This window comes from Mastigoproctus giganteus, chromosome 2, assembly GCF_048544385.1.
Source record: "Mastigoproctus giganteus isolate SK-2022 chromosome 2, ASM4854438v1, whole genome shotgun sequence".
In the NCBI taxonomy this organism is placed as follows: domain Eukaryota; kingdom Metazoa; phylum Arthropoda; class Arachnida; order Uropygi; family Thelyphonidae; genus Mastigoproctus; species Mastigoproctus giganteus.
In genome coordinates this window covers 109,455,919-109,600,097 of record NC_143576.1, presented here as the reverse complement: position 1 = coordinate 109,600,097, position 144,179 = coordinate 109,455,919, and the positions used below count along the sequence as shown (strand labels likewise).

Here is a 144,179-nt window from a genome sequence, read left to right as displayed (position 1 = left end):
CTGGGCAATACGTCACACGGGGAAGATGTGAAAGGCTGGTGGCGTCTTGACCGGTTAGTGCCGGCAGTTTGTACGATGTCAAGAGAAGTTACACGAAAAATTTGGAAATGGCTTCTGCATAGGCCTTTCAGAATAGTTGTGCTCTCCCCCGCTTTCCCTCCCAGTCTAGTTTCATAAAGTTTTGAAGTAGGGAGGTGATGGAGAGGGGGGAAGAAGGTTTCTCCATTCTCACAGTTATGGCTGTTATACACAGTGACTTCGTTTATCTGAAGATATGCTTGCGCGGACATTTCATAGCGAAGATTCAGATGAAAGAAAAAATCTTTTAAAATGTTGGGAATATAAAATTTCAGCACTTAAGTATCAGTATTAATATTAACTGTGGTAAATGATGCATGAAAGCAAGCTTATACAGCATCAATCCCCCACCCAACCCACCCCAAAAAACACTTGCCTCATCCGTTCATTGCCCCTGCAATAATTTGTCTAATTCTACCTTAATTTTTTTCCAATCTATCTGCTTCTTCCAATTAGTTTCTTCCAACAATCAATTACTCTACGGCTGAAAACAATTTTTCACACATCTACACTGCAGCCATTGATGTCCCCTTATGTGTTTTGTCCGCGAAAGAGTAAGGCTGCCATTACCATTTAGTTTACTCAATCCATTTAAGGCCTTAAACGCTTCAGTCATCTGTCTTCCGACGTGCATGGTTTTCAAGGGCTACAATTTGCTGAACCGAAGTCTTTCATGGTAGAATACCCTTTTGTATCCTTGATTAGTCTTGTTGCTCTGCACAGCTTCCAACATTTCCACATCCTTCTTGAAATTAGGCTTTCAGACACGTATGCAGTATTGAAAATGTCGCCTAACCATTATAAGATGCGAATAATCACCATCTTAGCTCACAATTTCTGTATTTAATTGAAAAAAAAAAAAAAAATGAACTGTCCTAAAGTCCCAGCAGCTTGTTTGCGGTGGTCAGAGACATTCATGTTGGACTATGATGCAATTACCCCTAGTTTTGCCTATGTCTTGTAGTACTACACCTTGATTTCTGTCATTATCCGCTGTCAACTTTTGGACAGTTCGTTGTAACCTACGTCAATTACATCCAGAGGAGATCTCTCCTAAACAAATCCATGCTGAAATTGACGTATAAGTGTATTCTTGTCAAGATGATCCCGCGATACTTCTTTAACCACTGAAACAGAGGTCAATCTTACAGATCTGTAATTCCCCTAATCTAATCCTCCTTTGTGAAAGAGAGATGTGCAAATACCTTTGGAGAGATATTTGCACATCTCCATTCCATAGGTACCATCTCTGAATCTAAGAATGTGCTCATAATTATGGCCAAAGAGATTGGCTGTAATCATGAGCACATCCTTAGATTCAGAGGTGGTACCTCCTCTAGAGCTCATTTGCTGCTTCTTTTAAAATAAATGGAACCTAACAATCCCAGGTACCTCGTTGACCTTTGGTATTAGATGTGTAGGTAACATTAAAACTATTTATATTAATATTAGTATGTATTTATTTAAATGAGAATGTAACAATTATTCTTAATAATTTTGTGATTAATCTTGCCCTTTGACTTATCACAACTGTGCTGGAACAGTTTTTTGCTATTCTGTTTATTCCAATGATAGGAGCCTAATTACTTTAATTGCGATGCACAATGGGAAACGATGCCGAAGATTAGTATACTGTACTTACAGAAGCCGTTGATTCAACAAACCCCGAGGCTGGTTATTTTAATAACCTAAATATTTATGCAAATGTAAGGAACACACAGAAACAGAACAGAGGAAACAGTAATCGGGATGGAAGAAAATATTATTAAAGAGCAAGAGGAAATGTAGGAAAGAATGTAAGAAAACGGAAAGAGAGAGAATAAATAAATTAAAGTGACACGAAACGAAGGTAGAAGGAGGGGGGGAGATCAAAGCAATTACCGAGACCTGAGAAAGATCAACAGAAAGAAGAGGAAAAACGGTGGGGGTTGTGTTGGCGAGGGAAGACAGATGAAATGGAATAATGGAGTAACACTGGGGGAGTTTGCAGAATAAGGTGCTGGGGAAATGATTAGAGGGTGGGGGAAGATGTACGGCGAGGGCGAGGGTCGTGACACACACGTGAAAGAGAAGTTTCCGAAGTTGGTAGGAAAACGTTCAGTGGCTGATGACGGATGAAGAGAAAGGAACGAGCGTAACAGGCCCGTGTTGACTGTAGTTTCCAGCAGCATCCCCGTTAAGCCATTTCCATTAAATTCCACGTAACCCCGATGTTTGCGATGTTTGAGCCTATTAAATGGCGCTGGAAACGTGTCACGCTGCGGCTTTCCCTCCCCCCCTCCCCCGGCTTGAAGTTAGAATCGCTCGTGCAACCACGTCCATCCGATCGATTAGATTCCTTTCACGGGTTCCCGAAGATCGATGAAATCCCAGGAGTTTACTCACCGTTTCCTACGTATCTTGCCATCACACTCGCTGATGTACCTGTCCCCGTCTGAAAAGATCGCATTTCTTTGTCATTCCGCTTTGCCCAAACGTTCAGGGCCAGGAGGCTTCCTCGCGCTCTCTTATTTTGCTCTCAGCCAGGACTGATGAAGAAACACGCGCCACGGTGCTCAACTCCTTTCACGTGCGTTAATGTCTTCGCGTCTTTTGCATACCACCGGAGATGTTTCTCAACCCCAAAGGCTCGATCTCGTTTCTGTACCTCTCCAAGTATTGTTTGCGTGACTCGGCTAATGGAACTGCTTCTTGGAGGTCAGCGGAGGTTGTAATTGAGGATAACAGCGCAAATGGGAGGTGCACGACATTAAATATTCAAGCGCTTTTTACTATTCATTACAAGCTGACAAGTTGCACTCTCTCTCTCTCTCTCTCTCTCTCTCTCTCTCTCTCTCTCTCTCTCGTTATATGGCGCCTCCTTGGTCAGGAGCAACAGTGCGTAGCACACGCTTCTTCATTAGCTCGGGGTTCGATCCCGTCACCACCAAATACGGAGGATGCGGAAAGGTCAGGGAATGACCACCGCATATCCCGCAGAGCAATATGGCCTTAGTTGCTGATGCTCCTAAAAACCAAACAAACAAACTCTCGTTATACGCAGAGCATATATATTTGTCTAGAAAGTTTTACATCTGGCCAAAGTCTTTTTGAATAACTATTCGTAAACTGAATACATTCATGTATAAATGGTTCAAGTGGCCACTGCCATGAGCGAGATACTTCACGAGAATTACAAGTGTCACACGTAACGGTAGTTTAGTTTTTTAGTGTCCACTCGGCAGTCCCGTCCGCTGATTTGGCCAACCATTTATGGTCAAAGTCCAGTTGAAATTTCTCAAAAATACTTTAAAAATGGAAAGTTCTCTAACAGGCTGACTCTGGTTCGTTTGGAACACAGGGATGTTCATCTTCTGGGATCATGTACTAGAATTCTCCAACTTACGGTTACCTGTATGTTTAGGTGACCGTACTGCTCTGAATTGAGGTTTAAAAATACCTTCACTTTGAGATTTTGTATCTTGTGAATGGGGAAGGAGGATATAGTTGAGGTTTTGCACAGGGTCGTTTAAGAAGACGAGCCGTTCCTGCATTTCATATCCAGAATTCTCATGCCCATAATATTAATAGAGTACTGTGTGGTACCGCAGATCAGACTTTTGCTGCCTAGCAAATTAAAGATCCAAGTTAAAAATGATGTATGATTCTCGTACTTCGTGAATAATACAAGGGCCCATCTTTATCCACCAGAAAACTTTCATTGCTTTTGTGTGACCATACTGAATCCGATCCTTCAATAACAGGGTGGTATCTAAAATGGTGCCGAGGAATTTTGCTAGTAGGGAAAAGGAGGTGATTATCCCTTTGTATAAGGCAATGGTCAGGCCACGCCTTGAGTACTGCGTACAGGTCTGGAGGCCTCATTTTAGGAAGGGTGTAAAGTTTATAGAACCAGTACAGATAAGGGCAACAAGATTGGTGATAGGAACGAAGGGGTGGTCTTACCAAGAAAGGCTTAAGTTCTGCAAATTGCAGCGTTTGATAATGACGCTGACGACTTAGCAGTTGAAGATAAAAATCAATTATTTTGATTTCTCTGGATTCAGTGAGAGACCTAACAAGTTAATTAATGTACGCTATGTGTTAAATTTCAGGTTCACTAGCAAATAATAATAATTCATGATTAATTGCAAAAAGAAGAGCAAAAAGCAATGACTTTTATGCGCTAACCAAGAAAATTCCATTACTCGCATTCGCCACATTGCTCATTTTATCCTCCAACCAGCTCATGGTACCAACATAATATCCAGTTCTTCATCTACAATATACGGTATGTGGGTAGCCTACGTGATATGTATGTAAAAAATAAATAATTACTGGATTTCTACTGATCCGATTTTAATAACATTTGGATTGGCTTAACAGGTCTTTGTAAAAGGCCTAAATATAAAATTTCATGAAAATCGGTCCATTGGAAGTCGAGTTGTTAAATGCACTCTGTCGGACATGGTCAAGTAGCATTATTCATGTATGCTAGAGCCCCTAAAACCAGGCTTATGAACAAAACTATTGAGAGAAAAGGAATCTCAACACCTACAGCATTTTGTATTTCTAATTTGTTTACGTGGAATTGCAATTAGCTTTTCGAGAGCATCTGAGAGAGAAAATTAATGCATGATCGTCGTATAACATAAAGAGTTCCTTAGTAGCTGCAGCAATGGTACAATCTGAACAGAATCGAAGGCAGACCTGAGGTCAATATAACTGCATGCACTAATTCAGCTTTCCTAAGGCTAGATAGCAATCATCGATATCTAGATAGCAATCATCGTGGGATGGCGTAACTTTTGGTCGACCTTTAACTTGCCTTCGAGATGCCACTTCTGTCGCTTTAATGATATTACAGTTCTCGCCATCTTTAAGAACGCGACCGCTTCAAATTGTGATTGTCTGCTAATAGCATCCACAGCTCCGAATCTTAAACATGTACGTTGTACGCCATAGAAAGAAAAAGAGTAATTAGATGCGATCCGTGCAATGTCAGGTTAGGAATTACTACAGCCAGGTAATACCACACTTTTATAGCGCTCCTAATTTGCATGTTTCGAAACTTAAAACCGTATTCTGATGTCACATTTGGATTACAGTTCTTTTAAATTACGCAGGACGTTAAATTTCATATAAACATTTATGAAATTACGTTTAAAATAATATATGTATGTAACTTAACTTTTTGAGACTACTGTATATGTCAAGAGGGTAATAAAATTCCTTCAACGGAATTTCTGCAGTTTTCTTCCATACTTGTTGTTGTTGTTGTGCAAGTGGATAACTTCAAAAGATATTTGTAAATAATATTAATTATGGCAACTAGATTAACACGCATTGGGTTTTGCCACATCCAACCATCCGTGTCCTCGTTGTAAACAAATCAAATATACTATAAATGACAAACATTGCACGCACACACTCAGTAACGAGGAAACTTGCTCAGCTGACGAGCACTGCAGCCGACCTCAATTTCTCTTACTCACCCTTGCTGTTAACCCTCCGGCGTGCTTTATCTGGTTCGTTACCAAAGGAGCGAAAATATGGTCACTGGAGCGAGAAGTAGATGGCGATGATGATGCCGAGCACACCACCACGAATCGCTGTCCATCCTGCGCGTTTATAATCAATGGTTTTTCCACTAGGGCGGTGTTAAATTCGTTTCCCGTTCGTTAGGGGACAGAATTGTTTTTGTATGTTCAACGAATGACAACTGAAGGGGACACATTATCGGCCGAGCGTTTGGGGCAACGCTACTGGTTTTTCAGCAAGGACACGCGTCGCACGGCATTGTATCGACATATTGCGAAGATACTTCGTCCCCTCCCCCCCCAAAAAAACCAGATATCTTAATCAAGAGTTCCAGGTCAAAAGGAAAGTGCAGTTTTTATATTATTCATTATTCCCACTTGTAGCTGTAGAAATTTTCCATTCCCATGAAGAAATATTCAGTATTCGCCCTTAGACTTTTTTCCTTATGATGCTATAAGTAACGCCTTATGGCGTTACTTGTAATTAAATCTTGAAAGTTTTGCCAAGGCTAATAATTTGTAAGAAGTTAGTTTTTTATCGCTTTCCACTTTCAACCTTTAAAAAAAGCAATATTTTTGTAATTAAACCCGCATAACTGAAACTTAGTGTGGATTAAGACACCACTGACAACAATTGTTAGATCGATTTTACTAATTCCATGAACTTAAACGAATCCTGTTTTGTTCCTCAAGTGCCAAAGTAAGAAAGCACAAGTCGTTCGTAAGAGTTTCGGGCAACAATACTTGTAGGCATGGGTCAGGCTAGGAGATTATCTGACTACAACCTTGAGAAATGGTTAGTGAATGTACCCGCATCTTCTGAGACTTATGGATGAGACAACGATTGTAAAGATCCAGAAGTCTGAATTGTTATTATCTACTTAGGCCGCTTGATCTAAACTGCCGAGCTGTCCTAACTATATATATTTCTCAGAGACACGTGCTCGATTGACAGATTTACACTGACAGTGTTTGGTTAAGGAAAGAAAGTCCAAGTAATTCAGTATAAGCTTTTTAAAGATATCATTTTAACTCATTGTATGACAAAACCTTTCGTTTGTATGAGAATTTCTGATTCAAATTTTTCGAACCGCTTTTTAGTAACTTTACTAATCCGTATAGACGTATCGGAATAAATCGCAAGTATTTACTGTTCAAATCATCTAAGTAACATAATTTCTTCGAAATCGACGCCAGTTATAAATAACTAACCAGAAAAATACGAGCCTTTGTATTAAGACATCGCAGAAAGAAGAAGAAGAAATGCGAATAAATGCAAATAGATGCAGAGAAAACTGTGACGTAGGTGATGACGTGTGCCTAGTTGAGTATAAAAACTGCACAGTCTGTTCGACTGCAGTAATCTGAAGTCAGAATGGGGAATACGAGTAATCTATCAGACTTTGAAAAAGGTTTTATCGTGGGTGTACGTTTAGCAGGAGCCACGATTCAAGAAACGAAAGACACAACTGGTTTCTCAAAAGCATCCATCTCAAAGGTTTTTAATGACTAGAAAAAAAGTTCTTGCACATCTCAAAGGCGTAAATGTGGCAGGGGAATAAAATACTTCAAGAGCGAAGCAGTCGTACTCTAAGGAAGACTTAACGGAAAAATGGACATCCAGTATGCAGCAAATAACATTTGAATTTAACCAAGGTCAGAACTGACCTATTTCAACCTGTACCATGCACAGGGAATTGAAGAAATTGGGTACCGGAAGCTCAGAGAAGAATCCACTTGCAGTGATGCCGAGAAAGTCGTGATTGGAACAATGGAAGAAAGTCATGCGGTCAGACGAATTACGATACACTTTTGTTTTGCACTGATGGTAGGCAAAGAATGTGGCCAGAACCTCATGAAGTGATAGCCCTCGTGGATAGCACAGTTGGTAGGATTGCCATCCTCCCCACACCAGTTGAAAAAGACTTGAGGAATTTATGGGCCTTTTTCACAACGTGGCTGAGTTAGACGGTCTCAGGCGAGGACAGCATAGGTTTTTTTCTCCTGGAAACTCGGATTTTTTGTCCAGCAAAACAGAAAACTGACCTCAGAACACACGCAATTTATAGACAATATACACGGAGCAACATGGCCTAATGCTCCTAAAACCCTACAACGACAACAACAATTCATATGGACCGCATGCTACGAACCCGCAGTATCATATTTACCTGTTCTCACCGCGATACATGTCCCTACCAAGAGGGAGAAACAGCCGATTGCTAAAACATGGTGGGGTCATAATGTTTTGAATGCACAGCGTATATTTTTATTTCTTCCCAAAATTACTATATTCATCGAATTGAACCTGACAGATAATGATGGGTTTGTATCACCATTCTTTTAACTTGACTTCTCCACATATATCCCTTCTTTCATTCATTTAGCTGTCAGGCATTCGATTCCCTTATGTTCAGAAAATCGTACTTCCCACCAGAGACCCGGTATTTCAGAATTGGCTGCCTAACACTGATGTCTTCATTGTGTACTGTACAGGATTCTGCAACAGACAATTTCACTTCTTGACCGTGAGGTCCGCCCTTCCTCATTGCATCCCTCTCGTCCTCCACATGACATTTAATTGACGAATCTTCGCCTCTACCTTAATGGAGTAGCGTCCAGATGCGTGTGATTTTGCACACAAAATATTTGACGCTGAACATTAAACAAGTTGATAAATGCTGCTGGCCTACTTAGAGAAATTTGTGCCATGGTGATTTATAAGGAAGTCAAGCGAAAACAGAATATAGAAAACAGTTATGTCATATATATTTTACATCTACTGGATGTGTTAAAGGGTCTTCGCAATTTATAGATCACTGTGCCTTGAAATGACGTGTTATATCCATTTTTAAATAACCGTATTTATTCGCCAGAAGTTCCATTTAGTTCTATTTGAAACTAACCATAAAGAATTTCAATTTTTTTTTTAATCGTACATTTTCAAGTCTGGAAAATTGAGTAACGTATTTCCCATTCAATTTTGCCGTTTAGTAATCCAGTCTTAGATTTCCGGTTACAAGAGGAAACCCAGTGCATTACCGTGAATGCCCCTACTGTGTGTGAGAAGAAATTACAAGCGATCCAGGTCTTGTTGGTGATAAGCTCCCACTGCATTTCACCAGACAATTTAGGCAGCAATTAAACCAACCTCAAACACACGACGAATGAAAGTACAAGGAAAGTGGAGACAGAAGTCGCTGTTGGCACACTCAGTTGAGGAAGTCGTGAGATGGGGGAATAAACACTTAAGGAAAATGCTAATATAAATGCACGTGAAAGATCATTTCCTTATCATAAGGAACTCTTTTTTTTTAAATTTCCTGCTCTGTTCTACGCACAGAATAGTGCTCAGACTTTGGAAAGAATATTGCAGACTCCTGTCCGTTGTACGGAAAACGATAATCTTTTTCCATCACCGAAATTCTAAAAATATAGCTTATTTTCCAGTTCTTGCCTTCCAGGACGTTCAACTACCGATGATTTTAGTTAGTACTTTTCTTCTACTATTTTTCTTGAGATTACACTTCTATTTCGCTTTTTCTTCCTCCTTTTTTCCCTAAACTGAATTCGTATTTCGATTATTTCTTAAAAATTTAAATGAACTTCAGAATTTATAGTTAGGTTGTTCTGTATTTTTATTTTGTCAGTGCTGTTTATAATACTGATGATGCTTTAAATGAATAACGTGTCAAGGTGATCAAAATTCGTAACCTGTACGTGAGAAAGCTCGTAGAGTCGAAATTCGTCAGCATGCTCAGATTACAAGAGGATCATTAGAGGAGTTGATGACGTCACCACTGAATCCTTGAAATCAAATAGCATACGTTCAGACGTTTCGTCCCATTGTGTTTCTTAGGAATTTTATATACCTTTAGAGTGACGCGAGAGGTAGCTAAGAGGCCAAAAGTTCTGCAGCTCCACCTGTTGTACATTTAAGATGTTTACGCAATCCACATCACTTGTTGGTCCTCATATTCATCCAAATAAAGCAAACACCAGTGAACCGTCTAAGCAATATTCACATTCATGACTTTCACTCTGTATTAAAAACCATTTATATTGCAAAAGAAGACAAATGCATCGCCTATTTATAAAGTAAACTACTTCCATAGAAGTCAAAGCATGCATATAAACCAACTCAGTGAGTGGCCACTTTTTTAGGTACACCAAAATAATAGTGAATAGGTTCGTTCCCCCTTTAGTCCTCAAAACAGCGTGGATTCGTCGTGGCATGGACTCAACCATCAAATTTCCTGTAGGATGAAGTGGTTTGATTTCTACTCCGTAGAGCTCGTACGCTTCATCCCACAATGCCCAGTGTGATTTAAATCTTGTAGCTGGGGAGACCATCAGAGTAGGCTAAATTCGCTCTCCCGTTCCTGGAACCAGTTCTATACGATTCTGGCCTTGTGACGTAGCGCATTACTCAGTTGGAAGAACACGTGCACATGAGGATACACTGAGGCCATGCCGGGATGCGCCTTGTCGGAAACAATTTCCAGATAACCTGTGGCATCCAAATGTTTCCCGACTGGTATCAAGGAGGGAGGGGGCAAAATGTGCAGCAAAACACTCCAACACCAACCACCACCCCGCCACCGCCACCAACCTGCATTTTTGATACCTTGTAGGATGGGTCCTTGGACTCGTGTTCCTTAGCCATAATCTGGTCCTCTCCTCAGCCTGAAATACAAGAACAGGGATTCCTCAGACCAGGCAAAGTTTTTCCTGTCATTCGCTGTTCAATGTTGATATTCCTGAGCCCAATGTTGCTGTATCTTCTTGTAATTTTGCACATATAGGAGTGGAATCCGGTTCAGACGTCGGCTGCGGCACTCCATACGTGATAAAGTGCGACTAGTTTTTCGTTCTGAAATGTCTCTTTGGTTCTGCTGTACTGGTTATTTAACAGACTACCACAGGCCTTGTGGCCTTTCGAATTAATGAGCTGTATCAGAACACAGAATCGCCCTTGGCTGGCGATCCTGATTGAAATAATCATTTGGTTATTGCATCATGTACTGTCTTATGTTGGGCGGTTTCGGATTTCTAGCCCAATGCCCTCGTCGGTGGAACGGTGTTTATAATCACCGTCCTCCCCACATCGAGTGGAAAAGACTTGAGTTCGTCAGTCTCAGGTGAGGGTAGCATGGTTTTTACTTCCGGAAATTCGGGGTTTTCGTACAGCAACCAATCGACACATGCAATTTACAGACATATTGTACACGGCGCAATATGGAGTAAATCGCTAATGCGCCTAAAGCCCAATTACGCCCAACCAACCTACTAGTCCAACTCCGCCGTGTGCACTGTGACAATACAAAAAAAAAAAAAAAAAAAAATGTCATATTAGGACCCTCTAAGTACGAACTCATCTGCTCATGTGTAATATGTCCATAAATTGCGTGTGTTCTCTAGTCCATATGCTTGTTTTACTTAATATAAAACAGTTTCCAGGAAAAGGGACCTTTCTGTCCACAACTGAAGACGAGCTCAGCAACGGAGTGAAAAAAAGGCAATAAAAATTATTCATGTCATTGACGAGATTCAAACACACGGACCTTTTCCACCCGGTTTGGGGAGGACGGCGATAACAACAACTGTGCTACCGCGCGGAACCTATGATGATACAGAACTCTATAAAGCAGCCAGATATGTGTAATGTTATATATTTTTTTTCAGTGTGCGTTGTTGTTGTTGGGTTTTACGAGCATCAGAGACTTAGGCCATATTGCTCCGTGTATTTGTCTGTAAATGCGTGTGTCCTGTGGTCGGTTTTCTGCTTGCTGGAAGATAAACTCGAGTTTTCGGGCGGGAAAAACCATGCTACTCTCGCCTGAGACCGATTAACTCAGCCACATTGTAAAAAAAAAAAGTCCCATAAGAATTCCTCCCGCCATCGACTGGACTCGAACCCAGGTCTTTTCCAACCGGTGTAGGGAGGACGGCGATCTTACAAACTATGCTACATACGATGGCTCAGTGTGTACGTGTGCGTTGTTCAATGGTTTCTGGCTACTTAGCCACAAGGAAAGCCATCACCTCGAAAGGCTGCCCAGTGTCCTGGTACACCATGGGATGGTATGCACAACTAAGCATGAACCGCAGAGAACCCTGACTAACTCGTACTAAATTCCAAAGCGAGTTTGAAATAATTCACAGTAAAAAATAAAAAATTCAGCATCCACTCGTAGAGTGCAAGACCAATGAATGGCAGTCCCGTATCCAGGAAGCCCAAATCCTCAGCAAAATTCGACCTCTGTCACAAGGTTAAAAACCAGCAAAAATAGGGGAAAGAGGTTGCAGGAAAATAGTAAAAATAAGGGTGGAAAAGAGCATTGGTCGGTGGAGAAGTCAATCTTAAACCAAGAGAAGAATGTAGTTTGGAAGAAATAAAGAAGTGGCGAATCCCAAAATACCCTCAACGATGAAGTCTCAACAATGATGTATTCAGACGATATCATTATTTGAAAGGTTAAAGGTGACCAGTTTTGCATTAAGGGAATCTTGATTCACTCAGTCGGTAGGATGTGTAAGCTTGGATGAAACCATTTCAATGTTGATTCGCGAGGGGTGGAAGATACCTGAGGAATAAATTTGTAGGTGATCCGTTTTTTGGTGTCCTCCTCTCACTTTTGTTGTCAGCGCTGCAAAAGGATTTTCCAGCAGCGGCTCTTTTCAGTCTTTCGATCAGATGTAGCGTTTTTGGCAATATCAAGGAAGTCAAGAGGGAGATCCCAAGCCGGATGTGATAACAAATTCCTCTATACAACAAAATAAGGTCAAACGGGACCAATCTCGATTCATTTGAAAAACATTGATAAGCGAAAAGCCCAGCAGAGTTGCTGTTTCCGAAATACTCATACCGGCTCGTCTGGCACCAACTACCATGTAACATTCAAATGCTCTTAAACTTCCTTTTTGCCCATTCTTGAACTGAATTGTGCACATGCAGCTTCTCTTCGTATCTGCCCACCTCTTTTTATATTTCGCGGTAGAAAAATGTAATGCTGTCACTGAAGGAAAGCTCCATTTCATGAAAAGATTCGGATACCTAATAAAGTGGCCACTCAGTGTAAATCAGAGAACAAAAACCCGATATTGTGTGCTGTAAGTTGGTTGGTTGGTTGGTTGGTTGAGTTTTATTGGCGCATCAGCAACTATGGCTATAATGCGCCAAAACCTTGTCATAAAAGGTAGAAAAGTTTCAGTGACCTACTGAATTAGGTCACTACGTCAGGTTATAAAAACAAGTATAAACTGTAACAGACAAATATCAGTAAATAAGTAACAATGGAAAATCTTAAAATAATAAGATTTTTAAATATGATTAAAAAGGTTTACTGATTTTAGGAAATTATAAATAGCAGACACATGGTCATTGTCGGATAAAATCTGACTGAGTGTATACGGCTCAGTCAGATGGTTAAAAGCGGTAAAACGAGCATTTCTAAAACTGGTACAGTCAACTAAAACGTGTCTGATTGTTAAGATTGTGCCACAGGACACACACATAGGAGGGTCATCAGCCCTCAGCAAAAACGAATGTGTCAAATGACTATGTCCTATGCGGGTCCGGGCAAGAACAACTTCCTCCTTACGATTCCTGCGCAGACTAGACTGCCACGGTTCAATTACAGGCTTTATACGATACAGTTTATTCCCAGTCTGTCTATTCCACAAATCCTGCCATTGGGAGTGTATCTTCTGCTGTATAGTTTTCCTGTAGTCTGTATAGGGGACTGACAGGCAGCGATTATTATTAGGGATTGCTGATTTGGCTGCGGTGTCAGCCAAATCATTTCCCCTAATCCCAATGTGGCTGGGAATCCAGCAGAAGCGGATATCATATTCACGTTCATGGAGAACGCGAATCTTCTGCTGAATGCTAGACAGAACTGGATGATCATTATATCTCACAGATATTAAAGCCTGTAACGCACTGAGAGAGTCGGAATATAAAATGAACCGATGGTATTGGCATTCACTAATGTGATCCAAGGCTAACTTTATAGCGTGCAGCTCTGCAGTAAATATGCTGCATTCAGAGGGAATCTGCTCCGATGTAGTGCTGTCTCTAAAGACAGCAGCAGATCCCACATATGATTCCGCCTTCGAGCCGTCTGTGTAGACTGGCACGAAGTCAGAATGTTCAGCTCGGTGTGCTGAAAAAAGCTGCAGGTAGACAGACGATGGAGTGTCCGACTTTCCCCAATTTCTAAGGGACAAGTCACATGCCGGGACATGAGCATGCCAGGGTGGAAGGGGTTGCTTTGGTGTTTGGGCAACCCTGTCTACCTTTATATTAAATTCTTTGAGTAGCTCTTGGACACGAATACCAAAAGGACGATTGGCAGTCTTATGGGTGTTGTACAAATTTTCCCATCGTGGCTCAAAAACGGTTAGCCACGTAGGGTGGTCTGGCAGGGATTTCAGTTTTAGAGCGTAGTTTAGAGACAACTGCTTACGTCGAAGCAATAATGGCGGTTCGTTTGCTTCGACGTATAAGCTCTGGACAGGAGATGTGCGATATGCTCCAATAGCGGTACGGAGAGCCAGATGATGGACAGGATCGAGCCAACGAAGTACACTGTCTCTGGCCGAATTGTATACCAGGGACCCGTAATCCAGTCTGGATCGTACAAGTGCACGATAGATGCGTAGTAGGGTGCATCGATCCGCACCCCAAGATGTTGAGGAAAGAGAGCGCAGAATATTTAGCCCTCTTGTGCACTTTGTGCGGAGTTGACGGATGTGATCCAGAAAGGTCAGCTTTTTATCGAATACGAGTCCCAAGAATTTTGTGTCCGCTGCTATTGGAATTACATGTTGTCCGAGCTTTAATTCAGGTTCAGGATGAAGATTACGCTTACGACAAAAGTGTACGCAAACGGTCTTCTCCGGCGAGAACCTGAAGCCATTAGCAAGAGCCCAGGAGTTGAGGCGATCAATAGCTTTCTGCAGTTGTCTTTCAATAACCCTCATGTTGCATGACTGACAAAATATGCTAAAGTCATCAACATAGAGGGCACAGTTTACAGTTGGAGGAAGTTGTTCTGTGATTGAATTCACTTTGATGGCAAAAAGCGTGACACTTAATACTGATCCTTGTGGTACTCCCTCCTCTTGGCTGAAGGAGCGAGAGAGTGAGGATCCCACACGAACTTGGAACGATCGATTGGCTAAAAAGTTTTGAATAAAAAAGGGCAGATGCCCTCTTAGGCCTAGGCTATGTAAGTCTTTCAAAATGCCAAATCTCCAAGTTGTGTCATACGCTTTCTCCATGTCAAAGAACACCGACACCAAGTGTTCCCGTTTTAGGAAAGCATCCCGGATGGATGCTTCCATTCTAATAAGATGGTCCAAAGTGGACCGGTTCCTTCGGAAGCCGCACTGGATGTTGGAGAGAAGGTCATTTGACTCGAGATACCATATTAAGCGAGAATTAACCATTCTCTCCAGGATTTTGCACAGACAGCTAGTCAGAGCAATAGGACGATAGTTGGTGGTGACTTTTGGATCCTTTCCTGGCTTAGGGAAGGCAAGGACGATTGCCTTTCGCCAGGAGTCCGGAAACTGCCCCTCAGTAAAGATTCTGTTATACAGAAGGAGCAGACAATCCATAGATTTTGGTGAAAGGTGTTTAATCATTTCATAATGGATGCCATCTGGTCCAACAGCACTTGCTTTGGAAAGAGTGAGGGCTCTTTTCAGTTCCTCTATAGTGAATGCCCCGTTGTAAGGATAGAGGCCCTTGGTCTTAAAATTAAGTGCCTGTTTTTCTAGTTTATATTTCAGGACCAGGAACTCTGGGGAATACGAAGATGTTGCGGAGATGTTAGAGAATGTTTCCCCAAGAGCATTGGCTATTGCAGTTGGATCTGCAATAGCGCATCCATTATAATCTAGGATTGAAGAAGGGTGGGATGTATATTTTCCCTTCATTTTCCGGATTTTATCCCAGACTACCTTAGAATTGGTAGCCTGGTTAATAGATGATGTAAAACGGATCCATGATTCCTTTTGACTCTGACGGCGAATGTAGCGTGCTTTGGCTCGTGCACGCTTGAAGGCTATTAGATTAACAGTGGTAGGATATCGGCGGAATATCCCCCACGCTTTGTTTTGAGCCTTTTTTGCTGCTGTGCATTGGGAATTCCACCAAGGTTTGGGAAATGGTGGAAACCGGGCAGATGTTTTTGGAACAGCATTCGCAGCTGCTTGGACAATGATTTCTGTGATGTACGTTACTGCGTCATTGATAGGCTCCTGACTGACTGTACTGAGGTCAAAATTTGCCTGATGTTGGAAGGCATTCCAGTCAGCCTGATCAAACTTCCACCGTGGTAACCTAAAAGGAAGACACGGTCTCCCACTGTGTAACAAGGTTATCACAGGGAAGTGATCACTTCCGTATGGATTCTCCTCCACTTCCCAAGTGAGTGAAGGGAGTAGAGAAGGGGAGCAGATAGAGAGATCAATGGCAGAAAACGTACGGGTAGGCATATGGAAGAAGGTGTTTGTTCCAGTATTTAGAAGGGAAAGGTCATTGTCATTGAGCATACGCTCTATGACTCGTCCCCTTCCGTTGATGTTAGCACTACCCCACAGGGTGTTATGTCCATTAAAATCTCCAAGAAGTAAGAAAGGGGGAGGCAACTGCGATACAAGATCATCAAGGTCTTCCTGGGAGATGTCAGTCCCAGGTGGCAAATAAATAGAGCACACAGTTAATAAAAATCCCACTGTCAGGCGAATTGCAACAGCCTCAATGCTGGTTGTAATTAGCAAGGGCTGAACTGGGGTCTGATTACCCACAAGGATAGCCACTCCTCCATGAGCAGGACCATCCGCAATTCTATCCTTACGAAAGATTGTGATGTTATGCAGGGTGGGATCATCATTTGCCTTTAGATAAGTCTCCTGCAAGCAAAAGCAAACTGGCTCGTGCTTTTGCAGGAGGGCCTTGATGTCATCAGTATTTCGCCGGAATCCACGACAATTCCATTGTAGGAATTTAGCCATTACTTTGGCTTGGTGGGTCCATCAGGCGGCTTCCGAGGTGCTGAGGGCTTACTTTTGTCAGTCTTGGATTTATCTTTTTTGGGGAAGAATGGACGCTGTCCCGTGTCCATTTCTTCCTCCGCAAAGAGTTCCAAGACAGATTCATCCTGTACCTCCTTGTTCTCTACATCCATTGTTTCTGTTCTTACTGCAGGCTCTTTACCACTTGGTTTTGGTAGTGGTGGAGCGCTAGGAGGTACGGATATAGGAGTGGCAACTGACTGTGTTTTTTTGGTGGGCTTTTGAGAACTCAATAAATAGCGTGCAATCGGGGTGAATGACTCTTTTGGTGGTATAGTCATCTCAGTTTGTGTCCCGATAGTGCACTTAGCAGAAACCTTCTGGGCGTATGAAGGTTTCCCGCTATTTACTGGTTGGATACGTTTTCTGGCCTCTGGGTAGGAGATATTCAGCTCTGTTTTTAACTTTTGGATCTCTTTTTCATCCTTCCACCGCTGACATGCTCTAGAGTAGGCGGGATGCTCTTCTTGGCAATTGACACAGATAGGTTTTGGAGCTGAGCATTCCTTGCTCTCGTGGTCTTTAACACCACATCGAGCACAGGCAGGATTACCACGACAAGATGTTTGTGAGTGGCCGTATTTTTGGCATCTAAAGCACCGCAGTGGGTTTGGGATATAAATCGTCACTGGGCAGTTTAGATAGCCTGCCTTTATGGAACTTGGAGGCCGTGGGGTATTAAACGTTAGGATGAGAACTCGGGTAGGGACGAGATTCCCATCCTTTCTCATCGATATTCTTTTGACAGCTGTCACTCCTTGGTCTTTTAATTCAGAGCAGATCTCTTCTTCAGAAACATGAAGAAGGTCCCACTCTGATATGACGCCACGTGAAGAATTTAGAGTTTTGTGAGGGGTTACGATGATAGGTATTCCCCCTATGGATGTAGCCTTTATGATTTTTTCCGCTTGCTTGGTGGTAGAAGCTTCGACCAAAAGGTCGCCAGAACGCAGTCTTTTTACAGATTTTGGTGAACCTGCCAACCCTTCTAATCCTTTCTGGATGAAGAAGGGTGACATCTTTCCAATGGACTGCTCTCCGGTTGAATGGAGAATGAGGAAAAGCGGTGTCACTGATGGTGGTGGTGTTTCCTCAGTTCTGGCTCTTTTTGCAGAGGTGTTATCTGCGTCATGATCTCGATTAGGTAGGGGCCTTGTTGGGGCCCCAGAAGAATTGGGATTTAAATTACTCATAGGAGTAAAAAGAAAATGTCTGATGCCTAAGTACCTCACCCACCACGGAGCCCTACGAGGGGGCGCCCACTCGTGAACTAGCAGGTACTGCGTACACGAGTGGGACGCCGAGTTCGCTTAGAACACCATACCCACGTTACCAATAAGTCTTTATCCCGTCCCAGGACCATAGGGAGGGAGACTTATTGGAACGCAGTTGACCCTAGCAGTATAATACCACCCGCCGATTGATCCCAGTCGAGCCGGTCCGGGACCACCCGTCTCGTCGAAGCAGGGGCCAAAGTGGTGTATTAAGGCTGGGCCCCTCAACCACCAGGATCCCCCTTTCCGCTTCCACGGGTCGCGGCGCACGGCTGCACACGCCGGATTCCAATGGTGTAACCCTGGAACCAAGGTATGGGCGTTGGATCCCAGTGATGCTAATCTGGTAAACCAGCAGCATCACTGGGAGGTCCCCTCACCACGTACAGGTGCCCACGTTGAGGGGGTGCTGTAAGTCCTTAGGTTACCAGTTTCCATTTCCTGCATCGTATCCCTCCATGATTTATAGTAGGGTTCATTGCTCTACTTACCTACTGGACTGTCATATTCTATAAAGACGTTGCTTTTCAGCTGTTGCTCGCTGTCCACGCTGACATCCTCACTGATCCTTTGGGAAATAATATTTCCACCTTTCTGTTGGCTGTGAGGTTTGATAACGTGTACTTCCTGCTGTCATTCATATCATGGCGCGCTCTGACTGCTACGTGCAGCTGCGTGAACGACATGACAATGAAGAAAAGGTCAACAATTGGCCTTAGGGTTGTGTCTACGCGCACACCAAATGATTTTTTCCCCTCTACAAAATGATCAACGAATTTAAAGTTGCAGTTTACGCAGTAAATAAAATGTAATTGAAGATTATGTGCTGAAGTGCTACCTAATTTTAACATTATTTGATGGATTTTGTTTTTATTTGTGATTAAGTAGTACTTTACAGAAAAGTAAATAATTAAAAATCATACTACTTGATAATTATTGTCTTTGAGGTTTCATAGACGTGTGTGAACAATAGCTGCACTTCTTTCAAACTTCTTAAGCTCTGTGGCTACCATGAATGTCTGTAATCGAGATAGCAGAGGAGTTTAAGGTTATGAAGAAGGGAAGAACTTGATCTTGAATTTCTGTATGTTGCAATTTTCAGGAGATACACAAGGAGCTTTTAAAGATAAACAAAGAGACTTTCAAAAGGGTGGAAATAGAAGGATTCAATGAAGAAGAACGAAGTCGGGTTGACGTCCTCCGGTCACAGATTGGTGAAGATTGGGTTCGAATCCTCTATGATTGAAAAAGCTAACTGAACGCACTTTCAAACAATGCCGACTTAACCATCCCAAGGGCTAATGATACCTCACAGTCCCAATTACCACGGAGATATTTCAGTATTTCTTTTAACCATTTCAGATATTCCTCCTGGAACATTTATTACATATTGTGGGAATACCGGCAAACGAGTTAAACAGTGGCTCCCTCTGTGATGAGTATTATTAATAACCTCACCCATCGTTGGAAAAGTGTTTTTCGGTAAATTTCTTTTGATCCGTACCTTACAAATCTTCGTCTTCTCCCTCAGAAGTGTCTTCCTCGGTGTCTTCTAAGATCTTATATATAAGCTATGTCACGGCAATGTCTGGACTTATAAATAAGCCGTGTCATGACAACCAAGCACACTTCAATTACTACCGGCCACAGTCTTCTGCTCTGTTATCGCAGCCGGTCGGATCAGCGAACCCGGGCGTGTTCCGCAGAAGAAGAGTCTGGTGGGCTCTTCAAAATAAGGTTGGAGTACGGAGCAATAGTGTTGTTGTGCTCTTAGAACGGAAATCAATAGCCCTTCCCCCTTTCGGTGTATCCGTACCATCTAGTCCGAGCATGATTAAATTTATTGTTTGTCGGCGAAGGGGCAATTCCCTGTCTCCGTATCGCTGGCGGTAATTGCGTTTCCTGCGAGTAATGAATCCTTTGACATGCGCAGATTGCCAGGAAGCCTTCTGTCTTATTGCGAACGGGGTGTGCAAAGAAATGATGTCGGTACCTTTTCTTTTATTCCTCGGCATTTATAAGTAGATGCGGCGGTGTCTTGAGTGCCTTTGATTATCTCACGTGTTTTGTCCGTAAACAGAGCGATGATTGAACGCGCGCGAGGATCTCATAACTCTCCGTTTCGGGCGAGGAACGTTGTCGAATGTGTATAAAAACAGAAAGGAAGGAACTGCAGACGGCAACGATTAATGGACAAATCAAAGATGGGCCCCCGTAATGTATGGGCCGTATTAATTTAACTTGTGTGGGAACTACAACGGTGTTATTTCCCTCCTCTGGGTTTCTCTTATTCGTGTGGTCTTTGACTAGTGTAACTGTCAGTGCAGCAAGGAATGACACGTGCATACACACCACTAACAGAGCGTGATCTCAATGTCGACAAATTTATAGAAGCCACAGGAATCCTGCAGGTCTATTTGTATCCCGCTTAAATTTATTTCTTCGTTTAAAGGGAATGCAAGGATACCCTATCTGCGCATGATCAATACGATATTCATGACTGGGAGACAGATTGCAAGAGAAATTTTCTGTTTATATCCCAGGAGGGCCACCAAGGGTCAGAAGAGTTCGTGAGAGGACAGTAATTTGATTACTGCACGCTAAAGCGGAGTACGATGGATAGCCATGGTTGGACAGATTGGATAATGATGGATGGATAATAATCATGACTATTTCGGATTCGTAACCCATAAACTGAGAATCACTGGTTTTGGAATTAAGTTCGGATCAAGCCACAAACATATGCAAGAACAGCGACAGATTAATCGTTTGTAAGACATTTGAATCTTATTTCAGACCAGTTGCATTGTCTTATCATGATGCACATATTTGCTTGCTTAACGTCCTCATCAAGTTTTTAGAATTTAGCTTGGTAAGGAAGTCGTCATTCTTGGGGAAGTTAGAAATTAATTTCCGAAACTGGCAGCAAGGAAGGTGCAACATCCAGAAGTTCGTTAACAAAGGACGTCAGTGTTCAATACGTAATCTACACGGGCGTCGAGAGCTAGCAAGGGACGTCCAGGGCAAAAAACCTCGGCAAGCGAGCCTTTTCTCTTCAATTCCTCTATTGCCTCCAGATTCTTTCCCTAGACAGTTTACCTGTCTACCCCCACTCTCTCGAGCCCCCTGATGACCCATACTGGCTTCAAGCATGCTGTTGCCACACGGGCAAACCCACGAGAGTTATATTGGTATGTCTAAGCTAATAAGCATGTGCGGGGAACTTCTGCCACATGCTTATTAGCATGTGCCAGAAGTACCCCGTACACAGTACACAGTAATTCGCTGGGCGAGTTAATGTCGAAATACTTTTGGAAATGTAGTGTATATTCACAATTTTGAAAGTCGATTTCCCTTCCTCGAAACTTATGAGTAAATGGTGAATATTAGGAAGCTGTTTACCCCGCCATGTAATAATGTGAACTGCAGTAGAAAACCTAAAACTTAATTTTATTATTGGGATACAAGTGTGTATTATACAAGGTTTCCCTATTCAATTTACCTCTCTGATTTTAAAAGTTGGTTAAAATTCGTGTGTTGTATATATATGGCAACGTAGTAGGAGCCAGTAGAGGAGGATGTGGTCAACTTTCATTGTTGATGTTTGGGAATACGCTGAGACCGAGGCTGTGGCGCTGGTGTCGTTTATGTGAAAAAGGCGTCAGTGTGGTTTGCAGAAAGCAAATCTGTTGTCGTGGTTCAAAGGCAATTGAGACGTGTGTTCAACAAAGATGTACTTGACCCAAAGTCTATATGGAGATGGTATATGGCATTTTTGAACACCGGTAGCGTGCAGAAGCAACATGGAGGAGCTCGTCAAAGTGGCTCAGAAGAGCGACATAAAGAGGTAGGTGCTGCTTTGGTCGTAGCCCACGGAAATCAATCAGGCATGCATCAAGGAATTAAACATACCCCATTTCTTCATATTGTACACCTACAGCCCAACACAATCTTTCAGAAAGATGGAGCTTGCAGGTGCGCACTGCTTTGAATGACACGTTCCCGGATCATTGGATTGGGCTTGGTGGATCTACACCATGGCCGCCCTTGTTCATCTGACATAACTCCTTTAGATTTCTTCTTCTAGGGCTATGTGTACGACATGGTTTATTCCACCAAGATGTATAACATCGCCACCTTACGCACACGCATCGTGAAAGCAATTGTCACCATCAGTACAGATACGTTGGAGCGAACCTAGTCTGAAATCGAGTATCGTTTGAACATTCTTCGTTGCACCAAAGGCGCTCATTTAGAAGTCTGCTGACTTTTTTTTATTATAAAGTATTTGAGTTTTCTTTCCAAATAAAAGTTTTTAACATTTGCTAGTGAACTGGGAGTTCTTTTGCGATGCTTTTAAAATCAGAGTTAACAAGGACCTTGAGTTACAGCGAAATTAGATCAGAAAGGTTGATTGGAATGTCATTTCGTACGCGGCAATATTCAGTCCACCGATAGCTGTATATCGTGCGTATTTTGAGATTAAAAATTTAAAATAAAAAGTGTGGTTTCTTTCAGCTGGTAACCCTGCATGCCTTTCTCGATAGAGTCACGATTGTCGTGTTAACTTCGGAAAATATCACAGCGCTAACGTCAATCAATTAGAAGGTAGAGGGGAAAGACTTGATAACATTAACGTAATAAAAGCACGGATATAGAGCACTACCAGCTATTTTAGATTTTCGATTGTATGGGGCGAGCAAGAAAACGCACGTTATATTAATTGCGTGGGAAAGGAGAAATCTGCCGATCAAAGCGATCTTTGCCATTAATAGCATGTCGACAGCGTCAGTTTTCTGTAGATATTCCACGTGCCTTGTACTCCGCAATCGGTTCCCTTCATCTGAATATTCTCAGTGGCCGAAACATTGCCTTGTTGCTTAGATAAATCTGGTGTTGATAGCAACCCATTTTACCGGCCTCAATCAAATCCATTACTGGAAGGGTTCCAGTCACGTGCAAATTGAAGCACGCAATCTATCGTGTTACCAGACTACAAGATAAGTGGCGGTATTTGCCGAGGATGGGATATCGATCACGAAGCTGGTTTGTATCAGGTGATAGGTTAAAGCAGCCATTACGAGGTCAGAAAACTAAGTTCAGTGCTGTTTATATCATGTTGGAAGAAGTCATAACAGGGTGCACATTTCGGTTAATATGTTTTTATCGGATTTCATTCACCAGACCAAAAGAATGCTGTTCTCATTGGTACTGCTCGACATCAGCATATGCAGGAAAAATATACAAGAAACTCGTCAAAAACATACCATGCATTAACATAACGTATGAGCTATTCAGTTTTGTCATAACTACTACCATAACATACAAAGGGTACTAGGAAAGTTTTGCAATACGACGCAACAATGAATCACAGGAAGCTGCTTGTTGCTGCGTGTTGAGACATGTTCATACGTGCATAGTAGCCGCCGCGCCAAGTCGATGGGCTCAGTTATTCATTAGTAGTGAGAGTGTAAAGTGCTTGCGATGGCATCGTGGTCACGAAATGAGATAAGGACAGTTTTGCGGTATAATTTCGTGCGTGGTTTAACCATAGACCAGTGCTTAGAAGAAATGACTCTTGCACTAGATGATGATTGTTCACATCGTAGAACGATATTCAGGTGGTATAGAGAATTCCAAAGGGGAAATTTCACTCTGGAGGATTCTGAGAGGCCGGGAAGGCCACGAACGTCAGTTACGGAGGAAAACGTTACTGCTGTGAGGAAAATGCTTGACGAAAACAGGCGAGTGACCTACCAACAGATAGAGGATACTTTGGGCCTAAATGCACCAGCAATTCGTTCGATTCTGCAAGATCATTTGCACGTGAAGAAACTTTGTTCTCTCTGGGTGCCGCATCAACTGACTGAAGAGCAGATGACACGACGTGTGACTTGGTGCCGGGAGATGTTAAAAAAGTTTGATAAGGGACAATCTCGGTATGTGAACAACATCGTGACAGGTGACGAGACTTGGCTGTACTATTACGATCTGCCGACCAAGGCTCAAAACAAAGTTTGGGTCTTTGATGATGACGACACACCCGTAATTGTCAGAAAATCCCGATATGTAAAGAAGAAAATGATAGCTGTATTTTTCAAATCGAGTGGAATTGTGGAACGTGTCGTTTTGGACACGCAGAAGACAATCACAGCTAAGTGGTATACTGAACAATGCCTGCCTAAAGTCATTGGATCTATGAAGAACCTGCGGCCAAAGTTGTATTTGTGTAATTACAGGGATCTCCAATGAAAAAGCTTACTGGCATAAGGTATTTCGTTGCTTATACGACGATGAAATATTCACAGATCACTCAAAATGTATTCTTCGCGCATATTAACAAGTCTTCAAACTGGTTGGTTTGAAGGCCAATGTAAATGCGTGTTCAAATGATCGGTCTTTACAACCAGTGTGCACGATGCCATGGAAAATTAGCCAAAGCTTTCTCCAGGGACCTCTCAAAACTATCGATATCGGGGAGTCTCCTTGGGAAGGCTGTGAAATTTAACTGTACCCAAAGTTTTAAAGTAATGAATTCAGATCTAGGCTGCGAGAAGACCAATTTTAGACTTTCATTAAACTCAGGTTGTTCGTGAGAGCCATGCTGAATAGGCTTGCCTTGTGTGTGTGTGTGTGTGTGTGTGTGTGTGTGTGTGTGTGTGTGTGTGTGTGTGTGTGTGTGTGTGTGTGTGTGGAGGGGGGTTTAGACCAGAATGCTTCTGGAATATCTAATATGATATATAATTATTGTTATATTCAAGGTCCTCGTTGTCCTGTCTAGAAGGTATTATTGGTAAGTTTTGCACTCTCAGCATTTTCCACAAAAATCTAGCACAGCAAAAATTTTTGCTTCTCTATGACAATGCACCCGTGTACAAAGCCCGAGTTTTACAAATTAAAATTCATTGATGTGCATTTGAAATTAAGCTACCCCCGCGTACATCCCAAATCTGGCCCAAAGTGAATTTTTTTTGAAGGATATTAAATACATACTTTTTGCATATTAAATACTATATAAGCTGAACTTCGCGGGGGGGGGGGAGAATAGATTGGATGAGTAGGTTTTTAGGAGCATCAGCAACTAGGGCCATATTGCTCCGTGTGTACTGCCTGTAAATTCTGTGTGCGTTCGATTTTCTGTTTGCTGGATAAAAAACCCGAGTTTCCGGGAGAAAAAATCATGCTACCCTCGAGGCAAATAGTCCTCGTGGGTAGCACGGTGGAAAGGACCTGAGTTCGAGTCCGTCGATGACGTGAGGAATTTTTATGAGTGTTTTTTACAACGTGGCTGAGTTAGACGGTCTCAGGCGAGGGTACCATGTTTTTTCTCCCTGAAACTCGGATTTTTCGTCCAGCAAACAGAACACAAGCAATTTACAGACAATATGCACGAAGCAATATGGCCTTAGTCGTTGGTGCTCCTAAAACCGTACAACAACAACATGAGACAAATAGATTAGAAAATATATATATAAAAAACAAAAAAAAACATAGAATTTTGCACCTATGTCTCTTATACTCCGTTCTGTATTACCCGGTATGTACGAATTCACCTTCTATTTGCAAAAACCAATAACAATCAGCCATCAATTCCAGAACCTACCTTCCTTGATCGCATTGTTTCATTATAGGCTACTGATATCCTGCTGGAATCTTTCTGTTCATTAACAGAGCCAAGTTATTGAAATAGAAATCCAGATACCAAAGTAAGAAGTGTATTTCAGTGATATCCGGCAACCGAAATTTTTGGTAGTTACGCAACACTTCCTACGCCAGTAATTTATAATTATTTTCCCTGAAAACCCGTGAACTGAGGATTTAAATGACTGCCATGTGGTTAACTGAATAAGGTTTTTTTTTTAGAAGCTGGTATCATGCAACAGTTTTCTAATTTGCGGTCCAAAAGATTCCTTTTTTGAGTTATGCATCGTTTAATTTTGGAAATTTTTCCTTTAGACAGTTAAACCGTAACGTTTTAGTCCAACGCCGCTTCTATTTTTTCATTAAGTCAAGTTATCCTACACATCACAAAATGTAAAAAATTCTTTTATTTCTCTTTCTGAACACGAAAATTCTTGTGCCATCAGCTAACAAATTCCATCTTCCTCTATTGATCCCGAACCTTCTACTTGACAGATTTAAATCATATACTCGGTGTAGATGTAACTTGTATCTTCCATTCAATTGATTTCATTATCGGAAAATGGAAGTTTTCAATCCAAATTAGGAATTTTAACACAGAATTATTAATTTTAAAAGTAGTTGGTTTCCTTTTATTACCAATACCTTGTTGACAACAACTATCGCTCACAATATCGAATTCTTTTAGGTGGCTCTCGATAGTCCTGAAAAACATAAGTACTTGTGTCTTAAGAAATCAGGAAGATAAGACGTTTCTTATCAAAGGGTAAAAAGAACGATTAGGGCAGCAGTTCTTTGAGAGAGAGAGAGAGTGTCGACTAATGGCCGGTTGCCTTTCCCTTATCTTGTTACTCTAGCTCAGTAGATTGCCTTAACCTTCAAAGAACGATATTTAGACTAATATCTATTGAATCCTATTTCCACGGTTAATAAATTGATGAATATCTTTGAAAAATTATCAAACAAGATTATTTTTGGCTCTGCAGACCTGTTTCAATTAACGATCGAAAGGTGAATATCAGAAAGAGAGAATTTAAGAGTGAACGAGTAGAAAAATGATTCGTAATACTAGGAGACAGAAAAAATAAAAAGCGACAGAAGAAAGTAGTTAAGAAGACATCCATCATTCATTAAGTAGGAATCGCCGAGAGACTCGATTACGTCCTTCCCCGATTTCCATTAGGGTTTCATAAATATTTAAAGCCCCCATTAATATGACTACAATTGACCCGCATGCAAAAATTTCGGTAAGGCGCATGCGTCGACTTTCACCTGCTCTCCCCGTGCATGCAGCGTGTCATTGGTACCTGTCACGAAAGGTGTTTGACACTAGGGGCAAGGAGAGGGGACAGTATTAGCACATGACCATGTCACCATGGTGACGAGACCTTAATAACCGGATCGTTATAGAAATTTTTTCCGCTGCTGCCCAAGATTTTAATAAAAGAAAAGTTTGGGCGCCTGGTGGCGGTGAAGGTTAAGTTTAAAGGGCTTTAGTAGCTCTGGTACCTTATTTATATTTATTAGAATTTTAATATTTAACCATATTTAATTAAATATATGTTTATATTTAAGACTAGTAATTCCAAGGCTTCAGATTAAACCTCTCAATGACTAATTTCTAATCATCAGCAAAAAAATTGGTAGAGTGTAAAAAAGTACAAAGTGTGTTCGTGTCAAACGGCACCAGGGGTTCCCCCCATCTTCGCGTTGCTTTCATTGTGGGTGTAGTACAGTTCATTGCAAAGGCCAGAGGTTTAAAAGTGTATGGATATTGTATATGTGCAGTATTGCGTATCGTTGTTCATCTGGCCATTTTAGCCGCTGTACCTCTGCTGGGGCCCAACGTTGCCCACACTTGGCTCCGTGGAGGCAGACCATGTAGATCAGTATTTTAAATAAGTACTCTGGCAGGTCCTGCCGCCTACTTTCCTGAGATTTCAGCAGGGGCTTAAATTTAGTCGTTATTAAATTTTGCAACTTATGTGGGGTATATGCAAGCGTATTAGGTAGAGTGGGGAGGAGACAGAAGGCTGGGGACGATAGAGAAGGCGACCCCAGATAATCAGTGGGGCAGGCCCATGCCACACTGAGGCGAAGAGAGAAGCAGTGGGGAGGGGAGGGAAGGGGTTCTTAGAGGGGAAAGGTAGGACCACTCAAGGAAGCATGGTGTGAGAGCCAAGATGGCCAGCAGGAAGCTGCAGTTGGTCTTCAGTCATATTGGTGCTCCCATTTGGGATATCATTCATGGGACCAGATCCCATCCAGTTCAGTCAAGTCAATGAAATTCTGTGTTGATAAATGTCAAGTCCGGTGGTTTGTCAATGTTAGATGACAAAAAAATTGGTAGGAGGACCGGACGCAGTTGCATCATATATTGCTGAATTGAACCGTGGATATAAAACTATCCACGGTTCATATCAGAAAAACTCATCTGCGTGTTTTCTCTCAAGGATTCGGCATTCAACAATAACATTATTCTCTGGCAAAAGGAAGAAATATAGAGACCACTCTTGTCAATAATCTATTAACGAAGATATAAGCAAATTATTTTCATGTACTTATTGAACTTTTGTTCATTTTCTATAAGTAAGAATCACATCGAATATTAATGGCGTGTGCTTATTGTAATGAAACGTGAGTGAGGTTACCTCTTCGCTTTTAATTTTAATCGCATTTTCACTTTTTTTTTATATATCTTGGCAAAATTTTCAAACTTGCATCGCTATGAACTTTCGCATGTTGCTTTCGCTTATAATGGGCTGTATTTCAGGATCGTGTTTAGCACGAAGGGCTTCTAAATAAGCTTCCATCTTATGGTTTGCCAACGGTTTTTTGTAACTGGTTATCCAGTTTTCTCTCTGACCGCTTAGTGCGGGTTGATGGTAGATGTCTCTCTGTCTTCTAACTTCACTAATGCAGTGTTCCCTAAGGTTCAGTTCTTTCTACCACTCTCTTTCTCTTGTATATTAATGACCTGCTTCCATTGACCGGTAATCCTATCCATAGTTTTGCTGATTATAGCACATTGCAACCCACCTTCCAGTTTGAGAATCCTTGTCAGCTCAAACAGCTTCAACTTCTCGAATATCCACTACGAATTCCTTAAATGCTGATCTCCAGATAATTCTCCAGTGGGGCAAAGATATCTTAGTTGATTTCAATCCTTCTAAACTTCAGTCCTGTCTTATTTCTCCCAAAAAGGATTCTTCTGCTCATCTGTGATGACACTCATGTCTAAGCAAGATGATATATCCCTATTGGGATTACCTTGACTTCTAATTTCTCTTGGCATAAGCACATTATAAATATTGCCTCCTCTGCATCTAAAAAAAAAAAAAAAAAAAAGGATTTTCTCTTTCGCCCTCGGCGTTACCTTTCTTCCAAACTGCTGTTCTGTCTCGCTCTGTACAAATCTCAAATCCGTCTTATCATGGAATATTGTTCCCACATCTGGGGCTGTACCCCATAACGTCCCTCACGTTTTTAGACTGAGGGAACTTATGCTTCTATAATTCCCGTTCTCTCTTCCAAACCAGTCCGAACACGTGCCGCTGCCAATCAACATCCATTTACTGTTCAACTTCAAACTCACAGAACCAACTTTTCTTCTTCCTCACTTATCCCTTTAACTTCTGTTTTCTGGAGCAACCTCCCTTCCCACGTATTTCCTGAAAATTACAATCTACAAAAATCCAAGTCTAATGTCAACAAGTGTCTCCTTTCATTGCTTCAACCCACGCACAGTACTAAGTTCTATAGGTTCTAATACCTTTTGTGTTTGGGGTTTTCATAATAAGCTTCCCGATAGAATTATTTAAATTGTTTACCAAGCGAAACGATGAAGAAAAAGAATCTTGCGGATAGTTTGATATTCCAAAGAAAATACTCAATCTACGTATTAATATTTTTCGAAAAGTTTTAACAACAACAAAGGCCTTCCAATTAAGGTAGCATTCTAATAATCGTAAGTGGCTAAAATCCACAAATACGATAGCAGAATAAAAATCGAATAAAATTTAATTTTGTAAGAAGAAAAGAGAAAAACGGGTTCTTTTGTCGAGAGTTAACAACATCACACCAGATGTAGAAAACAAACAATTCTCAGGAGAACAGAGATCGCTCATACATTGTTTATTGGAGATAGACCAAATGCAGTTCCAGAAGCGAATGTTTCGCAATATAATAATAGCTATTGTTTGGGTGCTTCGACCAACTGAGGATTATTATGTTTTGCAACGAAAGACGATTAGCATAAATTGGTCTCGTGTGTTGTTGGAGTAGCAATTGAGCATAGAGCGACACAATTCTACAATTTCAGAGATACGCACCAAGAAAAACAAGTAATTTCATATGGGGAAAGGATGTTTATATTTGCGCATCGCTTCGACGCTGTTTACAGATCAGACGCAACATCTAAACGCGATCGAAAGGGATTAGGAAGCAACCAACAAAAACGATAGCCGAGAAATATTTATCTTTAATTTAAAATTGTTTACTTGTCTCTTGAAAAAAAAGAAAATTGATTGGACGTACGAGAAGATGTCTCGCGCGTCTTTCAAGCGTCATCAGGTGAACGCTTTAATAGTTTAAGATATTTTATTGACGTTTCCTTCTGTTTAAAGTGGAAGCAGAAAAAATAAAGGAGTTTCTTCCTTGGTTGTAAACATCTCACTGGTAAACAGCTTTAAGTGTACGCTGCCTTTCCAAAATAAAATGAGGACCTCGGGAGTTTCTAATCTTGAATAAGTTATGTTTAGTTTTATAAACTTAAAATTTGAATGGACAGAAAATCAACAGAAAACTCACACTACGCAGTCTACCCAGGAGGGTGAAGTGTGTCACAGCGGCTAAGGAGGATCATCATCATGATCATCATCAGCCATTTTCAATCCACTGCAGGATGAAGGCCTCTCCAGCAACTTTCCAGTTCCTTCTGTTTTGAGCACTGGCCATCCAGAAGGATCAACCGCTGTTAAAGTGGGTAGCAGTGACGCCAATGTGAAACTGGCGTGGGTCCGGATACCTTAATTTTCAGAGAGTTGGGTATTGTTGAAAATTTCCAGCCTTAAATGATTTGAATGGAATGGTCGCATTGCTTGTAAGACTTGAAAAGAACACATTTACTAATCTCTTATGGTAAATGTAGCTGGAAAATGCTCCATCCGGGTTTATAAATCACAGCTTTCTGCAACTTCATTCAATAAAATACTACAATTTTAAAATTTAATGAATTTTTTCCGCGAAATAAACATATTTCAAATGTTTACCAACAGAGGGCTATGGTTTGCATTTTAAGACATTACAGCGTTACAGATTTTAAGAAACAGGAAATCTTTGCGATAGACTACGAACGAACTCTATTTCAACCGGACGTTTTTGGCACTGCAATGAACAGGCTGCTTCAGCGCTCACAGAACTTCTAGAACAAGTATACAGTCTCGATCTGTTTACGTTCCTTATAGCACTGCCAGGAAGGTTTTTCGTGTTTATGAACGCCGCTGTTCCTATGAAATCATGAGGGTCATCAAATCTCATACGCAGGATAAGTCTGAAGGAGTGGCCTTTGGACGCTGGATAAAATGGAAACAGAAATCGGGCCAATTTTTCTTGAAAGAACCACTTCTGATGGAATGGAAGCCACAACCATTACGGAACAGTGCTATAAAACCCTCTTAGAAGAGGAGATTAAACTGCATTTACAAGAGCTACAATGTCTTCAAGACTCAGCCTTCATGCAAGATGGAGTGCCCCTACACATGGCTTGGTAATTTTCTGTTCTATTGCGTGAAACATTTACACCTGATAAAATAATCGGTGGGAATTTCTCTAAAGATTGGCCTCCATGTTCGTTGCACTTGAATCCCGCAAATGTTTGGCTGCGGAAAATACTCAAATACCTTACAGACTTGCTGCAAGCAATTGTGAACTACATAAAGATCCTTCGAGGTGGACCATAAACATCTTTGATGCATTATATAACGGCAATTTCTTTAACGGAGCTTTCATTCCAATAAAACTTGGTATTCGTCTACCAGCCTTTATATTATTATTATTGCAAATTACTTATCCTGGAAAACTTTAGTTTTTAATTAATTATTAATGACATAAGTCCAACCAAACAACTAGTTAAACTTGCGTATATTATACCGTTATATTTATTTAACAGTATAATAAAAATATAACAGTATAAACTACAGTTTTATTTCACGTATATTAAATAAATCTCTGAATCAAATTCTCTGAAAAGGGCTTTCATTGGGGAAGTAGTCATCCATTGATGTAAGTAGCATCCGGGATATTTAGTTTAGGATAATTTTGGTTCACACTCGGGTGTTTTATGCAGAGCTTTTACGTAAACAGGCATTTCGGGAGATTGTTGTCTTAACAGCGAATATAAGTAGCCTTTTCTCCATTAGGGCGTAATCACGCTCACATTCAGCTGATCCCTGGTGTTCCAGAGGGTGAATTAGAGAAATGAAGATGGGTGAGCTGCCGAATTGGACAGAGCGGGGCTGGTACGGAAATGCGCATTAAGCGATGGCCACCTCTCGTTGGTAAAAGAAGTCGCGAATACCTTCAGGATGAACGTGAGGGAAAAGAAAGTGGGATTGATGTCCATTGGAGGATCAGAGGGAGAGGGAAAGAGAGACATATTGGTGAATCAAGAGATACATAGCGGCGGTATATTTTATAGTCTACGCGCCTCACGTTTATTCGTTTTGTTAGTAAGAATAAACGTGCCTTCTGCTACCTCCAGCGACTTTTCAAATGTCCTCAACACGCACCTTCAAGACTACAGATGAACTACATAAAGATCCTTCGAGGTGGACCATAAACATCTTTGATGCATTATATAACGGCAATTTCTTTAACGGAGCTTTCATTCCAATAAAACTTGGTATTCGTCTACCAGCCTTTATATTATTATTATTGCAAATTACTTATCCTGGAAAACTTTAGTTTTTAATTAATTATTAATGACATAAGTCCAACCATCATCATAAGTCTGCCATCATCTAAAACGAAAAATTCTTTTAACCTATCAAAGAAGTAAAACTTGTCCACAGATATGTTCTGAGACTGTAAATGTGTTCTTTGAAACTATCTACGCATGCGCATTAACTACAACCGCAAAGAAACAACGCGCATCATTCCACACGATGTTGTCATCTAACGATTCGTTGTGTACACCAATTTACGCGCGATTTAAATCGTTATTCTTGTCAAACGCTCTAAAAAAAACAGAAAGAAATTAATCGTCAATCACGCAATTAATTCTGAATTTAAAACCGCGCTATTCCAGACTTTCACGTGTGTGATACTGCCTGAATCATTATTACATTGTCCCAATTTTTCCTTCGAGCTCTTGTTTCTTTCATTTATTTATTTTTTTAACATAAACGCGTAATATTTTCCCAAGTCAGCAACGCATCCTAATTACTCATTGTAAGTCTTTAACCCATAACGCTTAAACACCGGCCCCTTCCCATTGGTAAATATGCAATAAATTAGACGCGTGCCATTATCCAGTCGACGACAGGATCCTCTCTAACAAGCAGCAGCTGCACACCATCCAAGAGATCACGCTCTTCTTCATGACACGACGGAAACACGGCTTCTCTTCTTTCTCATCACTCTGCTCGAGGAGGGCGACCTTTTTTCTTGACGTAAGGGGGAGAGAAGGGAAAAAAAAAGTTCCGTGTGATTACATACGTGACCTAGGCCATTACCGGCGTAAATAGCGCAAGGCCAACGACCCTGTGTCACGTGCTCTCTCTCTCTCTCTCCATACTTAGCTGCAAAAGAGGGGAGGATGTGGTGGAGATACCCTTTAGGGATTGACTTTCAAGAAATCGCCTTTCAAGCGCAAAACTCCTGATTGAGTTTTAGAACGCTGTGTGTGCATCGTACATCGTACGGGTCCGTATCTGCCATATTCCTCAAAGGATGTTTATTTTAGATGATGAGACACCGTATCGTGGCAGCTCCAACTCAGCCAGCTAAGTAATGAATGAAAAGGGTCATTAGTCACTCAGCATCGAGTGACTGCAGGCAAATTCAATTATACTTAGAAACGAGTACGTTGTAATACCCTATTATACATGCGATTAGTTAGCACCTAATTGTACGAGATTGCTTAATACTGATCCCGCTGAAAGCTGTACAATTCAATTGGGATAAAGGGATGGACAGCAACAGGTTCATGGCTATGTATCGAAATGATCTATGTCTGGATATCCGTTTCATCTCCTATATTAATGATCGCCAAGGGAATGAAGGGAATCTTAAAAATGGGAGACAACCACAATCCTTCTTCATCAGAAGTAAAGCCAGCGAATTCAATTAGAAAGCCATCAGCTCGTGGCTAACTCGTAGTAAATCCCCTGTTTCTTCAAAGATTATAAAGCTAGATCGTTATACGCTTACTTTCACTCGGATAGCATTCTTCATCAAGGAAGATAATTCGCTATTGAATAAATTATCGCTGGCCATTGTCTGTTCCAAGAAACGTTCATTTGGCCAATTATTCTATTAAACAAATAAAATAGTCACGCGGATGGTGACATCGGCAAGGATGTATTTCCTCTTCACGAGAGACTGCATCCATTGTGCGCTGTATGCCATCTGTAAGATAAACAATTAATTAGTTCCACGTAATTAGCGAGCAACTGGATACGCCATTATATTTTAAATGGCTTTCTCTTTCCTGCGCATACGCTACTAAATAATTCCCACTTTGTCTACGCCCTCGTGAAGTTTCCGTCGACGTGTTTATTAGCTTCTATCGCTCAGTGCGGTTTTCCGGCCTTGCCGATAATCTATAATGCATTCCTTATTCCACAGTTACTCCATTACACTGTGAGAGATGGCATATTTGAATTGGATATTATATTCGTTCTGTATGACTTTCATTAACCCAGAATACACACGCTTTGGCAATAATTAAATTCCTCTATGCATAAGAGAGGAAACTGATGATCGGATTGCATTTAAAGTTGATTTGTATGCGTTTCTAAAGCTGTAAGAGCCAAAGTACGACGTTATAATAATTAACTCTCAAATATTAGCTTTATTAAGATAGCAGTGAGTTTCAGAAAACGTTGAGTGTTCTCTGAAACTCACTTCAACGTGGAAGAGAATAAAAAAATTCGAACTTGGCCGCAAGGGTAAAATTTAACCTTAGAACTCAAGTATAAGTTTTCGTCCAAATTTTTAAATAAATAGTCGATATTTTCGATAGCGGATCTTAGCATCTCCTACTAAATAACCCCTCTTACTGTGACTGTCCCCCTCCCCGATATTTTGTTGTAAGAGTAAAAGGAAATTCGTTTATCAAAAATTTATTTGGCTCTGCGTCAGTTACGTATTAATATTCAATTAAATGGCCTCGGTTTAAACATAACTATAAATTTGGAACCCTGTTAGGGCGATAAAACAATATAATATTAATATTCTTTATTTTAAATCATATTTAAATTAAAACTTCTGTTTTTAAACTTCGTATACTTTGTTTTGATACGAAGGAAACCTCAAGGTGATAATCTCTGATAAAACATCTTTATGAAAAATGTGAGATGGATATTGGGCAGAATATATACCGAATTCTGGTGCTTTGGGAATTCAGTGAAACTACACCGATTACGCTCTTATATTTCAGTACAGTAATTGTATTCAGTTTTAAGCATCAGAGAGCACCTAGAAACCGAGCAGAGATTTGTGGATTTTATTGACCCACTGGAACTTGCCTAAGGGCATTCCTTAGATGATGCAATTAAATTTATAAGAAAATGTTCGTGGTGAAGTAACTACATGTGTCGTTCTACAGTATGTAAAGTTTATTTATACATGGGATTTAAAACTACGAGGCAGTTTTCAAACAATGTGCTAAGAAGGCAGCCCCCTTTTTTTTTTTTTAAAGAAAGGAATTTCCAGATGCTAACGCAGACAATGCGAGTTGCGAATCCATCCAGGATACTGTCAAAGTATTTTCCCTCTCTGACTCCTCCTCCTCCTCGTCTGGAAACCTCTGGTGCTTCAATCCCAAAGCTGTCCTGAATGCATGTTTGCCTCTTTCTGTTCGAACGCCCCTAATGATGGCCTTGTGATAGAGGAGGGCCATGTCTAACAATTCGCTACTTCCCCCCCCTCCATACTTGGAGATAATTGCTGATGGGTCGGTGGCGACTTCTGCATTTCTTGACTGACAGATACGCGCAGCAAATTGCGCTCTCTTCACTGTGTCGTGTTGACTCCGTATAACGTGGACACGCAGTCACTCCCCTCTTCGGCCGCCGTCGAACTGGAACTAATGCCCTGTTGGCACAGCGGCGACGAGATTCTGGATATTTTCTCGGTGACTTCGCTCACCCTCACACACCACCTCTCCTCCTCAACCACATACACTGCGCTCCTCAACCAGATGATTTCTGTGATTTTGATTAATGGTTCTTTTTTTTTTTGCACACATTCCCCCGCTGTGAGCAGTAGCCAAATATATGCGCGTGTGCAAGCACTCAATTTTTTGTAAAACAAATAGCACACTACAGTGATAATATGTATTAGCGTGGACTTTGAATGCATGTGCTGCGAATATCATTTCCACTAAATGCGTATATATTATTACTAAATTAGCTAGAAAATATCTCGTGATGGTTAATAGTAGAAATAGTTATTACAGAATATTAAAGGTTTACTCGGTTAATTTCATGATATCCAAAGATACGGGCATTCACTTCAGTAGATCAGATAGATTTTGTCGTCTTCGAATCCCCTGCTATCCCTTCAGCACCACACCCACTTTGCCCTCACCCGCATCCTCATGGGACACCATGAGTGCTGAGAGCAAGCATCCATAGTTCTAGAAACGCAAGATATTGTACTTAACACCGTTTGGTGTTATGCAAATATTTTATTTCAATTTAAATAAGCGCAAGCTCATCCTCATTCCTGAAATACCCCCGGCTAGAAAGGTGTATAATCTTAATGGATACATCAGTAAATTAAAATGAGACATTGTTGTTGTATATACACAGACATGTATTTCAATAATGTAGTATCTACAATTTATCTTTTTGTATACATACGTATTATAGACGTTTATGTATTATATAGCTGTTAAGTTCTTATGAAACTGTATTTCAAAACCGAGTATTGAAGACATACTGACACTCGATGTATAGGAATGTAAATTGTTCTGTGGTCTTTGTTAAAATGATATTTGTGTTCTATCGTGGAATGTACCTGTACCCCTGTTGGGTGAACAGTTGAGAAGGTCAGTTCAATAAACTGATTTTGACAATAATATTATATTAATTACAGTACAGAGATCCCAAGTTCTCATAATCTCCAGCCGGATTTAAAAAGGTTCGGCTGGAGATTATGGGCTCTTTTGATTAGTCCAAAAGTTCAAAAAAAATCTACCTTCTGTACAGATCCTCATCAATAAACTTTTGAAGGTCTGTGCGCAGAACATCGAAGCATCGTACTGTGTTGCAGAAGAAAAAAAAAGATGCACGCAGGTATTGTCGCTGCTCTCTCACGTAATGTGAGAAAGGCTTGGATCGATTCCCATGGCTGGTAGAAGTTGACTGATACTTCCCTTTTATGATCAATCTCTGTTTCCTACACATCAACCAACTTCTACTCCACTGATGGATCTGTCCTATTATACCGATATGCTCTTATTTATACAATAACCTCTCATGAAGACCTATATCAAAAGCCTTACTAAAATCCAGATATAAAATAACAGAGTTGTTCCAAGCAAGGTCTCCCATTCACGAAACCATGCGCAGAGCCATTTAAGATGCCATTCTTGCCGAGATGGTCCTGTTTTACATCTTTAACTATATATTTTCTAACCTTACCAGCAACAAAAGGCAAACTGATCACTTTTTCCATGTGGATTGGGAAACACTGGCATTTCTCTAGTTAAAAGAATAATCCTTGAATCTAATGATCTCATTAACATTACTAATGGTTGTATGTACTCACCTGCCGCCTTTTAGTATAGAAAATAGCATATAGCGAAAAATTCGATTAATAGAGCTCCAGAAATACCTAAGCCCAATGTAGTCTCCCTCCTGTAATTAAGGCCTTGGTTTCCTCCTTTTGAACACCACAATTTCTTTGAATATTATCTATTTTATCATATTCGATACTAGACTTCTGTAGGATCCAATAACCTTCGGTGTTTGGGGTTACCATTAAAAATAATTAATTTACGGAAATGGAGAACTGATGACAATTAATGTACAATCTTTGTTACTGTATATTCATGTATTTTTTGTTCTGTTATACACTTTAACTGAGCGTACGCTTGTTATGCATATTATAGGATAATAATAAATAAATAAATAAATGACTAACTCATGGAGATCACCTCTGAACCTTCACAGGTAGTTTAGATTGCTCAATTAGCAGTAACTTACATTGAATACAATTACAGCTTGCGTGATGTCCATTAGAATGTTATGCATCCCACAGCTTCTAACAGTGAGGAAAATTTTAATCACAGGTGTTGTTTACATACCAATTCTCAGTGGCTGTGTGGCAAATATTCTCAATTTCCCAGCGAGTGATGCTACAGGAAACTTTATTTTGTGTAAGCTCAACCGTGTATAGACAACACGTGCAAACAGCGAGAGCATCAGAGAACTGAACGAAGCTCCTTACGAATTTTTCCATGAACAGACACCTGAAAGAGAGCAGTCTAGATCTTCGCATTTATCTTAAATTAAAAATCGCTGAATTGGTGGCAACGGCCAATTGATTAATCCATTGCATTTTGTGGTACAACTGTTGTGTTTTCTGCAAGGCCTATCAACACTTTAATATGTACCAACTGTACTTAGGATTGCATGTTATCTTCAAAGGACTATCTTATCGTCAAAAGCACCAAGTTCCTGTCGATGTTCTCGGAATCAAAAATGAGAAACAGAGAATTTGGAATGAATTTACCAATATGTGGCAATCACGATGGGATTCCAGCGCTATTGGTCAAGTCACCCGCTCTTTTGTACCTGAAGTTACCTTCCCACTCAACAAGAACTATCACAAATGGTTTTCTCCCACTTAACAACGTCATATATACTTACTGGGCCGGCTCCATCAACTCCAAACTATTTCAATTTGGTTTGTCTGACACCAAAATCTGCTTGTGTGGTGCTGAGGAATCCTGGACGCACATTCCGTATCGCTGAAACCTATACCATGACCACAGATCTACACTAAAAACTGCTGTTAGCAATTTTTCTGAAGGAAGTGAAGTGGCACCGACAGAAAATTCTCTATCATTCTCAACTCCACAACAATTCTGCTCTGTTGTTTTCATCAAAAGAAAGCAACGTTCCTCGAGTCTATCATCAGCTCAACAACAAGGAACCAACCCAACTCCCGCAGTCTATCGATATCTTTAGGAACTGACTTTACCTGCCATCTTAGTGTTATCATCTACGTTCCAGCATCCTTAATGTTTTTAATCTAAATCGTTTCAAAATACACTGCTACACTCACCTTCTACTATCTTTTTATATTCTTATTTTTTCTATTCCTTTCTTCCTTTTTATTTATTAATTTATTTTCTATTTTTTGCTGGTACCCCAGTTTGGGCAGATGTGGGTACGGGATTTGCTGGAACCCAGTGGTATAGTACTACCGCCAGTAGATGCGGTTTTCGGCCTTCTTTGGACAAACAAAGATTGTAGAGCCCACCTCTGGTGGTTAAGGATACACTTAATTGTGGACCAGCTCCCCGTGGCGTAGACGGACATTGGGAGACTTTCTATGTGATCGCCTTCCTGGCGACTAAGTGGCCAAAAACAACTAAACACGCACTCACTGCACAAACATAACGCTACACACGGCTGGCCTTTTACAGAGTTTCTGTATCATCACAGAGTACCTGGGCGAAGTTGCACTCACGTTTCGGAGCCGCCGTACATAAAACACTATACATGTCTACATGTATAGTGTCTTATGTCTACACTGCTCCACAAAATTAACAGAACAAAATTTTTCATGGACAGTTTATTGTGAACAGTGTCACAGAAGGCGAGAATTTGATATAATAGGCATCCTGGTAAGATGGTAGATCAATTTCTATTAGATACTCGGAATTTGCATTCCGAGTATCTAATAGAAATTGAACCAGCTTACAGAGCCGCACATTATGCAAATTATTCATGCCTATAAAAACTCGAGTTGTGACCACATCACTTCATTCCCGTTTTGTGGATTGCTCAGTGGGATAGCCATCTCTAGTACTCAGAATGACAAGTCATCATGTGATTCTTTGAGTTGAAGGGTAGGACGACTTGAAGCCGGAAAGTCGTAGGTGGGGGTAGTACGTTAGCTTAATGTGTTACGTAGTGTCGTCTCGGCACTATGGAAGCAGTTTCAGGAGATAGGAACCATTAAAAGACGGACTGGCCAAAGACACCCGAGGGCTACGTCAACTAGAATAGACCATTATCTGGCTCTAACAGCAAGAAGGAACCCTCGATGTCCTGTTGTCGACTCGCTTCAGGTTGCTTCTGCCACAGGTGAAAACATTTTTAACCGGACTGTGTTAAGGAAGCAGCGTTCAAGTGGACTCTACGCAAGGTAGCCGGTGGATTGCACCCCATTAACCCAAAACCACCGCAGCGCTTGTCGAAACTGGTGCCATCAACATGTGACTTGGAACCCTGACAAATGGGATACAGTTCTAATCTCTTATGATTCCCGTTTTTGCCTACAAACATATTCTAGATGTTATTTAATTTGATAGCAAGGAGGAATACGATACCATGCTTCCAACATCAGAGAAATCGACACTTACAGTGGAGGCGGTGTTATCCTGTGGGACGGTTGTTGTTGTTATTGGGTTTTTAGGAGCATCGGCAACTAAGGCCATGTTACTCTGTATATATTGTCTGTAAATTGCGTGCGTCGATTTTCTGTCTGTTGGACGAAAAACCGGAAACTCCGGTTTTTCGTCCAAGAAAAAACCACGCTACTCTTGCCTCAGACTGTGGGGCGGAATAATGATCAACGGCTTCATGTTTTTGATAGGGTTACTGTAATTGCGCAGAGGTACCGAGAACAGATACTCAAACCCTATGTGCGACTTTTTAGGGGTGGAGTTGGACCAGATTTTCTTTTCATGCACGAAGACGCCATTACACATAGAGCTCAAGTGATGGAGTCAGTGTCAAGGATCTTGACACTGAAGATATCCAACGACTCTAGTGGAAAGCACGATCGCCACACTTAAATTGGATCGAACATGTGTGGAACGTCCTTGGGCGTCGCATTCCACGAGCAGGGTGCCCCAGTTCACTTGGTGAGCTAAGGTCAGCACTGGTGGAAGAATGAGATTTGTTGCTACAGAATCGTATAGACACCATTATCTCGAGCATGGTTCGCTGTTTTCGGGCCTGTTTAGCAGTTGGAGTGGATTGTACGCCGTACTGATGTCATGCGACCATTTTTTCGAGCATCTTGTATCGACTTCTGTGATGTGACCTTTTCGGTAATTCTCATACAACCTCAATAAATGTTCCTTATACCTGTCCGAAGTTTCTCGCTGTCTCTTGATTTCATCATTATTCTATGGAACACCACCATACCAAATTTTGTCTTGCTTCATCGCAAGCTGCACGAATTACATCACGTTTTCTACGTGTTCTGTTTTTTTTTTTTTTTTTTTTCTTTTTTTGTCGAGCAGTGTAGTTAGGATTGGATAGTTTATTGCGTTCCATGGTACGACTATTTATCTGATATATATCACGCCTTCAAGTATAATGCAATCCTGCTTACAGACACGGTCATTATATCTTGCAACTTTTTCTTTTTGTAATATGATCATCTTAGCGAAGCACCTTTCAAGGGTGGTTATTCAAGTTAATTGGAATAGCCTTGTTTGTTTTCTTGGCTCAGCAATCACAAAGATGAGAAAACAGCAATAACATCGACGCAATGTATAGCAATGTGGCGACTTAAATTTAATCGAAATGTAATTCTAAATTCCTTCAATGAATCCAGTCACCTACTCTGTGCTTCCATCAGGAGAGAGAGAGAGAGAATAATTTAATGGGAAATCGGCAGGGACTTAACTCATTCATATACCGATGTTTCTGCCGTCGTCACTAAATCAAAGCAAATAAACAGAAACAGACATCTGTAACTATCCTTTCTCTGAAAGTCCTCAGACTCTTTTGTGAAGAAAAGTCTTAATTTAACACAAGTTAATCGATACCTGGTTCTCTTCCAAGATTGTCCTCTTCTAGTAATTATTGATGTTTGGTAGCGTGTCGTAAGTTAAGTGGATATTTTTCTCAGCTGCTTTCGCTAACTACTCTTAAACAAGCGGTAACTAAAAGCATCCTTAAAATAATCAGAATTTCTGTCATATGCATGTTTCCGGAGAAAGCTCTGAAAAAGCTGGTTAATATCTATCTTGTTCGCCAGACAAGTTATGGAACCCGCCTTATTGATGGTTACCCACTAGAACAGATTCGCTGAATATTGCATCAAATTTCAATCGTAGAAAGTTTTTTGCTTCTTTATTCCTATTAAATTTGCGATCAAATGTTCTCCAAAAAGCAGCTTCACCAAATTTAGCTTTTATGTAATTTTGAAAATACAATAGATTTAATTGGGGGAAAAAAAATGTGAGTAAATAAATAAAAAATTTCTAAAAATTTTGAAACTTGCCTCGTTTAGACTCTTCATTCAGTGCTTGTGGGAGTGACGCATAGTATTGTGCCTTTGTTATCTTCAATATTTTTATTTAAAATTGTCGGTGATATAAATTCCTACTAATTAATATTTATTACTCTTAATATGTCTAAGACGAAATCAAATGTATGTAATTATTTTCCTCGAAAAAGCAAAGATGAAGCACAATGTTCCAAATATCAGAAGATAATGAAGTCGTCTGGAGGATCTACATCATCTTTGATGTTGCACTTAAAGAAAATGCATCAAATTGACATTAAACAAGATAACAGTGAATCTCCCGTAAAAATGGTAAGAACATTAGAAAACTTTATCGTTAAAAAATCTATGGAAGAAGAGATTTCAAAATTAGCCGCTTTAGATGGATTTTCTTTTAATTCAATTGACAAGAGTGAGTTTATACAATCAAGCCTTCACCTTCAGAGAAATAAATACGACAAATTACCACCAGCCTCAGTGAATGGAATTAAAAATATGGTTCTGAATTATTATAAAACTAAGAAAGAAGAACTCATTCAGCATTTCAAAAATTCATTGGTTTTGGGTGCACGGTATTCATTGACTCTAGACGAATATACAAAATAAAAAGGTATATGAATATAAATGTGCATTCAAAAGACAATCATTGGTCGTTAGGTCTTATTGAGATTAATGGTTCACTTGATAGCAAAATTGAGCAAATTGTGAATGGATACTTGAAGGAATTTGGTTTGAACTTGGATGAGGATATTGTTGCCTGCACCACTGATGGAGCAGCAATGATGATTAAGTTTGGCAAGCAAATGACGCCTAATCATCAACAATGTATAGCCCATTGTATACATCTGTCAGTTATAGATGTACTTTATGAAAAAGCAATCAATTATGGTGCCACAGTCTGAATCTCCCAAAGACAATGAAAATAATGAAGAAAGCAGTGATGATGAAGAAGTTGAAGAAAGACAGCAAGGCATGCTTTATCAAACCAACTTTACCGATGAGCTCATTTACTTCTTCAATCCAATGGCCAATATTGCACAAACTATTAACAAAGTCAGAAAAAATTGCAAGCTTTTTCGAAAATCGCCTACCAAAAATGACATATTACAAAATTTTGTTAAAGCAAAATTTAATGGGAAAGAATATAAACTTACATTAGATTGCAAGACTAGATGGGATAGCACATTCTATATGATTGAGAGATTTTTGAAATTGAAAAACTGCATTCCAAATGCTCTATGTGCAGTACTGTTAACTGAAGCTGTGTCTGACGATGACTGGAAAACACTTGAATTGCTTTGTGAAACTTTGCGACCAGTTGAAATTATTCTGAAGACTATAACCTCAGAAGATACAGACTTACTTAAAGCAGTCTTCAATAGAATTTTTGCTTGCTAAGCTTGATACAGCAGAAAACCCATTTGCTTTAAAGTTTCACCAAAGCCTTTTGCAGCGTTACAACGCAAGACGAAATTGCCCAACTGTGGCTTTGCTGAGCTATCTACACAACTCCAAAATGTTTAGGAAAGAAGATTCAGGTTCAAGAACTTTTGATTTTCCAAGTAAGCAAGTTTTGAAAAAGCACGCTGAAGAGATTTATCAGAGATTATTTGCAAAACATTCCGAAGGAGTCTTAGCGTTGAATGAAGAAACTGAAAATAAACAAACTGTTCTTTTAGAAGAAAACAAAGACTCGTGTAGTTTCGATGTTGGAGATACACTCATGCGAGAGTATGATAGTGTAATAAAGAGATTAACTGAAGAGCCTTCAAAATATCCGAGTGAATTGGAAATCAGCAAAGAATTTAAACTTTTGGAGGCAACTAGCAGTAGAAGTGAAAAGATGGAGAAAGTTTATAGAGCACTGCTGACCATTAAACCAACAAGTGTCCAATCTGAGAGTGTTTTCGATCCCTGGTCTCTTTAACACAAAAATAAGGTCAAGTCTATCAGGAAAAATGCTTAATATACTGTGTTTTTTAAAGGATCATTTTCAGAAAAAAGCTGAGAAATAAATAGTAAAGTAATTTCCCCAAGCTGTTTTTTTCACATTATTTTTATTTATTTATTATTATTATTATAGGGCTTATTATTTTTTTGTTTACTATACGAGGAGATAGTTTTTATTCAAAGGATTTGAATACAATTTGTAATTTTGTATAATCTCAAGCCGGTTACTCTTTTGGAGCATTTTAATTTTTTATTTTTTTTACTATAACAGGTGATAGATTTTGTTTAAAAGATTTGATTACGATTTGTACAATCTACCCAAGATAAAATAAATACTTGCGTTATAAGCTTTTAATTATTTTCCCAAAGTCTGAGAAAATCGGTTTTAAGAGTAAACTCGGTTAAAAATCGGTTTTGAAATTTCTCGGTTTTATGCAAGCCCTAGTTAGAACTGTGTTCAATTTGTTTGAACGCGGTACTTCATACACTGCCACAAACCGTTATCCGTTGCATGTGACACATCTTGTTTGTAATTTCGTATTCTCTAAATTTGCATCAATAACGTCTGGCCTGTCAGTGTTTTCCTAATTTCAGAAATAACTGTACTGCGTACTTCATTGATTGAAAACAGGAAACCACATTATCAGAATTCATTCGTAGTGAAGAGAAACTCAAACCCAGCTGCTCACTCCAAATAACTGTTTTATTTTATACTACGTTCTGATTTATAGTTCTCTTCGTCTCTGACCTTTTAATTCGAAGTATTTTTACAGAGCCGAACAAAAGAATCGATTACCAATGCAAACAAAACGCTTCGCACAGCGCGAAGTCTTTTATGTACGGAGAGCAACATTTTCATCCCGTAAACAAAAGGTAACGTATTAATTTAGCGCACGGGGCGGTGCCCTTTAAAATATTCCTCTATTTCCCGCTATTGTGTGAAAGTAAATGCGTGGCCAAGGAAACTGGGTGGACATGCGATGACCATATTCTTCGGAACTTCCCTCGACACAGACCTAATTAGCAAACGAGACCCCTAAGGATCGCCCATCAAGGAAATAGGAAATGTTTATTGGATGACATGTTTACGTGACTGCAATCGTCATTCACCACAAGGGTTTCGAGCGCCAGTTTTTCCATCTCCGAGACCGAACATGTTGCTATGGAAACAACAACGGGGACAGATTGCGTGTAGTGGTGAGTCATTTATACACCTAACCTAGGAACGTGTTTGTCACACCTAGTGCTCAGAGTGGCACGTGATGGCTTGAGTGCAATCGCATAATAGCCGTAGACACAGAGATGGGGGAGGGGGAAAAGACACTTTTATCGACCCATTTCGTGTTACAATAGGACAGTACAGGATGTTGACATCAGTGGACTTCCTTTCAAACAGAGAGGAAAAACGGCCAGAAAAATTACTGCACTTAATTATTTAAATCTTCTGTTTGTGTTTTGCTATTTTTTTTCTCCACAATCTCTTATCCCACCCCTCTCTGGAAATTTTTGAATCTTCCTTTCCCTCCCATCTACCATTTTCTGAATCTTTTATTTCCTCAATGTCCAATGATTCCTTCATATTGTTTCCTGTAGTTTCTTCATATTTATTCCCCTTTGTTCTCTGATTTATTCCAGTTGGCGATTCTTTGCTACTCTGCTATATGTCAAGGGAGAGAAATCAAGCCTATAATCCTTTGGACATGATCTACGCGCATTAGGAGCCAAGAGGGACCATGATTTGTAGACGTCAGTGACTGTTGTGATCACGCCATATTATTAATTCACCAATACCATCTAGAAAATTCAAATAATCAATTTAAACAAAGGGAGTGCCTCACCTTATTTGCATACTGTTGGCCATAACCGGCTGGTCTGTCTTGGTTTGATCTGTCGTGTAATGCGGTTAATGTTTGTGCCAAATGGCGATGATCAGTCTGGTGGTCATTGCCTTAATGTACCGTAATTTAAATGAAAGTTCATTTGCCACTGGATCGCTGCAGTTCCCATATATGTTTCGGCACTTCACCACCCAGTCTGTTGATTAAATTTTCGCACTACAAAGCCACTGGTAATAGGTTTGTGAATTCGCACGAATGATTGGTAGACAGTGATGTTCAGAAACAAGAGGGGTTGCCATTAATAAAGTCTATGGAATTTTGGGGATTTATTTGGATATGAAACGCAAAGGGTTGAGGCTGTCATTGAAGTTTTGGCATTTATCAACACAAAGATTGTAAAACTAAATATTAAGGCAACACAGTTCCCATTTGATCCTCTTGGAAAGGTCTAATCACTGTAGAGAAAAGTCTCGTGTCTTTGTCCCACAAATGGTCTTGAATTACAAATGGTTTAGTTTTAATCAGATGTCGCTATAATCGCGTTTACAGGCGATCTATGGACGATTATTTGAAGAGATGCAACAAGTATCGTGGAATGAGTCATAATGCATATTTTAGATTCCTCTTTGAATCTTTATCTCGAAAATGTCGAGGATATCAGTGATAAGCACAAGGGGACTTATTTCACCTAAGAATTTCCTAAAATGGAAAATCATTATCAATAAAGGTGGAAACCAGCTATATTGGTTCATTGTTGATGACCATTAATGAGACAAGGACCAAACGGGGATTACAAATAAAAACATCGACACATTTTTTTTTCAAACTTAACTAAGCATACCTTATGTCAGTTATGCATGACATTTTATAGATTTTTAACAATAATAGAATATTTCCTTCTGTATTAAAGAGAGAACTGTTCCCGAAATAAGTCAGTACTGGAAGAGCTATATGGCAGACTTCAACCAAGAAGATAGAGAAAGAGACTTCACCTCAGTCCTAGGAAGAAATCCGCACAAAGAAACCCCACCGTGAAAGAGAAGAAACGTAAGTCCTCTGAACCGTGTTGTATTGGAAAGGGTGCTTAGATAAAGTCGTAAATTATTTTAGAGTAAGCTTGAAGTCGAAAAAATTACGAGAAATATAAGGAAATGTTTAGTAGTGTTGGTGAAGCTGTGAAGAGAATTGATATTGCTAAATTAAGAGAGATAGAGAATTGTTAGTATTAAATTAGTTTATTGATTGTTGTTGTGAAGAGAACTGTTATTGCTGATATATGAGGAAGTGATTAAGATTGAATTAGTTTAGTGTTTGTAAAAAACAAATCTTCCTGAATTTGAACAGGTTTCGCCTGACAAGTTGAAGTCTGTTGGTGAACGTTGGAAGGAATTCCATGAAAGAAAAAAATATACGTTGCAGACTCCCACCTGTACACAGCAGGTAAGTAGGAAAGTCTCTCTATCAATGAATTTAGTGGAAGATAACGAAAGAATGAGTTGTCTTTATAGCCTACCGTGGTACGTAGTGATGGGTTTATTAGATGGCTAAGGGCTAAGAGGGAAACCATGGGGGGTAACGGAAAGAAAACGCACTGTTTTCAAGTTCGGCTGAGTAATGAGAAAATTTTATCAGTCTTAAAATCTTCCGCAGTAAGCATTTGTCACTCTGAAGAGCGGTAAACACAATTTTCTGAGGTCACGCTTATCCAGAGTCGACTGCTGTGTGCACTGGCAAGGGCTTTCAAGTGCAGGTGTACCCGACAGGTGCTAATCTAGTGACGTAATGATCTGTACTCAGTTCAAGACTTTCTGATATTATCTTTTTCAGTGTCAGGATGTATGCCTTAAACCACCTGCACCAGCAGCCAGAGATACAAAACACGTCACCGGCACTCACGTGGACGCGAGAAATTGCACCCAGTAATACCACGTTATTGGTACAACTGCGCTTCCCAAAGAACACAATGCAGGAGAATAAAAGAATGCATTATCATTCTTGGAGAAGTAATGAACTCATTAAGAGAACAAACGAGTGGACAGTACTCATTAGGTGAATGACTTTGTGATAGCCGCAGTCGTAAAGATAAATTGTTGTTTTGTAGAAGGAAACAACTGCTTCAGTTCATAAATAGAATAACAGTGGTAAGACTAATTATTAGCAGTGGAGTAAGAGAACTCAGCTTATTGTGAGTGTTGAGACTGCTTTTTATTTTCCTGTTTCTGTTTATTTTCATCATATGAGGTCTCTGAATACGATAACCGTGTGGAAAGCAATGGAAGTTTCTTCTGCCGATTCACAGCTGGATGGTTTTTCAAATCGTGAAAATATCGCGAATTTTAAAGATTGGAGCCACGTTACAGTTCAATCGTTTATTCAACTCATTTCTCCGCATGGAATCTGACTGTTTAATAATGTAACGAATGTCCAAATTAAAAGGATAGAAGCCTCGACATTTCCAGTGAACGTCCTTCAATGGAGAGAACGAAAACCACCGCAGACAGTCCAAAGTAGCAATTCCTGGACATTAAACTTACCGCGAACCATAATTAACTCGTCATGGAAAAATCCACATCAAAACAACGTTAAGATTTTTACGGCAGTCAAAGGAATGGGGGAAGATTTGCATATCTGCCACGGTATGAAAAACGAACTGTAACGCTGAGTACGGAGAAACTAGTAGTCTTCCACTAGTAGCGCAATTTTTAGGGGCTCGTTTCACATCACTGATGAGTCAGTTGGTCACGAGCGAAAGTTTCGAGGTTCCTCTCTCAGAAACTAGGACATTTTATTCCGATAAAAGACATCTATAGTTTACAGACGCCATATACCAACGCCTCATGACCTAAGTTGCCTGTAGGCTTGATCAAACAAGATCATAAAACAAACAAAATCATACTCCGTCATAAACTCTAAAAGCAGTCTTGATATCCGCAGGAACGTGAACGTTTTCTCAGCCATACTTTGGGGGAGGGGGAATGAGTCACGATTTTGTTCTTACGCTCCAGAAACAAAGTGCACGTTGCTCAGGTCTGGAAAAAATAACAATGATTCTGTTTACTCGATGCCACAGGATCAGAAGGTTCAACTACAGTCAACTGAACCGTAGGTGTCATAAACCGATAAAGAGTGGAAACAAATATGCGCTTTATTTATGACCAAAGAAGGTGTGGTCTTATAGTGTGTTAAAATCCAATCCACAAATCGTTACTGCTTTTTAGCGTCCGAATATTTTTGGTAATGTAATGTATATTTCTTCAGTATTTGGCAGTTCTATGAGGAGAAACTGTGAAAGTTATTTTTAAGTCTCCTAAATGTTTTCAGGTGTCCATCGTGGGTTCCACGAAGCAGCAACAGGACGCTCCAATCCTTGCTTTCAGCGTGCCACTGTCGTGTGATATCCGGTGTCTACATTTTTGGTAAGATGATCACGTACCACGTGCGGAGGCATTAGTATTATTATTAGCTTTAGCCATTGGCGAAAGAAAGCTCGAGCTCCTTCTTAAATTTCGTGTACGCACGTGTATATATTGGAATCGTTTTATACCAGGAAGAGGTCATTGTGACAAAAGAAACAGCAGCTTTATGCAATAACCTCTCGTCAAACACAAGGAGCATTTTTGCTTATATTTGCTACGGTGTGCAAGGGTTGATTAAAATGATCTGAAATTATTTATTATTATTTTTTTAATATCCCTCATGCAAGGATAAACGAATGACATATCTCTAAACAAGCAAACGTAATAATAATGTAATAAATAAATCGTGCATTAATTTGTAAATTAATCTTATTTAAGACAATTTCTGAACTACCAGTGCAATGATCATGGTCTTCATGGCCGGGAGGGTGCGTGGTTAAGTGAGTTACGACTTTGGTTTCAGCTATACAGTACCTCGGAAATATCCTCTGAGCTTTTTTAGCCAGGGGCATTTAACAGTTACTGCTCATTCTCCGAATCATGCTGTTAACAGAGTGTCTCATCTCATAAACTGAAACTGGATCCGACTGGAAATTTTTCATATTTTATTAAACTGACAGAAGATTTACACTTTTTGAATGACCTTGTCAAAGAGGATGGTACATTTTCTCGATTCACGGTATTCAATATTACAGGACGAAAACGGAAGGCGGTGGGGTGGTCAACTGAATGCTGTCATATTGGCATCTCAGTGCTATTTCTTCTTTTTAAAACGGCCAACTTAGAAAAAGAAGTCATGATTATTCATACTTACTGGCATTTTATCTCTCGGTGAATCATTTGTAATTTCTAGTTGAACATTGTACAGACCACAGGCGTCCATAGCAAAGTCCAAAAACGAAATAAATGTGCTGCCCTCTATACTTATCAAAACCCCGAATGAAGAAAATCGGCGGTGTTTGTTCAATGTCTAAAACACAATCAGCACTCTCTCATTCCCCTCCCCAGGGAAGCGGGGGGAGGTGCAAGTGGGAGTAGAGAATGAGCAGAAGTAGACTGCAGCTTACTAATTTCGTTTCACACTGGATGTGCGGTCGCAAGCGCCATTATTATATTATCTCCCGTGCCCCTCGCGCTGCAGAGGTTTGTACTTTTTTGCTCCAGTATTAGTCGCCAGGTGGTGCTTTCCCCCTTTGTCATTGTCACAATTTCTCTAGGGGGGGGGCTCCCGCTGTGACGTCACCGTTCATAATCGAAGACGTAACGTGATTTGATGAGCAATCAGGCAGGGATGTCATTATATTGTCAAATGCATCAGTGGCTACTATCTGTTATTAAGTGACGTTAGAAATTACTCCGATTGAGCGTAAAATCATCTGATTATATGTTAACTGCAGCCGTCAGCGATTTCATTGATCAGCAGACAGATGTTGCCAGACTTTGACTCTCATCCTGCATGTCTCACTTTGTAATAAAGAACGATAAATTTAGATTCCCAATAAAATTTTCTCACGGTGTGATGACGAAGATAATGATGGCTGTTGGCCATCGGGAAAAACAGCATTCGCGAAGTTGAACTATAACATGAGTATTGGTTATTTAGTTGCTAGAGGAAAATTATGCATCTTTTGTTATAAATAGTGGATATACGTTCTACTTTCAGAAGTTGTCATTGGCATTATTTGAGGCGAGACGATGGATCGAGTTCAATCCGTAGGAACATTTTCAATTTTTTTCATCGGTTTATTTATAATAATAACGTGCTTGCAGATTAAGTCAATAATTCGAAACAAACCAACAAAATATCGACGTCTGTTATCTAGTGGCGTGTGCCAAAGCACGAGCGCGTTTATCCTCTAATCTTTCATTCTCTTTAGATGACACAAGTGGTTCAGTTTGAAATTTTACCTCACCCTTAATATCGATCGTCGACTGGGGTATAAAGGAGAGGAGCCCTCCACCTCCTCTATGATAATATTGATATCCCAGTGGTGACTTACGCGGCTGGAGCTTGGGGAGGGAGAGCCACTAACAGTGCAGTTCGCAAGTTCCTTCTTTCTAAGCAAATATTCGTTCTTCTGGGCATCATCAAGGCTTGCAGAACAGTCGCCACTGGGGCCTTGTGTGTGTGTTGACTGGAAAACTTTCTGCTGACCTGCTGGTAGTGAGGTCATGTTTGCTATATGCTCTGAAGAAAGGGGTTCCTAGAGAAATTTTAGGCTTCCGGTCTTACCCAGTTCGGTAAGCTGCCGTTGGCCTGATTTTTGTCATCTGAACGGAGGCGTGTCCGTGATGAATTGGATACTATCAAGCAAGTCCAATGGACATTCTGGGAAAGGCAGGTAGTTATACACTTTCTTACCCTCTGTTCGAACTGCTGACCAGAGGCTTTGGCTATCGGCTTGCTGCGTTCTGAATAAACGTGACCCGAGGACCAGGCTGTTCCAGTTGGTCTTGGCTGAATCAGATTTGTACTCTTGTGGAAAGCAGGAAACTGCTCTCCACATATTAAAATGTCCGATGTATTTAGACTTGCGTGCTCACCTGGAGAGGGGGACACTCGCTCTGATTGAGGATATCTTGTTTGAGCTGTTATCAAGTAGAGAGGTTTCCTCTACGTTTTGTACTTTTGGAGACGTACTAGAATTAGATAGTAGTGGCCTACTTCCTCTTCGTTGGGCCGGAAACTTGTGGTGACGGCTCGTCCCAACCACGAGGCTAAATGGTCAATCTCTTTATTTTTCTTTCTTTTGTTATTTTCTGTTAACCCAAGTGGTGTTTGTGTTATGTTGTTAATTATACTAACCAGCTGGTTGTTGAATTCAGGTTATGTTACAACGTTCAGATGACAATAAGTTGAATCTGGGCGAGAGCGAATTGATGAAAGTTCACCCAAATGACAAATGGCGCTCGATACTGATTAGAATGAACATCCAGTGATTTTCACCTTTTCTGACTACTGCAAGAGGCACCTCAGAGGACGCCATTTCTCGTCAGATGAAGAGGTCAAGATCATGGCGCATGAATGACCCTGAGATCAGCGTAAAGAACTCTCGTTCGAAGAACACTCATTGCTTTGATGCTGGAAGAAATGCGTTAAGCAATAGGGAAACAAAGTATTACCGGTGTGGTTGGTGTTCATCTATTTGAATACATGTTTTGCTTAATATGCTATAAAAACAATTCTTATATAACTTTTTAAGTTTTCTATTGAATTATGGAAAACTTAAATATATATATTTTTATATTTTCTTGTATTTCAAACTCGGAAAATTGTTCAGATCAATTTATTATCTTTAAATGCGAGAGTTTCAGAAGTCACTATGTTAAATTGGTAACAAGAAAGATATCACCATTTATTATTCGTCACTTCATCGCACGGACTACTGCACTCGATCAAATGTCATACTTTTTTGCGCGTTTTCCTACTGCGTCATTCGTATTCGATGCCAATCTTGTCTTTCGACTTCCCGGTAATGTTCAACCATGTCGATGAACGAGGTTTCGAATTCGATAGGTACACTGATCCTTCAGGAAACAACAGCGGATGCAGAACCCTTTGGTTCCAGGTAGACGATGCCCATTTCCGTAGATAACGGATGCGACTTGTGACCTCTACTAACGTGAAATTAGAGCACGCAGATACATGTAGCGGTTGGGGAAAATGTACACACATTTCTAATATGGTACTAATAATTCCCGAAACAAACGCTACAGTTGCTTCGTCTCAAACATTATTAAAGAAAATAGGGAGCAACAGCAGTGTGACCAGAATGACAGAAAGGAAACGTGAATGCTATTAATAAAGGCAGTACTACGAGTGCAGAATGTTAAAATACATCACTGTAATGCTGGTTTTGATTGATACAGTCCACTCTGTTTGGCGTGTTAGAAATGAAACTACTGAAGGAGGTGGTAACCATTAAGAATGCTTACTAAATTCGCAACAGTCTACTAGAATGAATTCACGCTTTACAAATCCTTCGCTGTCAACTGCCACACAATTTGATTAAAACCGTTCACTCCTTTTCCAACACAAAGCCATCTTCGATGGATGCAACAACGATTGGCACCATAAATAATAAGAATCTCCTTTGTTTGTCAGCTGGGTAACTCTATAAAGTTGCCTCCCTATCACCCACATTAACTGAAATCGTGGGAGGACTCCGTTTCTTAATCTTAATAACTCATTTAGTAACAATTCACTCGCACTGTACTGATTTTAATTAGTTAAAAGTCACGTTCCATTAAGTTGAGTGCGTAGCTCACAATGAACACTTGAACGTAGATGCCAGAATAAGTAGACATCCTAATCATCGAATAACTGTTTAGACAATGTGATTCGAGAATAGTTACTTTTCATCCAGATTGGCTTTGACCATGTCATGTATGTGTTCTGGAAATCACTTAAAAAAATTTCTGAAGCACCTGATTTCTGGAGGATGTTGAACGATGCCCGTAGAATCTGTTTAAACTTATGATATAAAAGAGCACGGCCTTCAGCAACGCGATTGTGTTTATCGGAGAAATACAGATATTGTGAAACCATAATAATAAACTGCTTGTTTCTGATCTTTGTTATCAATGAGGTCTCTTCTTGCTTTTCCCGACCGGATGAACTCCGATTGCGAATGCAGTTAGAAGTTCTCTTTGAGGAGACCAAAATCACGAAGCAGGACAATGGAGAATTTTTTGATACCAAAATACACCAAGGTTACCTGAGATTTCCTAGAAACAAAACAAAAAAAAAATGATTATTTTATCACCAAAATGATGTTAACCCATTTTTTTAGGTGCGTCAGCATGTATGTATTATACACATACTGTCTTCACCACGTTTGATAAGGTGCATAAAAGGTAACGCACTGCGTATATTAACTAACTTGTTAAAAATGTTTATACGTTGTGGGTGAGGATAAAACCTTCTTATGTTCAACTTATGTGAATTGCCCTTCTGATAATATTTTAGATTTATTTTATGACTGTTTCCCTCAAATAATTTCACAAAACTTTATTAAATGTTTCTTAGACCAGGATAACAAATTGGCCACTCTCCTTAAGGAACCACGTTGTTTCCCCATGGAAACATTGGGCAAAGTTATCGAATTCAACGTTTGAAATAATCATTTCGAAGTTTCTCGAGGTTCATTTTCTAAGGAATGATTACAAAGCAATGACTGTTGCGGTCTTCTTCTGTCCCCAAGTATTTGCATAACGATGTCAATGTTTCCCTTGATGACAAGTGCCTTAGTATTGCTCATTTCACTTATGTGCATTGATGTATCGAAATACCGAAGGCAAATTGTAGTAGATTTTATTACCGGTGTGGTTCGTGTTCATCTATTTGAAATAATGGAGAGAAAGACAGACACAATTATCGGAAATTGTTCGTCAGAGATGGAGATTTTATATACGCTATTTCGATATGCAGAATGTTTCTTTCTATAAAAACGATCAATGCTTTGGTTCCAGCGCAATCGTTATTCGTAAAAAGATTCAGATTTTTTCAAATCAACCTAACGATGATTTCCATATACATGGAATATAAAATCTGGCTTTGCGGTTGAAGAAATTGAAATAGTATTTACATTTCCCTCAATAAAAATAAGAAGTTTATCGTTGTGCATACAAAATTTCTATCAAGAAACACTTAAGGAAATATTCTGTGGCGAACATAAAGAAGAGATTGCCTCATGAATAATAAAACAAGAGGGTGGGGGGGAACTCGCAAGCGATGTCCTTCGGGGGCTTTGACCAAGGTAAAAGGTGTAATAGAATTGTGGCTGTACAATCTTTTTACAGAGAGACTTTAATCATAAGACAAGGAAAATAACGCGCTCGAAAGAAAAGCGCATGCGCCCAAATTTTAATCTTGAATGTCTAATATGATAATCGATTTTGCATGATACACGAGACCTTAGAAAACCGGGTTTGAAGTTGCACAATGACATTCTGGTTTTGTTTGAATAAATATTCAAAATATATGTTTAATTCCACAAGAGATTGTCCCAATTTCTTCTTTAAACCAGTTGAACGTCTTCGAGGTTATATTGCGCATTACCTAACTCGAAAACGATTCGTGGATTTTAATTATTTGCAGAATTGTAATCAAAATATTTCTCTAAGCAAAATTGATAATAACGTTTAGGATTATGCTGGCTGTGTAGTAGCAGACTCGAAGTTGCGCACTTTGCAAAGTAACAAGAACATTTTGGCGTAATTAGTTTTCAAATTTGGTTAAAATTATTTTTTACCGTTCTTGTTTATCCCGAAAGGTTTTTTCTTTCTTTATTAAGAATAATTGCTTCAGAAAATGGGTGATAAGAAGAGAGCATAATCATTAAGAGTATACTAAAAAATACAGTTTTTTTTGCCATTCTGCCGATAATACTAATAATGTTTGATAATTATCGGAATCAGATAGATGTTTTTGTCGCTTTATTGAATTATGAGGTCGGCCAATCGTTTTTAACGGGCTCGTTGGCATTTCCGATACTCTTCTAGTACGGTTGAAGTAGAGTGTAGATTTATTCCTTGCTAAAGTTGGACATTTGCCCACGCTGATGTTCAGCAATCCCATTTTTTACATCAGACTGAGATCTACCTGAAAAATATCTGCTTCTTTGGTAACGCGGACGTGCAAGCCATGAGTTTTGTTCCTTGCAATGAGTTTGATTTGTTTTTTTGCTTGTTAATGATATAAACAGAAGAAAAAACGCTAATTAATATCGCAAATTCGAGAACAAAGTCCGAAGAGTCTGTATAAAAATGAATTAATGCCTGGAAGTATTCCAAAGTGCTGAAAATGAAGGGGAGATTACTGTTCGTACACGTTCATCTTGAAACCACCACGAAATGCTCACTTAACTAATAATTTCTTGTTCGTGATACCAAGAAGGAATTGCGGGCTATCTTCTAACAAGTCACGCGTCATCATCTGTCACAATTATCGAGGTGACATCGCTGGAATCAGTCGCCCACCAGCAACGGAAACTTCCAGAAAAAGTTACATTGATAGGCATCGTCTTGATGTCTAGTCACGTGAGGAAGTGCACTTTATGGCAATTATTCACGTGACTGAATAACGGTGAGATGTAATATCGCAACTACAGACGATGCACAGGTGCGATCCAACGCTCAATTTGGTGCTCATGTCTGAGCAGGAAACCAACCGCCATTTTTAGAACTCGGCTTATACTTTTTCTAGCATCTTTTAGATACTTTGGTCATTTGCAGATGGAAATAGGCAATGGAATGGGAAGCATTAAATAAGGCGAAATCTCATTTTTAACAGACGTATTTAAAAGTATCCATTATATATTTGTATCGCAATTCCATATTCTATTGTAGTCACATTATTAAAACTTTTCTATTGTCACTCTTGTGTCTTCAATGATCTTCCAGTACTGGAAATTCCATCTAGTTGTTAGGTGCATTCTCCAAAATTCCTTGTATTGCCAGTTCACTTCGATGGCTTTATGTCCTCGACAATATAGCTATTCATACACAATCTCCTCGGGTCGCATCACTGAAATCTGAATACTTTTAAAATGAATAGAAAACACTATTTTATTTACAATAACTTTCTATGTAAGAAGAAAAAAGAAAAAAAAAGAAGTCACATCCAAAGACATACTGTTGGAAGTTCAAATATCTGTCTTCATATCTGCACGTGCCTTCCCTTCCTCCTTTGTCGCTTCGCTCTCACACTTTGAAGATCTTACGTGGATTCCGTAGTCTGCATTCCTTCCCCCCACCTCGCCTTTCTTTTCATCCCATCAGTCACGATAATGCCAGACACTGGATGAATAGAGCACCCTATCGATGTAGCTTGTAAGTACAGCTCACAATACCGACTGTGTGTGTGGAGAACCATTCGAATGATAAAATATCAAAAGTTGTTGTTTCCGTCGGCGATATGTCCTGCCGGTGACTGTCATCAATCTGGGTTAGCTAGATTTGCCTCCGAGTCAGAAAATGGTACAGAGCGTGGCACGCGAACCCGAGAGAAAGGACCAGCTGACTAATCACGGCGCCGAAAATTGATCAAAGATTCGGGGAGAATCACTGTACTGCTTCCCGCATCGTGGAACCAGTCATATCTGGGGGTGGGGGGTTGGGGGAATAAGAGGGGATATCCTTGGTAAACTAATACCCTCATATGGCTGGAAAGTGAGCTATTTTAAAGTTTTTCTCATGAGATTTGTTGTTGGGGGGAATTACTGTTCGGGAAAGAGGGGAAGTCGTCACCCCAACTCCTATTAGATATTGGGTCTTTAACGGCTCTATCAGGGTTCGTCAAGAGATAGCTGGGATTACGGGTTCCATCATCGAGTGACTATAATGAGATGCTATGGGCAGAAAACCTCTCGTTCAGGGAATTACCATAAAATGCAAGGTGCGATTTATAATCAACATAATGCTTGCAGTACTTTGTAATGCAGTTGCCTCCTCTCTATGATGGAAGTTAATTGCACTGACTTGAGAAAGGTCGTGGGCCCTGTAAGGAGTTCCTTACACACGAACTATACTCCATTCGTCCAAAATTGAAACCGCAGAGAGAGGTACAGAGTCGCCGTTTCCATCCAAAGATGTAAATTTTATTAGCCATTGTGAAATTGATATCCTCCATCGCAGTTTCTTCTCGAAATTTTCAATATATTTCATAATATTTTGTCTTAAAATACTCTTCAGTTTTCCACTTTTCGTTCTGAGCCTTTGGGGCTTTTTTTTTTTTTTTTCTTTTTAATGGTGTTTAATCTTTACATGTCATCCATGTAGCTAAAGCGCAGCATTCGATACTGCTAAGGTCAAGGAGAAATATCTCTGGAAATAATCCCGATCACGGTGGTGTGTGATCGGGAGTATTTCCAGAGATATTTCTAACATTTTAACATTAGTTAGGCACGGCCCTGTTTTTCAGCAGCGCCATTTTTACGTACTTACGAATATAATAAATAAATAAATAAACAATAATAACAAATAAATAATAAAAAAATAGAAAAAAAAAGAGTTTATTGTACCAGTTGAAATTTTATATATTTAGTCCTTTTTAAAAATATTTATCTAGCCTTTCCAAATTTCATTAAAATCCGGCAATTAATATTTCTTTTTCCATACAATTTGTACCTAAAAAAGAAATGCATAGATTAATAGATTAAATGCAATATTGTTAGCTTTGAACAGTCCCTGCACGCTTCTTGTGAACGTGCTGTCGCTTGGGAACAAGTACATATACATAGAAAGAAAAGAGGCAAAAAAGGCTACGGGAGAAGTGCAACAAATATCATAGAGTTGTACATAATTAAATAGAACTGTTAAGTTTAAAGAATATAATACTGCAGAGTTGTATTAAGTGTTCTTATAAAGTTATAATCTTATTAATTAATTGATAAGGAGATAACTGTATTTACTTTTCACTTCAGTTAATTACAGAAAAAGAACAAAACAAAAGAATAAATTCAGTTAATTTAAGAAAACATCGAACTCGGCCGAAATGTAACATACTGCGTACACTAACTCGTTACACTTTCATTGTGCTTCTACATCAGAGTTCGAGGCTGATAAACAGGGCCGGCCTAACTAATAAGCACCCGGGGTAAAATTTTCATATCGCGTCTTCTACAACTTCATGTATTATTTTTCTTATGGAAAAACGACGCCATGTGTGGTGTAATCAACTAACACTTTTTACCACGTGGTGATTTTACTACAAACTGCAACAGGATTATGGTTGTGAGGGAATACTGCTACCTGCAATCGCGCTATGGTTACACCGCGTGAACAAACAGAAGAAAATTACTACAGGGAAATAAAATAAAATGAAATGGGATGAGCTAGTGTGGGGGGTGGTATTTGTTTTAGGTTATTCTGGGAGGATAATAGTTTTTCCTTTATTTATTATTTATTCTTTAATAATAAATCACGTTACCTTCCAGACCCACCTCTTTTAACTTTGTATTTCTCAATTAAATTTCCCCCTTAATTTACCTCCCCTCCACGTTAACACCTGACTTGTATACTGCACAGAAGATCACAGATTCTGGGGGAATAATAGTTCGTGTATGTCTCCTCTGGACTGGCTGAGTATTCAGAATGACTCAATACTACACATGATAAACATATACAATTTTGTTTATTTCACAGTATATACATTAAAGAATTGTATCATACAACATCAATTGGTATAATGTTAATAACTGGCATTATATGTGTGTTAAGATGTAAAATTAATAGCAAATGATATAATATGTCTCTTCGTGTCTTTCTGCTTTTTCTCCTTCTTGTTTTGGTTACATCTCATAACATTATTTTTTGCCTTCTAACAGTTAAACTTCCCAACTGGAATTACCTCAGTGGGCTTAACACCTCTATGGATAGTGTCCTAGATTTATAAATCCCCGCTGTAATCTTTCATTAATTTATCCCTTCCAAAATAATTCAATCTTAATATCTTGTAACGTTTCTAGTACATAGAACACCTTTACATCTTAACTTAGAACATACCAGTCTCAAGTACATGTATCTAAATCTTCCTTGCTTTAACTTATCCTTGAGATGAAGTACATACATCTATGAACCCTTTTCTTCCTTTTATACTAATCAATACCAAATCTACTATCAACTAAATAAACATTTTTCTAAAGTCCTTCTCTTCAAATCTAGTTTAAAATTATTATCTCGTACTTACATATTAACTTAGGGAATCATTCTTTACACTACCTTTTCTCAGTTCAGGGGCGACTCATCATCGACAGCATAGGGCATCATCAGGCTCTAACTGGAATTTTTCATCGGCAAAGTACTGCTGTTCATCTACAGGGATTCTCCTACGTTCAGGAACTCGCTCTTCTTTACATACGGCTATTAAATAAGTTGCTCCGGCCTGCTTTTGGGCGTCTGATCAGTTCGTCGAAACTGGGAAGCATAATAGAATTATCAGGACTCTTCTTACTACTTTATTGAGAAACCTGGCTATGTAGCTCATCCTTATCTTGCTATACCGAGGCCTTTCGATCCTTTTTTCTCAGCTCCAGCATAGGTGTTTCCATCTTTCAACGGTTATCTCCTTCCTATTCCAACAACTCTTAAACAGCAACTCCCACAACTCATTACTCTGTCCCCTGCTTTCTGGCGATTCTCCCGGCACTTCTCGGGATTTCTTTCCAGCCGCACATCACTCAGGCATCTCCACGGGAACTCTCTAAACTTCCACACTGCCCAAAAACTCACAACTGTCCCACAAAAAAAAAAAAACTCCTCTCCCTTGTCTTGCATCTCCGTTTTGTTTCAGCCGCTCATTCTATTTTGATCCAATCGTCGTTCGTTCTCCATCATCTCATTATTCTCATTCGCTCTCTCCCACTTCTTCCGTTTTTCTTGGCCCTTCCCTCTCCTGGGGTAACTTCCTGTTTACAAAATTTCCATCAACTTCGATGAACTACTGGGCGTCTAGAAATTTCTAGATATTTCCTTGTGATCATTCCCGATTCACTTACCGCCATTAGTCCACTCTGTTTCTTCTCTACCGCTCCTTGAAATCAGTAAGTGCTCAAGGAGTCGGTCTGTTTCAAATAGCGGCAGCCATTTCTACATAGTGTATATCGCATCCAGGGTTTTCTTCACCCTCCTAGTTCTTAAAATCTTCCTCTCCACAAGGGGGAGTCGGTTCCCTTGTTCTTTCTTCCAAAGAGCTGCTCACTTTCTGTTTATGCGACCATGAACTGGCCTTGCGGTGCTCCCTTTGTACTAGTGTTCCAGTGCTCCCATTGTCTTGTGTACCGTCCTGCTACCCCCCGTTGTTACGTTAATCCTCCCCTACTTGACTGTATGGTACAGAGCGATCGCAATCTGAGCTTAAAATCATCCTATGTAAATAATATTATTTAATATATATATATTTTTCTTGTTATGTTATAATATTTATAACATAACATTCGCTAGGATAAGTGTAAGAATTTTGTTCTTACACTAGCGTGGGCAGATATTCATCTGGGAAGCGCAACAGCGTAGAATCTTGTTCAACTGCAGCGGGAAAAAGGCACAGACTCAATACACGTGAAAATATCAGAGCAAGTGTCGACCCTCAGTTCAAGAAGTTAAAATAACAAAGGAAAATTTAATGAAACACAGTAATCACTTCATCAGGCTGGCTTCTCAAAATGGAGGATTTTTATTGGGTGCTAGATAGAGGTTCTTTTAATGTTTTTTAATAGAAAAATCATCTAAAACTTCTACAAATACGGTACGTTTTCATATAATTCCCTCTATCCACAATTAAAAATTCTCGGTCATTGAACCACAATTTATAGTTAGAATAAAATTATTAGAATAAAACAAAAGCCGCAGAAAATGAACTGACTGGACCTACGAAGCTCATATTGTTTAAGACCCCTGACGTAGAAAAAAAAATCCAATAGTCTGAAGTACTTTAATCTTACGAGTATTATATTTTTTCTAGGGGAGAAACGAGAAGGATATGTTATTGTCTTGATTTCATGCGCATGTACCTATGCAGCGAATGAGACTGGAAGCTTTTGGATTTCCATAAAACTGAACAACGAAACAATGTACGAAAGGGACGAGTTTAAACTTTGAAAAAAGCAACAAGGAAGATTAAATAGGGAACAAACCAGAACTTTCCAGAATCACTTGGCATATACCTATTAGGACAGCTAGGAAGAGCCCCTTAAAAGTAAATATAAGCCGACATCTGAAAAATCTAGAATTTCAGATATAGCGGCGGTTCACATAAAACGGATACATAAACAGGCTTTTAAGGGAGTGACTTTAGAATAGATGGTTTGGTGTTCTGTACATCAAACGAGGTGGGTCCAATACAGAGTGGGAATTAAATAAACATGAGAAGAGACTTTTGGCAAACGAAAGGCGCTGTAAAGAAAGAAATTTGAATACTAATAAAATTGAAGGATTAGAAGAATAGGAAAGGGCAGCCACTCTGAACAAAACACATTGTCTTGACAGTTATTTTCATTGCTGCCGTAAAATATTTATTACTAATGAAGTCCTCGCAATAGCGCAGTGAATATAATCACCATCCTCCCCAAACCGAGTGGAAAAGCTTGGGTTCGAGTCACCTCATTGACTCAAAGAATTTTATAGTTTTTGATGACGTGGCTGTTTCTCGTAGCGGAGTATAAACAAAAAAAAATATCTTATATTATTTTTAATTCTGTTCCTTAAGAATTATTTGGTATCGTGAGATGGAAGTGTCACGAATGCTTGAATAATAGGTACGGTGGTTTAGATTTGATAGTAGTAAACAACGTAAGTTTCGTTGAATTCGGCATTATTAAGAGGTAATTTAGAATATTGAATTAATAAGGTAAGACTGGGGAGAATTTTGTGAGGATGTTGAGCAGTTACAGCGTGATTAATTAAGTTGCATTGTAATGTTGATTAAGGTGATTGGAAATTTAAATTGATCATTTAGTGATGACTCCCCTTATGTGTTTATGTAAATAACCTTGTTGCGTGATAAATATTTTGTTATTCTGTTTTGTGTGTCATTTCCGATTGCTAATAAGATATACACATCCTGTCCAATATACATATTGGTGAAGATAACTCCTGGATCTGCTGATTATTTTGCGAATTAATGTAGCAGTCAGGTTGCGCTGTGAACCTTAGAGTTTGAAGGGAGCTGTTGTGTTCAAGATAGAAAACAAGATAGAACAGCACTGAGGAAAATAAATATATCCACAGGTGTACAGCGAGATACAAAAGTAAATGGCGAGATAATAAATAGGAAAGATATTGAAGGTAAAGAGCTCTAATAAAAGGGCTTTTCAAACATATCCCCCCTCAGACAGTGTCTTCTTGGTTCTGTCCTTCGATGTTTACAAGTTATATATTGACTGGACATGGATCTTTTCGTGATAAACTATATTCAAGAGGATTAGAGCCTGACCCGTGGTGTTCGTGTGGGGAGGCAGAAACTTGGATGCATGTGTTGTTTGATTGTCCTTTTTATGGATCAGAGCGTTGTAGACTTTTTGATGAGGTTTCTCCCTTTACTGAGGTCAGTGTGGATAATCTCTTAATAGATGCATCTAGCTTCCGGGTTCTGCAAAGGTTTGCTGCTGCTGTATTTGCCAGAAGGACAATCATAAGGAACTTTTCAGATGTGGAGTTGGCAGCTTTTATAAATCATGCATGATTGCATCTGGGTTCGGGAACTTCAGTCTGGGAAGCTTTTGTCCAGTCTGTAGCTCCTGAACATGTACCACTACGGTGGTTTTTTTTTTTTTTTTTTCCTTGGTTCTCGAGCTTGGGCGGCCTGAGACCAGGGATGTTGGCACCCAACAGTATTGCACTTCCTCTGTTGGGTGCAGGTTTGTGCTTTGCACTTCAGTATAAAATAGTAGAGACAGGTCCGGCTCCACGTGCCGGGGACGGACATCAGCCAGCAGCTGAAGATGTCAGCTGCTTCCTGATGGCAGAGAGACCTGACATAAACAACATACTAAGCTCATAAACATTTCTTTAATACAATTTTAATCTTTCCTATACAAACTTGTCTATTTTTACTACAATTAGTGTACTTTATCTACCAAATTTTCTTGTTTTGAATATTCAATTTCTTAGCTATAATTCAGGCCCAGTTTACAGTTTTCTGTATTTTTAAATGATTTAGGTGGAGATGGGCATATGCCTGGGAACCACCCCGACACAGTATACACACACACACACACACACACACGCGCCCCCTCAAGTGACAGGGAGAAAGAGTGGTCCAAGATATGACAAAGCTGCGAATCAAAAATAGCAATAAATCAGAACTACTCAAATAATTTACAAATTAAAGGAGATATTAATGAAAGAAAAAAGAAACTCTTTGCTGATTGTTGTTCACAAGGAAGGGTTTTATTTATAAGAAGATTAATAAAAGTAAAATTGCACAAAATGTAAGTCCTACAACATGAGTGAATTCTAGGATGTGCGGTATAGGAAAGAGAAAAAAAATCTCACATTATTAAGAAAACGAATTTTAAATTAAATATACGATCATACAAAAGTATAGCTTAATTAAAATATGCATAAACACATCAGTACACTTACAAAGAATACGAGCAGGCGTTTTATGTATCACACCATATCCCGACTGTCAATCGGTAATCTATTAATGACACCGCAGGAATTCAGGACGCCTGAAGAATGGCATTGGTGTCGATACAAAGCGCAAAACTGTCTAGGAGGATGAGAATGATCTCGATGTTGTTTTGCCTATTGTGGTTGTCCATGTATAGTCGACAGATTCAAGAGCCGGCTCTAATCCATCCGCTTTGCTAAGTCCGAGTGTCAAGGTACTAAGTGATGGTCCATTACGCCTGGTTGCAATACGCCATCCTCAGTTGCTTGGCACAGAGAATAAAGGTGTGTGAACATTTCGATGGATTATTTCGGTGTCTGTTTAGTCCTAGTTGACAGTTTTGGCTGCGGCCCTGTGATGGTGAGGACGAAAGGGTAGAGACATCTGAGGGATAGGGTTCTGTGTGGCTCAGGTACTCCAAACAGATATTGATTCGTCTGCCAATGCATACAGAAGACTTTCGGGTGTAAGTTCTCAAGATGAAGGTGGGGCGCAGAACAGGGTGATAAAGGGTGTTAGAGTACTAAACTCATTACAACATTATAATTATCTCCTAGACATGGGATCTTTGCCAGTAATGCGCTTCTGCTTCCAAGAGTTTAGAGTGCCTACGATTTGTCAAAGAGCAGATGCACTGCGAATCGATTCAGTTTAACAGCCAATTTGTCCTCCTCCCACAGTTTCTCATTATTCTTCGTCACGCAGGTTCAAATAATTGACCCCTCGCTGCAGTTTCCGACTAACGAGTTATTGACTAGTTTCGGGGTGAAGCAAATTATGATGTTCAAAAAACAATTATACCACACAACTCTTCTAGAGGTATTCAACTATTGTTGGTAATATCACGTACATACTATACAGTGCAGTAATGTATCATCGTGAGCTTGGATCGTAGTGCAATTCTTCTTTATTGACCCAAAATTTTTCTCTAGGGGCTTTTGTGAGTTCAGGGCCGTGGTGCAGCTGCACTGGAGGATAGTACGACTGAGTGTATGTGAAGAATAGCAATTGTATATAAGAATATGGTTGTTAAATATTGTTCTATCCTTATTTCTGGTAAAAAGAGGAAGTTAAAAACGTAACCACTTGTAGCTTAAGTATCCTCTCCCATTCCTAGCATCCATCAATCATATTAACCACGTTTTGTCTAGTATTTCTATATATACATGGAACGGTTCTTTAATAAACATTATAGACAAAAAAGGGATCATTTTATACGAAAATTGATTAACCGTGTCTAAAATAAATCGTCAAGAATTTATGTGTAATCTTAATTTTAAAGAGTTATTTAAATCTTAATTAAATTTTCAACTAAATATAATTACATTTTTAAATACGATGGGCACACCAGAGACACAAAAGGACCATGCAAATAGCAACAGCTCAAATCGCACGCTTTTACAAGTAGATAAACGAATGAATCACCCTCAGACACTTCATTACAAGTGTATTTTTAGTGGGGTCCTTTGATTGAGACTCTCGCAGAAAACCACGGGCGAGCGTGACATACTATTCGATGAAACAAACCCGATTCAGTCCACTTACACGAGGAATTGACAAAGGGGACCCCCCGCCTAATGAGGTCTATTTAAATTCTGGTGGGTGTTGACCCGAAATAAATATGGAAACTGCAGAAGAATAGGCTGGGGCGAAGGAACAAGCAGCTGAAAACTTGTTCAGTCCACTTACAATGAACAAGGTGTTTGGAACCTTGAAATATTAGGACACAGTTGTAGTTACTGAAAATTCGTTGCCAAGAGCAACTGACAATAATATTAGCGCGTGTATACGTCATAAGTTTCTAATTAGTTGACACCGGAACACCGAAAAGGAAAGTAACGGCGAAGTTGAGTCGAAAGCCACTTCGCACTATTTCTTTCCGCGGAGTAAGTCGCGAGTGCTGATTTATACAAAATAGGAACTAACAGGTTAGCTCGATTATTCACTTCTAAATCCGTAGGAATCTGTCCAACCGCGAATTACAGTCCGGCAGCGTTTGCTTATTTTTTTAAAACCAGAGGGTGGGTCAACAGCGAGTTCACTCCAAAGTTCAATTAACCGCTGAAAAGTTCGTTCCGCTCGACATTTTCCGTTGCTTGCAGCGGCAAAACAAAACTTTTCATTTCCTTCGAAGTGCCGCTGATTACCGGCCAGGTGGTCACGCGTAGCTGAACATGCCGACGTTCTCGTTCTGAAATCCACACTGTTTATCGAACAACAGAAAGAAAAAAGGGAAAAAAAGCTGAAAGAAAGAAAAAAGAAAAGAAAGGTGTCGTTCACACGATTCCACCCGCGCCAGCGCCAGACGAAAACAGTTCGTTCACGCGGTCTGACATCCACTAGCACTCGAGACACTTCTGCGTTCGAGAGTAGTCGTGTAAGGACGCGACCCCCGGCGAGTTTAGCTGAAGCAACGAAAGCGGGCAGACAGAGCGCGATGACTCACGCTGGGGTTAGGCTCGGAGCACGAGGAGAGTAGGAACAACACGGGGCTAGGTGCTGCAGCGGATGTCATCAGCTGGCCCCGACTACACAAATGGTGTACTTTGAACTGAGTCTGCTGCTGCCAGCTCGGCCGGATAGCGAGGGGAGGTCGCCACATTTGTAAGGATAATGCAGACGAACTGGTGGACATCGCGTTTTCTTCTTTGCACCTCTGTGACGGCAGGTGTTGCCGCCAGACAGCTGCTTACTTCGGTGTTGCCCGTCGTGGTAATCGTCACACAGGTAGTTTCCGCCGTACCTCCGTTGGCAGCCGCACCGGAAGCCGATAAGACTTCGCTAGCGACGAGGAATAAAGAAGGTAAGCAGTCCTCCTCTTGGTAATTTCTGTTTGCAGATCGAGTTAAGCGACTGGCCGAGAATATTGATTCGGACCGGGCGATAAGGCACGTGAGGAAATCGCTCTGACGAGCTTGTATCTGATTATCCACGTTTTCCGTAGCCTGCATCGGCCGCAGCCTTCATTACGTGAGACGAGTTGCGAGGGCCCCTTCTTCACACACCATTTTTGTAATTTGATTTTTAAACCTATTTCAGTTTGCGTAACCAACGGAAGATGGCTCCTGATGAAGTTGTGAACTCTTCTGGTCTCGGCCGTCCAGAACATAAAAGGAAATTTATTTGTTCGACTCCTGTATTTAAAGTACCTCCTCTTCGTTAGAGGAAGTACTCTAAATGTTTGTTTTTTCATTTGTTTCACATTTCAGAATTTATCGAATAGTTTTACCAAAAAAGACACCGAAGTCACAGTAATAACTGTAACAAATGAATTTAAAACATTACATTTTTGCGAGTATTTATAAGCTGCAGCAGATCCAAAATCAAGAATAAACTCTGAAGGTAAACGATTCAACTTTTAAAGCAGAAATGCAACTACGGTAAAAAGTGAAAAATACGTTTTCTGTTTATGTTATGGGACAACCACACGAGGGCAGAAGAGTTCGTTAATATTAAGCGGGTCTTTGCCTTTAATTTTAAGTGTGTATATTTAAGAAATTCCAGATTAGTTAAGCATTAACTTGTTCGGCTCATCGTGGCAAAGTTGCATCTTAACTTGTTTTAACTGCAACTGGCAACAGCTACAATAAAACTGCGAAGTTATTTTGGAATGTGATAAAAGTGTGACCTATTCTTGTCTTAAGTCATAGGCGAAGCTTTTCTTGTTGTACCCGAAGAGACTTGGGACCCTAAGATAAAAATACTGACAACCGATGCCAATTCCTTTTATCTTTCGAGTCAAAGTTCCTTGGTTACAACTGGTCTCGTATTACTGAAATACGAATGCTAAGAAAGAAATCTGATAAAGCAAAAGTTAACGAAGTAAAACTATAGAATTTGGGTAGATGGAAGTTGTTTGGGCAGATGTAAATGGCAGTTGATTGAATTATTTTAATTGTCGATAGACTGGACTGTAAGTACTCTTTTTCGAGCTTACATCTTTGAATTAAGGGCATAAATCTCATTAACAGTAGAGATGGAGTGTGCCCATTTTCTATCTATAATTTCACTCCTCGTACATGAAATTATAGCGAGATTTTTCAAACATTCTTATTATTTTTATGATAATATCGTCCTAACTGACATATTCTGCCCAGATCATAAGTAAACGCGATGGCAGAAACTCTGTATACACATTGCAAAGAGCAGAATACAGACAGAAAAGACTTAAGTCATAAGAATACGTCAGCTATGAAAGCCATTCTTGTCCATTGAGTTTTATTCGCTGTGCAAATGAAACTCAATACTATAAACTCTAAATGAATGCACTATAAAGAGCCCTGGCCATTTCTATTTTATATATATATTTTTTTTTATTGAAACGATGGCATAAAGAAATGCTTTCTGCACTAAGGTCCTAATGAGCTCAGGGAACACTATGGCGCTCTTATTTTATTGGCATGGACCCAATAATGAATTTCCTCCAGCCGATGTAATCTGGCTGATCTGCATGGAAACCATCTTGAGATTTACAGAAACAAGGGGCGAGTGAATACGTAATAATTAGAAATTAATGTGTCCTTGTCTGGATCTTAACACTCAGAAAATGTAAAGACAAGACGGGTGGGGAAGGGGAAAATTTAGGGGGGAAAAATGGTTGGATCAGGTGTCAGCTCAACGTCCATTCGTCGCCAGCAGCAGGTGCATCACTAGCGACCTCTGTTTAACCTGCAGGCATTTCCTCTGTTATTGTGCGCTTAGCTGGAGCCCGGTCGCTTTCCAAGGTTATATATTTCAGTCACTGTTTTCCTAGGTTAGCGGAGAAGACTGGAACCTCTGGGGACAAGAATTGAGCAAAAGTACGTTGTTATTTATGTACGTATCGCGAGACAGAACGATTTGTTTCCAGTAAATCCTACACAGGCCAACGATGTGCGCCGGTCCAGTCAGCATGTAGACAAACCGGTCAGCCGATTACTCTAATGCACTGCATTGTGTGACGGACACGGACGTAGTGCATTTTGACATAAGTTAATGGAATTAAGAACTCCCCGGGACACAACCAAAGCAGCTGGCCATCCATCTAGACGTCGAGCAGATAGAAATGAATTAACTCAAACTGGGTCACTTAGCTTAAACCACAATCCCTCAAAATATGTGGGCGAAATAAATACAAGAGGTTATTGACCCGAAACACGCTGGAAACTTTTTTAAGATAAGCGACTTGCCAACTGCTTTCGGATAATTCGAGCTAAAAACGTCTTCTTTAATGAGGGTCTTTCAGATCTCGATTCCACCTGTTTTATCTCCGGGAAGGGACTATTTTCAGTCCCACCGTAATTTAAGTGTTCCTGCGTACCAGGGATGCGTTTTGAATCTAAATTTGGTTTTGAGGGGCTAAATGAGCTATTTTTTTAAAGATATATATTACTGTAGTTTTGGAACAAAAAGGTATACAATTGTAAACATTTCCTATGCCAGTCTGAGGATGGGGCAAGTGGATCATAACTTTATGTACACTTGTATACGTACAAATTTTAATATCTTTTGTTACTATTATTAAAAAAAGGTTTAAAAATAATAATAGTTTATTGTAAATTTAAAAAAAAAAGTACACGTTACTAGTAGCGAGCTGTTTACGAAAGGAGTTACAAATATCAATTACAAAATTTTTAAAAAATAGAAAAAAAAAAAATTGGGGACCTCTGATGGGCTAAAGACGACTGTGAGAGTTTTATCTTCCGAAACATGTTATAACATGTTTCATCGTGCTTTAGCAATATGTCAGAAATGAATTTGTACTCTACTATACCAGAGTGTAGAGTGATTCGTTTGATTTGTCCTGAAACTCAGTGATCGTTGCTTAGTAGACTAATTTACACCCACAGATGTTAAATATTAAACTAATTTTATGACGATGTGGTTCAGTTTTGATTCGCGCGAGGGTTCTTGGCTAGTTTAAAGAAGGAAAGGGGAACACGCCAATGGCGATTCATGGGACAACAACTGAAGCTCAGATGAAATGTTCAAAGGGTGAGAAATCAGCTCATTTAGACTTGGTACTGTAATTTTCTGGAGTTACATTTGCCTAACGAAGCAGATCTATTTTGATAGGAACACTTGAACATCGTGACAACTTTCTGACTCACCCGATGAATTCTGTAAAATAGTTTTCATCCAAAAAAAGAGAGATCGTTCAGTTTGATTATTCGCCCTAATTCACCAGATTTCGTTCCTTCTTTGACTCTTTCTCTTTCCTAAGCTCAAAAACTTGATGAAAGGTAAAACATTTTCCAGCACTGATTAAACGTTCAAGAGAACGTTTCAAAGTGAACGATTTCCAGAAATGTTTTCAACAGGAGATAATTGATCGATGCATACCAAGAAAGGTATGTTTATTATAAAATTAGTGTCGTTATGGCCTCACTTTAGAGGAGATTTCACCAAGAGATATCTGAGAAGTGTTGAGCAACAAGTAATAGTCTGTCTTGCTTCGCCTCCAAGGAACAAACCTTAATTCTGTAATAGCCTTATTAATAAACAAAACGACGTGCTCACAACAAAGAATTATGAAAAGCAAACCAGTGAATTTATACGTCATGCAAAAATCAATGCATTTTAAACTTAGATGCACGTACAGTAAGGAATTACTAATTCCTTTCACGCATTGATGTCGCCGATCTATAAACGTGACAGAAGATGCTAAACTCTCCATCATCTAAGTTCAGTAAGAGGGCAAATAAATGGACGTTTACGTATCTAAGGGTCCATTTACTTACAAATAAGAGCTGATAAATGGGCAATGTACTCAAACATATTTCAGCTCTTGTTTTCAAATGGTTTCCACTTTCTGCTGCTAAGATTACATCTTAAATTCTCTCCATCGATGACTACCCTCATATTTCGTTATAATGTTCTTCTCCTGTGAGTTTTCTAGAATACTTACGATCCTTCCCCGTAATCTTTGATTTTGAAACCAACTTTCACTGGTGCGATTTGTTTGATTAATACTCTTATTAAAATTACACTTTATGGTAGGGTCGACAATCCGTAAGCAATTATTTCTTTTTATTATTATTTTTTTTAATTTTCTCATTCTCCTGTCTGTAGGTCTGTCCCCTAATTTGCAGTCTGTAACGGCACGTGCAAGGCCTCGCCCCTCATACCTGTGACGTGGCGTTCTAAACTTAGAATTTACTACTCTCTGGGTTGAACATGAGGCCATGTTAATGACCTCTAACAGTAAAGTTACCAAAATAGAAGAGGTCAAGGCTAGTATTGTCGCTGATAAGTAACTTCGCCTCCTGCCAACGGGGCTGTTGGGGTAAGAAACACCAAGGAGCAACACGAAATATTGTTAGAGACAGATGTTGAAAACTGAAGGTGGAAATATAATATTCAACAAAAAATACATGGAAAGTGCGTATAAAATGTCGCCCTTGAAACGAACAAAATACGTTCGAAAAACATCGAAATATTTTAAGTGCAAATTCAAAAACATGGAAGGTATTCGTGCACAGAAAGAAAACAAAATATTACTCTAATGTAAAGACAAGTTGGGGGGAGGGTTGTGCCTGTAGACGGGGACAAAGACTTAGCTACACGGTTTGTCTGCAGCTTTTACTCCTTGTGTCAAGGACGAACAAGTTCCCTACTTGGGCAGCTGGATTGTTGCACTGTGTCTGACCGCCTCTTGACTCCTTGTTGAACACACGTGCGGTCGCCAGCCAGTCACGAGACAAACGTTATCCCTCAACCAGTCAAACGAGTTGTGCTCGTAGCGTGGCCAACTGCATTTACGGTACATCGGGCCATACTGCATCCGTTATTATTGAGGTATAAGCGTTTCTGTATTTTACACCATTTTTACAGTAGAATCTGGGACCCACTGTAATACAAAGACGACTTTGTTTCCATTTCTTCGAATAGTGTAAAGCTTGTTTAAATTTAAGTGTGAGGTCCATCAATGGGGCTGGAGACATTTGACATAAACCTGAGGGCTTTTTGGAACCGAAACCATACAACTCAACTGAGAAAAAAAAGTATACTTTCAATAGATTTATTGTCTATGATTATCAACAAAAGTTGATTACAAACAGGACCGTGGCAATACCTACATAAGGTCAATCCTAAATTTGACCCCTCCTTATTTTGTCCTTTTCTTCCATGAAAAATGGACTCTTCCACTACGTAACGCCCGAGGCGATCCTCATATCTGTCCAGCGATAAGTTGTTTTAATTCGGGACTTAATAAAATGTTTAATTAATGATAAAACGATTTAATTCAAATTGTCGTTTAAATTTTGGGCCAGGAATAGTTACAAATAGTGGACAATAGAAGCATCAGCAATCCCTTTAACCGGATCTTTCCCTCAATTAATAAATCAGAGTTCCCAGCCAGTTATGCCCGGACATATATTAATCCAATACACAGTATGTAAACTAGTTATATGGTAAATACGGCGAGCAGATGAATGAAATGACGGAGTGATTCATCAGAGAAATTTGCTGCCTTGTTAAGCCTCCACCAATTAGTAGAAACTGTTTCTTCAGGGGAGGATATAAACATACGGAGTAGGGGGTTTTCTGCATATTCACACGGGAAAGAACTGATCCAGTCACCTCCACACTGGAGTCGTGTAGTTCCAACTTATTCAGTCCCACGAGAAAAAGGGTAGACAGGGAAGAAAGATGCTCGGTTAGCTCTTGAACATCAATTATATCTGCATGACGCCATCCGGAGTTTGCAGAGGTTTCACGAACCTACTTTGCCGGATCTCTCGGGAGTGTAAGCACAGAGTTGCATCTAGATGAGGTTTTTCTTTGGAGAAAAATCTCTCTTCTCACAGGCACTGAATGCTTCCCTTTCCTGTAACTGATGGAAGAAGGCAATGAATAAACTGTTGCTTTCCGCTGTCTTTGTGTACTTAATGTATTTATTCAATAATTAATAATGATGGAGAACTGTAAGCAATGTTTTCCACTTACAGAGATCAGCAGACAGTCAAGGTTTAGCAGGCAAAATTGCATCCAGTCTGGCAGCGTAATAAATGTAAAACAAGTTTTGGAACATCTGCTAATTATGTTTGTATTCTACATGCTGACCAGACTGTGTCGGGAGTGTTCCCGTTTCACATCTGTTTACTGAGTGGCCTGGCTTTCTCTCTTCGTCAGCTTGTACTTCATTATTGTGATTTGGTAATAACATAACATATAAATTTGGAGCTGTAATAATTTATTTACAAGGCAAGTCATTCAACTTTTATCCAAAAGATTGGATTTTAGAATAACAAAACATATTAGCAATTCTAAAAGATAGGGGGGAGCTGCAAAACATAGTAATAAAAGCAAAGTCTGAGGCATGATCATCAAAATGGCGAGTTTTTTTTTTTTAATTCCCGTGGGGTTAGTTCAAGGAGTAGGGGAAATTCACTCAAGTGAAACACCTGTCCGCAGTTTCAAAAGACATGCTTGAATAAGCATGGCCACCGAACAACATAAAGATAGCATCTCCTCTCGGGCAACGGGCTTTTGAATGATATCAGCTGGAACCACCTGAGGACACTGTGAGGGGCATAAATCTCCTGAAAACCATCTCAAGAATGTCCATTTCCGGAAAAGGAGACAGCAGATCTGCACAGAGAATACTAAATGATAAATTAGTCATTGACTTTCCTCATCTACCCCCCCCCCTAGTGTTTGCAGCTGCTTGTCCTGTGGCAGTAATCAAGAATAACATTTGCTTTCTTTGTAGCAATCCCAGAATAAATTGAGAAATGGTCAGAATATAAGAGAAACATCAAGGTCAGCATCCACAGAATTGATTGAGCAATACTGATGTCCCTGTCTCCTAGAATACGTGAATTCACTGTTCCGGGCGATACACTACTTTAATTTCAAACAGTCTTATATCAATCAGTGGATTCATCTGCAATATTCTAAATTCATACCAATTGCCAGATTAGCGAAGAGAAGTTACTGAGGTCAATCTTATATGGAAAATTGGCAGAATTTATAACACGTCCTTCTGAATCTTGACATGGATCAGGCCAAAATATTTAACAAAACCACACGCACTGCCATTTTCTTCTGGACGCATCCTTCTCTATTGCTACAGTAGTATCCTTTACCTTACGTTGGAGACAGATTCCCTTACGTGTCTTATGTAAGTCTGAAACTTCCCCATGCCCTTTTTCCTCGATACCTTTTGCAGAAATGGGGCCTCTTCGCGAAGCCACCGCTTCCCCACGACCCTTTTAACGCTGCTGGTGCACGGCTTTTATTAAAACAGCTTCAGCATGGCGAGTCCTTTGATGACAGCCGTTGTGTGGTTCGTAACATCCTTCGCAAATGATTAAGAAAAGCGTCGAGGAACTGCTTTCTAAACAGGTATATGACTGTCATTATCACGAGATCGACCACATGTGCTCCTGGCAGTGAATTTTTGAAATTTTTTGCGTAGTTTTCCTCCTCATAGTGTGCTTTCTGTGAATTGAATTCTTTCTAAAGATACATCGTAGTAGACGAACTTTAGCGAAGGTGCATATTTCTTAATTAACAAGAAACTTTAAAAATCGTATATAATTTAATGAATAATGGTTACCAGTAGGCACTCATCTACTTGTAGCAGATTCAGTAATCATTTTTCTGAACATTATTAAGGATTGGACATTATTAATAGAACATTATTAAGGATTGGACAAACGTGTAGCATCTTCACTTTTGATTCGGGAATCCAGAATAGAAAATTGAAAAGTACAGTATATCAGCCACAACAGAGGCTAAAAAATAACGCATTACCCTTGAAACACTTCGATTATATGCATAATCCCGAAAAAACCGGAAATCCTTGCTGTGTCCCTGAGGATGCCGGATTTATGAATTCTATTGTAATTAAAAATGCCTGTTTGTTACTAAATTTTATCCGCGAGTAGAAAATATAATAATAATTCTTAAGAATACAATAAAATAAACAAGCAGGATTATTTATTTCCAAAATCCTCTTTAAGGATAAAATAAAATTTGTCTCTTGTAAAAGAACATTACGTCTGGAATATGAGGGACAGAACAGATCCAAGTACCAAAGCAACCATTAATTCAGTTGCTGCGTGTCGCTGACAAGTCGCCATCCGGGGAAGACCGGCTGACTATTATTTTCACGCATTGTCCTGAAAATCCCTAGCGTGGGTCTCTTTTATTTTGAAAGCTCATTGAACCACCGAAATCTTCTCACAAGTGCTTTCGGAGCTATGACTCACTATTGTCTCCGAACTGGGACAAATCTCCGAAGCCCTGGATTTTCTCTTTCATTTCCCCAACTTCATTTCTGGTGGAAAGGGTGTCAGGTTCACACTACGGCTGCGACACGTGCACGATTTTTTAGTTCAAAATATCAATCGCCATATAGAGAATTTCATTTATGGTTCCTTGCCTGAAGCAAGAACCCCCTCAAAAGAATATTGGCCTTTGCATTTAACAGTTTTACTGGGATAAAAGGACTGTTGGTTCCATGAATTACTCCGCTAGCCCTATACAGTAGTTTCCCCATCGGCACTCGTCGAGGGAGACTACCATAGGACTAGCAGAAGAAAGCAAAGTGTTGCGATAAACCTTCGCACTAACACAATGTGGTTTTAGTTTTTAAAGTCCCATTGCATTTTATTCTCAAAGATTTCAAAGACTGCACGATTGCACAGAAATGAAAAATTTTGATCCGCTTTAAAATCTCTTGAGTGTACACTTTGATCAAAAAGTTTTGACACTTCAACACGTTTATATCAACAAAGTACACAGTTTCAATTATGTCTGGGATAAACGTTACACGACTGAAGATCCCTAGCCAGAATAAGAAAACTTGTACCAAGTGTCGTTTATTAAAGACTTTCTTAACGTACGTTTAAAAGGCGATGCTTTATATTAATCAATATACCGTTAATTATTGGAGAAAGGTCAACGCCTTGTAAACTCCTTCCCAGCGTTCCCGACTACAATTTTTCCTGAGTAAACAAAATATCCAGATCGATAACTCCTATTAATTTGGGTGCCGAGCGATAATCCCAACTTTTAGCCGGTTCGAGAGGATAAATTGGAATTCTTCAGTAACTTTTCTACAACCCTCACGGCAGAGCGCTGCTTCTTTATCAGCAAGTGGATTTAGTTACTGAAGAAGGGCAATATTGGGAATAAATTCGTGCAGCCAGAAGAGGGCTTATTTGTCGTCAATCAAAGGCCCAGCGTGGCTTAATTATTGAGAAATCATTCGTGTTACCAGCTAAAATGCAGCGTCCAAATCCTATATTATCAATTACGATATTAACAGATGTCGAGGCTAATAAAACTTTATATTAGACAGGACATTTGTAATGTTTTTAATTCTTCTATAATTTTATGGTACAATCCATGCAAATTGGAGATTAACAGCATTATGGAAAAATATCTTTTAGAATAAAACTCTTCATAAAATAAATTACAAGACACATTTTGTGGGCGGGCGGGTTCAATGAATGCGGTGACTTTGAGGGATCGTTTATCGTTGTTGTCATACTTGGTGATTCCTAGACATTGGGAATAGATCTTGCAGAGCCTCTCAGCTATCTTGCAATTTTATGTCCCAAATTCATCTACAAGAATTATCTCGCTCTGTCTTGAAAACTCCTGTGGCCATCCCGGAGGATAAACAGAAAATGGATTATTATTAATTATAATCGCCAAGTTGTGTTTGCTATTCAGAATAACACAACTGTTTAATATATAATACCCATGAATAAAATGAGAGTAATAACAAAATAAAAAATGCGGATGAATATATTCTCGCCATTTTCAGAAATCAAATTCTAATATAAGAACTATGAACAAACGAGCTGAAACCTATAACTGAATATTCTTCAGTATGATGAACGAAGAATACGCAGATATTAAAGATGGCAGAACTTCCAAAGACGATACTAATATCATTACTGTATGTACGTAGCTACTGAAGGCATCTCCGCATCTTAGCAACCCTGACAGCATCTTATCTTGAGACTGGGATTGAGAGAGAGTTTTTTGTTTCTGTTTCTCAGCACCAACGAGCTTAAAACACTTCGCAATTGCTCTTTAAACGTAGAAGGCTTCTTTAACTAAACAATTTCTAAATTTATAATAGGTTCGCGGAAATCCTTAACACAATAAGGAAGACGGAGATGGGGGTCACAGAGAAGCCCTTTATTCTCGGAGAGCCACCACTTAACGAGAGAACCACACACACACATGAATGTATGTGTGTTTAGGAGCATTGACCTGCAATGTGTTTTTAGGGAGGCTGTGGTAAAGAGATAATAATAAAATCATCCCCGAAGTTCTCTTAAAGCATAATCTAATCGTCTCGTGCTTTGTCCTTAACTTCGTTTGTGTCCTTGTTGTCTTAACGGGATTGTAGCCCAGCCACATTCCCAACATTACTATCCGCGCGATACCTTCTTAATCTGCCCAACAGTTTAAAAGTTGTTTTTAAAAGAGTTTTTGTCCTTTTTCCAGATTCCAGTTCGATTGTTTGTTTCTTTGTAGGGTGACAGAATCGGGCTTGTTCACTCCAAAAACTTTTAATATCTTCGAACTCTATTCTAATAGCAAAGTTGGTATTATTTTAAGTATGCTGAACGAAATGCCCAAAACACAAAAGAGCATAGTTCCTTTTTTTTTACAGCATTATCTGTTAATGCACAGGATGTCCGAAAAAGACACCCTGTGCATTAAAGAGATAGTCCTAAGGGGTTAAGACGCTATACTCGTTAGGACCATCTCTTTCTTCATTCCTAAGAATCAGACTGTTTTGAAAACATTACGTTCCAGCATTTGACAAAGAATCGGCAACAAAAAATCCCGCAAAAATTAAAGGGGACCAAACTCCTCCAAACTTTCCGCTATGAATTATGGATGCAGAGTCCTCAGTTGCACTGCGAAACACGGGATTCCTATAACTGACAATTTTGGAAGTTGGATCATTCTTTTTCGGACGTTGTATTAAGAACGCAAAGTAGATTAATTTTCGATTCTCTTTTGCAGCCATCAGTGGTGACCAACTTGGGCAACATTATTATCGCAATGCTGTTAAGATAATCACTCGCTATCGTGGTCAAGGTCGTACAAATATATTTATACTTGAACAATTCCAGGTGCAAAGTGCTAAACGTTTGGCAATCCACATCCGGAAGCCAATAATCGCTTTGTTAGTTTATCAGCCATCGAACTTCTTGGATTATACGAGATAGTTGTTTTAAAGGTCTCCTCAAAACACCAGAACGAAGTCTGCACCATGTTAGTTTTGCAGAACTCCTTACGATTAACAGCTTTACATCAGAGCAAGATATTACCATTACCGCCACAGTGTGGCGCTTCTTGACAAGCCATTCATTATTGTTCCGAAGTGATTAATATTTCTCCCGCTGACTTCTGTCTTCAAATTTATTTATTTCCATTCTTTGCAGCGGAATTTTTTAAAATTATCATACTGTGGAAGCACACAACTGTCATGTGGAGCGATGCCTCCCTTCTTCAGAAATATTTGGCAATAAAAACGGTCTCCTCTCAGCACCCAGTAGTTCGGATTCTAGACCATTTTTGGTCTAGAATCCGAACTACTGGGTGCTGCAAAAGAATACTGCGAAATACTGCAAAAGATAAATGGATTCTAAACAGTACATTGCTTCTTGAGCGTAGTTTCAACAGCAAAACAACTTCTTATTAAACAATTAAGGAATTTGAACCAAATGACTAGTGTTCCTCAGTGCATCAAACTAAATCTACTATTAGGGGTTTAAATCCCATGTGAACAAATTTCCAGACCCGTATGAAAATGAACAGTATCCTTGAGTTGAATTTCTTGTAATAAAAATGGTACTAAACATGGCGTCCACCTTCAGGTCAGTGGTTCCGAACTAAGGAAGGCAAACCTGCATCTTCTGGATTTATAACATGACTCACCCATTATTCAAGGCCGGATTTACAGTGGCGCAGTTGGGGCCAGAGCCCCAGGCTACCACTTTGATATTATCAACATGGTGTTTCCAATTCTGATCAAACCAAACACACCTGGCGGGATATTCCATCTTCACGATAGCTCCTTTAATGAGTTTGCAGTTCGTGTCCACCAATAATGAGCCAGGTATTGCCTCACCGCTACCGATAGGCTGCAGTTCACCTTTCACGATTGATCTATTCACGTGAAGCAGCATATGAACTGCCATTACTCTAATGAGGAAAGGTGGCCTTTCAAATGGACTGCTAAGACAACAGCGGCATGTGCAAACTGCTATTAGTGTAATAACTGTATAGCATGCCGTAGCACGACAATTTGGTCCGCTACATAAGGTGACCTCTGCTACGCTATTCAGTCTTCGTTATAAAGTTTCATTAGCTAAAGGACTTCCTCGTGTTCGAATATTCAACAGTAACAGTAGCATTTTAACCTTCGGCCACGCGTGTGTAGAGTTGAAAGGTCTCCCAAGAACGTTTTGTTTTATATTATATAATTGTATTGTTGACGCTTGTAAAGTGTGGAAAGTACCCAAACAAAATTTCTGAATGTGCCACCAAGGTTAGTTCTAACTCATCCACTTTTACTGATCAACTGTCTTTCCTTTGGACTTTTTATTTTGCTCAAAAAAGGACTTCCCATAGGTTCTCCACGCTCAGAAAAGTTCCAAACCCAGGTCTTTTGTAGATGGACTGAAACCAAACCCTTCTAGCAACAACGTCAATTTTGAAAATGTTTTTTAACCAAGGTTCGTTTTAACCCGAGATATTACCATTACCAAAAAATATAGCTTTAAAAATGTACGTAAGAGCAGCGTGGAAGTTAAAAGATTAAATCAGCAGCGAGCCGAGCACGCCTTCTGGACAAAGTGGTAATACTGTATTAAGAAATTTTAACCTGTCATTAGAGAAAAACTTCCGGGAACCAGTAATCAATTTTGTTGCGCGCCTTAGAACAGCCTCAAGGAAATTAATATCATTTAAAAAAATCTTACCGTTTGATTAATTGCAAGATTCCGTTTCGCAGCTGGTAGAAGGTGTAATGCTGTTTGCTTCCGCCTTCCTTGAGTAAAAAGGAATTGAAGTTATATTCATCGAATTCATTTGGGGGACGTAATTGGATGGACAAAATAAAACATTGCTTTTAAGTACTAGCATCAAATATACAGTTTCCTGTACCTTTTAAGAGTTAATTAATATTATATCGAGTACACTGAATTGTCTAGAGTAGTATTACATAAGAAATGGTACAAGGAGGGAGGGAGATCTCGAGGTAGATCAGTATTCGTTTGAAAAGAAACTGTATACTTTCAAGTCACATGTTTCTGTTGATTGACAATAAGAATCACACTCCATTTCAAACTTAATCACACTTAAAGAACCACACTCCATTTCAAAATTTCAGAATGTATCAGTGTTCGAAAATCAAAGTAGCTCAGCGATTGCTAGAATCGCTGTCCTCCCCACACCTGGTGGAAAAGACCTGATTTCGAGTCCCTTGATGAGGGGAGGAATTTTTATTGGCCTTTTTCACAACGTGGCTGAGTTACTCGGTCTCCGGCGATGGTAGAATAGTTTTTTCCCTCCAGGAAACTCGGGTTTTTCATCCAGCGAACAATTGACCACAGAACAAACACAATTTAGACAGTATACACGGAGCAATATAGCTTAGTTGCTGATGGTCCTAAAACCCTACTACAACAATACGTGACATTAAACACGTGACATTTAATTAACTAAAAAAAAGTTAATTAAACTTATCCTCCACGCATAGACAGTCCAATATTTCTTGTAGAGATCTGAAAAAGAAAAAGGCACGATTTTTATGGTTCCTCAGTAACTGGGTATTTCTAATGTATTTTTATATTTCTAAAATCGCGCACTGGCCTTCCTTAAACGCATTATAGGTGAGCGCCACAACGCCATCTATGATAAAATACAAGCAGTCTCTTGGGAAGATAAAAAAAAAAGAATCGCATTCAGTGAGTTAATGAAATTGATACTCGGAAAAAATGTTTGTAAACGGATAATTGAAATTGGATAATCTTATCAAGAGATATCTCTTCCATCGAAGTCTTGACAAGACTTTATTGCAGTAAACAGATCGGTTCGGTTAAATTAAAAGGGCAGCAGTTACGATGCGAAAGCCATGGATACTCTGATAAGAAACGTATTGATTATTATTGCGTGTTACAAACCACGATGGCAAAGGAAAAATGAATGTCAACGAAACAGAAATCGAAAATTGTTTGCTACTTCGCTCGCACGACTGAGCGCTACCAAGGAGGGGGACGGATTCTTATTAGAATTGTTAACGCCTGATATTTTTACGAAATAAATAATACCCAATAAATAATCAATCGTTTGGAGAGATCTGGGTTTGAGTCCCATCGACGACTGGAGAAATTTCTGAAGGGACTGTAGTTAGCCAATCTCAAGCGGATGGAGTAGGATTCTCCCACGTGAGTTATTCTGGGTTTTTCAACCCGCACCATATATAAATTGGCCATGAACATCCTTCTAAAGACGATTGCGCAACATTTAGAAGTCGCTGATGCGTGACATGGTGTGATTACGCGCATCAAAAAGTAACTGATGCTCCTTAAATCAAACAATAGCAAGTAATGCTATAAATGTCGATTTAAGCACTTACACTGATATTAAGATAAATCTGACACTCACTTACGGATTTCAACAAAGCATCAAGGGATAGATTAGGGAGGCCGAGTTAACCACCTTCGGATGGACTCGTATGTTGATGGACAGTTTCCAAACAAAAGGATTTAGCCCCAGTACTGATCGGTCGTATCATTACAGGGGTCAAAGACTAGACATCATAGTGATGAACGAGTTTATGCAGCTATGAAAAGAACGAAGACTCGAATCGGTTTAGTGAATGCTAGTCTGAAAGAAACACAAGTAATGCGATATGCACCAATTCTTGTTTTCATTACCGGTTCTCGCAATCCATCTTCCTTATCTGGAATGCATCTCAAGTTTGTTAACGGACTGTAACTTTCTGAAGGCTTCTTCGTGAAGATTATTTACTGCAACGGTGATGACCTAGACTTTATAAAAACCACGAACGGTTTTGTGCTCCTTGTAACAGTTGACCAGGCCAAAATATCGGTTAATTTAATTTGTTGACATGGCTGGTTTATTGCAGTTGACTTCCTATTTATTTATAATTTCACAACAAAATAAAGGAACCATAACGCAGATCGTCCTGGGAATAGTTCCTAGTGGTAATTAACATTTATTTTTACAATGCAAGGCTTTAGATATCTTAAAATACCGTGTAGATAGACTAATAAATGAAATAGCAAAGGCTTAAAATGCTTTAAATGCAAATGTCCATTTATTTTCAATAAATAAAACTGCTTCAAGTTTTATTACTGTCATATTTTATAGTCACATGTTTCTGTTGAATGACAATAAGAATAGGGGTATGTTCCAGTCATATTCGTGACTAGTGAACTTAATGAGATGTCGTGAAATGTACCACCTCTTCAACCCACCATCAGAATGATTATGACTCAATATGAGTTCATTTTATCGTACTTTTGTCCAATTTTTTCTGTCCAAATTAGTAAAATAAAGAAATATTCAGTTAACATCAAAGTTTTATAGATCATGGGGATATACGGGGGACAGTTTTCCTCCCTGTTTCACTAAGCTGCAGCTCTTTGTGACAATATAATGATTTCGCCACCAGTCATTCGTTTGATGAAGTCTGAATTTTGAAACCTTAAGTTTGAATCCAGTCGTAGATCGAATTACGAATCCCCGCAGCTGATCTCAGAGTAGATGGGAACTGGCCTGAGAGTCGATGCAAACAGGAAATTCCCAAACAAGAACGCCGATCTTTTGAGAGATTCCGTGGAAAAGTTAAAGCAGCTGTTGTTGCATTAATATTTGTAAAATAGCTTTGAAATTTCAGCCAACGCCCATTTACGTTTCAGCTCCAGGATCGTCCCATTAGCCTTTCTTCTTCATTCATTCCATCGATTTCCATTCTTTAGAGCAAAATCGCAGACTACAGATGTTCAAATCCGGTGTTATGAAGTTTCTACTGCTTGCTGAACTCATCTGCGATGGTTGAATATTATAGGTTAACGTTTTGTAATTGAGTTTACCGTAAAGGGACGCTCATTGGTTAAAGGCTTCTGTTCGTCGGACGCAAAGGTCCGAATCCATTAATGGAATAAATTTCTGCAGGTGCAGGGCAACGTATTTCAATGTCAGAAACAACTATTCAGCAGTGTCCCTCACCTCTTCCCAATTAATTATACCATATGACTCTTGCGCCTCAGTTGCCGTTCTCCCTTTATCCAAGACATTACCATACGGTTTGTTCATCAGAAACAGCAACCTGGACGCCAAGAGGCTCTACAGTTCTGAGAAATAATTACAAGAACCGCATTTTCTGCAGGTTTTCTTAATCGAGTCTCAGATAAGAAAAATTGTGAACTTTGGACTGTGAGCTACTACAGGCGAAAAAAAATTGTTATTGCTGCAGCACGTGTTGCTTCTTCTCCTAACTTATACATAAGGAACTTGAGGTCATTGCCATAGTAACAGCGCGACCTGTAAGTACCTATGACTCATCTGTCTCACGCGTGTGCACCCATAAGTCCCCATTTTATAGGAGGAACTGGCGATCGTTATAGGCCTCCTACGCAGGAGGAAAGGAGTGCGCGCTAACGTCCGAGATATTTTTCAACGACACTGACTTCACTTTGTGAGGGCAATCTAATTAATTAGTTGTCCGAGGATATGCCCCTTGTTTCCATGGCTACCACGTTCTGCCGCGAAAGTGACACGCCATTGTTAGCCCGCCTACTTCGGATTCCGTGCAGAGCCGAACGTGCCTTCTGAGCTTGACACATCCCTCGTACCGGGGAAGGTTCGTGTTCTTATTGCACGCCAAGATGTCGACAGGGTAATTTAGGAATTGTTGAGACGGCGAAAGGGCTGACCCTTCCGACTGCTCGCACGGAACCTCATCACTTCGGACGTTGTCGAGGATGCTGTGATAAATGACTGTATCACGGCTCGCGAGATAAATGGTGCGCTACAGTTCACGGATGCCATTTGTTGTGGCGGCAAAGGGGGGGGACGTGTGGGCGAAACACACCAGTTCCCAACAATCAACTGAGCTCTTTAATGTGCGGTGAAAAGGGTGAAAGGGTTCGTAGATTTGTCAGTTTCTGTTGACCCGAATAAACGTCTGCTTTGCCCGCATTTTCTGGCGTTCCTTTTTAGGCGCTCCCGGAGGTTTCGGTGCGTTTATTAGTCTCCGAAATCGGTAAACAACCTTGATGGGTTTACTCATTTCCTCAGCTTGATGCCAAACAGGTTGTGCGGGGTCCGTTGACTCGTTCCCGTGAATCACTATTCATCTCCCCCCCTTTTTTTCTGTCTGCATGCTTTTCTCTTTCCCTGATGGGCGTTAACACGCATTGGTCTGGCTTTTTTTAGCCTAAAGAACTACACCGACGACTCTAAACACATTCTCTGGGTCATTCGTTTTTATTTATTTACCTTTTTTTTTTTTTTTTTTTTTTAATGAGAAAGCTGTTTGTGCGCAGGCGCGTACATACAGTTTCAAATTAGACAAATGCTTTGTTGAATAGGAAACATTTCATGATGCACGAAGAAGACATTTCATAATAAAGTACATTTAAAAATATCTTTTATCAATAAAAGTTTCATTCGCATTAAAACACGCACTGATACTTCTTTTCGATTAGTTGGGAAGCCAATTCCTGCGCATGGCAACCGAAAATCCCACCTGTTTAGTCCACAAGCGCTCAACACCGATTTATACTGTCTGATATTAATTCGCTGGCGTTTCTTGCATTCTTTTGTACCTTTCATTTTCCCGCAGACGTTCACTAACTTCGAATGGGATATTCTAATACTTTTGAAAGCGTAGTGTATTTCCTAGAACTCCTTGCCATTCATGAAACGGAGTTATCAATAATGTAATGGAATGCTCAACTATTGTATAATCAAATTTAATCCCTCTTTAAAAACGATAGATCCAAACTTTCTTTTTTGTGTGTGCACACGAAGGTCCTTTTTATTTCAAAAATTATTTCCTTCCTTCTTTCTTGCTCACTCATTTAAGGAAAATCCTGCTTCACAAAACGTCTTCCTTTTCTGATAATAGCAAATACATTTCCTTTTAGTGTGAATGATAAAACAGTAAAATTCGGGTCAAGTGAATATCGTGACACCGTCGTCATAGCAACCAACTCGCCCTTGACAATTAATGATGCCCACTTCTGTAATTATGCAGTTTGTTCGCGTCATCATAAGAATAATAATTTTAATTCTAGTTATAAATAAATTTTCCACGCTCTCCCGCTAAATTATCATCTCTTAAATAAAAGTCAAAAGTGCGTAGCTAAAAAAAAAGGAAAAAAAATAGTGCGTTTCGTCATTAATTTATTCCAAACAATTCTAAAAAAAAGCGTTGAAACAAGCTAAATACGCGTATCTTGAAGCCATTGTTGGATAATCATGCCAATTGTTGGTATTCGCAATAATTCATTTGCTAACAATGAGCACGTGACTTTCTGCAGATTCGATATTGATTCGCGCTGCAACAATGAGGTGAATTCTTTCCACCCCGAGATCAATTGTTACTTGTCACAAACTGAGATACGATTTGCGTTTCCAATCTATCACTTTGCCAATGCTGAAGGCTCGAGTTTTAGATTTTGTCGATTCATCGAGAGAACGAATAAACGTAGAATAATGCGTTACAGGGCCGGTTCGGCTTTGATAGATGTAGATGGTAAGCTCATTACCAAGCCAACCATAACGTATTTGTGCTTGCATTTCAAAGAGTTAATAGAATGGCCTCTTGAGTAGAGACTTCTCGACAACGCATTACTCGTTTCATAGTTTCTGTTTACAAGAATACTTTAAAGTAATACCGGAATCCATTATCCGCGTTGTATTGGTAGAAGGGCCAGAAAGTAGCCATGCGTAAAAGGAAAGATGAAAAAAAGTTTGCATCTATAAGGAAACTAAAGGAGAAGGATAAAAAGTTGTGGGTATTTCGTGTCCTTTAGACAGCTGGAAATACGAGTTACAGAAAGAGAAATATAAAGGAAGATTAGCATAGAAATTGGCCTGGCAGGAAAGAAGGGAATGCTATATAAAATTGGAAACTGGTTTGGAGTGAGAAAAAGGTGGAATTAGAACTGCGCACGCAGCTACCGAAGTTGAAATGACCATTCATAAGCAGCAAGCAGCGATAAAGGTCGTGTAGAACTGCAGGGATGAATTTTACAAATTATGGTTGAATGTAGAACAAAATTCAAATCCTTCATTTCACTAGCATCTCTGCAATGGGAGAAGTTGCTTAATCCTCAGAAAAGGGGGGATGCATATTTTACTCACCAGATTTACGACATCTGGTGAGTAAAATGGAACTATTTGAGTCTGCTATTCCATGTTTAGTGAGACAAATAAATAATCTTTCTGTTTATACTCCGAGACGACCACACGGTCAGAGGAGTTCACAAAATACAGAGAATGGAGAAACAGCACCGTATTTAGCAGTCACGGGCTTGAATCCCGGTCACTTAAAGCACGTGATGCTGTTTACTTAAGTTGATTTTCATGCAGGTGCATTTGTTTTACAACAAACCGAAGTCCTGTTTCGCAATTTTATGGAAGTATGATTGCAACAATAGAAGTATTTGTCATATGACTGTAACAATACAAATATTTGTCGACAATGCCTTTGTGACGCCAATTCCGAGTGTTACAAAGAAATTTCGCTGTGTGATGTCACTTCCGCGACCGATCAGATTTACTCGGTTGTAGGTGCCCCCCAAGGTTGTTTCACATCAAAAAAACACTTTAACGTACACCTCTTTAGCGATGGTGTCCATCTTGAATGAATTCGAGGTGAGCGATTTGTGGTTTTAAAATAATAAATAAATAAAATTTAAAAATAAAAACTGTTTCATCGAACCCCACTATATGCTTGCCGTACCATGAAAGAACTGCCAACCACCACTCAACTTCCAATCACGACAGACCGTGTGCATTACCTTCAGATAAGAGTACAGAACATGTTAGGACACGTTTTTCGCTTTCTCATTTCCTGGAGATTTGATATATTTCTGAAACTTTTTTTTAACGTACCGTATGTGTCAAAGGTTCGCACGAACATCCTGTTTCTATTAGGTTCCTAATCGTCCGCGAGCCATCTCCTTCCGTACTGCGTGTTGTTCAGACGAGAGATATTAGAATTCCGCAGATGGCGCGTGCGTCTGTTCTCCAAAAACGATCGCAAACAGAAACAAAGAGTGCCGTGTGAAGAAAAAGAGTGTACGCAGCATTGCTGCGCACAGATTAGAGAAAGATAATGCCGAGATTACAGATGGCACGAGGGAAATAAATCAGCTCCGCAGATGGCCACAGGGACTCCAAAGTAGCGTAGTAATGGGGCGAGCCGTCCATCGAGAGTATGTGGAGCATCCATCTGTCCCAAGCGTAACACAATCCCTACAGTTTCAAAGATGGAGGTTGCTTCCTCAAGGTCCCTATCCTCCCACCTCCTATTATGAGCGCGCTCTAAGATGGCTCGGGTAAATCTTCAGCGCGCAGCATCAGCTCATTGGTCAAAGGCAACTGATACGTTTTGCATCTGTAGGATAATCATGTACACAACGTAGCAGCTTGTGATTCTGGTCTTTGAAGACTGCGCACCAGTCGAGCAGTAGGAGGTCGCGAAAATACCCCTAACCTACCTCTATCAGTATTTTCTTCAATGCTCCTAGAAGCAGTGCATGCACCGTGATATACATCCTAAACTTCAGCTTTCATAGAAGAAAACTGCGTGGGTTTTTCATCCCGGAAAACAATCCAGCTGCCAGAATTCACAGTTTAAGAGGCCATTTGTACTGACGCCTCACTGCCGTAGGTTCCTTTCAAATTCAACCGAATCGCGGCTCTACTATTCGGTACACCGCGACCAAAAATTAAATTTAAAACAAAAATAAAGCTTAAAATAAACAGAGCAGGATATTTGCGTGAACTCGTTGAAAATGCTGATGTGCTCAAGATTGCAACAGTTGAAGATTAGCATATGTTTTATATCTAAAGAATGTTTAACGTCATCTGTCGGCCATTAATTATATTTTTTGGAATAATTTACGACTAACAGACACGCGCTGTGCATAACAAGAAGCAAACTGCTCCAGCGAACGTTGAGCAGGCGTGAAATCCGAAAGTCTTTGCTATTCGCTCATTCCGAAAGAATATCATTGTTTTCCAAAAGAACAAAAATGAAACGAGACAGTTGTAATCCACGATGAGATGAAGGAACTTTAGAAACTTAAAAATTCACATGAGCGTTTAATTTAATTTCCCACAATTTTTAGAATTTTTCCTTAAAAACATCCTTAATACAATGCGAAGAAAGCGAGTGAAATTGGAACAGAAGATATCATTTTTTTGTGCCAAGGCAACTAAGGCTGGGAGGTTTGTCTATTGTGTGTAAATCTGCGTTGCATTTGTCCGTTCCTGGAAGAGAAAAAAAGAAAACTATTTTAAGGGAGGAGAGGGGTTGTCGAACTCTCGAAGACCATAAAAATTCATCCCGTCTTGAGGGGATACGAACAAAGGGAGAGAAACTGTTTCCTTTCGATTCTGCCCTCGCGAGAACCTGCTCAAAGAAAAGCAATTGTTGGCCTATTATAGTGGCGCTACTACTGTTGGTTATCCAATACTTTTGAAAGTGTCCTGTACATTCTTTTGCTCCCTTCTCATCTTGACAACTTCAAGCACTGTATGTGACATTAAATGACATTCAGCTTTCTTTCTTTTTTTTTTTTTTTTTCCCCTTTCTTTCTCTCTGTCGCATGATTTCCGAGTTTCTCCAAACTTCAATCTGTCCTCCACCAGCTCGTTTGTCATTTCCCACCAAGACATCCCTCTTTCACCACATGAATGTATTTTCACGTGCCTCGGGAGATACGCCGTATTTCCTGTATCATTTTTTTTTTTCTCCTTCCCTTCTTTCATTTTTGTTTCAGTGCATTGCTGACTCCTCAACCTGACGTTATCGATCTGCCGCTACATGTCATTAGCGAAACGCCCGCGCGTGCAAAAAGGGAGTGGTCCGATAAGGTGAAACAAGGCGAGTCACAGGAAATGGAAAACTGCTCTGTTCCTACCAGAAGCGGTTAAACCACGCCGGGTAGAAATAACGGGCCAAGAATTGTTAGCCTAATGGCAAACTGCAGAATGGGATGGTCCATACTTTAATTGAAACATTAACGTGGTAGATAAAAGTGAAATTATACCCGTTAGATGGCGCGACGATATTCGAATTAGTTTGTAAAATGAATATATATTCTATCTTACCGAATAAAGTCTCTCAGTTGCTTAATTTCAACTCTAAGTTATATACGGTAACAATATGCTACTGCGCATGCCAGCTTATGACGTAAAATACGTCATAAGTGGTCATGCGCAGTAGCAAACATTTCATACAGATGCAATACCGCATTGTGATGTAGAATAGAAGCCGCTTCAGGTAATTATCATCGTGAGAAAGGCTTTGGTTATGTAAATAATATAATTTCATCGGCCCTTTTGAATTATTAGTGAATAAATTGCGACTAAAGTTTATTGGGGTCCTTGGACTTCCTTTTGAATGTTAAGCCTTTCTACAAATGTGGACAAAAATTGAATTGCTGAAGGGAACTGGCACATTCCTTCATTCACACACACAAACAATTAGCTAATTGTTGGGAGAAAATGGCACAGTGCCAAGTAACTCCATCACCTTGCGAGGCGTTTTCTTTTATTAACAATTAAGGACCTTTAAATGCTCGTGTAAGAGGCGCTTTGTAAATTCCTAATGCGCTTAAAAAGCCACTCCCAGAATATGGTGTTCGAAGTTCATCGGAGAAGCAATTAAGAAAATGAAAAGCGATGGGAAGTCGGACGGCCACTGTTTTTCACAGGTGACGTCATAGAATTTGGTCGTTCCCGAAAGATCCGTTGGTGTCGCTGAAGTCGCAGTGAATTTGTTAGCTGATAAGTGAATAATCGGCCCATATCTTACTAAAAGTATGGACTGATCACTGGTTGGTTGCTTTTGGAGAGGAAACTGTCAGGGTCACCCCAGAGGATCGTGGGAAAGGGCCATTAATATCATAATCCGTTCAAGCAGGTGGTGCAGCAGAGCTACGTGTAATGGATGGCCAGATAATGATAGAAAGTATATAATGAACGTTGATCTGGATTTTCCAATAAATCTTATGCGTCTGAGATTTCGCAGACCCCTTAATGAAGCGGGGGTTTGCCGTCTTCCGAGTACGTTTTGAAATCTTGCAGACGCTTCGGAATCTCACAATTAATGAAGGTGGTGCGGATACCAAAGTAACATAAGTAAAAGGCTTTTGAGCCAAAAGAGTTGCCCTGGAAACAAATTAGCGAGTTCGTAAGAGCGGCAAAGTGTTATCGCCCGGTTTGCATGTTCATTGCGTTCATTTGATGCGACTCTTATCAACGATTATTCACTGTTATTAACATCTAAGGTGTACTTAAAGCACCTGCATAATAGAGTCTTTGTATTATGTGGCCGGCCACACCGCTATTAATGGCCGGAGAAACCGTACAAAAGGTCTATTGAATCAGCGGTCTGCGGTGAGCCCGAGTGTCATAATTATACCATTGTTGTCGAGAAACGAGCTCGTGAAGCGAGCATCCATTGTTGAGGCAACAGAGATTCTCATTTACGCTCAAACTAGGGCTTAATGACAGCGGATTTTGGAAGTGGAAGAAAGAAATGGTGTGCGATCTCTTTCTTTAAGTTGCCGGTGGAAAGTACTTGAACAAGTTGGTATAAAGTAACATAACGGATGTGGAAAGTTACAGTTGCACTTGACGCTGTCATCCATTAAAAAAAAAAAAAAAAAAAAGAGGAGATTTGATTAACTCTTTTATAAGAAAAACTTTTTGCATCCTCAGCGGATTGGTTGTTAAAATCAGAGGCAACTAATGCCACTAAATGTCACTTAGTGTTTGTAAATCGGGTGTATTTTATGGTCTGTTTGTACGCTTGAGAAATGTGAAGCACTCATCGTTCGACACTGACTAACTCAGCCACCGTGAAAAAAGCCAAGTCTTGTATTTTGGAAATCTATTGTATCAGACTTCGCTGTAGGGGTGGAAAGACAGTGTCTCTTTCTCTCTCTCTGTGTCTCTCCTTCCTTTTACTTTTAATAGAAACGAAGACTTGAAAAATTAAACTTTTCCATCCATTCTCTATCATTAATTCCACCTTTTCATCAAATTATGAAATTCCATAATCGTAATCAAAAATAATGTTTAATTGGATGTAGCAATGTTTGAAGAATGCAACGAGCCCTCGCGGCTAGCACCATGGATATTATCATCGTCCTTGCCATCCAGGATGGAAAAGGTCTTGGTTCGAATCCCGTGGGGAACGTTTATGGTTTTTTTCCGTCACGTAGCTGAGTTATCAACCTCAGGCGAGGTCACATGGTGTTTTTTTCCCTCACATTCGGGTTTTTCATCCAGAAATAGGAAAATCGACCATAGAATCACTCAATTTACAGACACAACGTACTAACGCCTCATAGCCTTAGTTATCTTGCCGATTAACGAAAGAAAAGTGAAGTGGGTGAAGCAGACTTTACTAAAAGGTCATTAGGTTGAACTAAACGAGGCTAACCGGAGAGATCGAAGTTCCCAAACAGAAAGCAGATGCTGACATTCCTTAAGCACTGCATCGTTTGTTCTCGAGCAACCTTTAAGTTCACAGCTTCCCCCTAAATTCATTATTTATACTTAAAGATGTAAAAATTCGCATTGAGGTGCTCCCATCTTAGTTCGAACATTTTCCATAGTCTTTTTTTTTTTTTTTTTTTTTTTTTTGATTTGGTAGTTGTTGGCGCATCGGCTTCTGTGGTCATATTGCACCTCCCAAGGTTTTTGCAGTACTTTTGATCCAAGCCCTAGGCGGGAATCGAACCCGCGACCTTTGGGTTGCCGGGCAGGTACTTTACCCACTCGGCTAGCCCGGTCGGCTTCCATAGTCTGAATCGTTGCTCAATAGTTCCTATTCCTCCCTCTCTACAGTTCCTCCAAGATGTCTGAGCATATTTTAAGAAAAAACTATTAACTGTGCTGTGTTTTAATTGTACACTCTCTTACAATCTCTATTATGACAGAAATATGTAAAACTTATTCCGTCTCTTATAATCATATTTTGTAATAATTGAAATAAAACTGAAAATATATTGTGGGTTGCGTGTCTTTTGAATCATCCTATATAGAGTTATCGTTTACCACAATCTTTAGAATTTCAGAACCTTTATTAATGTTTATTATCTGGAAACGACGATAAAATAATTTTTAAATTATCCTGTTTCGAACCTCCGGTATCAAACATTAATCACAAGCTTGATTAATTCTTTTATCGAGGCTTTCTCGTCCCATAATGCACTTCAAAGCGAAACAAAAGCCTTGTGTTTAACGTAAATAGCTATTTATACCTGATAAGAGACTTGGTGAACTGGGTACAACTTGACTAATACTTTCAAACTATTGAATGTTTTTCGATAACGCCCAGTTGAACTCGAGCGAGGTGGAGGGTCGTTTATCAATAAAGTATTAACGTTAGATCTTGGTAGTTTTTAATGATGGTGTCAAGACTGTCCTAAGTTAAAGAGTTACTCTACCATCCAGTGCTATTGAGTATGAATTGTAAATAGGAGAGATTCTTATCGTACTATCCCAGTTTGTAAAAGAAAGCTGTTATTGATTTTTTATCAGATGATTCTCCTTCAAAGCAAAAGAGTCCAGGTTGAGCGCAAACAAGTTGTCCACTTTCTAAATGAAGCCATGGCTAAGCTTGTCGGTCATTCTAAAGGTTTTTCGTCACATGACGTCGGAAGTATGATGCAACAAAAAGTGGGTGGTTAATTCAAAGTTCTTTTGATGTCCACCTTTTCTTTCTCCAAAGATTAAATACATCGATGGCTGGTAAAGTTTAGAATTACCAACTGGTAAAGGAGAAGGCGTGGGTCAAATCCTGTCTCATGAAGGAAAATTACGTATACTGTATTTTATTTTTGTTCGCATTTTGGCCGAATTGGTTTGTCAACAATACGCCATGTTGACAAACCAATTCGGCCATCTCATGGTCTTAGTCTCCTTGGAGCTTATTCTGTACAATTCAAACAACTGGAAAATACATAAAACGGGCAAAAATTGGAACAGTAATAAGAATTGATTGCATTATGAGATGATTGATCTCGTGCCACTATACATAGACGCTCGTGACACTGGAAAACTACCCCGTTAACTTGTATTAATTCCATGGAATTAGACTGGCAGACTCACTCAATTCGTGTTGAAATAATGTTACTTCTTGACTCTGCCTTCTCGATACTTCTCTACTACGTTTTATTTTTATTTTTCCATGGAGTTAAATTCCGGTAATTAATCTCTGTTAATGAGCTAATTATTTGAGTAATGTAAAAATTTCATTAGAGGTGTTCTGACAAAATTTTATTGAAAATAAAAAAAAGGAGAAGCAGCAAAAAAAGTTTGAAACCCACTGTCACGATAATGACTTTGCTATTTTCATTTAAAACCATTTTAATGACTTCCTTACAAGGAGAAAAGAGATAAAGAAAGGAAAACTTCGAAGTACTAGGATTTGCAATCGCCTTCTTTTTAAAGGTCCCCGTTTAAAGAATTTTAAAGAATCAACGCGCATTGCAATACGTATTCCAATGCCTGTTGATTATTTTCCGTTGTATATATGAAAATTTCGCCTGACTTCTTCACTTTATAATTTACTATTATAATTAAAACAACGCGGAAACTGTTTTTTTGCCCACTACTGTACATTCGAGAGAAATTGTGAGAATGGAAGAGTTAATGATTAGTGTGGAAATAACGGGCTTCTTAGATGAAAGACTTGGATTTAACTGAGGGGCGGGGGGGGGGTTCACGAAAACGACATTGCTCTTAAACGAGGGGGGCAGAGGATAGTACGAAAGAAAACAAAATTCAATAATTATAATGAAAACGTTCTCGTGAGTAGTAAACAGATTTTTTTAAAGAGAAGTTTCTGAAAGTAAGCCGTTCTTTAACTGACTTAGCCAACGTAATATATCGTAATTAGAGCAGCGGCGGGTCACTAAAGTGTCACACGCATCCCATGCATCCTCTAATTTAACGTTGAATGAATTAAATATATTTACTCAAACTGGCAACTTCTGACGTAATTTAAACGAAAGCGCAATTTTGCTCTCCACTTTCGCTCCAAGCTGAGCGTGAATAATTAAAACGGTGAAAATTTGGCCCGAAAAACCTATTAGCCTTGGGAATGACAAGCCGGAAAAAAGAATTCGTCTTTATGGGCGTTCTTCTTCCCCTAATGCATCTTTCGTTAATCTTGAGAAGTTAATGATGCGAGGCAAAAATGGGATGAGTTTTAAACCAATTATGAAGGGAAAACATTTGTAAAGCGAAGGGAAAGGGGAAAAAATCGAGTGAATTTTCCTTTTTTGGGAGAAGCTTTTAAATTGAAGGGATAGGGAAAAGAAGTAATGCGCTTGCGCGAACCTCATCTTGTTCACAAGATACAATCATGCTGCTTGGCGCAAAAAGGGACAGTTTCCCGGATTAAGAAGGGAATTAAAAAGAGGAATTTCTTGGATTAAGAAGGGGGGGGGGTGTTTGTTTGTTATTTGGAGCATTAGCAACTAAGGCCATACTGCTCCGGGATATGCGGTGGTCATTCTCTGAACTTTCCGCATCCTCCGTATTTGGTGGTGACGGGCTCGAACCCCGGTCTAATCAAGGAGCATGTGCTACGCACTGGTGCTCCTTCCCACCTGGCTACGGAGGCGCCAGAGAGAGAGAAGGGGGGGATTAAAAGGAGGAACTTCTTGGATTAAGCAGGGAACATTTTCCTGGATTACGAAGGGTATTAAAAAGAGGAATTTCTTGGATTAAGAAGGGAATTAAAAGGAAGAATTTTCCTAAATTAATCCCAGCCAAGCTGAAACGTGTGGGGGGGGGTCGTTTTTTTTTTGTGGTAATTGTTGGCGCATCGGCTTCTGTGGCCATATTGCACCTCCCAAGGTTTTTGCAGTACTTTGATCCAAGCCCGAGGCGGGATTCGAACCCGCGACCTTTGGGTTGCCAGGCAGGCACTTTACCCACCCAGCTAGCCCAGTCAGCGGGGGGGGGAGTCGTGGATGGAATATTCAGATTTACACCTGCAATACTATTGCCTGAGTCTTGTGGCAATTCAATAACAGCGCTACCTGGCCTAAAGATCTGGAACTCTTGCATCCTCCAACCCATATTTCTCGGGATATTTAACCCTGAATTATCCGAGCTGTTTTGTAATCAGTCTCGGTTGTAAAAGGGATGTGGAACACAAAAAGAGTGAAGAAAGGGAAAACAGGAAAATAGTTACAGGATAGAATATAAAATAAATTTTAATTTGAATTATAATGCGTGCAAGAAAGTGAACGTCTTGAGTAATGTCTTTCAAGTGGTCGGAAGTAATGTTGGAAATCTGAAAATATAATTAATTGAAATTTCTCTTAATGTTGCCCTGTTTTGGCAAGCGTTCTATAATCTGAGAGTCTTAATACTCGCGGTGTCTGGATGCGGAAGGAATAAATAGGTCAAAACGTGATTCGTTTTGCACGCTCCTGACCTCTTTTGGCAGGTTCTGCGAAAAATTGTTAAGTAAGGAAATTATCAAATGTGTTGGAAGAGTTCCAGCAGGGAAGCTGGTGGTGCGATAAACTGTGTCACATTCAGTTGGCAAACGATTTTCATTAAAGTCCTGGTAGAAGTGCTGCAGAACTCGGCACCTATGGTGGAATCGCTAATATTGAAACTCGGCTTCGAAGTGCCACCAGTTTAATTAATGTGTATGGTCTGCATCAAACCGGTATCTTCCACAGAGAAAGTCTACTCGTAGTTAGTAAACTGTGTCTTATTTTATTAATGTCTTTAAGTTACATCCTTAGAAATAACTGTATTTTTCATTTATCTAAGAATTTTTAAGTCATTAATGTACTTAATCGCATTTTATTGAACACAGAAACTGCGTCCAATAAAATTTGAGAAACAAAGTTGTAAATACTTCGTGAAGTTCCACATAGTTATTAACATTAGTAAGGCCAAACAATGCAAGGAAGCGGACTTTTTCCTCATCAGTGAAAAAAATAAAATAAAATTCGAATCCTATTTACATTCCAACAAGATAACCATCCAATTCCGCTTTAAACTTAGCAGGGTTCTCTGCCTCTACTACACACGTAGGGAGGCTGTTGTTGTTCTTGTTGTAGTAGTAGAGTTTTAGGAGCATCAGTGACTAAAGCCCTATTGCTTCGTGTATACTGTCTGTAAAAATTGCGTGTGTTCTGTGGTCGATTTTCTGTTTGCTGGATGGAAAACTTGAATTTTCGGGAGAAAAAACCATGCTACCCTCGCCTGAGACGGACTAACTCAGCCACGTTGTGAAAAAAGCCCATAAAAATCCCTCACGTTGTCGACGGAACTCAAACGCGGGTATTTTTCCTCGGTGTGACGAGGATGGCGATTCTATCAACTGTGCTACACTGCTACCCACGAGTTCTAGAGTTCGACACCCCGCTGCCCAAGCGAAGAACTCCAAGAGGTCTAATCTTCTCTTACTTGTGCCTCTCCCTCGTTCTTGTCTCGCCTACGAGGAAGAACAGACCTTCTACTCAACTCCTTCAGCGCTTTATAAATCTCAAATCAGATCTTCCTTAGATATCCAGTTGTCAAACTTTGCAATTCCAAATCTTCTACTAGCAGATGTCCTATAAATCATAGACAGGACCCATGTGCTTTCCTAGCCCCCTGTTTAAACTGCATGGAAAATTTCTCAGATTGAATCATAACCACCAAGTGTTTCTCATCCTGATCCATTTAACTACTCTTCCCCCTTGTTTGTACCTGACTCTCTCAGACTATTATTTCAGACAGCTATAAAATATTGCCTTTCGTATGTGGTTAAAAATGTTTTCTTTCTATTATAAAAACTAACGAGAATATATTATGAAAACTAAGAAAAGATACGCTTCGCAAACGATCACATCTCATAACAGAGCAGCAGATTACTGCCTGTGAACACACTTTGTGATGTTCGTTTTCAGTTAACACTGCCGCAATACCTCTATTACGTTTAGATAAAAAACGATATTATTTAAGCTAATCGTGAATAAAGAAATTTAATTTTATATTCTTAATTTTAAATAATCATTTCCAAGGTTTTCTCTACTGTTTATTTTCTTTTCTTGACTTATTCTTGCATTCAAAGCAACGCAACTTCGTGTGGATCAAAAGAATACCACCAGCATGAAAACGCAACATTCTAAATCCTCGTGATAGAGTGCAAGACGAAAACCGAAAAGTTTTGCAGTTTATGTACCAACACGAGATGAAGAGGAAAAGTATAGGGCAACCGATAAAAGATACCTAATTTTATACTGTTGGGAAAACAGCAGGAAGAAAAAAAGAAAGCTAAAGACGAAATGGGCAGAAAGAAGAATGATACGGAGATGAATCGCCTCATTATCCAGAGATCTTCTCATGAATGCTTATTGGGTCCCGACTTTTGTAAGTTAACGATGAACATTTGCGAGTTATGAAATATTGAACATCTCGAAATATGGATACTCGTAAGCGAACACTACTTCCAGATGTTCGATAGCGCCACGTCCACTGAGTAATAACCGTCATTTGCATTCAGCCGTGTCAGCAATCCTCCGAAAGATGTTTCTGTTGTAAAAGTGAACTAACTCAACGAAATCCAAGAAATTAATTCAGCATAGCGCGAGATTCTCTTTTCTTCGTAACCTCAAGTGGTTGCACGAGCTCATTATCGCACCCAACATTTAGAAGTTCACAACGAGATTGCGCAACTTCATATGATGGCTGGACTGCTAGTCTAAATCGCTATTTTGGTCCGAACAACGCCAACTGTCATTGCAGCGACGTCACTTCCTGTCGGAAGTAGAATAGGGTCTCGCTTGTTCCCGATTATCTTCGTGATTTATTGTGAAATCCTCTGACCTGGTGGCCGTGCTGGAGTATAACAAAGAGCACTTTCCACCTACATGTTTTTCAAATATCGCAATTTTCAAAATTCAAATAATCGGACGTTTGCTAGTTCGAAATTGGCAAAAAGAAATCTTCCGGTGTAAATTAAGAGGAAAATGGTACTCCGTTGCACGTGACCTAGTATTTGCCTTGTGCCAGAGTCAAATCGGTGATAAACAAGTCCTTAACTATTTTGACTCCATTTCCCATGCGGGATTATAACAATTGCTGAGATCATTACGGGTAAAACGTGTTTCTTTCTCAACAGTCATGGTTGTCTACTTTATTTTATAATATCCCGATTTCATCCTGATTTCAGACCTGTTTCTTTAATGTGAAGTGTCTGGACGCTTAGCAGACCTGTTTATGGTGATTTCCGCACCAAACCAGAGGTCTCGTGGAGATGTTTTTTCCCAAAGGCGGTTATTTTGGTAGAATGATTCAGATTGCAATCGGTTGAATAGGATGGTCTGTTTAAACTTTCGTGGTCTTCGGGGGATCATAAACTCCCCGTACTCCTGACGAAACAAGTTAACAGCTCCAAGAGAAGGTTGCGCAAATATTTCCTGTTTGTGATTAGTGCTTGCTTAAAAAGGGCCATGAGTAGTGGCTTCTACGTCAGAGGAAGACTTCGCTTTAATTTTACGCAAGACTTTTATCCGCTCCTTCATTCATTACATCGTTTCCAATACGGGGTTGATAAACAAAATCTTAAATAAGATAGAACTGAATCAATTTATAAAGGTAGGATCAGTGAGGTATTTAAAGAGTTGATGGGTATTGGTTAATTTCTTAAAATTAAACACACTCAATAATGCTTCAAACAGAACTGGAGGAATTCCACGTTTGATTGATTCCGAAATAAATAATGGTGTGAAGTCCCAAATCTGACATGGGCCTGTACAAATAAATTCTGAATTCAGAAACGTAAATGCATCGGTAGTGTGTACTCCATGTACATCTGATAGACGCCGGGTGCCATTGACCATCTGTCCCCCTAGTTAATGTTTCCAAATAAATAACGGCTAAGGTGCCGTTCATATAAACAACCAACTAACCAAGAAGCCCTCCATCTAGTGGCAGGTTTTAGAACTATTTACCAGAACCGTGCGATATTTTGATAAAATATCGCCAGTACATTTGCATTAGTGATTTTCTTAAACTCTGCATTCTGTTTATTCGTCGACACGCAGAAAAACATTTTTTTTTTCCTTCCAGCGTACTAATGTGCACCAAACTGGTGACGTTCTCCAACTCAACGGTTAGCAAATGAACATCTCAACTTCGATTTCCGTGCAGAATTGTAACTATCACAAAACCCCGCAATGCGGGGAAACAAACTGCCCAAAGAAAGTCCTAAAGGGAGGAGCGAAGGGGGAGAATACAGGAATTAAACGCATCGAGGTCCCTTTTAGATTTTGCTAGGGGGGAGGTAAAAAAATCGAAGTTTCACCTCCGTTTCCGTGTCACCTTTTTGGCGAAGATAAATGACTTTTTATCGTGTCAGACTGCAGGCAATGACGTTGGGAGACTTCAGATACTGCCTCGCATCCCAAGCAAAACCTCAATCTCTACGCTGGCTCAGTAAAAATAGCATATCACGTGTACATAAATAAATACGCATTATCGATTTTCCCTATGATGATCTCCATCAGAGAGGACAATTCACCTTTCAGGGTGGGAAATGCCATCACCCAGTGGTTATATGCGAGAAAGGGGTGCGGCACAAAATTTAGGAACCTGGAAAATTTGGATATTTTATTAGTTGTTCAAATTCTTTCGACTGTATTAACGAATATCGCTGCTCAACCAACCAACTACTTTGAAAACAAATCTTTTCAAAAGGTGGAGAAAGAGAAATCTCCTCCACTGCTTACAAGTAAAGTCTTTTACAGCGACCAATCACGGCACTTTGTTTTATACTTAGTCGCAACTGTGCGTGCAGTATCTGACGTTCTCGGAAGCGATTACCGATGTCCAGGATCCGTCTGTGCCATGGGTGAGCGACTGCGGTCTGCAGTTCTATTGAATTAGCTGGGCGGGGTCATCTTATGGAGGTTGTCAACCTAGGTGTGTCTCTGCTTACTCCGTAAGGTTAAATGCAAAGCATAATTTAACAATTTTGGTATCCCGTGTGTTCTCTTTCACGAATGATATATATATATATACACCCCCTCGTGGTATCACATATTTGTTCTCGAGTAGGACCTAAAACATTAAGGGAAGGTAATAACTCCGTTAGGATAGTTTGCTTTCGAATGTTATCCTCCAAGGTGGGTTTTATTAACTCGCAGGTAAACCTGTTATGTTAAAGCTGAGAACCAACACATCTGCCTGCCTGTGTGTATATATTGCGCGTGTTCTCTAGTTGACTTGCCTGTTTTGCTGGACAAAAAACCAGAGTTTCCGGGGGATGTGAATATCAAATCTCTTGGGCCCATCTAATTCAGCTACCGAGTGAAAGCCAATAAAAGTTCCTCCAGTCATTAACTGGAATCGGACCAGGGACTTTTCCGCCCGGTGTGAGGGGTGATTATAACCACTGTACTACCGCACAGACTAACGCGCCACTGGATCTTGTTCCGCCTGCAGAGCTAATTCGTTTTCAGGTAAATCCTGCTATTTGATCTAAAGGGAGTACCAGATCTGATAGTCGGCCATTGACTGTCTAGTCTCCTTTTGATCAGTGATTCAGATATGGATGGTAAAACTTAAACCTGAGTATGTGACCGGGACGTATAATCTTCGAGTAGCATAATCCGCTGTAGGATATGCTATCAGAAAGGCATGTCAATTGAAGGAAACCAATAGCCAGCTAAGATTTTTTAGGGAATTGCTATGGTACACACACTGTAATTTGTATTTATGGTAATCGAAAACAGAATCATTTATCTTATTTTGAACATCTCGATATAAAATAGAATCTCATAAATCCAGCAATCTCTGGTACATAGCAATTTGCGGATTTTTGAATGTCACGCAGGGGTAATTCGTTATTTTTATTTAAATAAATTTATAAATATATTTTTTTGTTGTCAATTGCGATAGGACTTGAACAACAGAAGACTATAAAACAATTGAGTAGATTTTAGCTTTCTTTGATGACAAATTGAATATATTAAAAAAAATAAAACATTGAAAAGAAAACTGAACTTTCAGATCAACGTTAAGCCAATGTTTCGCTATTGACGGATGTAAATCTTCGCACTTTTCTTAAAAGTAAGCAGCCTCGTCAGTTAACACGGAAACTACTTTATGATTATGCAAATACTTCGAAAATGTGAAATTCATTGGCGAATTTCAAATTCTAAAGTTCTTAAGAAACTGGGAGAACCTGTAAATAGATTATACTGATCGTCTTAAAAATTTAGCATTTTGAGGGATGTTGGGGAAGTCCATCGATTTCTAAGAGATTGCTCTTTAAATAAAAGAGAGACTGAAATAGCCGAAAGTAGAAAGAAAGGAATAAATAATAAAGAGGACAAATTTCATAACGCGCAGGTGCAAGCCCAAGCACCTTCTGTGATAGGCAGTGGCAACAAATGAAGGAAGGAAAATTTGAACAACTGACTCGACAGAGTTCTGTGTTCTCTGGGGTTTATCAACAGTTCAAGCCCCGATACACGATTATAAAGCCCCAGTCCTTTTGCTAGGGGATAACTCTTCAGAACAGAGACAAAATTACCACATCGACAGTCCGTCACTAACGGCTGCTATGGAATGAATGTTAAAGATTACGGATGGCAGTTCACGAAGCTCGTGGAAGGCCCAGAATTTGAAGTGGCTTTGTCAAATGAATAGTTCACCGAGGAAGAAAGCAGTCCAACCATCATCAAGGAAGTCGAGAGCTAAAGTGGACTTTGGTGCAAAGTGCATGACTTCTCCATGATTATCTTTGTGTGTGTCCACATGTTGATGCGAGGGTTAAAAAGCAACGAGTCAATTCTAACATATAATACATAAATAAGATAAAAAATTGATAAAATGGAACATTTTTCTTATTATAAGTTTGTAGATTTCTTTGCAGATTATTAAAAATGAATTTAATTACTTAATAGTAATATTAATGCCTCGGCTAGTTGTTGTTTGTAGGCTTTACGGAGCAAGGGCAGCAGCAAAGCCTCGGCTAGACTTTGAAGAATTGGGGGGAAGCGGTGCTCTAGACCCATAATCTAGTCTAGGTCTAGAGCACCGGGGCCTCACCATCAATTGAATCTACTGTGCACTATGTATTATACACCATGGACTAGATGCCGACAATATACACTGTCCTGTCAGTCCTCTTTTAAAAGTCCTGAGGCACTTGTAGTTATGAAAAAAACATGCCTCCATTCAAATAAATTAACAACGCATTGGCTCACCTTTCACCCTAATAAATGACCCAGCGCTTAATGGAAGATAATCTATTAATTTGGTGGAGAAAGCTGACGGCTATGCTGTACTCTTTTAAAGCACTATGCAGTACTGCTGTACTGCTTTTTGGGGGCGTCTTAGGAGAACCGCATAGACTAATTTCCCCAACAGGACACCATTCCCCCCTCTGAAACCGTTACCACCTTTTATTTGGCGTACATGACTGAAAGGAATGTCGGGATAATCCAGAATCACTTTTACAAGCCATCTGTATATTTTGTAGCCACGCACCAATTTCTTAGCCCTCGTGAGCTAGTTGTTCTCCCTACGCTGTGTGGAAAAGATCTTGGTTCGAGTCCCATCGATGACGTGAAAAATTTTATGGGCCTTTTTCATAACGTGGCTGGGTTAATCGGTCTCAGGCGAAGGTAGCATGCTTTTTTCTCCAGGAAACTTGGGTTTTTCCTCCAGCAAAACAGAAAATCGACCACAGAACACAATTTACAGACAGTATATACGGAGCAATATGGCATTAGTCACTGTTGTCCTAAAAACCTACTACAACAACCAATTTCTCGCAATCAAAGAGTGTCCCCCCCCCCCTTACTAAATTTTTAAACAGAAAGTTTGAAATTTAGGCTTAAATGATGTTAAGGGATTGTAAAAAAAAAAATACAAGAGGATAAAAAAAATGAGTGAACTTTATGCTATGCGAGTCAGTTTGGAGCATGTAATTGTTAATCTTTCATAGAAGATGTGATCTGAAACAAGAAAACAACTATTCGGGAAAAGAAAACAGTGGTCGGACACTGAAGATACTTAATCTAGCGTGGCAGTGAAAATTGATTGGCTCCACTTCTTAGACTTCACCAGTGACAACACTTCGTTTTGGGGGGTGGTAATTAGCGGCTCTTAAATGGTGTTCCTGAAGAGCGGATGAGACGTGGTGCAATCACTGGCAATGTTAAGTGTAGGGCAAAAATCTCACGTATAATTATTATTAATGGTTGCTATCGAGACTAATCAGCATTCTTCATCCGATAAAGAATTCCGTGGCAGAGTCTGTAACGCAACGAACTTCGGTGCGAGCTGTTCTAAAATAGCAGCTCGCTGCATCATGTGACCCCATCGCAAGGTGGTTTTGCACGCGTTGAAATACAGCGCGTGTTCCAAATTTTTTAGCAGCTGACGAAGCAAGGCTCCGACACTACTTTTTTTCCAGTTCTCGATACTAAATATAGCCCATCCATATTCAGTGTTGGAGATAATGGAGTGCCTTTAAAACAAGCGCATGGCAAACAGCTATAGACAGACATTAGTCGGTTTCGTAATGGCAAAAACGAAATGGAACCCAGCTGGCTAGCGTTTATTGTTGAAACGTGCTGGCGTGCCATGGGGCTCTCAGACTTCGAGGTACATTCGGCCCTCGCTAACATGCAAAATCGAGTCGACTTTGGCAGTTCTCTCGTGCCCGCGTTTAAATAAATAGATCACGTGGTCTATGCACGATGAATTACTTCAAAACGGACTTTTCTCTAATGACTAAGGATTCATAAGAACGTGTCCCTTTTCAAACGCCTCTTTCTTTCTAAACTGTCTCACCGAAGAGGTTGTCGTCACGTGCTGTTGCATTTCGCGTCATTGCGCAGCACAGAATCGCAGGGTCGTCTTTAGATTATCTTGAACTATATTTCTAACACTGGTTAGGTGGAATGAAATTGCTGCGCATGCGCTTCATACCCACCTGCTGGCAGAAAGGTAATTCGTGTGACACTTTTGGGTGAAACTTTTTTTTATTTTATTATTATTATTTTTTTTTCTCTAACGACAAAGAATAAAGCTCCACTTCTGCAGCTCACAGTGGTTAAGGGCAATTTAGATGTAGCTTATGGTCAACACTGTCACTGAGAAATCCGCTGAATAAAAACGAAGAAAAGCAGTTAATTCAAAATAGCGATGTTTTTAGTGTATCTTTTAATTCACGAGACGAAAAATTATATAAAATATAGGAAACATTCAAAAGAAAAATATTTTTTTAATACGTAAACAAAATAACAAACGGCCATTTTGAAATATTAAGCCGGTTATTAGGGAGAAGAAAAAAGAAAAAAACTGTTTCTTTAACTTTGTGTGTTTGTTTCCACGCGTTGTGTATCTCGGCTCAACATTTAATCTCCTTAAGTTGGATTAAAAAGAAAAAAAAAATAGATAGAAAGAATCCAAGCGTAGTTCTCTCGCTGGGATTTTCTTCTTAGCAACTTTCGCCCGTTTCATTTTGTGTTTAGACTTTTTTAGTTTTGTCACTTGAGAGCGGTGGGAACATTCAGGTTGTCAACAGTCGAAGTAGCCATCGTGAGATTATTTCTTCAAATGAATTCTTTCTCGGTGAAAAATTGCATTACTATAATAGCGTATTAATAGGCACAAGTATCGCGAGGAAGACTGCTTTGACCTCTGTTGTCCCCCCAAAAAAGGATGTTATTTTTTTAAATTTTATTAAATGGCTCACTACCATATTTTCGAAGGCTGTGTTTTATTTTCTCTTTAATTATAAACGAATCTTCGTCGCTTTAATCAAGTTTGTATTGCTTAAGAAGTAAACCCACAGGAAGTTGTTTAAGTTTTAAAGCTGTATACCAAAGCTGGTTTTGAATTATTGATAATAATTAAAAACCGGCGTTTTGAATGATTATCAATAATTCAAAACGCCGGTGTTATCCTTAAAGAGAGTACTTTAAGCCCTTCTTCCCTCAGACATCACTAAGCTACGCCTTCTTTAGATGTGACTTTTTTTATCCTGTACTCCATTAATATTCTCCAATTTAATTAAAAATTAATGACTGCTACAATCAATTCTCTAAAGTCGCTCTCTAAATGTATTCCAGAAAAACAGCTGTTCTTTTAATCTAAAACTGTTTCAATTATTTGGCCGAACTCCATTTCTCACCGTATCACAGTAATTATGGCAGGAAAAACGTGAATATCATTATGCAATCTTATCCGCAAGAGATATTAATTACTGTTCATTCCTGTGGTTATTATCTTAAGCCGCTAATTTTACATCGGCATCTTGTAGTCGCATTTGATGAAAATGTTCGTGGGTTGTAAATAAAAATTGCAGTTTCTGGACTCGGTGGAAAAAGCGTCCCCAATAAGCGACCAAGTCTGTCTAATTGGATCTACTTAGTAAGGTTTCCCCATCTTGTTTTAATTTTTAGCGAGCTTTAATGAACCCAATGAGCTCATCTTTCCTTTTGGAATATTTAATGGAAACCTGATCTTTAGTCGTAATGGTTATGTCTTCGGAATTCAAACAACGTCCGAAAACTTCTGCATATCTAATTAAAATATGTGCATTGGAAAGCGTATTCTGCGTGCGCCTGCAGAGTAGGCTTCGTATCGATCCCATAATCAGATTACTATTTGCATCCCCCGAGTAACTAATTATAATAAATAATTAGTCCCGAGGCAAAAACAACGAAAAAGTTTCCTAATAAAAAAGGACTAATCACTCACTGAGTTCCAGCAGCTGTGTTCTCTGCGTATTACGTTAAGCTGTGGCATCGTGGGATGCATCTATTGCAAACTCTGCACAGGTGGCCTAACTGCTACTAAAATCTCCTTAAATATTAAATGGCGTGAGTTAAAGGATAGACTCTCTTAAATCATATTGTTTAATGTTTGAAATCAAAAATTAAATCAAGTATTCTTTGACAAATTCAGAAAGTCACTTTACCAAGTGCTACTCAAAAGTTTCTGGGCCACAATAACTGGAAAAAATGTGTCGTTTACCGACTATTCCGAGAGCTTCCCCTTCAAAGTAGTCACCTATGAGATAATACACCTTGCTTCCAAGAGAAAATAAAAGCCGTATTATCTCGTAAGGAGTACTGTTGTAGTCTTTGCTTCAATATCTCTTCAGTTTATCTGTTGATTCTTGTTGGGTCCTCAAACTGCCATTTCGGAGACTCAAAGAAGCCTCTCCGAAACGAAAAGAAATCTCAGAGCCGAATCTGAAGAGAATGGCGAATGGGAAACAAGGACATGACGTCCTTGACTAGAAATTGTTGCTTTCAGTATGAATCAGTATCCTAAGCACAAATTCCTCCAGATCTGTCTCATGTCAGTTTATTTCTTTATTTTTTTTCCTTTCCACTATGGTTGATCGTTATCCTGGCAACAGTTTACTAATTATCCTTTCAGGTTTAGAAAAAGTTGAGTGATTCGTTGATTTCTGAGTGTAGCATTTGATTCACTACTTCAATTGTCAATAACTATCCTTTCACGTTTTATAATGACCCTTATAGCTAGCACAGTCGCCACATATGTCCCTAAGGAAAGATTGAATCGTTTTTCCTCCAGAAAACCTCAGAACTTTTATGTCGAATAGGCTGTTGTTGCCGGTCGGTTTTAGGCACATCAGTGACTTAGATCGATTTAGACCACATTGCACCATATATGTTATATGTTTAAATGGCGTGTATTGCGTGGTCGATTTTCCTGTTTATTTCCCTCAGAGTTAGTAAAGTCGTCGTCGTCCTCCTCACAACGGGTGGAAAAGACCCGAGTTCGAATCCCGTCGATGATGTGAAGAATTTATAGTTAATTTTAACAAAGTAGTAGTAGCGGCAAATGATGCAAGCAAGCTCATACAGCATCAGCCGGACACACACTTGATCCATCATTATCCTCCAAAAATTTGTTTAGTTCTTCCTTGAGTTTATTCAAACCATCCACTTCACAACAACAGATGGAAGCCTGTTCCGACAATCGACCACCCGCTGGCTGAAGGCAATCCGTGTTTTTCCTTCTGCTTGGAAATTTGCTCATATCCAGCCAGTTCCTAAAAATGGTGACAAATCCCTCCCATCCAATTATTGTCCCATTGCAATTACTTCTACTCTTTCTAAAGTAATGGAGAAATCAATTAACTGCCAACTCTTAAACTACCTAGAAACCTTCCGTCTGATCAATGATCGCCAGTATGGATTCCGTCAGTGTCGATCCACTGGTGATATTCTGGCTTATGTTACCCATTTATGGACTAATTCAATGGAAAGGTTCGGTGAAACACAAGGAGTTGCTTTTGACATCTCAAAGGCTTTCGATCGTGTTTGGCATAAAGGTCTTCTAAACAAACTTCCATCTTATGGTTTGCCAATTGTTTTTAGTAATTGGTTATCCAGTTTTCTCTCTGATCGCTCACTGAGGGTGATGGTAGATGGCTCTCTGTCTTCTAACTTCTCCACTAATGCCGGTGTCCCGCAATGTTCAGTTCTTTCCCCCACTCTTTTCCTCTTGTATATTAATGATCTTCTTCCATTGACTGGAAATCCTATCCATAGTTTTGCCGATGATAGCACATTGCATTGCACTTTCCATTTTGAGAAACCTTGTCCTGCTCAATCAGCTTCAATTTTTCGAAAATTTGCTACCAATTCCTTAAATGCCGATCTTCAGGTAATTCTCCAGTGGAGCAAAAACAATTCAGTTGATTTCAACCCTTCTAAAACTCAGTCGTGTCTTATATCTCGCAAAAAGGATTCTTCTGCTCCTATGCTTATCTTTAGTGACACTCCAATTTCTAGGCAAAAGGATATATCTCTTTTGGGGATTACCCTGACTTCTAATCTCTCTTGGCACAAGCACATTACAAATATTGCTTCCTCTGCATCTAAAAAACTTGGTTTTCTCTTTCGCTATCGGCGTTACTTTTCTTCCAAACAGCTGCTCACTGTATAAATCGCAAATCCGCCCTATCATGGAATATTGTTCCCACATTTGGGGTGGTGCCCCCAAAACCTCTCTCAGGCTCCTTGATTCCATTCAGAAGAGGGCAGTTAAGTTAATTAATGATTCATCTCTAACAGGGTCTCTCCACTCGCTGTCTCATAGACGTACTGTTTCTGCTGCATGCCTCTTCTACAGATACTTCCATGGGCACTGTTCTTCTGAATTGGCTTCTATAATTCCCGCTCTCTCTTTCAAAACAATCCGAACACGTGCAGCTACCAGCCAACATCCATTTAAAATAAAATTAAAAATAAATTTTCTGTTTATACTCCGGGACGACCAAATGATCAGAGGAGTTCACAAGATAGACAGAATACAAGAAACAGCACCGTATTCAGCAGTCACGGGCTTGAACCCCGGTCACTCAAGGCACGTGTACTTATGCACCCGCGCGCCTGACCACTAGGCTACGGGTCCAACTTCAAACTCACAGAACCAACTTTTTATCTTCGTCCTTTATTCATTCAACTGCCGTTTTCTGGAACAACCTTCCTTCATACGTATTTCCTGAAAATTACAATCTACAGAAGTTCAAGTACAATGTCAAAAAATATCTTCTTTCGTCTTCTCAACCTCCAACCCAAGCACGGTACTAAGTACTATAGGTTCTAATACCTCTCGTGGTTGGGGTTTACATAAAAAAAAAAAAAAATCTTTCGCACGTCTATCCTGCAACCATCCTTCCTCAACTTAAATTTATGCCCTCTGATGTGTGTGTGTGTAATCTCAGCAAGAGGAAGAATGACATCATTCAGTTTACACAATCCATCCAAGGCCTTAAATAGATCACCCACCAGATGATAAGTGATAATCTCAATCAGATCATCCCGCAGGTGCTTAGTCTCCACACACTGCAATTTTCATAAATGAAGCCTTTCTAGCTAAGAGCACCCTTTTGTTCTCTTCATCAATCTGGTCGCTTTTCTCTCTAACTGTTCCAACAGATCTACATACTTTATAAAGTGAAGTCACCAGACCTGTATACAATACTCTAGATGCGGCCTAACCATGGCTTTGTACAAAGGAATAATCATCTCTCTATCTCTACTATCAACGTTTCTGTATATTATTGACAAAACCCCATGAGCTGTCCTGGCAGCACGCCTGTTACTCAGAGAATTTCATATCTGACTGCACAATTACACCTAGGTCATTTTTCGTTTTCTACTACCCTGATTGTAGTTCCATACAGTTGATAAGTTACTTTGAGATTACTGCTACCCATATACAGTACCTTGCATTTGTCAAAGTTAAACTTCAACTGCCATTTCTCAACCTATCGACCAAATTTTTCTAAATCTTGTTGCAGTAACATACCGTCATCACTATCGTTAACCACCCTGCCAACCTTTGTATCACTGCAAACTTTGACATTAAAAGTGATATACCTTCATCAATATTATTAATAAAAAATGAAAATAATAATGGACCCAGCACTGAACCCTGGAGAACTCCACTGATAACATTAGTCCATGAAAAGCAGTGCCCATCGATAACCACTCTGTCTTCTTCCACTTAACCATCCCTTTATCTATAGCAGTAAATTGCCCTTAATGCCACATTGTTCCAGTTTATACAGTAGTCTTTTATGTGCAACATTATCAAAAGCCTCCCTGAAATCCAAGTATAAGATGTCAAAATTACTTTTGCATCCAGTTCCTTGGTCACCGCATCATATCAGATTGGTTAGACGATTCCTTAACAAATCCATGCAGTGATTGCAGTATAATTGCATTCCTGTCCAGATGATCCTACATCTTTAACTAGTGATTCCATTTTTTTTCGTGGAACAGATGCTAAGCTGACAGGTCTGTAATTACTCATGTCACCTTTGAGCCCTCTTTATGAAATGGGGATACATTTGCACACTCCAGTCCACAGGGACCTCCCCTGAATTCAAGGATGCTCTCATAATTATGGCTAAGGGTTTGCTCACTTCCTTTGCTGCCTCCCTTAATATGATTGGGTAGACCATATCCACCCCCAGATGCTTGTTTTATGTTGAGTTTCAACAATTTCTCTTCAACCTTCCTTTCAATAATCACAAAGTCATTTGGTTCAATTTGTCAGCAACCTGAGCAGGGTCATCAACAGTTAACCCATTGACATCATGTGGCCTAATGTGATTCAAACCCTTCCCTCTACTGACAATATAAGCATAGAAGTCTTTGTTGCTTTTCTTGGCATTCTTTGCTAAAGCTTTCTGATAATCTTCCTTCGCGTGCCCGACTACCCTTTGTGACTAGATTACAGAATAATTTATATTTGCCATAGGCTTCTGTATATATTTGATAATTTATATGCATCCCATGCACTTTTATTCTATAACACTTGTCTCAATAGTTCATCTGACATCATCCACATTGGTCTAAACCTTGAACTTTGTTGGTATAAAGTAGCCGAGTTGTTTGGTCCAACAAACTGACCATAGAACACAATTGTATATATATATATATATATATATATATATGCCCTATTTTTCTCCTGGAAACTAGGGTTTCTTCTCCCGAAATTCTTAGTTTTCCGGAGAAAACTCATGTAATCCAGCCACATTGTGAAAAAAGCCCAAAAAAATTCATCGAGTCATTGACAGGATTCGAACCCAGGCCTTCTCCATTTGGATTCAGACAAACCGACTATTGAATAAACACAGTAACAGAATATAGGACCGATTTAACAGTATACTGTAGCCCTAATTCCTTTACTTTCCTCGGAGTTGATTCTAAAACAACCTCACCTACTCTCCAAACATTCGTAAACCATATTTCTTGGTTGTTTTCTTCATGCAATCCGTCTATAGTGAATACGTTTCATTAAAATCCTTCTCCCAAGGCGAAACTCGTTACTTTGCTTCTGTAGTCATTTATTAACTCCTTATCTTTATGTTACTAATTATTTCTTCCCAAGAGTTATCATAATTAATTTTATTCTACTTGGAATGAGTTCCATTGGAAAACCCATTGAGGTTAAATATAATTATTCTGAAATGTATTCCTATGTAAATGAAAAAAGCCAATTTAGTAAGACAGCCACAAGTAAGTTGATGGATTGTCCACCATCGACGAGTTCAAAAGAGAATAACACTTCTCGACCAAATATTGAATGAAAAACTGTGTTGTTGCAGATCACTGTGGAGATTTATATACTTGATATATCGCTTTGCGTTGTTTGCTTTTATTATGATTTTTTTCAGATTCCTTGTTGTTTTAAGTCCAAACTAATATTATAAATTATTTTGCCCGCAAACACCATTAATCCGAAACTATATTTGCGAGGTCAGATTGAAGATATTAAAGTTTGGTCACGTTTCATTGTTCCTCCATGTCTGGGTGTGGATGTAGTCATGGCAACAGTTGTAAACATTAGCACGAAAGCTTGCGGTAATAACGGAACATAAAAAGAGCCGGAGGAGGAGCCAGCTAGAATTGTCAGGAAATGTAATTGCCGTTGATCGATTCAATAGTTTAAGTGGATGAGAGAGAGAGAGAGAGAGAAAAAAAATCAGGGCTTCCACTTCCTTGAATAGCGAACTCTGTAAAGTGTGTATAGCCTTAATATATCCGGAAATTTTCAGGATATAAGATAATTAGGAAGTCTTTTCTTCTCGTGTATTTTCTTTGTGTTTCTCTTCCCATCTTTGCTTCTTCAGTCTCTAAAAATTGATGCTGTTTTCTTTGACTTAATTTATAAGGCGGAAGTCTGGAAAAATACCATCAGCTGAGCTATTCTTATACACAACCCCCATCATTTCTCCTTTGCACATTTTAGGTGGATGAACAAGAGCAGGATGCAAAGTACAGCTCTCAATCTGTTTGGTAGTTTGTTTTGCCTTTTTAAACAATTGTTTTTGAAAGAAAGATCTCCTCATGTGTACTGAAACTTTTAGAATTATAAAGAAAATTAAAAACCTGCAGTGGCTGGACTTATTCAGGGTGTTTATCCAGCTACGGATTCAATGGAAAAATCGCCTTGAAGAATTTTCTGTTAAATTCAATTACAGGGAATTTTTAAACTCTTTAAAAATGTGGGTGAAGAAATTAGTGTGTGGATACGAATGGATTTGATGCTTTGGAGAAAAAGAAAAACAATTGTAATACTTTTGTTAGAATTTATTTTTTGGAGAAGCGCAGAATGAGAGACATAAGCTGATAAGGGAGATGGACCAGTTTGAGCAGTGCCCTTTATGCACAGTGGTTCCGGTATTTGGACAAAGTTCCCCAAAAGAGGTACAAGGGAAAATGATCCACCACAGGTTTTTGTAGCAGGAAAACCTCCTGAAAGAATGAGCAGGAGAAATAAGAGTACATCCTTCCTACTGTAAGATATTTAGTCTCACAAATATACTTCTATTAGTGAGAAGACGTTTGCGGTAAGGCACTTAAGGAATAAGAGAAACACGGTGTTGTCAGGTAGGGAGGTAAGTTAAGATTAAATTTTCGGAGATCTTTGAAATGAAAGAAAGAAAAAGAGCACTTAAAGATAAGCGCCGGGCGTTTTAATGTATAGCATGCACTGCTAATTTAGGATGCTGTCACTTAATGTGTAGTTAATGAGGAGTCAGAATCAGGGGGAAAAAAAGAGATGAAGAATGAAGGAGACTAGCTGGTGAATTCTTAGCAATGGAGTTCTCGGCATTGATAGAAAAAGATGCATTGAGATGTGCAGCGTAACATGGTACATGTCCTTTCCCAGTTGCACTCGAAGCAGTAAAGTTTATTATTAAATGGCAAAATAAAGTTTAAGCTGAAAGTCTTTGGATAGATTGCATGCAACTGAAAGATTTGTCCAGAAGCTGGGATTTAGGCCCAGATGGTGGCTGCTGATCTCTACCACAGCTATGGTATTTCTCTTCAAAGATTATCAGAGAACTGTTCCCAATATTAGTCTGTGTTTGGAGAGCAAAATGGAAGGACTTCATCTAAACAGAAAAGTTTTATTGCACTTCAGAAGAAGGGATCTGCAGAAAGAAACCCCACCTTGAAAGGAAAAGGAACAGGTCCTCAGAACTGATGTTTACTGTGTAGCATTGTGAAAAGGCGAAGATAAGATTAAGCTTAAAGTAATTGAGAGTGAATAATATATGTTTGAAGAAAATTAAGGAAAAAGAATAAATCCTGGTATTATGTACGATAGTGTTGTTAATAGGTAATGCAGTGGCATGCGAAATTAAATGTACACGAGGAGAGTGATTAGAGCTTATTTGTAGAAGGCAGTCGGTTTGTAAAAGAGCGTGATTATAGAATATTTTAAATTGGCAAACTTATATATTACACAATTAATATGAGTAGAGACATTTTGCATTATGCATAAGACATTTTGTAATTTCAATCGTGTCCTTGAGAATACTAAGCAGATAAGTTAAACGTTTGTTTAGTAACTGAAATTGAAATTGTGTCCTTATTAGCATGCAGATAAGTTATTTGTGTGTTTAATTAGAATTTCAAAGAGAATTGTGAATTGATTAAGAATGTGTTAGATTACTAATTGCACTTGTAAGAAGAATTGATAAAGAGAAAATATAATGAAATGGCAGTAAAGGTGATATCATCACAAATTAAATGGAGGAGATTAATAATTTGGTAGTTAACGAACCATTTTGTGTTCATACCTGTAAATAGTTTTGTATAATAAATGTTCTTGTTTTATAATATTGTGTCATTTGCTCATGAGAAACCAACATCTCATCCAATATATACATTATAAGGAAAATCTTTCAGCTTCTGGAAATTTTTCTAATTTTTTTTAGCTCAGTCAGATAGCTCGCGGACATTGGTGCTTCGCACAGAACATATATATTTGGAATGCGTTGGCTTGTTTTGAATGTGCGCCCAGGAAACTAAAGCCATGAGGAGTCAGGGCTATTGTATCTATAAATTTCCTTTGTTCTACAAGCAATTTACAATCAGTCAATTACAAACAATCAGTCAGCTTTTCATCCCGAATTTTAATAAAATAAAAATAAACCTTCGCTCAAGACCTTAAACTTGCTTAGAGACCGGATTCGAACTTAGCCTTCCATACGATGTAAAAGAGTAGTGAATATAATCATTGTGCTACTCGCAAGGACTGCGTGAAATTAATAAATTATAAACTCAAATGGTTTCTAAAATAACAAACTTGTTATATACTAGAATGTATAATTTAATTAAAATATAAAGTGCACCACCAGACAAACTTACAAAATGATTAATATCCCCGTAAAAACTAATTAGAATAGAATACATATTAAACAAATCTCTGCTTATCTCCAGGGGCTCACATCTGGTGAGTATGGGCTTGGCAAACCCAGGGTCTTGAGCTGGATATCATCATTCTTCTCTTTCTTGGTGATTCCTTTCTACTCTCTCTCTCTCTCTCTCAGGGTAACTCGGGGAATTTGTTTTGGCTGGTGCAGCATAAGCTTCAGGCTTCCTTGCATCATACGGCTAATAATAATAATAATTATGTAATACTGTCCCTCATGGAAGGAGGAAGAAGGTGTAGTTACTGTTAAGCTCCTATGCTGGATCGCAGACTGGTTAAAAGATGGAGACAGTTGTTATAAATGGTCAGCGTTCAGAGTGGACTAATGTTAGCAGTACGGTCCCCCAGGATTCGAAGGGAAGCTGTCAAAGTTGCTGATGATTTGAAGGTGGAAAGGGTGCTTAAAGTTTAATGTTTAGAAATGTAAGGTTCCTTCCTTTGAAGAGGGTTCAGAGGAGGGCAAAGAGATTGGTGACTAGTACAAAGCGATGAACACATGAAGAACGAAATAGCCGGTGTGGACTGCAAAATTCGACAATTAGACATGTAGGGGGAAGATCTAACTGAAGTGTACAAGGCACTGCAGTGATAAAAAAAAAAAAAAAATAGATGAGGGTGAGAATGAAATAGGGGACGAAAATATAAAATCTCATGATGTTCACATATGGGCAGCGGATTGTCGACCATCGGAATAAGTTCTCTCTCCCAGTGTGGTAGCGACAGAAAATCTGGTAAAGTTTAGAGTAGAATTGGATGAGTATATTGTGAGAATGGAAACAGAACGAATATCTGCTTATTTTATTGATAATAGCAATAATAATAATAATTATTATTATTATTACTGTTGGATGTATCTGACGCCAGAAACCAGACCGACCCGAACACGATGCTAGAAACTGTGGAAACCTGTACCGTGACTTGTAAAATCGCTAAATTTATCTCTTATCTTCTTTTTACACCTCTTGCTTCTAAATTTACCTCCTTCACATCTCTTGTGGGGATTACTGGAGGACAAAATATTCAGAAATAAGTCTTATAACCTCGCGGGTCTCAAGAATATTTCGTAGAATGTTTGCAGTAATTGACGTGCTCACGAATATACAAATTCCCTCTTTTATCAACACCTTTGCCTGCCCACCCTGAAATGAAACCACTTGGTAGACAGACAGCCAGCCAATTAGTCTACAACCAGAATAACGCAAACGGATTAAAGAAAAATGTTCAGATGGCTTAAAATGTTTCGTGACGTAACTTTTTTTTCATTCAACTACTTCGATCACATATCTTTTATGTGATCGAACAAAGAATAATAACAAAAAATAAAATAAGAAAAGAAATATTAATAAAAATGAATAAACAATGTAGAACAATACAAAGCTTAAAACCATCGGCCCGTATTTGTATAAGAAGAGCCAAAATAGAGTTGGGTATTAGTCCGATTGCTGGCAGATAAAGATGGGGATCGGCAGAGCAAGCAAGTAGAATCGGAGGATTGCCTAGGGATAACAGTAAATCATTAGGAACAGCTGGATACCAAGACCATTTCCCACAGCCCGCATGACCCCATTTCCGTGACTGTGATGGACGACAGGGTTATTTTGGCTTAATCAGAAACGAAGAAGACAAAGGGCGGCACAGCACAAAGTCATGCTAAATCTGGAAGAAACGAGTTCTAGACGTGGGAGGAAGTATCCATTTACTGTAGTTAAGAACAGTCCACTGCGTCGTAGGAAGTTCCACGATCAACTATTAGTGCTCCGTGCGATCCCTACGTGAGGTTTCATTTAAGACAGTCAAGCGTATTACACTTATAACGATACTTTTTTTTCTTGCAGTTTGACAAGTGTGTAGTAAGTGTTTTTATTTATTTATTTTTTTGTGTATTTACAGAACTTCCTTCTCCACAACATGTCACTTTAGAAGCATGCGCTGAACATTCATTTACCCTTTCATGGGAACCCCCAGTCATATCACCAAATCAAAGTCTAAAGTTGGTGGCTTATTCACTTGCGTACAGTCCCGTAGCAAACACTAGTGAAGGTACGTTAATTCAAGTTGTTTTATTAAATCGATAAATACTTCAATGATTTTTTGATTCTCATGTCTAAAGCTAACTTTTAAAATATATTAAGGTTAGAAAATAATAGAAGTTATGAATAGAGATGATATTATACTAAAAATATTTTTTTGCAGTATTATTGGACTTGACAAATCCAAACAAGTACTTGGCTGAAATACGAGTTGTTTTCGTTCCTTCGCTGTGTTCCATCCTTTCACCAAAATCCAGAGTGGAAATTGTGACTGGATTTGAAGTGTGTTTTGATTGCTTCAGGTTGCTATACCTCTTCACCAAGGAAATGCTGAACAGATATCATACGATAATCAGATGGAGCAAATTTTGAAGAGTGTAGTGGGGCACAATTGAAGATCGCATTATTTTTCCGATTCGCCAACGCGGATCGATCGTTTTATAGATTAAATCATTGCTTAAACTATTCGACTGTTGACAGCATCGTTCTCCGAGAAGTCTGATTTGTTTGCAACATGTCTTTCGTATTCCAACTCATACAACGTGTAACCTTTTGTTTACGCGTTGTATGAGTTTTCTTATTCGCAAAGCATCTTTCGAATAAGAAAATGAAGTTTGTTTGGGATCTAACTACTGAGTTTATAGGTTTAATTTCGAAAGAATGACGCAATTTCTGAATCACAGACCCACTGACTCAAGCCAATTTCTAAAAATGTTTGGAATTGTCATTCTTTGAAGCTTTAACTGACACATTTTTTAACCACACACGTTGTTTTAAAGTTTTATTATGCAATATTTATGAATATTGCATCGATTTTCGTTTTAGCTTTGACCATAGTAAAGCAGTCATCAACGTGGTAGCCTGCCTTTAAAAAACAGCTCAAGTTTTTATTTTTTAACACCTTCATCAGGCTCATAATTCATGGCAGACTCGTGTAATGCTAATGATCACATTCTATGGGAAATTTTCGAAAAATTTTCTCTAATGTAACACCTTATTTACCGTACCTTTCTCCTTTGCACTCTACCACTCCACCAAAAGAACAATGTATTTGAATAGCAAAACAAATCAGACCGCCTCATTATGAACAAAAAAAAACTGGTATTCCTTACAGCTAAATAATGCCTGTTATTTTAAACCAGGGCAGAGTGATGAAAGAGCAGCAGAAGAAAAACCTTTTAGAGAAACTATCAATTATACAAGAGTATAGTTGTCTTTTAAGACACAAAGGTCCTCAATGAATTGAGAAATAAAGAAAGAACAGTTGGTATTTTATTCTGCCGGAAGTGCACACTGTAGCTTCCTTTAATCAATACAAAAATGCTCATTATCAAGTTAAAAAGGCATTAGAAACTGAGCCCGCAGAAGAAGTGAGATGTAAAGCCCAACAAAAGAAACCTGGAAACCTCTTAACTACAAGCTATTTACTTCCATTAATATGCCTACAGAACAATGGACTTTGGTTAAGACGACAGAAACACGAGATGGGTAGTGCGCATGAGAACACTTAACCGGATGGGTGAAGTGATTCAATGGATGGAAACAAAATTGTCTTTTAATTAATATGTATTGATTAGGAATGTGGGATGACATCTTCATTGACACACTGAGTCCTCAATGGAAGCGTATGTGAGGCACGATGCTCTTCAGATGCTAATTAATATTTTTATTGGACACTTGTGCACAAAGTTCGGAACAAATATTATATGGAAATTTAGTCTTGGATTCCATTGGTCTCAATAACTTCTTTGTATAGGATATTCATCAGAGTGGTTTAAGATTTTTAAGAGTGGCGCAGAGGAAAGTAAGGCCACGAAGAGTCAGATATGTTTATAACTGCATACATTCTGTGTTCGGTTTGGGAATAATGGGTAGATTTCCTAGAAAAAAAAAGGTCGGGTTTTTCATCCAAGCTGAAAGTAGAGAAATACTGCAAGTATTTCTGTACTTCAACTGGCGACAGGACTCGAACGGAAACAAACCGACGCTATCTACTCCACTGCACGTGAGATGGAAGATGCATTCAGCATATTAGAAAGAAGAAATGTACCTAAAATATTATTAGAATAATTAACGAAATTTAATTAACAGAAATGAGTTGTTCTGTAAATGAAGAAGTTACAAGACAAAGTCAGGATTATTTTGCTTTTCAAAATGGCGTTGAATAAAATCCCGATCAGGATTCTGCATCGTTAATTGATTTTGGGATTACTGGCGCAACAGCATCGTAAATGACTTGGTCCTTATCCTGTCATGTGATTTTATGGAAAGCCTGATTTAAACTGCCTAGTTAATCTAATGGTTTTAATGTTCTCAGCAGAACAAACTTCTGCTGTGAGCATAAACGGAGGGTGAAACTTGCATACAAATGCAGTCAGTGAGATAGAGAATCCTATGATCTCCAAGCTCATCAGAACATTGGAAACAACCCTTTCTCTGCAAGTTTCAAAAAGGATTGTTTTCATTGGTTTTATTAACCCTTCTATGATTTGTTGTTAGTGGACATCGCTCCATTTAATGAAACTGTAAATTCTTTACGATAACTTTTAGAAGTCCACAGGAGTCTGATTTTAAGATAACTCTAATTTTAGGACTACCCAAGAACTAACTTATAAGTCCACGTGTATATTATCTGTAAATTGCGTGTGTTCTCTGGTCGATTTGCCTATTTTGCTGGACGAAAAACCAGAGTTTCCGCGGGGGGGGGGAACTTGCTGCCCACGCCCCAGAACCGATAACTCAGCAATGGAAAGAAAAAAGCCCATAAAAGTTCCTCTCGTCACGGACAGGATTCGAATGGGTTTTTGGGCTTTTCCAATCTAGTGTTGGGAGGACGGTGATTATAATCACTGTGCTACACACGCAGGCATTGTGTATGGAGTAGTCATTACATTATATTGTGATGATTATGCAGCGGATATAACACGGTGAAGCTGAATTCTGGGAGGAGAGCAGGAAACAAACCCACTACTTATTACGAAAGAATATCGAATGCACATATATATATATATATATATATATATATATATATATATATATATACTGTCCTTCAAATTTATTGGAACGCCTTGCCTCTGAGAGGTAATGGTTAGTTCCAGACGGTAGTGACACTAGATGGAATAGAATAGAGCAAAAGTAGGGCCGATTACCTTCAGAAGTAGCAAGTGCATCCATTCGGCAGGTACAGAAAGAGTGGGATTCATAAAATGCGTTACCATGTTGACGTAGCTGCTCGAAGCTGTCGCGAAGCAATGGATATTACAGAATAGCGCGATGAGTCACAGTACAGACATCTGATGGACACACATAAGTGTCCATTAAATGTCTCTACCACGACTGTGATGTGTAACGTATACTCAAGAACGGTAGTATATCACCAACAATTAAATTCAGTGGTAAGATCGATTTCTTTAACATGCTTTGGAACTGGTCCATCACTGTCATCGATTAAACCTCAATGAAGTTGTCCATCGTGACATTTGAAGAATTCTACCTTAACTGTGGAATCTGAATTATTTGGAGAGGGGTCGAGTTTGTACAAGCATGACAACGCTCTTGTCACAAAGCGTGGTCAATACAATAGTGGTTTGAAGAGAACAATGTGATCAACCTGAAATTTACAGCCTAGAACCGTCATCTGAATCCAACTGAAACATTTGCAATGTTCTAGAAGAATAATTGAGAGTCAGAACAAGATATCCTAATTTGACAGCGTTGTGGGAACGGAGCAAGATTTCAGTCCCCAGTAGTTCCACAACAAAAACTTGTAAAAATGTCCCACAGGGGTTATTGCTATCATTATCCATGCTATCACGAATAATACTCGATATTAAAATTTTCTTTTTTATAACCAGATATTTTCCCCCATTTAGTGTCCCAACACTTGTTGGAAGGTAAGTGTATATTCTCTTGATGAAGTAAAACCCTAATTGTTTTGAAGAGTTGAAACTGTACAGTTCAAAAAAAAGTTGACTTGGAACAATTACGAAAATGAAGTTCTCGAACGTTCATCAGGGGAGGATTGCAATACGTGGCCCTGCCAGTGTCGATTAAATTTGTTCCCGAAATAGCAGCCTCCCCAAAGTAACAGTGACACGTTTGTTAAAACTGCATTACGCACATAATCATTGTGGCGGTTGCCGACGGTCTCGATCAACTAACAGAAAACAGGTTCTTGTAATTAAATGTCCTGAAAGGCTCGCATGAATGAGACAGGACTACCTTCAGGCAATTACTTTTACTTAATGCATCGTAAGTAGTTTGAACTGCATGACGTCACCGAACTGTGGTCTCCTTGGAAACAACAACTTGAGGACGAGCGACAACAAAGATATCGAGTTATAGGGGAACGCGTAACTTGAAACTCCTCTGTTCCCAAACACGGAAAACGTTTGCAGAATGCATTGCGAAATTTTGAAACTAATAAATGCACCAGACAAAGTTAATATCTTTGTTTGCTTTATTACGATCAAAAGAACCGTCGTCTGGCTCGTTTGTTGCCTCCTTTTGAAGGCAGGGCCGGCATACGTAATGAAATGTCCTTCAAATATGCGCGGTGTTTGCAGCAAGTTCTAATCTTTACACAAGAGTGCGCACAATACGTTGTGATTGTTTATGTTTTTTGTTACAACTGTCTGGAAACTAATCAGATTCTTTTGATTACGATGACGTAAACATCTTTTGTAAATTATAAGAAAATAATTGATCGCTTAATAACGGGAATGACCAATTCTGCAGGTGATGCTATCCGTTCATTAGACGAACGTCTATAAATAAAAGATGTTTGACTATTGAAAAGTTTAATTTCAAAAGATTAATTTTTACTTCCAATGCTTCCATCGCAGCTCTCTGAAAATCAGCTTATCTAGCAGAAACCTTTCTGTTGAAAGAATGGAAAACTAGAGGCCTGATAGAAGAAATCTGCTCGGTTGAGGACGATGTTTAAAAAGCAAAATACAGCAATATTCATTATTACACTTCTTGGAGTAATTTCACGAGTGAATTATCTCATGACTGGTCCCTTATTGTTGGTCCCCTTATTGTCACTGGGATTCATTAACAAGATTGGTGAAGCTATTTGACATCAAAGGTTCATGTCGAATTTACCACTGTTCAGTGTCATCCGTAACTTCTGAGCTCCTGGTTGTAAATGCTAAAATACGTCTTCAGTAAAAGGTCGCAGTAATATTACATTCACTTGCTGTCCCTTTCAGGGACACCTGGTCAACCGCTTTCTGGATTTCATGTTAATACGGCCCTACCAATGGCATTTCATCATATTAAATGACTTTCAGGAATTCTCTTATGTGGGAAAACAAGATTCGGACAGTACATCAATAATGCAAGCATTGATATATACTTATCAGCAAAGACATAATAATTATTTTGTCGTGTAGAGCAATGGTTAGACTGCTTCGTGAGTACTGAACTCAAGAGTGGAGTTTCCATTTCGGGAAGGATGTAGAACTGCTGGAAAGGGTAAGCGAAGAGCGAGATTAGTTACGGGGGAGACTCCATATTTGCAGAACAGTAGCCACAATAAGTTGCAATATTTTTAAAACCAGGAATGTGTAAATTTAAATATTTAGATAGAAATAATTAAAGAAATGAATGAAGATACAAGAGTTCAATTTATTAGCATTTTTATTTTATCTATTCTTTTACACGGCTTTATTCCCTTGCATCGTTTTACTAATTCTAATTATGACACTTCTTTACAGATGAAGAAAAGGAACTTCTACTTCCGAACACAACAACATCCATGCTGGTCCCCAGCCTTGTGGAGGGAACAACGTACAGCGTTATGGTGTCTGCTGTGTTTGAGGGAAATCGGAAAAGTCATTCGCCAAAGATGACAGTGCGAACTTTGGTGCCTACGTTGGATCTGGTGGTGGCGGATGAGATGTATCCAGAACAAGAATTAGGTAAGAGCAAATGAGATGAACCGACAGGCCTCGCAGATATTTACGTTTTCATTCTTGTATTTTTAGGTGTATTTATCGGTTTCATCGTTGTGTTCTCATTCACCCTCAGTACATTAGTACAGGAGTTTCAATTAGCCATAATTCTAGCCCACATTACTGCCAAATACTGTGCTGTTTTTGTATTCTCTCTATCTTGTAAACTCCACCGACCCTATGTAGTTCCCCCGTAGCTATGTATCCAAATATCAGAATGCGCAAAGGCTTCAGGTATGTGAGAGTTCTAAAACATTCATGCAATGTCCCACATTTGTCCCATTGCATTAATTCATGTAATGGAAAGTGTACCATATTTGCCAACTTATTACAAGAAGCCAGACCTATTTTAAAGCAGCTCACTACGAGTCGCCTTGGTATTGCACTTTAAATTACTGACAGCTCATAATCTCAATTACTTTTGTCGCTCGACACACACCACCCTACCAATCCCTTCAACAGTGGAAGACTAAGCACCATAAAAACAAGATTTGACGACTTAGAGAAGAAATGTAAATTTTCATAACTCGTGTTGACTTATTTCACAATATTTTATTTAAATTCGATCGAAATCAAATTTGTACATTTGAAAGGGAGGGGGGGTTCTAGCATATCCCGTTAAGTATAAGGTTTAATATCAAAATAAAGATATTAGTTCAACCTCAGAACTTACGGTTTTCTTTTGCGCACATAAAACAGAATGGAAAATCTACAAAACCACCATTTCAAGTGAGAGTTCTTCACTCCAGCACGGTCACCTAAGAACTATGACCTTGAACTTTGAAAAATGTAAGTGCTGTCAATTCAGTTTCAGTACCGAACCTAATCAGAATTATTTAACTCGTCCGGATTAATTCATCGATGGTAAAACTATAACCACGAGTAGTCAGTTGTTGGTAAGTATGTATACCTTCTATCTTAGATTTCACGCGCATGATTCCCTTCAGGTCTCGTCTGTAGTTTCGCGTTCTTTTAAGCTCGTGGTTCTAATGAAATGCTTATGCAACGCATTTCCTTCTATGACTACTCACCCTAGCCTCTCCAAAAGACCAGTTCTTCTCGTCCTCATCCATTTTCATCTCCACATCAACTATTTAATAAACAAGTTACAAAATGCTCAGCGTAAATTTGTTAAATGCCTGTGTTTTTGCACTCACTCGGTCCTCGGTCTACAATCGTTCCCTATTATTTTACGCTTTTGTAATCACTTTGGCAGCCTGTTGCGCAAACTTCAGCTCTTGCCAAAGGGTTCCATCATCAAATGCATGACTACTCAACGATCATGACTTCGCATATTCGTACCACTTCAGGTTTAAAAAATGGACAATTTAATCGCCTCTCAATAATTTTTTTCCGTCTCAGTCCCCCATTTTATATTTTATATTTTAAAGTAATAAAAAATAAACAAACACCAGATGCCAAGAATCGAATGAGCACATTGGAGAAATTAATAGAAAAAGCGAAATACTAGGAAATCTGAAAGCGAGCCAATAAAACCTATCAGGAAACCTATTTAAATAAATCCGGCTTAGAAATTCGAGAAACAAATACAGCTTATTTGTTATTTCTTACATATGCGATTGGATTACAATGTAACAGAATACACCCGAAAAAAAAACAAAAGCGCTGACACGAGTTATGTACTGGAAAACAGTTTTGGCAAACAGGAACGTGGCTATTCAAACGAAAACTGAAATTTTCATTTAGTTGGACGAAAATTCCAGAGAAGGAGAGGTACAGTCGTGCAAAAGTGTGTATGCCAGTATCACACTCGAAAGGCATTAAGAAAATCCTGAGCCTTTTGAAACTATTGCTGTGTGTAATACAGTTGCGAGTCTCGTGACAGAACTAAAGGAAAATTTAATATGCAAAGAGTCATCTTCTTGCGCCAATGCCAGTTTCATATTAGGGATTTTTCTCCTGTTTTACTTCAAGAAAAAGCGACATCTTACCAGAATGGAACTGAGTAATATCCAACAAAGAAATAAAGATACAAAGAGCGAGGACTTCCTTACTTGACTTACATATAAGGCCATATCTGTGATTTATTATTTATTTTATCAGTTTAAAATTTACCATAGGATACATCATTGCTCGACTAACCATTTGAACTTACACCGTTAATGTCTTAAGCTTTATTCCCTAGTAGAATAAGGCACTCATAAGTCCTGGTGGGAAATTTGATTGAGTTGTCTAAGGGTTTTAATAGATTGAGTAATCGAAACGTTGACAACATTCTTACTCTTGCTCAGATAACACACGAGAGGGTCATATATTTAGATTGAGGAAGAATGTTACAGGGCCTTTATATCATTAGCAAACAGATATTCAACTTGATATTCCCATCAATATCATTAATAAATATCAAAAACAGTAAGGATCAAACAACACAGAACCCTGAGGGATTCAACTCAACAATTAGTCCATGTGACATTCTGCCTTCGCACACTGCATCAATCTTTTATCCGTAGCACTAACTTGTCCCCAATGCCATACTACTCCAATTTGTATAGCAGCTTTTCATGTGGAACAATGTCGAAAGCTTTGCTGAAATCTAAGTGTGTGATGTCAAATTGTTTTTTTGTATTCTCTTGTATTGTCAAATTGTTTTTTTTTTTTTTTTTTTTTTTTTGTATAAGTCAGACTTACAGGTTTGTAACTGCAGGTTTGTGCAAATGTCTGTCCTGTTTGCAAATAGGACAGACATTTGCACATCTCAAAAAAATAGGGATCTCCCATGAAAATAAAAATGCTCTTAATAATTAAAGGTTTGCTTACCTCTTTTGATATAAATGGAGAGACTCCATCAGCTCCAGGTGCCTTTTAATTACAACAGTTTCTCTTCCACTTTTCTCCCAGTTATCATAAAATTATTTAGCTCCCATTTAGATAACAATTCTAATATCTCATCCCTAAAAATTCTTTAAGCAGGAATATCAATGCAAAATATTTATTTATTTTTTTTAGCAATATGAGCAGTCATCAGTATTTATGCCATTCATATTCAGTGGGCCAATGTGGCTCATTCCTTTTCTTCAAGTTAACATAAGCAAAGAACTCTTTGCTCATTTTCTTCCCATTCTCAGCCAAAGACTTCTGGTAATCTGTTTTAGCTTGTCTAACCCACTTAGCAATTTGACTGCAGTTTATTACAAGACACATGCCTACAGTACAGTGTACTGTAGGCATGTGTCTTGATAATTTATATGCATTCTGCGATTTTTTCCTCGCAGGTAGAAGCACAATGGTTATAATGGCAGTCTTCTTGAAATTCGAATTAAAGTCCCCCCCCCCGGGGGTGATAAATGCCAGAGTTTGAATTCTGTCATTGACGCGAGGAATTTCTATATGCTTTTTTTTTCACAAAGTGACTGAGTTAGTTGGTCTCGAGTGAAGATTGCATGGTTTTTAGCTTCCAGAAACTAGGGTTGTTCATCCTGTAAATAGCAAACTGACCGAAGAATACACGCAATTACAAACAATATACTGACACTTATAGCCTTAGTTGCGTTGGCCCTTAACTTAACCTAACATTCAAGATTTTAATTCTCTACCACGAGTCTCATCAGGTTTGTCTGGCATCCGTTTAAATCTAGACCTTGTAAAATACCTCTTAGTTGGTATAAAACGCTAAGTAACTTTTATGATTACTTCTCCTAACACTTAACGTTTAGAATTTGCGGTTGTTAACAACGTCAAGTTGGCCTCGCTGAAAAGAATTTAAAAACTCTAAGACTATTGTAGATACCCTTCTTGAAAGAAAAATTCTCTTACCTTTACTCTTGACATTAGTTGTGTCTTTTAGTAAATTCCACAATGATTATTGCAGCCTACTGGTTCCTCTATCTGAAGATTCTTAATACTTTTCATTAAGGATTCCATTACACTAATATTACTGGCTTCCTCGGTTCTGCATTTGATTGGAGATAATTGATATCTGTTTTCGATTCTATTCAGTCCATCTGGATAGGTTGGTTGTTGTTGGGTTTTTAGGAGCAGCGGCGACTAAGGCCATGGTTGCTCCGTGTATATTGTCTGTGAATCGCGTGTGTTCTGAGGTCGAATTTCTATTCGCTCGACGAAAAACCCGAGTTTCCCTCGCCTGAGACCGACTAACTGAAAGTATTACCAGAAACATTCCTGAAAATACTTTCAGTAATCGCAGCATTTCCAATAACTCGTTGAAAATTATACTAAGCCACAAAACTGTTTCCGAAGTGCATTGCCTCTAAATGTGTAAAATTTTTGTTTTTCTGCATCCAGAAGTAACGTTCGTATATTTTTGACTCTTAGTGTATATTTTAAGAAATTTTTCTTATATCAATATTTAAAAACTGATTCTATTCTTGCATATTAATAACTGGTATCTCTTGCAGAATGTAACTGTACAGAGCCGGGAATGCTAGCATGCACGAGGACTGCGTATAGTATCGCCTGTACCTGCTTTCGTGGCTACGCAGGTCAGTGGTGTGAACGTTGTGCTCCCCACTATTTTCGTGCTGATAAAGAATGCAAGTACTGTTCTTGCACGAACCTCACGTCGTCAGGACGCTGTTCAATAGGTAAGAAGCATTTATCTGATTAATTTAACACCACGTTTTCTAACCCAGCCGCAGTCTGAAGGAAGTTGCCAGGACTTTCTGCCAAAAATTTTGATGTTGTTTCTCCTTTGGCTCTAATCTGTAAACAACATTTCCAGCACAGATATAAAACTCATATAAATCAAATACAAACCTAATGCAGTAATAGAAAAATAACAGAGGATATTTTTAGTGAGTGATAGCAATCCCTTATAAAGGGTATACTTTCAATGTACTTAGCCCATATCTAGGCCTGTTCTCCAAAAGTTCTAATATTGTTTAAGTAAGGTCTTCTAAAATTGGCTAATTAGTGTTTTGGAGAAATTTTAAATAATATTGACCCGCCTCTAGAGATTCTCTCTGTTACAGTCGAAAACTGTGTTAGATACACTTGTATAACTTTATTTTATTGGTGCAGATTTAAATTTGAAGTTCAAATACTGTAAATTCCTTTCGATATTATTATTAAATACTATAAAGAACAAAGACACTAGGAAATGATCCAAAGATACTCTAAACCAATGTAGAAAACATCTTGGAAGACATCTTCTACAACTGCGATCATCAGAAACATACCCCCCCCCCCCCTCCACTGCGCCGAATACAATTCTGCAATGGACTTAAATTCCACTTGCAAACAATTTATGGACAGGAATTCGTACTCAAACAAGTCATACTTGAACAACGTCAAGGTAAATTACACATACCCGATATCCACCCCTATAATCATATGTTGCCAAAACGTTACCTTTTTGACAGCATAACCAATTTTGAATTCATAAAAATTTAAAGGCATTGAGTATATGTTAAAAATATCCATCGTAAATTAATTAATGTACGGACAAGGTCTTTACATTTTTTGTACCATAGTGGTATACACTGCCCTACCATTAATATCTGGACACCCCTCCATGGATGGGGAAGCAGATCCTATGCATGCAACACGTCACGGAACCTGCTATAAATATGCACACTGGGCTTCGAATAGAGAATTGCAAAAGTGGGTATGCAAGATGCCACGTTCAACAGAATTAACAGACTTCCAACGTGGAATGATAGTAGAATGCCACATAAATAAGCGTTCTGTACAAGACATCGCAGTCACTCTGGAGATCCCTAGGTCAACGGTTAGTGACGTCATATGCAAATGTGAGGAATGGGATTGAATCTGCCAAAAAAACGGCCTGGTATACTAGCAGAAAGACAAGAGAATTCTGTGAAGAACTAGATGACTTGAGACAATGGCAAATCGTAATTTACCATTGTCTCAAGTCACACAAACCCTCTGTGAGAGTATTGCGCTAGTAGAATACGAAGGACGCTCCATGATATGGGTTATAATGGTCGTGCAGCTGTTCACAAGCTACTGATCACCTCATCAAATGCTATACGCCGATTGACACGGTGTAAGGAGCGCGAATCCTGGACTGTAGAGCAGTGGAAAATAGTTCTATGGACAGACGAGTTGAGGTTCGCACTCTACCAGTCTGATGGCCGTTCCTGGGTGTGGCGAATGCCAGGGGAACAGTTCCTTCCTGATTGTATGATCCCAACAATGAAGTTTGATGGAAACAGTGCCAAGGTATGGGGCTCCTTTCATGGTTTTGCTTGAGCCCATTAGTCGTTATCGACAAAACCATGTATGCTGTGCAGAATCTGGACAATTATGCACCTCCAACATTATGGCAATACTTCGGGGAAGGCCCATATCTGTATCAGAAAGACAAAGCACCATGACATATTGCTCGGGTCGTGACAGAGTGGTTTGAGGACAAGTTGGATTGGTCAGCCCAGAGTGCTGATCGGAACCCTATCGAGCATGTTTGGGATGTATTGCATCGTCTGGCACATCGAGATCTCCGCTCCGAAAGAACAAGGCAGAACTGGTGGCTGCGTTAAAGGCCGAGTGGAGGAACATATCACCTGACATTTATAAAAAGCTGGTTGAGAGTAAGCCGCGAAGATTGAAGGCCGTCATAAAAGCAAAAGGTTTCAGCACAAAATATTAAATGACACAATAAAAACTTTTTTGTTTAAAGGCAGGTGTCTGGATATTAATGGTAGGGCAGTGTATATAAAAACAGAGGATTAAATACGCGTATACAGACGTTGTGGTCATATTACTTGCAATTTAAGAAGCATTCACTTCAAATACAGTGAATGGAACATTTAATATTCAAATGAGTGGTAGTTCCATGTCTGAAGACTCACGGTTCTATTAGATGCGCCACAAACTCTACCGTTCCAAGCATAACCGTCAAAGTTAGAAGCGCAAAGTAATTGATGCGAATCCCAAACTCCATCAATATGAAATAATCCTACCGACAGTTCGGGTTTAGTAAATGACATGGATTCATCCGGCCTGCTCGGGAGAATTTATCTAATTCCATTTTATCTATAAATGCCGTCATGTATCTGCGTATAATCATCGAGGATAAATAGGCGTCTTCTGTAAATGTAAACCGTACGCCTCGGTATCGACAAAGATTTGCTTAAAAGTCATAATTTATGATTTCGCAACTTCCAAAGATTATGTTTAATTAAAGGTTTCTTTAAAAATTGAAAAATAAACAAATAAAAATCCATAACTTATTAGAATCGAACTTCTGACGCTGGGCAATAAGAAACCTTTAGCCGTCTACCGAAAAGATCACTACGATTGCTCACAAATTAGCGTATTTTAAAGCTAGACCGGAAGTGCCTTTCTTTATACAGACGTGGCAATTTTTCTGCAGTAGAACTACTCGTATTACGACAAGGGACATTGGAGTAGCGAAGGAGAGAATATTTTCAGACACATTCGCGTTGTCTTCATCATTTGTGCGCAGTTCACTGGCCTTTCCACGCGAAAGGTAATATTTCTTGACAGCATCGTTTCTCTAGACTCAGTTCCCGATTGAAAATGTCACAGCCGTCAACTTTAAGCTCACCAACGGAATTTTAGACCATACCGTTGTTCGTGCGGCGTCGGGAGAGACAGAGCTATCTGTGTACTGACATTGAAGCATCAATCCTACGAAGATCGCTGGTCGATTACAATCCTTCCCCCCTCCCTCTATTGATGCTCTGGACTTGCTTCGGGATGCTTCTACTCGTATAAAGATGCAAATCCAGCTATTCCAGCCTACGCTTATGGTGGACCTTTCGCGTTATAGAATGCTCGCTTGGAAAATTACCTTACTGCGTTGGCCAAAACACCGCCCCAGGCGGGCAGCAAAAATACAACATATTGAAACTAAATGTTTGAAATTCTTAGCACGAATTTCTGAAAGAAGCGCTTGTGCGCCTCCTGGAATAGGCACTAAGTGACTGGACCCCAAACTGTTAAGTTAGCTGACCCATAAGAATTATTCCGTGTCATACTATTTTTAAACTGAAAATATTCGTGGAAAGTTGGATAATAAATACACAAAGGCATAATAAATTTAGCATAAAATATAAAAACTCTGTTCCTGATTCATTCTTCAAATTAAAGTACATTCCAGATTTATTATCTAAGAATCCAATCTCAGAAGTTAGTCTCTTGTGTTGTGTGTGTGCACCCATAGACCCTGACTTTAATGTACTGAATTAATATACTGAATTTATTTATTGCGTTGGCAATGAATACACTACGTCCATAATGCGTTGCACATCGTATTGATATATTGTGAGTAAGGTCATAGTATGATAATCATATTACGATATACACTGTGGTGTCAATTTATTAGGTACACCCCTGCTGTGAACACAAATGGTTTGTCCCACAACGTTGCAGGTCACATGATCAGGGTTGTGAATATAAATGCAGCAGAACAAACTTTCTAGTATCAGTTAAATGTACAAACCGTAGCAAGAATGGGGAAAAAAGAGTGATCTAACGGACTTCGAACGTGGCATGGTAGTAGGTGCAAGACGTGCTGGACAACGCATCTCTGAAACGGCAGTTCTCCTGAACTTTTCACGCACCACAGTTTTCAAGGGTGTATCGAGAATGGTGCAACGAAAAGAAAACATCCTCTCAACGGCACTTCTATGGAAGAAAATTGCTTGTTGATGAGAGGTCAGAGGAGGATGGCTAGAATTGTGCAAGCAAACGGACAGGCCACAATGTCGCACATCACGTCAGAATACAACCTTGGTGCGCAGAACAAAATATCCCAACGGACCACTAGTCGCACTTTGTTGTGAATGGGCTACAACAGCCGACGGCCACATCGCGTACATTTGTGTTCAATGAAGAACAAGAGAGCTCGCCTCCTGTGGGCACAGAAACACCAGCACTGGACTATTGAGGATTGGAAAACAGTTGCTTGGTTTGACGAGTCGAAGTTCCTGTTGCATCATGTTGATAAAGGCTCAGAATTTTGCGGAAACAACATGAATCCATGGACCCGTCCGACACATCATGTCGGACGACTGCTATGCAAGGTGGTGGGGGCAGTGTTATGGTGTGGGGAATGTCTTCTTGGCACACGTTGGGTCCATTGATACCCACAGACTCGCGTCTGAATGCCATATCGTACCTAAACATCGTTGCTGACCAAGTGCATCTCGTTCATGTTGACAGTTTATCCCTAGTCAGATGGTTACCTCCAGCAGGATAATGCGCCGGTGCACAAAGTCCGCATCACTATAGAATGGTTCCAGGAACATGACAATGACTTTTCTTTGATGCAGTGGCCGGCTCAGTCCACGGATCTCAGTCCCATTGAACATCTTTGGGATGAGCTGGAAAGGGCTATTTGCTGCCTACATCTCCGTCGAATATCAAGGAACTGCGTGACACACTCATGTCTGCATGGTACTCCATTCCTGCACAACGTTTTCAGCATCTTGTTCAATCCATGCCTAGACAAATTCAGGCTAAAGGAGGCTTAACACGCTACCAGATAGGTGTACCTAATAAAGTGGCAGCACAGTGTATACCTAGATGAATCAATGGAAAACGCATAGTATATATACAAAAGGAAAATATGTATAACTTATCGTTGTATACCCACAATACTTCGTCTAGGGTCAACCACCCAAAGTTAAAAGCGATAAGGGGGTCTCTGTTTCTGTAATGATCAGTATGCACTATGGCGAAATTAATTCTGAGGTAGAATAACCAATATTGAAGTAAAATAATCTATAATATGACATATAATAGAATTTGGAGGTTTTATAATTTTGAATAATATAAACTAACGTATATTTTAAGAAAATTATTTTAAAATACTACAACGTGCTCATTGATCATCGTTGACCTGACAGAGAACTAAATTATAATTTTGCGTAGTATTCAAAAGTATAAAATCTCAAAATTCTATTATTTATTACGTTATATTATATTATTCTGAATTCTCATATTTGCAAGTTCCTTTTTGAAAAAGGATTAGGAAGGCTATTTGCAAAAACCAATAATTCCAAATAAATTGTTCATTTATTTAGTTTTAAATAAAGTTAAGGTTTCTTCACAAATTTTAGTGTAGAAACAGAAATATAGAAACACAAACCATAAACAGAACTATACTTCGATCATAATTGAAAATAATTCTGAAATGGAATTATTAAACAGGTTTTAACAAATATGAATTTGTGAAATGATAGGAATCAGTGTATCAGGGCGGTAATGGTGCGAAATTAATTAAAATGCGTAGATAGGTCGGACTTTTACAGTAACGCGTACATAACCACAGGACCTTCAGTGATTGGTGAGTAGCAATCAAAAACAGATAACTCCTGCTAATTATTGTTGTTTTAATTCTAAAATATAAACCGAATGTTGTTTTTAAGTATTAAATATAAATTTAAGGATTCTCAGTATTTCGAAATCATAAAATACCTAATTTTGTTTATCCATATTCAGATGATACGAAGTTAGGAGGACCATCTTTTCCTTTCGTGAATTTTTGTGGATAACAGATTTAAGGAACAGAGAACAGAGAATTTAAGGAACTATTTGAGGAACAGATTTAAATTGCATAGTTTAAATTCTTTAGGCAGTCATAGCAGAGTCTCATCTTTTAAATGAATTCAGATTAACTTTTTGGCGATATTATTTAGGACAGAGGTCATATCAACTGCAATAAAACCTGTTCCCACTCTTACCTTTTTGGTCAAGGACCCATTAAAATAGAACAGATGAAAAATCTCGCTTCATCAGTTACCTTACAAATGTTTATGAAAAATATTCAAGGTCAAAAGAGATCGGGGCATTACAGATGACATTTAGATACTGTTTAGAAATAATGGTAAATACATGAAGGACATTTTAAATCTCATATTGTACAAACAGCAATTGATCTACATGTTTATGTGGTAAGCTGTGCAAAGATTCCATGCATGCCAGCCACATCTTGCTAGCAGCTAGGTCATCAAACAGGCGCCTCCGTAGCCAGGTGGGCAGGAGCAGCAGTGCGTAACATACGCTTCTTGATTAGACCGGGGTTCGATCCCGTGACCACCAAATACGGATAATGCGGAAAGGTCAGGGAATGACCACCGCATATCCCCGGAGCAATATGGCATTCGTTGCTAATGCTCCTAAAAACCAAATAACAAGGTCATCAAACATCTTTAAGTTCATCAAGAAGTGGTGTTTTCGGATGTTTATTTTCAAAGTGTTGTTTGTAAGTCTTTGAATCTATCATCTGGGCCTTACAATCGCCACAAGTATGAATCAAAGCTTTCTGTGATGCAGTCTTTTGGTCATGCTAAAAAAGCAAAACCAAAACGTTTGCTTTTTCGGCTTCTTTTGCATCTTCTGCTGACCTCTTCCCGTCCTTCAAAGCTGAAAGACTTATGTTCGACAGTTCCTTAATAAAAACACAATAATTAACAACCAAATGGCAAAAAAAAACAAGTTGATCAAAAGCTCAACAGTGGAATATTAACCACAACACACAGACAACTTCCTCAACTGTCTACTGGCAAACAACAACATGTATTTGTCTGCAAGTACGTGTAGTACAATATCACAACAACTCGTCGTGAAGGCAAAATTTGATCTGCTGTGAGCTATTAAGACTATTCTTATAAATTCGCATGTATCATTTTTAAAGCTTAATATTATTACGTAATTTTTGAATAATATCAGCTGTCCTACTGATCTATTAATAAATTTCTTTCCTTCTTTCTTTTTTATTTAATTGTTACTTTAAAAATTTCATGACTATCAATTTCGTGACCTTAACCCGTCTATTCCGCTCTCTCTCTCCCCCCAGACAGTTCGGGACAAGTACGATGTACAGCCTGCTTGCCTGGACACACGGGGAACGACTGTAAAACATGCACGAAGGGTTACCAGTGGAGGGAAGAACGCTGCCTTCCTGAACGTTGTCTAGAGGTATGTCTGGAGAAAGAAAGCGCCGGGTGCCACGATTGTGTAGGAACAGGGCATGCCTTGGCGCCCACCGCGAGGAGAAGTAACTCAAGTAAGTGTGTCATTTCGCAGTGTCTTATATAAATTATTTTCGCAATATTATTAGTACTTATTATATTATGACGATAAGAACATTTCGTGATATCTGGTGTCAGTAGAATAGGCAATTATTGTTCCGTGACCCTAATTTCCCCTGCCTAGCAGTCTAATGATCCTGCTTGTGTCTCTACAGAAAGTTCAACTCCGATCATGACTGTCACGAGTCTACCAGCACTATTTTAGGCCATATCGGATGCAATAACGCCAAAAATTTGCATAAAGGATAAAAGATAGCTGCTATGGAAATAGATGGCAATAGCCACAGAAGAACACACTGAATGGCCACCAGATGAGGAAAGGTCTGGATTAGAATCCTGTCCGAGAGCGGATGAATTCTTTAGGGTTGGGTCTATTCAGTGTGGTTAATATTTTGGTTGTCGCTAGTGGTAAAATATCGATGATTGGGCAGCCTTATAAAGGTTTTCATCTGAAGTGTCTGCATTATTAGAGCAAGATTACGATGAGGAAAAGATTCGATGAAACAGCCAGGTATGGCAGAAATTGTCAGATTTCAAGGTTTGGAGAAAATTTCTGGTAAACTTGGACTCTGAGTTGGAAGTTTCCATACGCCTTAAACTCATATAGATGGAAGGGAAGGGTTCTATTCAACCCGAAGTGCAAAAATTCAAAGTTGGGAGAGAGCCCACTGGACTTCACGTTAGGATGAATAAAGTGAACAATGCAAACATTTTGCAGCACATTCTGCTCTTTAAAGAAAATGAGGGAAAGCAGACTAAGTCATACCCGAAAGAACATTGAAAGAGGTAGATAAAGCTTATATTAATTAAAAAGTGTAACTAGCGAACTGTCTGAAAGGCTCCATTTTCAAGATGACGGTGCACCTTGCATCTTAATGATGCCATTCCAAACCAAAAGAAAAAGAAAAGATTCTTTGGAAAATTGGCATACTTTCATACTCTCCTGGTAACCATTATAATTATCAAAATTTCTCCGGATTAAGTCCTCCTATTGGACATTCCTAAAACAACAGTGATGAAGGCGATTCTGTTGGTCGTAAATGTTTATTGCCGGGACATTGGAGCTAAATCACTCCACGAAGGTAACAAGTATTTTGCGTATACAGATGGCAAAGTTCGCTAAGTGGGGACATCAGTGGGTACGTTATGAGTTCACTTTTAAGCATAACTAATAGCTCCCGCAGTGCAAAGCCCACAGTAAATATTAACTGCCTAAACTAATACCCCTAACCGTTCATTTCTGATGATCTGTTCGTGGAAGGCACACAAAGTCCGCCAATAGCTGTAATTTAAACTAACGTTTCGCTCTAATCTATGGGAAGATGCAAAGAGCCGTTGCTATAAATCTCTAATGTCCGCATCAAAGAGTGAGAAAAAGCAATAATGAATACTCACCGTTGCCTTGCTTGCCTTTCGATTACACCCATTAATATAATAGTAGCGACCACCCGTCTCTGGAGCGCATTAATCATCATCCCGTGCGTAATCTCTTTATCCCCCATCCCCTCAGCCGATGCATAATGAGATGCGTACACCGAACAGATCCTCCATAAGCAGACACACAACTAATCTGAGCAGCGCTTCGTTATGACGAGAGTTTAATGATTTCTGGAAGATTAAGTGATAATGGTATTTTTATCGGTTAGTCAATTCAGGCAACGCCTTCGGATGGTTTTCCGAGATGGTGACATTAAGGTAGGTATAATCTGCGGATCGCGAAGAATTATTGACAGTATAGAAATGCGGCCAGAGTACTGCAAGAAATGTAAGGCTGCCTGCTGTAAACAGAGTTCATCACAAAGTTCACAGCTGTGTCATCCGCACTTCAATGGCTTGTATGGGCACGTGGCACTTAGGAGGGATTTTGTGAGGAAACTTTAGTTTTCTCAATATTCAGAAGTATCGAAGTTTTTACTCCTACTTAATAATCATTACCGGGTAATAATTATTACTGGATATTCATTCACGAGTGCAAAAGTTATTTAAATAATTTATATTCAGATTTAATCCATCCTGCAATTATGATTCTCCGTTGTGTTCACATTAAGGTATGGTCCATTTTTGTGGTCATGTTTCACCCATATTAATTGACCTTTTTGTAAAGTAATAGGAAATTATTGGATGACGTAGAAGAGGACTTAAAGATCATGAGTATAAGAAGTTTGACTTCTGGGAGGGCTTACTGGTGGAATATCGTTGAGAAGGTTAAGACCCACTCTGGGTTATAACGCCAGAAGAAGAAGAATAGGAAATTATTAACTTGAAAGCTGATTTAGCAAAGAGAGATTATTGGCGTTCTCTCGTATGACAGTACCTTCACTACGGTCATACAAGAAGGCACCCATTGATTCAGTAGTTCACACTAAACCAATGTTTCAGTTATTTAAAAATTTATTCCAAAATTTTCTAGAAAACGTGAGTTAATCTCGAAATCCTTCTGCTATCGAAAGCACTATTGCAGTGTCAGTTGTCAAAATGATTCGCTGAAATATTGTTATTCTTCGTATATTAACACTTTCATGGCTAAATGGCACTGTTCCTGTTATCATGTAAAGGAAAAACAAAATGTTCAAATTTATCGGACATTAGGAGATAGGGACTCATCAATGTATTTTCTAACTTGATCTTTCGGTAAAACTTGGTTACTTATTTCTCTATTCGAATGATATTTTTTGAAGTATTTCCATTGATTGGAAATCCTATCTATACTTTTGCTGATGATAGCACATTGCATTCCACCTTCCAGTTGAGGAAACCTTGCCCTGCACAAACAGCTTCAACTTCTAGAACATCTGGAAAATCCAATACCAGTTCCATAAATGCTGATCTCCAGTCTGGCAAAGACAACTTAGTTGATTTCAATCCTCCTAAAACTCAGTCTTGTCTTATATCTCGCAAAAAGGATTCTTCTGCTCCTATGCTTATCTTCGATGACAGTGATTTCTAGGCAAGATGATATATCTCTACTGGGAATTACCCTGACTTCTAATCGCTCTCGGCATGAGCACATTACAAATATTTCTTTCTCGGCATCTAAAAAACTTGGTTTTCTCTTTCGCTCTCGCCGCTACTTTTCACTCTGTACAAATCGCAAATCCGCCCTACCATGGAATATTATTCCCAATCGGGGTCAGCGTACCCAAAACCTCTCTGTCTTCTAGATTCCATTCGGAAGAGGACAGTTAGGTTAATTAATGATTCATCTCTAACAGAGTCTCTCCACTCTTTGTCTCATAGACGTTCTTTATCTGCTGCATGCCTTTTCTATAGATATTTCCTTGGGCACTGTTCTTCTGAATTGGCTTCTGTAATTCCGAAGCAGTCCGAATACGTGCCACAACCAGTCCTTTTACTCTCCGACTTCCAATTCACAGAACGAACTTTTTTTCTTCCTCATTTGTTCCTTCAACTTGAGTTTTCTGGAGCAATCTATCTTCGCATATTTCCTGAAAATTACAATCTACAGAAATTCAAGACTGTCAACAAGAAGCCTATCTTCTTTCATCTTCTCAACCTTCAAGGCACACACAAGGTCTTTCGTGTTTGGAGTTTTCATAAAAAAAAGTAACCGACGGAATAATTTTATTAAGTATGTTATTAAACGTTCAGCTAGAAACGGTTTTCATGAGAGGTGATGGAGAATGACAGGTCTTAAACCAATCATATTGATGATACGTGATGTCATAAGTATGTTTTCAATTGGCATAAAAGTTCGTGATACTAGAGCTGATCAAGTTCATTTATGTACCCTCAACCTTCTTCAAACAGTGTTTATGTTTGCTAGCCAATATTTCACTTTTATTTCTGAAAAAAAGAGATCAGCGTGTCACTGTTTAGTTTTTTTCCCACCACATCTTCAACTGTTCACGTTGGATTTAAGACTAATTGATTAATTAAATATTAATTAAGATAAAGACTGAAGTGACATTTTTGGCAATACATGGCCACATGTGCGTGTCACGATCTACCTGTTTTGATTTTTCATCTTCGTTCCATTCTGTATTAATTATCTTATTTGAAGGCTACGGAATGTGTTAAGTGTCGCACAAAATTCATGATAGATCTGTGGACATTTTTTAGGGGAGTGATATGTCACAAATGGAAACTATAGTATACATCGATATTGTTCGGAATTTTTTGTGACCCGTGTCCTCTACCTCAAATACAAAAATGGTTCGAAGTTTCCAATTCAGTAATGATTAGTATCTGAAAAAAGAGGCTGGGAAAAACTGAGCTAACTAATTTTACACTGACTCAATGGAGTTAATTTCGAATTGTAGACTGGGTAACCGAATTGTTCGGAATTGATTTTCCGCGTTTATGTGCCGGAACTGCAGCAATTCATTTAACGAGACATGATCAACACTGTGACACTCGAGAATAAAAAAAAAGAAGACTTTTATGGCATCTCAGTCTTTATTTTTCTTAGCTGTGCCAAATAGAGCTAGTTACTAGCCGTGGCTACTCATTAATATGTCTTTTCGGACACTAAGTTGGACCTGGCGTTGTGCCCAGGCTTCAGAAGGGAAATCTGTCACGTACCAGCAACTACAGACCAAATGTGACACTAAGTTATGTAACCAACATTTAATAATGGACAAACTGAAGCTTTAACGCATATTAAGGAAATTAAAGTTTTGAATGTAAATTTACACGCTATCATTGAGCGCATCAATGATACTTATAATTACAGTAGAGAAACCCTCGCTTTGATACATTTATCGACTATTTTATAGCTTGAATCAATAGAAGTATGAACCTCTTGGACATTGAACCGAGGCCATAAACATGGATTGTACATTGTTGAACCAATGCAGGAAGCATCTGGATTTGCGTTATATCAATTGCTCCAAATTCCACGGAACAGGTTATGATTTGTTCTATGCATTTTTATTTTTTATTTTTACAAAATTCTATTCTATCCATAATCCTGAACAACTATACTGAATCTGCGTTACATTTATTGACTATTTTATGTTGTACTCGTACGCAGTATCACATTTTAAATTGCGTGCTAAAATGCACGCTTCCAACTTAAATGAATTAGTTTCGCGCATATTTAAATTGTTTATAATATTCTAAGATTCGTATTACCCACTAATGACCTTTTAACTAGAGCAGTTGTTTCCAAACCACTGATGAAACATTCAACGTTGCGCAATAATACACAGAAGCAAACAAAAAGCATTTGCCCTATTACGGGCAAAAATTTGTCAATACGAAAGAACTTATTTTCATCCGATAGTGGTATTCAAAGTAGGGAAAGGGTGAAGACTTCTGAACTAGATTAATTGGTTAATTAATGTAGGTTAATTTATATCATTATAGCAATTAAGCGTATCCTGTATGTGAGTAATTGACTGGACTCATACTGTGCGTTATTTTATTTCCAGATCGTACTATCGCCGATGGAACAGTCCCACTGGTAGCAGTCCTGGTAACCCTGGGGATCCTCTTGCTGGTAGCCGCGATGGCCACGTGTTACCGTTATTGGTCACAAAGGAGAACTCGCCCTCGTTTGCCATTCTGGAGCATCGAACTGCGCGAGGACAAAATGAACCTAAGTTCCGAATGCCATTATCAACACCTAGATGCGGCGACTAGCAGGGTGGTGCAGGCGCAAAACGACGACACGGATGCCGATAAGCCAAATTCACCGACTTCATCTCCATCAAGGTCGTACAATACTCTGAACCTGTGACATTGTTATCGTGAAACATGTGACACTCGAGCACGTCAGTATTCGCCTTTCATATGTTTAATTAAGTATTTATCGACCTCTCACTCCTCGTGGTTGATAGCACACACTGCCACAGTGAAGTAACTCCCCACTAGGTGGTGTTACTAGCGCGATCATTGCCGGACGAGTACAAGCAGTCTGCAATCTAAAATTCGGCCTGGATGAAAAATAGAAGAAGAGAAAAGGTAAATGAATATTAATCGGGGATGACATCCATCAGTGGAGAAACTCGTGAATGGTCGCTAAGCAACAAACGCGGAGGAGCTTCATAATTTTGTCGATTTAAAGTGGAGTTTTATAAATGGACTTCGTGTCACGCCATAGAGGAGGACTTGAAGCATTAGAAGTTATTATTTGTTTTAATTTTTGTATATTGTACTCACAATTTCAAGTTGGACATACTGTATCACCAATATTGTTTCATTGAATCTGATGTTCTGAACATGTGACTGTATAAATTATCCATCAATTTACATGTTTTATACGACTGCTGGCTAAAACAAAGAAATAATAAAGAGAAAGAGATGGTAACTTATTTTCCCTTGTAAAGAATTTATTAAAATATATCACAATTATCGGTATGCGGTGGCTGTTTTTAATCCGAGTAATCAATTTTTGCAATGAAAATTCAAATTGCGTGACATCTGCTATCTTCTTCAGTTAATTAAACTTGAAAGAATGATGGGTTAATTCATTAACTAATCGAAAAAGATATCAAGAGAATAACGAAATGAAGGTTTTATTCTATAGACGAATTCTACAGTTGGTTCTCAACATTTCACGACCCTTTTCAAGATTACTTAATGAGAAGGGGGTGGTTACAATCCTGGTTTGTCTTCAACCATCTTCATAATCGTTCCTGGTTCGTCTTCAGACAAACCAGGAACGATTTTATTAGTCAAATATAAAAGTGGGAAAGATGCGTAATTTAAGAGTCTCGGTTGCCCAAAAGTTTAGATAAAAACCCAAAATTTAACGTTCACTCGTTGCTTATCCATTCTCGAATATCGAATTGCCGTGACAACCTATGTTCATGACGCGCTATTGCTTGCTGAAGTAAGGCAAAGTTGATCAATGATGCATGGACAAGCTCTGTATACAGAGTGGTAGAACAGAAACTATATTATCTGAGGTGTTCAGAAACTATGTTGATGCAGCCTCAAAATTATTTGTGACTTTCCTTTGCTGAAACAAGCTACTAGAGCAAACTTTTTTCAGCAAAGGAAACTTTTTTTCTAGCAACTAACTGACTAGAAGAAAAAATGCTTTTGCTCTCCGCTTCTTAAAAAGACTTTGACAATAAAAAGTAGAAAACCCCCGAGTTAAAAAACGAATGTTGCTTTGGTAAAAAATGAGAAAAACTTTGTTAAAGCAATGTGTAAATAATAGCGAAGGAATTCAGCAAGATGAAGGACACAGTGCGATTATATCATTTTTTCCCCACCGCCATCTTGAACAGGAAGAAAACGTGTTAAATTGAATTTTTCAGGCAGTAGAAGTAAGTATTGATTGGGTAATAATTGTGGATGAATATGCAAGAGTAGCGTGTCTGGCTTCATAAATAATGCAGAAATGGTTAATAAAGTGAAAGGTCCAGCAGAAAAAAAAAATTATGGCTTTCTCTTTCTCAAATAATTCCATTAAAAAGAAAACAGTATTTCTTATTTTCGTTCACACTATTAAGATGCCGACAAATGAGAGAGGGAAGAAGCATTCTCAAACACGATTCACTGAAAATAACTTTCTCCTTTCCGATCCTGTTTGGACACTGCTTTTTGTTAACAACAGTAAGCCTGCTTACTAATTCTGAGCAACCTCTACATATCTAGAGAACATCCATATCTTGTACAGTTTGAGATGTCTTCTACAAATGCAGAACATGTTATAAAACAGTATTTTTCACATCGAAAAAGGTCAAAAGAAAATAACAAATTGGTAAGTTCATATGGTTTCACCCTGTGGGACACTGAGAGACAGGACACGTGGCAAACCTCACCGAACTGACTCTCCTCTTTCCATGAAGGGCCTAGACTCCAATCAGGGACTGGACAGCTGTCCCACCTGTTTCTGCCCTCGAAATTTCTTTTTTATTACAGATAACAGGGTGTGCGTTACTGTTTCATAGGCGAGTCTTTGTAGGTTCCAGTCTAATGGTCAAAGTTTCTGCTAATTCTTCTTTTAGTCCTTAGAGGGAGTCTGTCTTTGCAATTGAATGCATTCTACATCCTATTACGACACAGCTTAAACTAACTGTTTCAACTTCTCTTTAAATAAAAATACATGTCCGCGCACACAGGTCAGAAGTCCTTGTAAGTAGTCAGTACACGCTACACACACAGAAGCCATCAAAAGAAATGGCATGCTACAGCAGTTTGGATTTGTCTCCTACTCAGCTTAATCACTACGAAGGTCAACATGCATAATCGGAGTAGCAATTGACCATGCTTTCGTGGAGTGTGATTTCTGGTCTCAATCTGATTAAATAAAATATAAAAATCAATCGCAGCATTGTAAATGTTTATGCTCGAGCGATTAATGATCCGAAACTCGTGTTCTTCCCATCTGCACATTCAAACCGGTGTTCTTGAAGTGGCTCCTTTATCCAAATATGGAGGTAGATCAGATCAGAAGAATAAGGAGGTTGTTCCAGCATCTCCCGAGTTTGCTGCAATTGTTTAACATCTCTGTGGTGGCTGAGTACGCTATTGGACTGAAGATTAATACCACATTCTAGCAGTTATTAATCATTAATAATCCCTTGTAATACGGCATTATGGTGGCACGGGAAGGTTAAGCACCAGTCACTGTAAAGAACGATAATTTGGCAATGAGTTAGATTATGGTATCATGCCAGAACTGATCGTCCTGGTGCCCTCGTCTTTGATGAAATAGCCAACTTTCTATGATCCTGTGCGCCAACTTGACAGTCGTACAAAATCTTCCGCGAATTAATTTCATGCGTATATGGAACGATGACTTTCTGCAGGCTTATAAACACTCGACGTGATACGGAATTGCATGCTGCTGATGATGATGAAAGGAATGCTGGTGTTCTAGAAAGTTTCAGCCGTGTATTTGATGGTATTTTTAAAATGTATCACTTTTACATAAATAGTTTTAATTGATGTTTTTATCTTATTTTAAAAAATTACAATATTGTAGTTCGAAACTGCTTTAATTTCTCTGGAATTCTGAGAATAACCCAAGAGTGTTACTAATGCTCTCTGTACGCTCTGCAGATTTTAATTTTTATAACCGCAAAAACTGTCCGCAGTTTTTGCGGTTATAAAAATATATCTGGTCCTTCCCCCCCTTAATA

General features: G+C 39.2%; 1 protein-coding gene across 1 annotated transcript; it reads left to right on the top strand.

The window, feature by feature from the left end:
- Positions 1-66,980: 66,980 nt before the first annotated feature.
- LOC150089489 (uncharacterized) lies at positions 66,981-141,372 on the top strand. The gene is made up of 6 exons (XM_090389519.1): positions 66,981-67,423; positions 117,022-117,171; positions 122,882-123,085; positions 127,495-127,680; positions 134,886-135,095; positions 140,514-141,372. Exons 1-6 carry the CDS (start codon positions 67,234-67,236, stop codon positions 140,819-140,821), a joined length of 1,248 nt encoding a protein of 415 aa, XP_090245645.1. The 5' UTR covers positions 66,981-67,233; the 3' UTR covers positions 140,822-141,372.
- Positions 141,373-144,179: the final 2,807 nt, after the last annotated feature.

Bases quoted from the DNA above. Each gene is read 5' to 3' on its own strand.
- LOC150089489 (XM_090389519.1), top strand. From the start codon at position 67,234: ATGCAGACGAACTGGTGGACATCGCGTTTTCTTCTTTGCACCTCTGTG. The intron at 127,681-134,885 runs GTAAGAAGCATT...CTCTCCCCCCAG, and splicing joins GTCAGGACGCTGTTCAATAG to ACAGTTCGGGACAAGTACGA. The intron at 135,096-140,513 runs GTAAGTGTGTCA...TTTTATTTCCAG, and splicing joins CGCGAGGAGAAGTAACTCAA to ATCGTACTATCGCCGATGGA.